General features: G+C 44.4%; 1 protein-coding gene across 2 annotated transcripts; it reads left to right on the forward strand.

The window, feature by feature from the left end:
- Positions 1 to 36,335: 36,335 nt before the first annotated feature.
- Positions 36,336 to 91,308, forward strand: SEPTIN7 (septin 7). 2 transcript variants are annotated; one of them, XM_061442993.1, is made up of 14 exons: positions 36,336 to 36,451; positions 38,002 to 38,104; positions 65,715 to 65,821; positions 71,383 to 71,483; positions 72,085 to 72,219; positions 74,606 to 74,723; positions 76,372 to 76,464; positions 77,623 to 77,719; positions 79,755 to 79,806; positions 80,426 to 80,551; positions 84,791 to 84,811; positions 87,668 to 87,803; positions 89,566 to 89,705; positions 90,253 to 91,308. In XM_061442993.1, the coding sequence occupies exons 2-14, from the start codon at positions 38,095 to 38,097 to the stop codon at positions 90,290 to 90,292; spliced, it is 1,176 nt and encodes a 391-aa protein (XP_061298977.1). In that variant the 5' UTR covers positions 36,336 to 36,451; positions 38,002 to 38,094; the 3' UTR covers positions 90,293 to 91,308. The 2 variants fall into 2 exon arrangements, with proteins under 2 accessions (XP_061298977.1, XP_061298978.1); XM_061442994.1 differs by lacking the exon at positions 84,791 to 84,811 and having other exon boundaries at positions 36,343 to 36,451.
- The last annotated feature ends 41,988 nt before the right edge of the window (positions 91,309 to 133,296 follow it).

Consider the following 133,296-nt stretch of genomic DNA (forward strand, 5'->3'; position numbering starts at 1 on the left):
CACTAACATCCAGTAATTTTCAATTAACTGTTCTCTCATACAACTACAACACAGAGAAGTTTTGCCAAAGCCCCACATTCTTAACCACCCTTTTGCAGTGGAGAATTTAAACCCCACAGACAGCAAGGTGGCCACTGCTGGCAGCAAAATGGGGGTTGTACCTGATTTTTTTTAATCATAGAATCATAAAATAGTTAGGGTTGCAAAGGACCTTAAGCTCATGAAGTTCCAACCCTCTGCCATGAGCAGGGACACCTTCCACTAGGCCATGTCACCCAAGGCTCTGTCCAACTTGGCTTTGAACACTGCCATGGATGGAGCATTCACCACTTCTCTGGGCACCCTGTGCCAGCGCCTCAGCACCCTCACAATAAAGAGCTTTTCCTTATATCTAACCTGTAATTCCTGCAAATGGAACTAATCTTTTGTTAGTGTATACTGTAATTTCCAAAACTCACTAGTTACTGCCTATCATATATTCCAACTGTATTTAAGATTAACTCATGTGGTAAACCAGGTATAGCCGCTCAACCACCTCATAGCTTGCAGAGTTGTCTTCCCAACAATTTATATAGTTCATACTCTCCACAAACATGACAAGAGTCAATCCCCACAAGTTAAATGAACCACATCCTCTGTGTGTATACTGGCCCCCAGCCATCTGCAGAAGGCCTGAGAAAATAGAGCTCATAGTGTAACCCAGAAGGTCAATAAACTGATTCTTTCAGACCTGCACTATTCTGGAGTTGGAGATAAAAGCCAGGATGTGAGCTTTCTGAGGCTATTGCTTTTCTATCTATAGCTGCACATTCATAAACTGTCTAAAGACAAACCACGGCTATGTGAAGTATTCAGCTTTTCACAGTGATTTGATATTTCCTAATTACAGTTCCCTCAGTGACAGGCCAATTGAAATTCCTATGATCCCTGTTGCAGTTGTTTTGCAGGCTTCCTTTATCTACATAAACATTTCCTGTTCTGCTTTCTTATCCTCACCCAGTGTCCTATAATGGCTTCCTATCATCCTTTTTTTTACCATTTCTTTCACTTAGTTTTCACCAATAGTTTTTTCACTGGTGACAGCACTGTCTGGGGTGTTTCTTGCTTCAGAAATATGTCACGGCTTCTCACCAACTGAGAAGCTTTTCTCTGTGCTACTAAATGCTTTACATAAGATTTATGATGTTTAAAACTCTTTGGCTGCATCTCGATTTGACCTGAGCTTGGGTGCGTCTGGTTCATTGTATGGTGGTGGCACCACTCTCTTCTGCACGCTTACAACTCACTGAGGGCTTCTGTTGCACAAGTGATCCTCCCAAAACGAAAGTTAACTTCCTATTACCACTTCTTTTTCCCAAAAGAAACCCTGCCACACTAGCATTCCAACCCTATAGCAGAAGCTGTTCCACAAGGACATGTTCTACATCCTACCCTTTTGTAATCCATTTATGCAATTCATTTTCACAGCTGGGTAGGTTAGTATTCATAGAACACCACAGGTGTACTTGAGATGCCATTTAGGTGCTGTAATTCTCTGTGCTTTATACTTTACCACTGTATTGGTTTACTGTGGGGCTTCCAGTCTGACTGAGGAGGTTAACAGACCACACAGCAAAACCCAAGGGAAAGATCCAGGCTGTATAGCACCAGTACGGCAGTTAGTTCATTAAAGCCAAGTCAAAGTCAAGCCAAAAGAGAGGAATCTTAAGGAGGATCTTAAGTCTTTGTTATGTGGAATAAAGGAGGCAGTGCATAGGAAGCCTGTTCCAGGGTTTGACAACCCTCTTGGTAAAGAAATGCTTCCTAATATCTAGTCTTAAGCCTTCCCTGCACAGCTTTGATTTCTGTGCATCCTGTCACTGGGTACCGGGGAGAAGAGATCAGCACCTCTCCATGTCCTCTCCTCAGGAAGCTGTAGAGATCAGTGAGGTCACCCCTCAGCCTCCTGCTCTCCAAACTAAACAGGTCAAAAGCCCTTAGCCGTAACTCACAGGACGTGCCTTCCAGCCCTTTCACCAGCTTTGGTGATGTCCTCTGGGCACATCCAAGGACCTTCAGATCCTTTTTCAATGGTGGGCCCCAGAACCACACACACTACTCCAGGTGAGGCTGCACTAGCACTAAATACAGCAAGATGACCACCTCTTCTGCCCAGCTGGCCATGTTTGATGCACTCCAGGATGCAGTTTACACTCTGGCAGCCAGGGCACACACTGCTGGCTCCTGCTGAGCCTCCTGTCAACCCCCAGAGCCCTTTCTGCAGGGCTGCTCTCCCGCCACTCTTCTCCCAGTTTAGGCTTGTGTTTGGTGTTGCTCTGTCCTAGGTGCAGAATCCAGCATTTCAGCTTGTTAAATTTCATCCCATTAATCAAAGCCCAATGCTCCAGCCTATCCAGATCCCTCTGCAAGGCCTCTTGATCCTCAAGAGAGTCAACAGCACCTCCCAGTTTAGCATCATCACCAAACTTAATACTGGCATATCCAACTCCTGCATCCAAATTATTCATAAATATACTGAACAGAACTGGCCCTAGGATTGAGCCCTGAGGAGCACCACTGGTGACTGGTCGCCAGCCGGATGGAGCCCCATTTACTACAACACTTTGAGCTCTGCCCTTCAGCCACTTAAATCCTGAGTAAATAATATCCCTCATAATCTTTTTTTTTTTTTTTTTTTTTAAGTAGGCAATGATCTTCTGCATTTTTTCCCCCTTTTCTCTTTGCCAGATGAATTTCTGTCAAAAATGTGTCTTCTTCGCACTCTGTCTCCTCAACTGATCTGAGTTTCATTTCAGCTATGACAATTACATCATGCCCTCTCAGCAAGTATCCCTGCAGTGGTAGGGAGGGAAATACAGTCATTAAGGGGATTGAACCCTATGCTATGGAAAGCTGAATAGAGAAAGTTCATCATTCTGGTTTAAAGCAGCTACTGAATGTGGAGTCATGAAGCTGCAGGGGAATGTGTTCTGACATGTTCCCATTTGCCTTTGCAGGTCCAGAGATGCATAACTGCATGGTGGAGTGGCTAATGCTTCTGAGCACCCTTCTGGTCAGTTGAAAAGATAGAGCATTCCCATTTTTCATTTTAGAAATAGGTAGTCACAGGGATGAATGCCTCAGTCCCAAGAAGCAGGTTGGATTAGGATGGAAAGAGTGTCAGATGGCTTCATGGCTATTCAAACACTGGTCAGAATTAAATACTACCTTAAGGTTCATATTCTTGGTACTCTCTTATATATAATCTCTCCTTAGTAACTGATGAAAGGAGGGGAAAGTCGTGATTTCCTTCAAGTGCAGCACCATCTGTCAGCTCTACTCATCTTCTCTTCAAACTTATTTTGAGTTAGCTTCTTTTCTCCTCCTGACATTCACTTTCCCCAGGCTTGGCTAGAGTTGGGTGACTGTAATGCTCAATATGGATTAGGAGACACATAGAAGTGTTCATCTTAAAAATCTGAAGCATCCCATCAAGGGGCATCCTGTTGATGCAAATATTGACAAGCAGCTTTCCACGAGGGGCTGTGCAGCAAGGAAGACAACCAGTACGACGCTCTCGGATATTTCTGAAGGGAGTACAGATGGTTTTCAGCTCTAGCATGACCCCACTTATTCCAGATAGGTTCTGTGGAAAAGCAGCCTGACCTTAAGTTCATTTGTGTCAAAAGCTGCTGATAAACCTTGCAGACTTTTACCAGAGATAAGAGGATCATACTGCACAGCAGCCATAAACCATGCAAAGAAAGGTTTGGATTCCTAAGAAAGGAGTGCTTTACTCCTGCATTACTACATGAACCTGGATTTTTCATGTTTTTGTTTTTGTTTTAACTCAAAAAATACAGTGATTATACAATGCAATTAATAGGATTCTTTTCTATTTGAACGTGATTCTTCTATTGAATAACATCTGGATTGTTTCTGTGGGAAGAAATATTCCTTTAAAATCGTGTGCCTGTTTTGTTAACTTCAGTTTTGCACATACTTTTGGGGGGCATTTTCATTTTTGTTTTGCTGTCAGAGGCATTTGTGTTTTAGAGTTTTCATTGTTGGCCTTCCCCTCTGCAGTCTCTCCAACAGAGCACTAACCCTTAAGAGGTTAAAATGACAAGAAAGGCACATCCTCATAGAATCAAGACTCTAAACCCAGCTAAGCAAAGCCAAGCAGAGTGCAGATGCAAGGCAGAAACCAAATATGCAGCAAACTCAGAAGCAAAGAAGAATGAAGTCACTATGGCAAACAGTGAGAAACTAAACAAACACATTCAAAACAGCCCACGAGGGAAGCAAACACGCACCAAAAATAATGAGAAAGGAAAAGTCAGGCTCAGGCCATCCCCACTTTTTGGCAGCACATGAAGAGAGTCAGCAAATACAAACTGGATGGGTTTCTGTAAGAAGAAAGGCTTGATTTGCAGAGATGAAATTTTCTCCTTCCCATGAAGCAGCAGATCGCTTTGCACAAGTCACATCTCTCCAGAAAGTCAAGGCAAATACCAGGACGTGGATTAGTGTTTTGTCTTCTTGAAAACTGTTTATCCACACTGGCTGGGGTAATTGGAAAGAAATCATTACAAATGATCTGTGGAACTTCAACATTTATCTGTGCATTGTGTCGCATGCTGGTGGTAAAGGCAAAGTAACAGTGTCTGTGGTTTGTGGTAAAACGAGGAACAGTTAATGCAGTGAGTAGCTACTCACAGCATAATTCCCAATACATGAATGTTATACACACACTTGGAGCAAGCTATGTGCATGTACACACATGTGTATGTATGCGCATACCTGTGGCATGCAGATGCTGAGGCAAGAGGCAGAAAGACTGGAGAAGTGAACAGCGTAATTGAGCAAGCTGCTCTAGTGGAAGGTGTCCCTGCCCATGGCAGGGGGTTGGAACTGAATGAGCTATAAGGTCCCTTCCAACCCAAACTACTCTGTGATTCTCTGACTCTATAAGTGCTCTGATCCCATGGTCACGCATGTTAGACTTCTGTTCCAAGGCCACCCACACCCAGATCTTTTTGTTCACTTTGCTAGTCTTGAAGAATGTGATGAAGAGCCCTGGCATGTGGGAAGAAGCCATTGATTTGCTAAAGCTCTTAGGGGTTGGTCTGCTTTTTTAATCCTTTGTTAACTGTGCTCACAGCCTGGAATATATCCTTTGTTAAGGTTCACAAATTGAAATCAACATAAATAAATAGCTAAAAGGAGCTTCCTGGCAAATCGATATTATCTATGTGTTGTTGTAATTCCACTGGCAAACACAGAGGTTTTCAGAGGGGAGCAGCCAGGGTTCAGGGCATAGAACAAAAAAGCAGAAATAAGGGAGCTACATCTTTTGCCACCAGCCCAGCACCTATTACTGAGACTGCTATCCAGAGGCAGCAGTGACATATTGTGAGCTCAGGAAGATCTCATATATCACATACATGGAACTAACAGAATTTAAGCTGTGTCATTTTAAAGGCTACTGAATGAAGATAGATGTGCCTTGTTGTTCCAGATTCCAGAAACGAGTGGCTATTCAGAACGGGGAACTGAATAAACCTATAGCTTCACATCACTTTCAGTTCTTTTTCTACAATGTTCACAACCAGAATAACTTAATGGGAAAGCAACACAGGTCACCAATGCAGCTAAAAGCTGAATGTCAGGTGGTGAGAAAAAATTGTCAATGGCTGTAACATCATCAAGGGAATCAGAGGCTTGCACTTCCCTGGAGCAAACACTATCTACAACCAGCTCTCACAGCATTTGAACTAGGGGAACTGCTAAGGCAAACGAGGGAAAGAAAAATGAAGTAAAGAACTATTGCTGAGGGCTGGAATGGTTTAAGCACAATGCATGCCCCAGCTTGGCAACATAAATTCTATGAAGACTCAAAACAGAAAGGGGCAATTACTGCCTCATGTTCCAGTTCTAATCTGAAGTTGTAAGATGGATGAAGGGAGGGAACATTGCTGGAGACAGCTGTGGTAGATGGGAGGGAACACTGCTGCAATGACAGATTCTTGCCCATCAGTGACAGAAGTTAGAATCATCATAGAATCACAGAATCAATGAGGTTGGAAAAGCCCTTTAAGCTCATCAAGTCCAACCGTCCCCCCAGCACTGCCAAGGCCACCGCTAACCCATGGCACTGAGGCTTCATCTCCACAGTGTGTGAACACTTGCAGGGACGGTGACTGCAGCCCTGCCCTGTTCCAATGCCTGTTCCAATGCCTGAGCACCCTCTGGGGCAGGAATTGTTCCTCAGCTCCATCTAAACCTGCCCTGGTGCAGCTTGAGGCCGTTTCCTCTTGTCCCATCCCTTGTTCCTTGGGAGCAGAGCCCAGCCCCTCCTGGCTCCATCCTCCTGTCAGCCACTTGTAGGGAATGATCAGGTCCCCCCCGAGCCTTCTCGTCTCCAGACTGAACCCCCAGGTCCCTCAGCCGTTCCCCATCACACTTGTGCTACAGGCCCTGCACCAGCTCCATTGCCCTTCTCTGGCCCTGCTCCAGCACCTCAATGTCTCTCTTGTAGTGAGGGGCCCAGAACTGGACACATTACTTATCCCAAACTCCAAGGGGAAACACCTTCATGTTTGTTTTTGCATTCTCAATTTGCAGTGGAATGGAAATGTTTGAGTATGTGATTGAACTGCTGAACCCAGGACAGCCTTTAAACCAGGTTACAGCCATGGTTCATGTTAGGAGCTAGACTAAATTGGCAGAGATGAGCTTGTGTGCTGGGATTCTAACTCAGACTGGGGGTACAATAATCACGGTCAACTAGAGAAATGCAGGATACAGCAGTGTCAATTGAAGGAGAAGAAACAAATAAGACAAATCTTGGGCAGAACATCTGATATGGGAAAGCCAAGCCAAACCAATCTCAATCTCTTCTTTCAAGACCACTGCTAGCAGCAAGTGTTGAATGTTTCAGACACTTTCTTACTACACAGATCGTGTTCCTGGAAAGACCAAAAAAGCAATTCTTAATTCAACAGGGCTTTTTTTGCCTGTGTGAGCTGTGCAGCCACAGACAGCCGGTCACAACATGTGGTCTACAGATTGGGAGGGCTCCACGGATGACTTCCAAGGGCTGCAGAAGAGGTAACTAAGGAAGAAGCTGTTGTTTTGTCCCTGTCCAAGGCTTTCCATCCCTCCTGGAAAGTTTATAGGGACCTACAAGTGAAAAAACTCTGAACCACAACTTTTACACTATTACCTGAAAAGAAATGGATGGTATTTTTCCAATTAGAACTTCCATGAATGACTCAGCTCTTAGTGGCAGGAGACATAACTATATTCTCAGAGTAGCTCTGCTTCATCCAGTACACAGAACAAGAGCTGGTCGTGTTGTGAGCAACTGTTCAGTGATTTGTGTTCTTCTGGTTGTTTAATAGGGCTCCAGACTTTATTTATTGTGCTCTGCAGGTAGAGTTGTTTGTTCACCAAAGTACTTATTTGCTGGCATTTAACATTATCAAATCTGACTATTTCACAAATGTTAATGTTGCTGTTTGAATAAAACTCTGAGGTGAGCAGATTAGAAAGGGGGAAAAGGTAAAATGATTTTGGCATCCAATATAAGCTATGAAAACCTGGTCCTTCTGAGCACTTGACATTATTAGATTGTTACATTTGTTTGTATACACATAAACCAGTCTCCAGTGACTCTAGTTATTGCTCTGCACACTCTTTTGCACTGATCACCAAGAAATGAGGAGTGTCCAGGTAACCATATGCAAGGTTTGCCTGATGTGCAAGGACTTCTGGAGCAGTGGGACAGAGTCCAGAGTTAGACATTAGGCAGAAGCTGTTCCCTGTGAGGGTGCTGAGGCGCTGGCACAGGGTACCCAGAGAAGCTGTGGCTGCCCCATCCCTGGCAGTGCTCAAGGCCAGGTTGGACACAGGGGCTTGGAGCAAGCTGCTCTAGTGGAAGGTGTCCCTGCCCGTGGCAGGGGTTGGAGCTGGAGGAGCTTTAAGGTCCCTTCCAACCCAAACCAGTCTGAGATTGTGTGATTTAACATGAAGCATGACCTGCCACAGAGCCTCAGAACAACTGTACAGGGCAAAAAAATCCCTCCTTAGCTTTGGACTGGAGTGTGCTCAAGGCAGAGAAAATCCCTGGGGTGTTGAGCTGCTGACATTGGAAAGGTTTCTGTGGAACATGTGTGAGCTGCCAACTCCCAAAGGCCTCTGTCTGCCTGAGTGAACTGTGGCTGCATGTGCCGAAAGTGTAGAAGAGAGAGCCCCTTCAGAAGGACCCCTTCTCCTTCCTCCCCCCACACCTCCTGACTGCAGAGGCCAAACCCCTCTGACCTGAGCAAGACCCGCATTTCACTTTCATCCTGTATCTGAAAAGCCCAGCCACATGTACATGGGTGTACCTGGGTAAGCCAACCGGCTCTGGAAAGCTCAGTTCTAGGAGCTGAGTTCAGTAGTTACGCCCAGCTGGAAAGAGGGCTTTGTGATGAGAGGTGCAGACAACTCTAATTATAGCTGGAGCCACCAGCATCACCTACAGAAACCGATTTTATTTGGGGAAATCTACACGAGAACTGTTTTGGTGAAGCCTACAGTAAACAGGCTTTTGTTTCATCTCCTCCCTGTGTTAATTGTGACAGATACAGCCTGGCATCAGCGTAATTGGGAGGCAGGTAGTTAAGAACGGAATTGCAGCCACACCAGTACCTAGCTTTGATCCGACTTTTCTTTGCTCTTTGATCTCTTTAGGTGGCTAAAGAGCACCCTGCCAGAAGAGGTTGTGCCTTTTTCCTTGCCTGTGACCCTCAGAAAGAGCATTCAGTGTGCTCACCTCCAGTAAGAAGCTATTACCTGTGAGTCTTTCAGCTCTGTTCATTGGGGTGACCATATAAACATAGCACACATATAAATATGTTCTGTGTTCTACCGTGGACCCTCCTCTTTCAGCATTTCCTGTTGTAAGATGAATTTAGATGGGGAGAAAAATATAAGCCTTGACATCACATTTTGCAAAGGAAGCAAACACACTCTTCCCTAAAGTCGAAATGAATGGCCTTTTAAGGTGACTGCTGAATTAAATTCCTGAGTGATGAACTCAACAGGCATGAGAAGGTTCTTATTTCCCAGAGAGAAAAAAGCTGCAGGGAAAAGAAAAACCCACCCAAACCCCTCCAGCAGAGTGATTGCAGGGCTGAGTGCTGAATAGGAGCTGTTTACCATGGCTCAATGGAGATACTTTACTCAGCTTTGGTAGTAATGCAGCCTCACAGGCCGAAGGGAAATGGGGCTATACATATTCTGAGCCTGCTAAGCTTCTCTAATGTGAGACATGTGCGTTCAGTTGATGTCCTGAAATACCTCACTAAGAAGAAAGATGCTTGAAACCCTAGGCACATCTTCCTATTTCTCATCCATCACATGTTTCTGATATACTTGAGGCAGTACTGTATGCAGTCGAATTCAATGTTTATAATATGCCTGTAAGATGTGCAGCTAAACCCCAGTTTCTGTGAAGACCTAAAATACCCTTAAGACAGAGTAAAAATAATCTCATTAGGAGAATGAGGCACGTCTGGACATTCTCAGGCTGGAAGCTCTCCCTGAGCACAGGCTGTCGCTCCACCCAGCACAGTGAATCCAACCTCCATGGAACACAGGAATGAAACAATCTCCTTGTAATCTCCGACAAAAGCACCAGAGACTTCCAAGAAAGCCATAAATTCCCTAGAGCTCAGGAGGTCACCAGTGGTGAATTAACACTACCTAAGGACTTCTCTATCATTTTCCACAGGATAACACACGAAGACAAGATCACAGAGGACATAAAATCTAGCTCCTGGGTTTTTTTCTTCTCCTTGTATCTGCTGCCCCAGTGTAACTCCAAAACCTGGGTCTCCACCAAACTTCTCTCCATAATATCTTCTGTCGTTGGGACTTCCCTTGTGGGTGAATTGTCGATAGCAATATGAGCTTTATGGCAGGGGAAGGTACTATCAGGGGTTGGTATTTAGTTTATTACATCAACCAGACTTGCTTTATGTAAGGTTAGACCACTTGTGATAAAATACTGATGTCTTATCTTAATTGTTCTCAGTGTTGCTACAGGCAATGGTGCCACACAAGAGATAACTGAATGTTAGGGGAGGGTAGCTATTTTAGACATCTGCAGGAAGGAAGGGAATGTGACAACTCTGTAAGGATTTAGTTTTAGGGTAAATGAAGCAGAAAGCAGAGGTTTTCCTTTTTTGAACATAATCCCTCCTACTATCACAGATTTACAGGCAGTAAATTAACTATTTGACAGTTCAAATAGGGAATGAAAAGGGAGCTGAATGATGGCTTGAAGACCTTCCATAGGTTAGTGACTTCAGTGGACTAGAAGAAATATTAGGGCCAAATTACCACTGCAGTCAAAGCTACTTTCTGTGTCATAAGCTAGAGGTAGCCCTGAACTGGATGGCTCAGCAGAGGATGTGGCAGCACTGCACTCTTTTAACTTTGCCTGCCTTCTTTGCTCTCTATGTTCTAAAAGAGTGAATCCTAAGGTTTAGAACCTACATATATTTTATCCATAGCAACCACAACACTTCCCTCAGATTTGCTAAAACGCAAGTCTTTAATTTAGAACAAGGAGGATGTCTCTTCCTCCCCAATACTCTACTTCTGAGCTTGACTGAAATGTAGACGTAAGCACCTTTGTCAGCATCAGGGCTTCCTGAAGGCCCTTCCCATCTTAGAGCCTCCAGACTCTGGCTCAGCCACCCATGACCTTTGGTAGCAGTCGCTGGGTAACTGTTGAGTGTTGGCTCATTCCACCCTGGTTTGGTTGCTTTGTCATTTTCTAATGCTGCTAATGGGAAGCTATTTTCTATTGTGAGAGGTTTGTTTTCCTGCTCCATAGGAACAATGATCCAGAAGGATTTCCTGAGGAGTGACTTCTCCTTAGAATGTGTGAGATTTCTTGTCTCTTGCTCCTGGCAGCCTAATAGAATTGCCTATCATCCAGTTACTTAGTACCTTCCTGTTCCCTCTTGCATTTTCAACACCTCCTAAAGGAACCCTCACAGGACACAGGCACTGCGAAACAGGGTGTGACTAAAGAACAGCCTTCAGAAACCAGCAGTGGAGGAGGAAACATGGGGGACTGGGCTAGAGCAATCGGGACCCCGCATGTGGATGGCAGCATGGGGGGGGACTGCACATGGGAGACAGCAACACTGTGGGTTCAGTCCTGCCTCTGCTGGCCTTCAGTGTGAACTCCAGCTTGGAATGACCACAGCCAATGCCAGGGGTCACAACAGAGGACTTCCTTCTTCTGATCTGAAACAGCACTCCAGGTTTCTTAAGAAAGCCAAGGTGCAGCAGCAGTCAAGGTTTATCTGCTTGGGCAGGAGGCCCAAAACCACTACATTCCTCTCCATTTACAGCCTTTGGCCAGGACTCCTCTCCTCTGGTGACTGAAAACTGTAATGTCTCATTGAAAGCCCAGCTGCTGTTTTGGGTGCAGAACTGCACCTGCTAGACCAGATGCTAAGAAAGTAGACGTGTTCTGACAGATAGAGGGAGATTGTCTCATCAGTGATGGTTTGCATGGCTCAGAATGTTTGTTAAGACCATCCTGGGTGTTCTCCTGCATTGACCATCCCTTGACTCCTGGCTGGGTGACAGAGAGTCCTTTAAGATGACACCAAACCTTTAGAAATGTCTCTGATCTGATGGTAAGTATGGGTAAATATGTGTGTGTGCCTTTAGGCTGCTGGGGTGGAAAAGAAGTCAGTCACACTACATAGCTTGCTTTTGTCCCTTTCTCTGCTCCCAGGAGGCTGGGAGAAGCAGCTGTATGGCAGAGATGCCAACCATCAGCAAAATACAGCAATTGTTTTATCAGTTTAATGCTCTTTATCTTCTAATTTATTTACCAGGGGCATGTGTAACGCTCAGTGATGCCAGCTTGCTGAGGAGAAGAGTCTTAAAAACACCCTTCCATTTGCTAACACATTGTTTCTTGTTACATAAAACTGTTACGGTTTAGAGATTAAAACCAAGTAACTGAGGGTGGAGAGTGAAGGACCTCCTCAGCTCATGCTGAGAGGAGATAGCAGCCTGTAATAGGAAGCAGGTCAGCCAGGTCTCACTTTCCTTCTCTGATTACTTGCCCCAGCAAAGATGGGCATCCCATTGCCCCAAAGGCTCACAGGTGGAGGGGTGAATGGTCACTTTGTGTACCCCTATCTGAAGGAGCTGGAGCTCAATCTCATCTCCACGCAAATGCAGGAAAGCTGCTGGCTCGGTATCTGCTACGTCAGGTGCTGCCCTCTCCTTCATGTTTCCATATGGATGTCTGTAATGGCTGGGACCCCACCGCAAGCACTGCCAACCCGTGTACCAAGAGGAATTAATTGCAGGAGAGAGGTCCATTGTGCAGCAGATAAGAGGGATCCAGAAAAGTGACGGAGGCGAGACAGCATTAGATAAATGGAGGTGAGAAAGCCTGCATTAATAGCACTAATGTGGCTGTGTTTCCTGAGAAGAAATTCCCTAGTGTAGACATACTTCTTGCTGGCCAGAAAGCATTCCGAATTCCTCAATAATCAGGCAGGAAGTGGTAAAATCCATCAGACAAAATGACCAAGATGTTATTTTTTCCAGTATCAGAAATATATTTTAGGTCCTAACTATTGGAGAAAAACATTCTATAGCCAATCAGATGTCTTTTTCAGCCAGTGATGTATAGCAAATGGAATTTCTGTACACAAAAATGTATTTTGGGAACTTTGTTTCAGTCCAGATCCATTACTGGATACTAAAGATTGCCTTTAGTATTTTCCCAGCCAAGTAATCAGAGAGAAAAGCAGAATTAGAATAACCATGGGGTTTGTGCTGCCTGTAAACAGCTCAGGGGTTTTCACCACACAATGACATGAAACACACAAGGTAATACCTGGTTTAACTTCGCCATGCTGTATGATTGCTTCTGTTTAGTTTCCTCCATGTCTGAAGTCAAAGTGTTGACTCTGCATCACAACGGGTCTATGCCTTGTCCCTTCCTTGCTTTGGTTGGCTGCTCTGAGAGCCTCTGACCAAGACTTCCTGTTGCCTCTGTCTTTCCTATGATGAGTGGAAGTTAGTAAAACTCACCTGGTGCTGCTTCATGAGCTGTGTCAGCAGAGAAATGCTGTGATTCCTTCCCGCCTCTTTGCTTGTAGATGCAGAGGAAGGAGGATGCTAGCTTAACTACTTCTCCCCATTGTGCCCCAGAGATTAGGCACCTTGCCATACAGAGATGTTATCAAAAATGGAATTGTTTTCTAAATAAACTGTGAATTAACAGCAGTCTGGATTAATGTATGCTTTGGTTCAAGACTGACGTGTTCCATTCTTTGAGAATATTCTCTGAATAAACACTGTTTTAATTTTGTACTTTGTTATGATTTATCACATTGTGGTTTATTTAATCTTTCAATGCTCTCTCTTCCATTTGCTGAGCTTTAGATATGGAATTAGAATACCCTCGACTGCACTGTCTTCCCTTTGTGTTCGGAGGAGAAGTCATGTAGCTATCATAATGGATTAAGATGTCCTACATTAAAAACCTGTGTCACTTTTGCAACTGTGTGCATTTATGCAACAAGACATCAGTAGCTAATGGGTCCATCTGAGACACTGAGTTGAATGGACACTTTTTTATAGCTGTGGTAGTTATGAACACTCTGAAAAAGGCTCCTTTGCCAATTGTAGCCCAAGCAAATCAAATACTGTTCTCTTGCAATAAATGCCCTGCAAGTGTTTGAGCCGTCTTATTCTATTACATGCTGCTATAAGGAACAGCAACTTGTTTGTTCCTGGGAAGTTACGTGCACATACACTAGATCTTTTGAAGGTCCATAGATGCTGCTTTAGCCTGCTTTCTGCCAAAGGCATAGGCTTAAGCTAAGAACCTTACTAAAGGGTTTCTTCTTCATTTATTCTGCCACGGACAGCCCACAGCACCAAGAGATCCATAATCATAAAAATTCAGTGACTCCCAACTCTTTCATGTGCAATTCCAACAGCCATCTTTGCTCCCTGGACTCCGCCACAACAGAGTTAAGGGTGATGTACCCATCTGCAAGGAAAGGGGACATCCCTCAAAACATCGGGACCAAAACAACTTCTTCAAGAACAAGGGTTTTCAAGGTGTTGGGATATATTCACAATAAACACCTTCTGCTGTTACCAAACAGATCAACTTCCATTTGGTATTTAGTTATGCCTTAAACCATTTGTTTACCATCTAGGTATGATTCATATAACTACATATTGTTGCTAAGTGAACTCCATTGCCATGGGGATATTTGCAGACATTTAAAGTAGTTGAGATAAATACAATAAGCCAGAAAAACACCAAGAAATAAATTGACATAAAATGGAGATCACTGGCTCACAAACTGGAATTCAGTACACTGAAGTTTTGGTCCACCTAGTCAACACAACCATAACTGCACGAGCTGCATAATAACACTCTACAGGTAGAGCAATACTACCATTCTTTTTTGCAATAAAGTTGCCAAAACACTTTTTAAAGGCGGCAAATGTAGGCAAATATTTGCTTTCCACACAACTGAACCTTCTTGCAGTAACATTCAATTTGTTTAGACATTTCAGGGAAATAAAGAACACAACTAGTCTGTAACTGTCCTGTCCAATAGGCTAGTTCTATCACAGTGTCTTTGGTGAAGATGAGTAGTATCTGAAAACGGGAATAGGCATTACAAATACAGGTATATTTGTGAAACATGAAGTCATGCAATTAGGCATTCCAGGTATAGACCAACAAAAAGTGGGTTTATTTAGTATTTATTACATACCAGAGGTGTTCCCATGCACTCTGTAGACCAGAAAATTAACTATCAAAAAGTGCTATCAATGTCTAACCAAAGAGTTCACATTTTCCGTATATCTGACTGCAGTTTTTAACCAGGGTTTTTACCGAATAGCAGGTCAGAGTGTTAGGGGAAAAAAAGCAAGAAGTGTTGGTGAGGAGCTTAGAAGCATCCTGGGTAGGAAGAGCCCACACTGCCAGTTAACCCAAGAAGGACACTTACTGACCCCAAGATCCAGAAGTTGTTTCATAAAACACATCTATGATATTATGCAAATAACCCCAACCCTCATTTTTCTGCACTCATGTGGAGTATGTATTTTGCATTAAACAATGAAAAGAGTCAGCCCAAAGCCTGGCTCTGTAACAAGCACAGAATTTCTTCAAAACCTCCCTGACACTGTAACTTTCTGTTATTGCAACAGCACAAGATCTTTTCTTATCGGGAGGACCAAGGATATGTCTTGGGTTATGCTAATGGATCTACTTTGAAACGAGCTCTTGAAATATTCTTGGCTTATATAGTGGATTCATCATCAAAAAGACCATTATCTTCCATTATGAATCCCAAATGTCTGCATAACTGGTTCTTTCAGAACCGTGCTCTATTTCTAGTATTGCTCAGTCATCAGAGCAAAAGCACTAAGTACTGTTCTCCGTATGTGAAAGAGAAGTTTGGGATGATGTAATTCAGCATACAAATACAAAGAAGTAAACTGAATTAAGGTTCAGCATTTTCCTTATCTACATTTCAGGGTTGGGGTTGTTTTTTCCACATTATGCACCTATAATTGAAATCACTGGATTGAACTAGAATGTGTTTTGAGTATTTCTATACTGTTACATTCCTATCCTAGCTGTTTGCAGTTTTCCTACTAAACGTAGTGCTGAGAATGTTTTCTGACCATAGATTTGGCTGTTGAAGATTATATAACCCTTAAAAACCAATGGCAAAATTCCCACTGTCATTGGGAAGGAGGCTTCAGTCAGTCCCGTATTAAACAGACACCAATCCTTACACATGGCTTAAGGAAAAAACACAGTTTGCTTTTATCTTATTTATAAGTATTTCATATCACCTTTTGTTGCAAGGGACAAGTAGATTTATTGGATCAACGGGAGCTACTTTCATAGGTGTGTTCAGCTTAATAGCTGCTGCTAGATAATCTATCACTGGGACCCAAAAGACAGGTCACACATCATCTGGCAAAAGCAGGAGCTAAAGCCAAGCAGTGAACTGTAAAGATTGTATTCAGTCATTCTAGCCCAAAGGCTCAACAACTGGTTTTAGACAGGAACCTAAGGGTTCACAGCGCATGGAATACCTGGAATTGAAAAGTGGCTTTCAGGAAGCATAGTGTTGGTGCTGATGCACCAGTAAGTTTGTTCATACAAAGCAGCTGGTCAAAAGAACCCAGGAAGAATGGTCTGACCACCTCAGGTGAGTTACACATGTATGTGCAGTAGATGAGATAGCTCTGGTGGTTCAGGTCCTCCTCTCTGTGAAGTGCCCCTGAGGGGTGTGATATGCGCTTCATTTTGCTTGATCCATCCATGTAAGTGCCAGGAGCAGCCTCAAAGGATGGCTCTGGGAGCCAAGTCACGTGCAGCTTGGAAGAGTCAGCACAGCAGTAGGGTCAGGACCTGCCTCCTCAGAGGGAGCAGGGTGCACGCTGGTCCAGCTTGTGGTATGAATGGAGACTTACCAGTCTGGGATGAGTGTGGGGAGGACTCCACATTTCAGGAAGTTCAGTAAACAGTGTGAGAAGCCAGAGCCACGTTTTCATGGGTAAAGACAACAGAACAAAGTGATCAAAATGCCAGCGAGTAGCACAATCATCTGCAACTCTGCTTCAGTTGTTCAGCATTGGCACCCAAGGCCTGCATGTGGCATACTGCTACCTCAGGTCTAATGTCAGGTATTAGACATAGTATCACCTGAGTGCAAGGACAAAGATCGATTCAGCGTTCTGGGGGTGATGCAGATGTCCTTTAATCAAGGGGGGGCAACTGGAAAACACAAAGGCAGCTGTCTAGGGCTGCAGTGGCTCAGGGTACACAGCACTTCTTCCCTATCAGAACCCGTCACTGACTTTGCTTTCTGTACAAACAGTGTTCTGATACGAATAAAGAGAATAAAGAGCTGAGTATTGTACATACAGAATTAGTCTGTAGCATTTTATTATTCTATAATATTATACTTCTACAATGAACAAAAGCTGTCTAGCATTTATGCAGGAAATTAATTTTAAGCTTACTCATTCATTTTAAGAAAAATCATATTTCTTGTGGAGGGCAGAACTTAAATAAAAAGTAATAAAATGTCACATTGCATTACATGTCTAAGTATATGTTTTCCTAATGTAATATGCAAAGTATGACGGCAGTACCTTATGCTATGCCAGGAAGTACTCGCTAATGTAAATAAGGAGTAAGCCTGACTCTCTGAAGGCCTTGCTCTGAGCAGCCCCTTTCTGCCCCTCGGACTCTGCTCAGACACAATGGTTCATCAGGCCACATTCGGCTGCAGCACTGGGCATTAATGATTACACATCTGGGCATACAGAAAGACTCCTGAGGATGTACTGGGACCTGCCCAACCCCACTGGAGTTTACTCATTAACAAATAAACAAGCGGAGAACTGGAATGACAGGACGTGTGCTGCACACCATCATTGCCTTGTTCCTGGTCATTGAGACAAGCTGCTGCTGCCTGTGAGTGGAGCAGTGGAAGGGTGAGAGGGGCCTTTTGCTCAAGGCTCCAGCTCCCTGCCGTAGGATGGATATCTTTCAATCTCAGCTCCCCAGCTCGCATCAGGAATGCTGTACAAATAACCTATTAGGCAGTGTATTATTCATAGAATCAGAGAATCAGTGAGGCTGGAAAAGACCTTTAAGCTCATCCAGTCCACCCATTCCCCAGCACTGCCAAGGCCACCACTAACCCATGGCACTGCGGCCTCGTCTCCACGCTGTGTGAACACTTGCAGGGACGGTGACTGCAGCCCTGCCCTGGGCAGCCTGTTCCAATGCCTGAGCACCCTCTGGGGCAGGAATTGTTCCTCAGCTCCATCTAAACCTGCCCTGGTGCAGCTTGAGGCCGTTTCCTCTTGTCCCATCCCTTGTTCCTTGGGAGCAGAGCCCAGCCCCTCCTGGCTCCATCCTCCTGTCAGCCACTTGTAGGGAGCAATCAGGTCCCCCCCGAGCCTTCTCTTCTCCAGACTGAACCCCCAGGTCCCTCAGCCGTTCCCCATCACCCCTGTGCTCCAGGCCCTGCACCAGCTCCATTCCCTTCTCTGGCCCCGCTCCAGCACCTCAATGTCTCTCTTGTAGTGAGGGGCCCAGAACTGAACACAGGATTCAAGGTGCATCCTCACCAGTGCCCAGTGCAGGGGCACAACCACTGCCTGGCCCTGCTGCTGCACTGGTGCTTACACAGGCCAGGATGCTGGGGGCTTCTTGGCTACATAGGCACAAGCTGCTCATGCTCAGCCAGCACTGTCAGTCAGCACTCTCAAAGATTTTAACATTCTAATCTGAAATTGACATTTCAAATAGTGCAACATTCCTGGAATCTGCTGCACTTCCCAAGCTGCAAGTCCTTCACGAGGATGAAGGAAGCTCCCATGAAGGCTGTATCTCTCCTCACTCTAGGAAGTAATGGTTACTGGCAGGAGATCATGTCAAAGGGTGAGGCTGCCTTCCTGCTACTACTGATCTATATTCCCTGCTACACAACTGTAACTGCACAAAGGAGCCATTTTCTACCTTCAACAATAAGTGCATGTGTGTGCCTCTCACAAGGATCACATCATTGGGTCGTAATCTGTCAAAGCCCCTTTCTTTAGATAATTGAAGTAATAGATGTATAACAGGACGATACAGTAAACACACTACAAAACAAGAGATGCTGTATTTTTCCCCTAGCAATTGTTCAATGGAAGCCTGTGTCCATAACTTTTACAGCATTTTCTAAGCACTTGCTGATGAATGTAGCTCTTTCTTACTGCTGCAGAGCCTTTCTATAAACAGCAAATGGTGAGACTTTAAAGGGGCCCAAGAGGTGTATGTTTTATGTTGCTGCATTTGCATATTCATAGAATGATGTTGAAGGTGGCAGCCAAAGACAACAGTTGTAATGGCAGCGACAGTGACAGTTCGGAGGGTTGGTTACTGTGCTGCTCGTGAGTTTGTGAGGGCTTTCTGGCTCATGACAGCCCTCCTCTGAAAGCAGAAAAGGGCCACAATCACAGGGCTGATCCTGGAAACCTCTGTGTTGCCCTACTGACTCTGTATGTCTCAAAATAGGGAAGGGATGATGGACAAGACATCGGGGCCCAATTAGATGTGACACCAGATGCCTCATACTACTGTTAGCATTTGTATTACCATTGTGTTAGGCTGTTTCTTGCGCTGGCGAATGAGGCAAAACAGCAGCATTTCTGAAAAGATCATCCAACGTAAAGGGCAGCAGATGTGAAAGAGGCAACAAAGCACAAGGACAGGAGACACTTTCATCCAGCATGACAAGCAGCGGTCATGGTGCTGGTGCTATTGCAAATCTGAGGTGTCAGCATGGGTTGAAGGAGGGCAGTGTGTTTTGTTATTCACTGCTGAGCATTCTCAGCCTCCTGGCTTGCAGGAGCTCAATTGTTTACAGGAGTGGGAGTTCAGGACATCACCCACTTGCTGCAATGAAACTTGTTTTGGCAAGGCATTGCTTAGCATGCAAAGATCTGTTACACTTGCCCATCAGCTCAAAGGGGTGCTGCATACATCGGACAGACTGAGCAGGCGTGATTAGGTCTGGAGATGCACCACGTGCCCTACAAACCCAGGAGGTACTGGAGTTGCCATGCAGGAGCAAGTCAACAGGGTGCGAGCACAGTTAATTCCACCTCATCCCATGGTGAAGCTGATGCTATGTGCAAATCCACCTAGTGAGTCACGTCTGCTTACATTAAAAAAGAAGGAAAACAAAATAGTCTTCATATGTCTCACTGGCCAGAAGACACTGAAACTGGCTGGGCTGGTTGGGAATGAACCTGACGGCAGCCCTGCAGAGCCTGTAAATAAGGTGAGTGGGTTTCGCTTCTGCATCTGAAGACAAGGACACAGATGGGTTCTGAGTTATGGCAGGTAGCATTCTACACTGGAGTTTGCAAAGCTGTTTATTAATTGCACACAAAGCAGCCACAAGATTATATTGTCATTCAAAAAAAAAAAATCAAATAAATGGACTCTGAAGAGTCTTGAAATTTACTGGTCAGGTTCAGGTTTTTGAAGCTCAGTGACAGATTTAGTGAAGCCTTTTCCTTTGGAAGGAAGAAAAGCAGATCACTACAGGAACAGAAAGGCTTTGATTTATTACATTGTATGCAGCACATGGTATTCTTCAAACCTCAGGGACCCATTTGCATTTGCTTTAGTTCTCAAAACGAACATGATTTTGCAGAATCTTCCCAATGCTGTAAGTTATTGCATGGAAAAAGAACCCACCCCACTGTTCACAACACAGAAAAATGGGACATTAACCTCACATCAAACCCACTGACTTGCATCTTGCTTCCTTATTAAGCCTGTGCCAGTTTTGCAGTAGACTTCAGAGGTGCAAGCTCACTTTTGTTTTTCCAATGATCAATCCACAAAGTAATGTCCCACTTAAAAGGGAATTCCTTGAAGAGCAGCATTCCCTTCATGAAGCTATCCCCCATCAGTTACATACTACTTTCTCAACATTGCACATCTGAAAACCAAATGTTTTTGAGCAATTTTTGACAGAGAAAACAAGTATTATTTGTGTTGTTTTGTTTTCCCACAATGTGTTTTTATGGGAGAGCTTTGGGGATTGTATTTTGTATTCAGTGAATGACTTCTGTAGTGTAAGATGTCTCTTTTTGGTATTCAAATAACCACAACAGCAATGTAGCTATATCTCATTGCCCTGGACATTACCACCTAAACCAACCAGAATAAATAAACAAGGTTATTTCTCACCTCATCTATTGTGAAAGACACTAATTTATAACATTTGGCAGCCCCATGACCAATGATAATAAAAGTCTCTTTCCCTTGGGCATCTGAGAACCACAGTATATTGGAACACTTCCAGTTCTTAAACAGTGCTGAACCACATTGTGCAGGGCTCTGCATACCTCTCTGAAAAGATGATGTGTTTTCCTTGCTGTCACAAAATGTATTTATCAAATGCACCAAAAAAAGGTCAGACATTAAACAAGAAAATATCGGATGGAATTTGGTGAGAAACAAGGACAATCCTCCTGTCTTCACTGCTGCTCCTCTTGGCCATGCTGCAACTCTACTTGCAGAAATATCACACTGATGAAAGTTTTCCTTTTGCTGCTGGAATTAAAAACTTGGAGAGGGGCTTTGGAGAACGGCCTGTAGGGACAGGCCAAGGGGAATGGCTTTAACCTGCCAGAGGGGAGACTGAGATGAGCTCTTAGGCAGAAGCTCTTCCCTGTGAGGGTGCTGAGGCGCTGGCACAGGGTGCCCAGAGAAACTGTGGCTGCCCCATCCCTGGAAGTGCTCAAGGGCAGGTTGCGCACAGGGGCTTGGAGCAAGCTGCTCCAGTGGAAGGTGTCCCTGCCTGTGGCAGGGGTTGGAGCTGGAGGAGCTTTAAGGTCCCTTCCAACTCAAACCAGGCTGGGATTCTGGGATTCTAAATTATTTTCATCCTTCTAATACGAAGGATGGGCATGCTTAAGGGCATGCTCTTAAGATGTACTTTTAATTATGGCAGAACAAAGTAGATAATAAGCCAGAAAATAATCAATTTTTATCTTTTTTGCCAAGATTTTTCCTTTAGAAAAATGCCTTATGTGAAACAAAAAAGCAAGGACAGACCATGCTCTGAAATCCCTAACAAAAAAACAAGCATGGTAAGTTTCAAATCACACATCATAAATACAGGTCTTAAGTATTTCAGGTGGGGCATAACATATCCTCAAAGTTTAAAAGGCTCCAAAGATACCTGTCCCAAGCATAAAAAAAGGTGATACACTGTTGTGAGCTGTATTTTCCTATTCCAGTAGGAAAGTCAGGATTCCTCTGCCTCATCTGGAGCCCATCCTTCCCCAGTGTCACTCCTGTACTGCAGCAGACGCTTAACCCGAGTGGTTGCAGCGTTTCAGAGGAGCCAGTTCAGGGTCTCAGCATGTGGTAGGGCTGTCTGTGGGTACAGCACGTACCAGCACCCCTTTGGCCTCCTAGAAGGATTTTATGCGGTGCCTGCCACACAGCTGCGTTCAAATGGTATTTTATATATATATTTTAATGAGCTCTTACTCATTTTGGGGGCCTCGGCACCAAATTATTGCTTACTGATGACAACAAACGCCAGGCTTCGGGCTCCATTTGCGGCTCAGACGGCGGGGAAACTACCCCTTGGGTAGCTCCTTCCCCTCCTCGCCGCATCGGCCGCCCCGCAGAGCCCACCCCAGTCAAAAAGCCCCGGAGGCCTGGGGGTCACGGACTCGAGAGCCCCATTCGGGGCCGGGCACGCCGGACCGGCGGCGGGGCCCCCTCAGCCATGGGAGAAAGGCCGCGCAGGGGCTACCGCAGTACCCCGCTCCCTCCCTCTGTGGTCCACCGCTCAGGCCGGCCAATCGCACGCCAACGACGTGAGCGGGCGGGCGGAGGGAGCGTAAGGCCCTGTAGCGCTCACTGTGCTCCGCACAGCGCGCATGGCGTAGCGACGCTCTGAGAATAGCCCCGGAGAAAGGCGGCGGCATTACAAACACCTCTCTCAGCCCGTCGGCGCCGGTAGCCATCTTTGTCCCGGGCACAGGAAGCGCCGCGGGGCTTTGGCACCTCCCAGCGTGCCCGGTTTAAAAATGGCCGCCGAAGGGTGCCTTTAGTCTCTGTTAAGGAGTGGGAGGAAATAACAGTCAGACCCCGGGCTGGGAGGGGCGAGGCGAGAGACGTGGGGGCTGCAGAGAGCCGCACGCCTGAGCGCAGGGGCCGAGCCGGAAGCGGCCGCCGCCGTTGCGTGCTCGGGGAGGCGGGCAGGGAGCGTGTGAGGAGCGGGACGGAGGCGGCGAGCGAGAAGGAGGAGCGGGGAAGGGGGAGCCGCGCGAAGCCGAGCCGCTAAGTCCGTGCGTCCATCCCTCCGCCAGGGCGGGCGCGCGTAGGCGCTGTGCGGAAGGCCCGCGGCCCGTCGGAGGAATCAGCGTAGGGGGCGTTGGAGAATCGCCGCGGCGGCCGCCGGGTTGGCTGGCGGGAGGCGCTCGGGGAGGAGGGGGCGGCCCGCTCGGTGCGGACGGACGGCGGGCAGGCAGCCGGGAGCCCAGCAGCGGCAGAGACACCACCGCCGCCGGCCAGCGCCATGGGTGAGTCTCCAGCCCGGGCCGGCCGTGACAGACGGCGGGAGCCCGCGGGGCCTCCCTCGTGGGTGGGCTAAGGGGCAGCGCGGGAGGAGGCAAGGGGGGAGCACCGCCGAGACCCCCATTCCGGATGCGGGGACCGGCGGCTGGGCGGAGCGGGGGACCCCTCGTCCTTTTTGCCGCCCCCCGCCTTCCTCCTCCTGAGATGCGGCTCCAGGCCCCCTCACCGCCTCCCTCCCCCCCTGCAGTCACTTCCTGCCTCGCTGAAATTGTATAATGCCTGCGCGGAGCTGGGGAGCCAGGCGGCGAGAATGCCGGAGATGTTTCTTCTCCCTCGCTTTCTCCCCTTCCCCCTCCATCCCATCCCTCCTCCCCCTTTTCTCCTTTTGCGCCCAAATTTGGGAGGGAGGAATTTGGTGCAGGAATTAAAGCAGCCTTCAAATGTGCGGGGAGAGGAGCGGGTGGGACCGAAATCACGGCGCTGGGGGGAGGAGGAAGGGGACGCCTGAGCGCGGGCGGGCGGGTGGGTGCGTGCGTGCGTGTGTGGCAGCGGGCGAGGGCCTAAGGCACCGCGGCACTACCGAGATTGCCTTTATTTTCCCTCCTTCTCTCTCCCCCCCCCCCCCCCCCCCCCCCCTTTTAAGGCTGCTTTAAGGGCTTTATGCCTCTCGGGGCCGGCTTTTATTGGCTGCTCGCCGCGGCCGGTCCTGCCCCTGCAGCGGTGGCGGGCAGGGAGCGGGAGCAGGGCCTCGGCCGGTAGCGTTTGAAACCAAAGCAAAAATGTTTAAAACGATTAAAATGTACCAATTATCCCCCCGCTCCTCTCCCCCCGGAGCTATATGGGAAATGCTTTATGAGCGGTTTCTGTGTGAACTTCTCGTTTGAGCGGTTCTTGCAAAAGGAGTCTAAGGGTGACTGGAAAAAGGGGTGATTTATATACGAAGGTTTTTAGTGCACAACTTAAGGCGAAGCAGCTCGGCTCATTTGAGCGTGAAGTTGTTGTCTTCGCGCTGAACCAGTTACGTGCAAATGTAGTTGTGTGAAAGACAACGTTCAGGAATCTTCTGCGTGCAGTTTGTGTGCCACCTCCTGCAGATGCAAAATTCCCTGAGCGGGGGCTGTCAGGAGCCCCCATTCACTGAATGCGTTTTCGTGGCCGTTGAAATCTTCTCTCTGGGTGGTAGTGGGTTTAGGTTCTGTTCATTGAGAGGAATGCTTCCATGGGTAGAAATACCTGCGGGGTTGGAACTGGGTGGATCTTTCAAGTCCCTTCCAACCCAAACCGTTCTGTGATAATATTGGGATCGGAAAAAAGTCAGCTTGTGTGAATATGCAGGCTCAGCTCCTATGCAAGTTAGATGGGTCACTGCTGTATATCCCAGCTAAAAGGTAAACCATGCCTCCTTATGCAGGATTTTTTTTTTTTTTTTGTAGTGGTAGCTTTGAAGTGCTGAGTAATAATTTCTAGCTATAAAGTATTTCTCCTTAGTAATTCTGTCTACATCTGTTTTAAAGTTCTTGCCTGCCCCAGTTGGAAATCGGGGAAGATGTAATGCAACATCTTTGACTTGATACCTGCTTAGTCTATAACATTTGTATCTTGCTTGCTCTGTGACATTACTAGCATCTTGGGCTGGTGACTTGTGAACATAAAGAGCATTATTTCATCCTGGCTTTGGATGACTGCATCTATCTATCTGTTTATTAACCTGACATATGAATAACAAAACCCAATAAATAGCAATTTTACTGAGGAGAGCAGTTTTCAAAAAAACATTGCTTTAAAGGTCTGCCTTGTCTGTGTTGAAACCTGAATTGAAATGTAAGAACATCACCTCTTCTGCTCTTGCTACTATGGAAGAAAAGGTTGCTACTTAGTCATTCTGAAATTGAAGCCAGTGTGCCTAGAGCCCTGCATATCAGTCTGTGTGCTGATAGTAACTTGCAGCATTTCCTTCAGTTTAGCCACAAGTCTCTGTTAAAATGGTGCTTCAGATCTATGTTCAGTGTGATAAACAAAAATGTGTTTGTGTATATGTGGATACAAAATAATTGTGTATCTTATGCAGAAATAAAGGGTCAGATTTGCTGTCTTTGTAAGCTAAAATACAATCGATTTTGCTTTCTTTTTGTGTAAGAATGCCTAATTGTGAACAGGAGAAATCTTTTTTCTTTAACTGGCTGGCAACTTCGTGGTGCTTTCATTACTTTGTTCTGCTGGTCAGGCTCATACTACTTGTACTTTAGTTACTCAGTTCTAGTTGCTCAGTGTTGCGGTGGTGGTGTTTTTACTACTATCTTAAAAAAACCCATTAAGACAACAATTATAAAATACAGTGGCTACAGATACAAAAACTGATCTTAAACACAGAGTCAGTGGAGGAAAACTTGTGTTGGAGAAGGTGTAGTAGGAGAGAGGTTTCTACTCAGAACTGCAGGATGACATACATTTTAGCATTAATTTGTTGCCAGACTGTTCACTTAACCTGTCTAGACCAGAGATGCGTATGTATGAGCGATGTTCTGTTTTCTATAAGTTGGGTGCTCTGACTCCTGAAAGAAAGCAGTTAATTGCAAATGTGTTCTCTGTAATTAGAATGGCATTTAGTCACCAGTTAAGTAGTTTAGTTAAGTCTCGTTTAAATTAGTAATTAAAATTTGAGGTAGTGTTAAACTGTAGGCGGTCACAAACTATTCCCTAAGAGGGCTTTGGCATCTTGAACTGGAGAATGGGTGTCTTGCAGAGGTGGGGATGGTGACATAGGTGAGGTCAAGATGTTTCTCAACTGTGAGGGCGAGAAGCTTGGTTCCCAGAAACCAAAGCCTTCCTGTTCACCGTGTCAGAGTGAGTTTCATGTATGTTGGAGTGAGTCAAATTGGACTTTTCTTCCACCGCGGCTTAATGGTTGCGTTGTTGATGGCTCTGTAGTGTCATCAGGTAGCTGGTTTCCATTTGTGTATATGGTGTTGGTTGTTTTTTTTTTAATAGGAAATAGATCAGTATTTACTTCTGTAACTTGTAGTTTTGCCTTCTGCTTTAGTTTAATGCAGCTGCCCTGCAAAACCAGGTATTTGCTGCATTGCATAAACATTTAAGGTTGTGTGTTACATTACATGTACCATGGTACTGTGTTACATTACATGTAAGGTATTTGTGTTACATTACAAATAGAAAATAAACCTTGTTCTTGTGTCCATCCTGGAGTTCCTCACTGCAAAAGCCACTTAATAATCTGCTTTTTGTGCCTCAGTGCTGTCCCATGCTTCTAAATGTGCCTGAAAGGAAAGTGCTGGTTGCATGCAGGTGCACTGCCCAGTAGCTGTTCTTAAAGCCACTTTGGGAGAATCTGCTCTTCAGTGGCTCTAGCTCTGTGTCTTGTTTTCAGATGGCTCTTTGTGTGACTGTTTTCATGCCAGATTTCTATCATTCAGTGCAATGATGGTTCAGAATGGGTTTGCAAATAATTTTGGAAGCAGTGTTGCAGACGAGTAATGCGATGGGTGTTACATTCAGAAGCACTTAAGCAACTAAAATAGAACTGAATTATTTTTTAGTAGCATGGAAGATACAGAATTTTTTTCTTCATCAACATTGAAAAGCACATCTCAAGATGTAGGGGGTTTAATTGCTTCCCCTGCCCCCCATGTTGTACACTTAACAGTTGCATGCCTTTCATTTGGTTGTTGGTTTTAACCTGCATAGTAAAGATGTTAGGACTTACAGGCTCTGTGTGTGTGTGTGTGTGATTAAAACATGAAGGAGATTTCTCCCTCCTTTGACCCACTGGGGATCAATATGAAGGTACAGAACCTAGCTTTGGTGTCAGCATTTTTCAAACCGGGCTTTTTAAATGATTGCATCGTACAAAAGATGTGAGACCTGAAGAAATTGGAAATGACTTTAGGCTTGTCTTGCATTTGACCACAAAAAACACCAAGAGGTGTCAGTGATCTTAGAACCGTGTTCTCAAAGGAGATAATATCACATACTGAGGGGTTTCTTTAGTGGTTTGAGGTGAGGCATGACAGGAGCAATGACCAGAAAAGAAGTGCAAACTAGGTACATAAGGCATGCTCTTTAGTGGTGTTGATGAGCGTTGAGCTACACAGTAGCAGTTTAACAACTTCCAGTCAAAATTGTCTTGCATGTAGAAATCAGACCGTCACATGGTAGTGTTATTACAAAGAGACCTTTCTGAAGTCATTGGTGGCGGAATTTCTGGTGTGACATATGTCTGAAATAACATCGTAGGTCATGGCAGTTGATGCTGAGAAGAATGCCTTATGGCATGAACATTGGTACTGGTGCCAGTGGTTGTCACTGCTTTGTGGGCAGGCACATTATGAGAAGAATAATATATGAAATATTACCTCTTTTTATATCGTGTACATTAAAAGACAGTTAATGGATTGATTCATATGGAACTTTAAATAAAAGTGAGGTGATCGAAATTGCCGAGAATGCTGAAGTTAATGTTAACTTAAAGCTCAAATCAAACCTTTTCCAGTGTTGGCCAGTTGGAGCGTTTTCATCTCATTTAAGTGTAATTCTTTTCAGAGCTTGCAGGAAACTTTAGTATACCCAGCAGTATCCTCTGCTTTTCTTTTTAGTCTTTCTTAGGAGCCTTATCTCGTGATTCCGTAGCTTAATGCTGGTATAACTGGACTGCAGCTGAAAAATACTGCCTTGATTGTGTGGTCTTTTTTCTCTTCTACTTTGTGTTATATCCAACTGGTATTGTTAGATAAGCTTGCTAATGTAATAGAAAGTTAACCTAATGGTAGTTTTCAGCTGGGTATGTGAACTAATCAGGCTTGTTCCCTAGTTGTACAGTTACCAGAACTGATAAGGAGGAAAGCCTAAACTCATCCCAATGGCACTGTTGCTGGGTGAATCTGTTGGCCAGCTGCTTGCTGTTCTCCCCTGCCTTGCTGTGGTGCTTCTAACCCCATAGTGAGTCAGCTCATGAAGCTCAACTCACAGGAACTGCCTGGTTTTTCTTCCTCAAGATTATTTTCCTTTCTATAAGTTGAGCTCCCTGAACCTTTCATATCGTGGGATCCTAGAATTGTTGGCATGAAAAAAGAAAGTCAGGTATGCTCTAGGCAAGAGATGAAACTTCAGCAGAGCATTTTGGCAGTAGACAGGTACGTGCAGTCTTGGTTTAGTGCCTGTGTCAAACTGGTGTGACATGGCACTGCCACAAAGAGAAGCAAGTTTGATTTTTCTGGTCCCACCCAGGCACTGAATCTTAATGTAGGCTGAAAGTTGTGGTAGTGTGCCCAAGGCAGCAGAGATACCTGGTAGCTGATCTAGTTGTGCAACTTATTTATTTCTACTCTGCCAGTGGTTAAGATAGGGAAAGAGAAAAACCCTATCCTGTTGGAGGAATTAATGCTAGTGGATAAGAAGGTAGTACTCTTCCCTTGGTGCTGAGCTGGTGACTTAGCTGAGGATAAGCACAAATGGGCAGAGTTTGGTGGCTCTTTTTTCAGGGGCGGTCACTTACTCCTTGAGCACTGAATGGGTGAAGTTACTTGCTTTGTTTTATCTGCTGCTCCAGCCTTACCTGTAGTGTTCATGGTTATGATACCAGCATTAGGACTTTCGTGAGTGATATGCAAGCACTGATTTATGAGGGATGCAGAAATCTGGCAGTGCAGAGGGTCTTGTAGGCCAAATTAGATGCTACCTGTGGTATCTTAAGTTGAGGTACCAGTTTTAGCTGACTTGTCAAAACCAAAGCACTTGTGAGGCATTGAAAGCTGTTGCTGGAGAAATGTAATTTTTCTGGGAGCTTTCTGACAGTAGAGATTTTTCTGGCTATGGAGTCTTAGCCATACTTACTGTAGCTTTTTAAAACAGGAATGCAAAACTCAGAGTATATGACTCAAAATCTGAGTTCCAGATGCTGGCTTAAATGTAATTTAATGCTTTCAAGTTCAGGACAGTGAAAATTTCTAAAGTAGAATGAGGCCGAGCAATATATCTTCTCCCTGCCCTGCTTCTAGAGACAGATGCTCCCTCATTGTAGTTAATAAAGGTATCCTACCAAACCGAGAGATTCAGGATTAGTTTCCTATTGGGAGGCTTTGCCAGACAGTGTGAAATCAAGATCTGAGTAATCTCTTGATCATGGATAAAGGGGGGCCATCCTGTTACCTTTTTCTGTGTTCTTTATTTCTTTAGCATTTAGTTGATGGAGAACTTAGAGGAGAATAGTCTGCAAACTGCTATGGTATTAGTTCCTGAAGCTCCTTGTGATCTTCCTGCTGTGCCAAGCATTGACCTTGAGTGCTCTTCCTTGCGATTTTGTGGGCATCTGCAATCCTGTAAGTTTTCAGAGCAGTGGAGGGAAGCTGCAGTTTGTGAGTGACAAGACTGAAATAATGGGGAACAAGACCATAAAGAGGTTGTGGCAGAAACTAGGGGAAATGGTTCAGTCTTCTTTCAGGTGTTGGAAAGTTGTGCACTGTGAATGAAAGGAATCTCCTTTTCAATCAGTTAAAGGGAAAATGTCTTAATGTTACAAGTTCAAAACAACACTGAAGACCAGCTGACTGAAAGGAGAGGATAGGGGTGATGAGCCCCCTACACAAATTTGGCAAGGAAAGCTGGGAATTTGTGGGGAGTTTTTCTTTAGCAGTGGTTTCAAATTCAATTAGCAAGTTAGTTTTGGAGCTGGTTGGTGTTTGTTCCTTCGTAGGTGTTTAACAGGGCCTCTGTAAAAGCTCTTTAAGACTTGTGTTCGAGTCCTAAAACAGTTGAAATTTTCAGCAGGTGAGTTCAAACTTGTTTTATGCAGAGCAAATGTATTTCGTTGAGTTTTAAGACCTTAACAGTGAAGGGACACTGGCATCCTGTTTGTCCAAATGTATGCAAGACCTGATTTTGGAGAAGACTTTGAAAGTAAGACACCGTTTCTCCAAAGAAGTGTTCAGTGGATGGCCGCTAGCCTGGTCACTGCATGAATTTTACTTGGCTTCAGCCATATGTCTCTGGTTTCTTGTCTAGCAAGATGCTTGCAAGGCATCCAATGTCCGCACAGGTAATGATGTAACTTCTGTATATTCAGTTCTTTGTGGGTAGCAGCAACAGCCCTGTTCTTTTGAATTGTTTCTGACTGTAAATCTTGGCTATCAAGTATCCTGGTGTGGCAGTCAGCTATGGAGAGGATTTAACTCCCACTCTAAACTTGAGCAGGGCTAATCATGCAGGAGAGCTATTCTGCTGGTATACATGCTGGACTGTGTAGTGCATGCTCTTCACAGTTGGCCTCCTTACTGATGCCAGAAACAGAAGTACTTGGGAAAATGAGAAACCGGTGCTGTGGATCACTGGGTTGTGCGCTACTGAGCTGTGGCTTCAGTCCTTGCAGTTTTAGCTTTGTTATCCAGGGTAATTGGACCACTGGTGTGCTGGATGCTCTCAAATCGATTACCTTCCTCTTTGAAAAAACATAGGCAGTAAATGCCAAGTTAAAGATTAATTCTTTGACATGGAATAAATGAAATCAAAATTTAGGTTTTGGACTGCCAACTTATGCTACAGATGAGTGGTAATTGTAACAATTATATATTGTAACAGTCTTAATATTTAACCTGGCTGATACTTTTTATCATCAGTATGGACAATTTTCTTATCGGTATGGACCATTGTTTTGTATCAGTTGCCATTGCAACGTGGGAAAACAATCTGGAATTTCACTTACTATCTTCTTGCACGTAATGAGAGCTATCTTTCTGTGGTATCTCTCTGGCTTAAAAATACAGACAATTAAAACCAGTGCAGCCAGCCAGCTGTGTGTCAAACCGTTTAATACATGGAGAAGTTTTTATTGGCATAATTCTTTAAAATAGCACCTACATCTTTTTGATCTTGGTCTCACAGGAGTTCTTTATATTCTAAATACAGAACAACTCAGGGTGGAAGTAGTTAAAAGTAAAATCCTTTAAGTATTGGTAATTTAATAATATCCTTAAGGACCTCTCCTGGTTGTCTTTGATGAACCTCGGAGCAGAAGTATTGAAACAGAAAGAAACATGATTTCAGAGTATGCTGAAAATTCAGGTTGTAATTGGAAGTCTTAATTCTGTGTTTTATTGTCAAGAAAATACGCCATCACAGGGGGAAGTGAATGCTGGGGAAAAATACCTAAACTGCTTCAAATGCTTAAAAACTGTAGTAACTTAACTTTGAGCTACCATTATGCTGCTTTTTCCTCCCCACAAAAATAGGTTTTAATATTAGTTGTTAACAGCTTGTTGATGATCAAAGCCTTGTTCCAAAGAAGTTGCTTGCCTGAGACGCAAGGGTTGGTGCTTTCAGAAGTACTTGGGTTTCACTGTTCTGGGGGGCTAATTTTCTACAGCACAAAAATACAATGAACTTTAAAAGACAAGTGCCATGGACATGTCTCTTAAAATTGTAGCTCAAAATGTTTGTCATGGTGAAACCTACAAAGCTTTTGAAGGCTTCTGTAAGTCAGAGCTTGAGGTGTTCAGCACAGAAACCAGTATAGGATAATAAGAGAATATCCAGAAAAACAGATGGCTTCCATATGGAAAGGACTTGCATCCACCATACAGAAATGTCTGGTAAAAGCCCTTCATCCCAGTTACTTTAAATGAGAATTCCTCATGTTAACAGAAGGAGCAGAGGTGAAGTACTGTAATTCCTCTCATGATTTTAAGGGGAACATGCTTCACTTAGAGTGTGTTGAACACACTTGAGTATTTCTGCATGAGTGACTCACCTCTCATTAGCATTTCTGCACCTACATGTGCAAGAAATTTTTCTAGATCTGATAGGAGCCCTCTAGGCTAGAAATACTATTTCTTGTATTGCCATCCTTAACAGCTGCTGGGTGAGGAGGCTGGGATATAGTATCCACTGGCAAGTTCACTTCTGTCGCTATTCAAGGCATAGAACAAAAAGGAGCTCAGAGTGCGCACCTGCAAATGCTTTTCCCAACATCCCTCAGTTGGAATACTGCCAGCTGGATTCTTCCCGACTATTTCTCTCCTGTGCTTGGGCAGATGCGAGATGCAGTTCCTGTTGCTGCTGCTTCCCACAGAGACTTGGTGTGAGGGAGGGAGGGAATCATGGAATCAACTAGGTTGGAAAAGACCTTTAAGATAGTTTAAACGGATTGTGAGTTTTAGGTGGAGCAGGGAGTTAGACTCAGTGATCCTTATGGGTCCCTTGCAACTTGAGGTACTCTGATCGAGTCCAGCCGTTCCCCAGCACTGCCAAGGCCACCACTAACCCATGCCACTGAGGCCTCATCTCCGTGCTGTGTGAACACTTGCAGGGACGGTGACTGCAGCCCTGCCCTGGGCAGCCTGTTCCAATGCCTGAGCACCCTCTGGGGCAGGAATTGTTCCTCAGCTCCATCTAAACCTGCCCTGGTGCAGCTTGAGGCCGTTTCCTCTTGTCCCATCCCTTGTTCCTTGGGAGTAGAGCCCAGCCCTTCCTGGCTCCATCTTCCTATCAGACAGTTGTAAGGAGCGAAAAGGTCCCCCTGAGCCGTCTCTTCTCTAGGTCCCTCAGCTGCGCCTTATCATACTTTTCTTCAGGCCCTGCACCAGCTCTGTTGCCCTTCTCTGTCCCCCTCCAGCACCTCAATGTCTTGCTTGTAATCAGTTGGTTTGGATTTTGTTTGGTTTTATTAGATAACCTATAAACCATAATTTATCACCATCTGCTGAGTCTTTCTGTTAACTGCCCAATCCATGGGCAAGTTCTGAAGGAAAATGCAATGCTAAGGTAAGGGTGAAGAAACTAAAAAAAAAAACCAACCAAAACTTGAACAGTACCATTTCCTTTAGATGGGAAATGGCAAAGGAACTAAAAGACACATTCCAGCGTAATACTTGAGTGCTTCTTAAGTGTTTTGTGGCTTCTGTCTACTCTGTTTCTGATGCTAAGTAAGACTCTTGAAATGGTTTTCAGGTTGAGGCACAAACCTGCTTTGTGGAGGATTTCTGTTTCTGTAAAAATGGTTTAGTTGACTTAAGAGCAGATGGAAATAGTGTGAGTTAAAACTGCCTCAAAGTTCCTGCTGGTTTGGAATAACCATTTGATGATAGCAAAATTGAAGGCAAGGACTAAGGAAGGATTGTTAGAAGTGGTGATGGACACACCAAGGGATGCGTAGTTGAGATGTGGACCTGCTGCTGTGCCTGAAACTAGTTTTGGCTGCCGTTTTGGTGACCTCTTTCTGCAAGCTTTCCTGTCTCGCATGCCCTTTCTTGCTGTAGTCATTTTGAGTCCTGCTTTATGGAGTGGAAGGTAATCGGTCACTTCACTGTCAAATTTGATTTCAAGTGGGTCATTTCAGTTAGATGCAAGTTGCTATGTGATGGTTTGCAGGATGCTTTCTGCACACAGACCAAGGCTGCTGCTTAAAGTCAGAATAAAGACACCAGCACACAAAAAGAACAAGAAGGTTTTTAAATTGCACTACCAAGTTGAATTTAAAATGCACATAAAAAGGTTTACTTTTTTTCTTCAAGGAATTGTCTAGCTAATTCTAGTGAAAGATGAACTATTACATTAAAATTGTCGATATGTGTGGCTGGCCTGAGTGTTTTGTAGAGGCAGTGTGGGTAAAATGCTTAATGTTGTATGTTTAAGTTAGACAGGCCTGTCTTTTCTGAGAGGCTCACTTCCTACCTGTTTTTTGCGGTGCTGCAGTATCTGGTCATGTTTCCTGTGCAGACAGCAGCACATGGAACCCATCCAATAGTGTACTCTTTACTCTTAATGCCCGATTGTATTTGCATTGAATTAAAGCATTTGTAGCTGAACTTATTTCTGTTTATCCTTATATCTTTAATACATTTCTAAGAGTCAGCTTGTCACTATTCATAAAGGGGGGAAAAAATGCAGGTAAGGCCCTTCTGTTGAACGCATCCCACCATTCTGGGGGGGGGGGGGGGGGGGGGGGGTGTGGACCTGTGGACCTGAGTCCAGAGGAGGCAGTGAAGATATTCTGTGGGCTGGAACAGCTCTGCTCTGGAGCCAGGCTGAGAGAGCTGGGCTGGGTCAGCCTGGAGAAGAGAAGGCTCCTGAAGAGGAGACCTCAGAGCAGCTCCAGTGCCTCAAGGGGCTGCAGGAAACCTGGAGAGGGGCTTTGGACAAGAGCCTGTAGGGACAGGCCAAGGGGAATGGCTGTAACCTGCCAGAGGGGAGACTGGGATGAGCTCTTAGGCAGAAGCTCTTCCCTGTGAGGGTGCCGAGGCGCTGGCACAGGGTGCCCAGAGATGCTGTGGCTGCCCCATCCCTGGCAGTGCTCAAGGGCAGGTTGGATACAGGGGCTTGGGGCAAGCTGCTCTAGTGGAAGGTGTCCCTGCCCGTGGCAAGGGTTGGAGCTTGATGAGTTTTAAGGTCCCTTCCAATCCATCCTGTGATATTTTTTTTTTTTTCCTCTAGTTGTTTGCTTTCTTGCAATTCTTGGCTTGCTATAGTAGCTGCAGCACTGTCTGTGTGCAGCCTGTGCAGGGTTTCCTCAGGCATGCACTTCTGTGCTCTACACTGGCTCTAAAGGCTGGCAAGTTAAAGTTTGTTAGCGTGTCTGCTACATCTTGTGTTGTTCTTCAGTTTTCTGCTTTCCCTTTGGACACGCTGCCTGTAGCTCAACAGGTGGACTCTGCTGTCTGCTCTTTCTGATCTTTATAGTTCAAAATTTTTTTGCACTTGGACATCACGTGTTTCAGCACTGTCTTTTAATCAACTCGATAGTGTTTGGCACAGGAAAAGAGTCTAAAGCTCCCTCTTTACCTATGCTCATTCACTATGCCCAGAGGGCTTTTGAGCAACAGTTGGATTGAAAGTGCATTCAGTTGGTCAGTGATAGCCATCCCTGGCAGCGTTCAAGACCAGTTTGGACGAGGCCTTGGGTGATACGGTTTAGTGTGAGGTGTCCCTGCCCATGGTAGGGGGGTTGGAACGAGATGAACCCTAACTATTCTATGATTTTATAATTTCATCAGCTTGTACCTAGAGACTGAAAGAGATCCTAATTGTGGTCGTGCATTGAAAGGATTTCCTTTTTTTGCATCCTTTATGAGAATAGTTCTAGTTTTTTCTAATGTAGGTAAGACTCTAGGTTCACGCTTGGAACCCAACTTGTCTTACTCTAAAAAAAGACTTTTAATAGGTTTCTGCTCTTTGAGGAAATAGAAGTGGTGATTTCTTCTCTGTCACTACTAGACTTCTTCCATGCCGATTATAACAGATATTCACCCAGCAGAGGCTTTTAGTTTGAGCAGTGAAAGGACTCATAGTGTCCTTGCCTATGGCAGGGGAGTTAGAACTGGAGGAGCGTTAAGGTCCCTTCCAACCCAAGCCATTTCATGATTTCTGTGTTTTGTACTGCTACAGGATCTGCAGTATTAGTTACAGCTACTTAGCTGTACAGCTTGCTCCACTTCTGCATTTGTCCTCCTCCCAGAGCTACATGGAGTGTCTTGTCACTTTACTGCAGGGCGCAGAGAGGGACTAGAGCTGATTTTCTGTGCTTTTTAAGTGCCACGTTGGAGAACTAGTGTTGTTGTGCACAGAATTAGGTGATACTGAATAGACTCTTCACTTGTGCCCCCTAATTTGTTGTTTCCTGGCTGTTCAACCAAGACAGTTGCATCCAAATTTGTAGCAGTCCCGTAATGCTCAGTGTTGTGAATGAAGGGAATTGGCACTGTTTGTTGAATGTATAAAGTGAGATGGAAATGAAAAATCCTGGGAGACATTTATGATGATGATGACTTTGATCTGTGTACCTCTTCCACTCAAAAATACCATGTGGTAGTGTGGCAAAATGAGTTTGCATGTACCATTGAACATCTCTGAAGAAAATAAGTACCTTTGAACCTGTTAAAGGCTCAGATAGCATATGGTGAACCAAAAGCACTCTGAATAACTTATCAGAACTATTGAATAACTACCTGTATTGATCATTAAGTGCATGGAGGTCATATTACGTAATACTGTGAAATGAAGCTATCATACATACAAAGCCAACTAAAGTAAGGCTGCCTAAACCACTGTATGCTGAGCATGCTAGATAGAAAGCATTGTGGGTGACTGGTCAAATGTAAGTAACTTGTTCTCTCCTTTTCTTTCTCTCCCCATGCCTCCCCTGTTTCTTTTTCTGGATTGTTGCTATATCTCTGTGGACTTGTTGCTGCAATGGCTCAAATTCATTGTTTTACTGGACTACTTCTGGACCCTCAACACTGAAAATGATGGAAACGTGTTATTTACAAAGTAGCTGTAAGTATTATGTTGATACACATGTATTACAGCTGTTGTGGAAATAAAAGAAGCATTAGCTTAATAGGAGTTGGTTGAAAATCAGGAAGGGATAAAAGTTAAGGGGAAGCTATTCTAAGTTTCAGAAACATGAGATCTCACTTGGTACAGCGATCAGTGCAGTGGAAGTCAGTGCTTCCACAACAAAAGTAAGAAGTAGCTTCTTTGAAAAGCTGTTGGAGGAGTTTAAGAAACTCAATTGCAGGTGTTTTTTTTTTTTTTGGTCTTTTTAGAAATAGCAAATTATGAACAAATTCAGCTGCTTAAAAATGAATATGTTGAAGGCTTCCATTTCAGTTGGTATTGGTATATTGGAAATTGGAATTTGGCATCCAACTTCAGGTTTTGAAAAGGCTTTTTCCTATGGAGTATTAATTGCTTACACTAAATATAGCATTATATCAAGTGTAACACTTCATAGGTATTTCTGGTTAGTAATATTTGTAATTTTATTATCTAAAATTGGTCATGTAAATGCTGTAGACCCACTTAACAGAGGAAAAAACTTGAAAGTTGCCATCTATTCTTGTTAAGCATTTCATGCTCTGTTCTTAAAGTTCTTAGTTGTAAAACTATCCTAAATGTGGAGATACATATGAAGGGGAAGAGACATAAAAATAATATAAAATGAGAATTACATGTCAACCTACTCTTTTAAGCAAAAGATATGTTACCTAGATTTTAGTGAGAGGGTGAGTTGTTTCTGGTAAGCATGACATAAATTAAAAGGTATGTAGGCATTAAAAGATGCAGAGTGACTGATGGTGATTAGATCTTTTACATCTGGTGGGATGGGTAGCAATTGCATGTCCTTAGTAGTTACCAAGTTATATATTATGGCTGAAACCATCACTCTGAGAGAAACAGCACCTCTGTTGCTTTAAATAGAGAGTTGTCTCCAAAAGCATTTTCAGCTTCTCTCTAAAAGAGCTAAACTGTCTTGTCTCATAAGACAATCCATGGACCTGCTGTGATATCAAACACATTTCTAGGATTCTGCTGGAAGAGCAGTTTAAAAGTAGCATGGCCAGTCTCTGCAGGATCACCAGGTTTAGCACAGTGAAGAGCAGGCATTTTAAGCACCTTGACGTTTTCATTAATGTGGTGAGAAGCAGTAATGACTAACATCCAGAATTCCCGCTGTTCCTAGTAGGCAGTATTTTGAATAACTTTTTCACAGTACAAGGGAACTGAATTTTTGATTTTATGGCAGGCTTATTCAAGTGCATGCTGCATTAGTGTAGATGTGGATTTAACATGAAGGCCTTCAGTTGTGCCACCCAGAAGTAAAAATCAAGTTAATCCCCATCATATTGGGGCATTACCACCATGACCCTTGGGAGTACAAGAAAGCTACAATCGTACTAGTTGCCTGTATTTCAAATGGGCATGGAAACAAAGTTGATTTTATTCTAATCTGGTTGTTCTTGTGAATGTTTAAATAACTAATGGAAGCAAAGGAAGAAGTCACAAGCTTTTCTTTTAACTTTTGTATGTGTCTCTTGCCATAGCAACAGAAGAACCTTGAAGGATATGTGGGGTTTGCAAATCTTCCAAATCAGGTTTACCGCAAGTCTGTGAAGAGAGGATTTGAATTCACACTCATGGTAGTAGGTAAGTTTGTTTTGAGTGGAAATTGCTAAAAGTATATTAATGTAGTTCGTAATCTGTGATACTGATTGAGAGAGATATATATATGCACACACACATATGTTTTTTGTATGGTCTTATGAGAAAATCTGGCTTCTAGGCTGGTAAATCTAGAGTGGCTAAAAAGAACGTGTTGTCCAGTATGCAAGTAGATGAGGAAAATAAAGAGAACTGTGTAGTTCATATAGTCTAAGGAAAAAGTGGTGTGGATCTACTCTAAAATGTGACTTGCAAGTATGACAGAATAGAAATAATTTGAACATGGATTTTTATTTGAAGAAAACAATAGAACTGCTTTTACAGTTGAGTGCAACAAGGCAAACTGGCATCCAAAAGTAACATCGGAATCTTTCCTTGTACATAACCAGGCAGCAGGATCCTGTATGTCCTGCACTTCCGTGGCCACAAAACTATGCTACAAAATCAAAGCTTTAATTTAAACAGACCTTCCTAGTTTGTATGGTTATAAAGAAAACCAAATGTAAACAGTATGCTCCCTGTGGACTACAGAGAATGGGAAATTCTTGTTAGGTTGAATGGATAATGCAATGCAGAGCAGTTCATTTAGGCTTCAGTGATGACCCAAAATGACCGCTCTCCTGCTAGGACATCAGACTGCCTTTTTTTTCTCCATTGTTTGAGTTCTTGTATGATAGCAGACTGTTACTAAGGTTGAGTACATATGTATGTATACTGGATATGTGACCCGGTTTTGATATACAGTGATGAATATAATAACTAATAATAATAAATGTTTTATAATAGCCATCTGTCTCTTTGGTAATGTCTACCTTTATCTTTTGTAATTTGATTAGCTTGATAATGCTTTGGTTTGTCATCGCTGCAATGGATGTCTTGTGCAGTCATTATGTATATGTAGCTTGTAACATAACAGTATCATTGGCAGAGCTAGAAATCAAGGTCAAATTGGTGTAAACTCATTGCAGGTCACTTTAGTTTTCTTTAGATTACAAAGTGAATTAGAATTTTAGAATCTGAGGTTGCCTTTTTCTCTGGGGACTTGATTACAGGTCTTTTGTAATCCAGAATCCAAGTACAGAATTCATTGTTTGCTATAAATCTGTATATAACCTTAAAAAAAATTTAATTTTCTGCTACCTGCAGGAGAAAGGGAGGATGGAGGGAGGGAGCTGTCTTCAGTATTATTCCACAGTGGGGTATAAGTTGTACTTCCAAGTTTCATTCTCACAAAAACCAAGTCACTTAAAGCAGAAGCAGTAGATGTAGTGATGTATTAGAACTGGAGGAAGTGTGTGACATTACCTTGGTGTTCTTACGTCTGCCTGTAGTTCAGCCTAATGCAGTTGCATGTAGGAGAACTGTAGAAAATGGTCACTGTTGAGAGGAAAAGTTGGTCCAAAATTAGATTAAAAATGAGTTATTGATCAGAAAATGTTGTTACCAGTTTTAACACTGTTTTACTTAGTACTGAGACTTAATACATTTGTATAGGAATTTCTTATCATTGTCTGGAAATTACTGGGGGTTTGGCAGCAGTTTTATAAGTACATCTAATTGTCTCCTTCCACCCCCAAGTATAGAAGTCAGATACTTGAAAGTGAGTGTTTAACCCAAATGGTGGCTGATCTTTCAGTAATCTGGAGAGGAATGAGAGGAAGAAATTGTTTTATTTACAAGTGATGTGCCTGATAATAATATGCCCTGAAAATTATGCGTATTTTAAATAAGAAGATGGAATAGTTTGTGTATTACTGGTCACTGGTTGGTAATATTGTAATGTGCAGTTAGATTCTTAGAATTATAATTGTTGCTGTGTTCCTCTTTGTAGATGGTGTGTTTTGACTTGTGTCGAGGTCTTTAGCTGACATTGTGATACAGTTCTGTAATAGTAAATTGAATTATTTATAATCTAGTTATTAAAAGTTAAAACTTCAGAATGTAATGCTAATCTGTAAATGGTGGACAGCTGGCTGAGTAAGAATACTGAATGTCTCATCACTTGGAGGTAATCTAAAGTATTCCCTTGCTCTTTCTACTACCAAGCGTCGTGCATGCATAGCTGCTTTTTACTGCACAAGTACTAGTCTGCTTTATTTATAGGCACCTGTTTGTTCTGACATGAAAAACTGGGAAAAACAATGCTTGTAGTTGCTAAACAGGTACAAGGAAGAAAATGAATCATGTTTGGGATCTGGGATCTCTCTCCAGCTGTTTTCAGGCATCTGTGAGGCTTGATATTGCAGCTATGCATTTGTATAGAAACTCTTTTCCAGTTGTTTGTTTAGTCTGGAATAATCAGTTAAACTTAACAGATGTACATAGCATGATACCTGGCTTTTTGGTCTTGAAATGCATAGTATAGAAATTCAGCAGATCCAGCCTGTTAAGGGGGGCTTGCCAGTGCAGTTGTACAGGTGTAGCGACTGCTGTAAAAACAACTCGGTTTTCAGTTTAACTATGTGTGAAAATTGAGGAAGCAGTAAGTACAGCATCCAACAGGTCTGACAGTGTTTCCAGTCAGCATTTTTGCAGGGGGATAGGTCAGTTTTACTGAACTCAATAAAATACTTACTCCCCAGGCTGTTGAGTTACTGTCTTTGCCCTGGAGCTGATGAGGTGGCTTCCTGCCTTCTCTTGTGCCAGTGAAGCTGGAGAGAGGGCTTTTAAATTTGGGTGTGCAGAAGGCCAAGTAGTTGTCGAATAGCCTAGAGCAGGTTCAGGGTGCAGGGATTCCTTCTCTGAGCTGGCTGGGGGCATTGCTTTGGAAGTGGCTTCTTACAGCCATGTGGGGCTTGCTCTTGAAGGCAGAGCTCAGTGAGGTTGCTGTTTTTGAGGCTTAATGCTAGTGATGTCTTTCCTGTAAATATTTGCTAATTTCCAGGTGTTCTGGTATTTACATTAAATGTAACTAATGGGTGAAGTGTTTATAAATGACACACACACACAAATACAAAAAGTTGATGTTAAAATATCCTTTTTATATTTAATGTTTTAAGAACCATTGAAAAGTTAACCTTTAGAGAGTAACTGGAGTTACTCCATAATGTTTAGCCATGATAAACAGTTTAACATTTCTATCTCCTTAACTGTATTTGTTTTCTCTAGGTTGTATGGTTCCTTTTGGTAGTATTTATAAACTTTCCTTAAGAACCTGAAGACCCAAGATAACCCTTTCTTTTCCTTATTGATCAGTTGTCACTGGACATCAATTTGTCTTTAAAAATCTTTGTTGAGACAATGAATTTTGTAGGAATCCTATTCCAGAAGGCTCATCAGTTGTTGAAACCACGCTGCTCCTGAAATGGCTTAGTTTTGTAGAGTAAAAACTAACAAGCACCTCCTCCAAGGGTAAGATATAAAGTAGGCAGAAATATGTGTTAAGCTGAGCTTCATTCTTGATGCTTTCATGAGAAGACTTTTAAATCATGGTTTAAAGTGACTGATCTGAAATACAAAAGCTCACCAGTGGAAAAAAAATGTCAAGTTGGCCTCGGTAGGCTGCTTCCTTCATAACCTTCTGTAATCTCTTAAAAGTATAAGGTAGCTGTCAAAACACTTGAGAACCTAACATAAATATTTGGTCTGTTTGAAACCCAAAGCATATTCTCTGGATATCTCTGCTGTAGAGGCTTTTTGGAGGAAATTATATCCTGAAGTCGGATGCTTAAGAAAAGGGAACTTCCAGCAGGAATACTACCACAGTTACCAGCTCACAGTTAAGGAGAAGCTTAATTGTGACACGGTAGCTGTGTCTGTTTATTAATGTAATTACACTTGCTGAAGTAGTGGGTGTGTTTTTCTCTTTGTTTCAGTGTAATGAGGTGTGGAACAGAGTTGCTTTTCAGCGTGTCTCTTTTCCAAATGCTGAATCAGGAAATCCCTCTTTTGTCCTTGTATTGGTATGACGCTGGGAACGTGGGATTTGAACCAACGCCCAAGGGGATGCAAAGCCGTCATTTCTAAAAATTCTTTTCTCCTATAGACTTTATGTACTTAAAAATAACTATTTAGGGTGGCTTTTCCTAGAGCTGTGTACTTGAAGGCATTTGGGCTTCCTGAGCCTTCTCAGAGGTTGGACTCTTAACGTTTATGTATTTATTTGTTTAAAATTCATCTGATTTGCAAAGTGTAACACACAGTCAAGTGGCTTTCTAGAGGACCTTCCTACACAGCTCCCGTTTGTGAGCAACGCATTGCTAGCTTTGATTCTGAAAAAGCTGTTTTGAAACCTCTCCTATAATCGTCTGTTTTGTTTTCTAATTGTTGCTTTAGCCTCGTAGATCACCTGTAGATTACAACTTAAAGCAAAAACTCATGTGTTAGTATTGTCATAGTGTTTCATTTGTAATTATACAGGCACTCAAATGCTTTGGCCAAACATGGTTGTTTGGCATGGATGCCAAGGAGAGGGCTGTATTTTGCAAGACTGGGAAGCTATGTTAAACAAAAAGCACATATGACTTGAAAATGCTTTTATTGTTCACTGAAGAAAACTTGAACTGGTTTGATACTGGTGTCTCCTGGTGATGGATCATGTTCTGATTTAGAATTACCCCTTTCATTTTCATCAGGTTGCTCTAGTGGAAGGTGTCCCTGCCTGTGGCAGGGGGTTGGAACTGGATGAGCTTTAAGGTCCCTTCCAACCCAAACCGTTCCATGATTCTGTGATCTCTTGCTAGATGCCTGCTGTCATACAAATCTTTGAGTTCTAACAGCTAACCTTATGTACGATGCATTATATTAAAATATTGCTTAGAAAAATTAAGGAAAGTTTTTGTAAAGCTTTGGTGATTTTTGGATTGAAACTCAACTGAACTGCATTTTGGTCAGAGCCTAATTTATCTATGAAAGTTCTTTGTTCCTGGCGATGGTTTTTGAGGGAAGAGCCTTCTCCCTCAGTGTATGGTTGCAAACCCATAATCTGGCAAAATCTGACTGTAAACTAATTGAGCTTTATTTCTTTAAACAGGTGATGATTCTGTTGAAAACATTTTTCTATTTCATGTATCATTTTCATGACAGTCTCATAACAAATAATATGAATTCTTTTACATCCCTCTGTATTTAAAACTGGTTCTCTAATAGAAGTATTCAGGGACTTTTATGAAAACCATCTCATGAGATACTGTGCTCTGCACTGTGTAGGTGTCATCTTCACTGTCTCTTTTTCAAGCTGCGTGGAGTTTTTCATCCTTGCCTACATAATTAATCATGTCATGGTATTAACTGTCTTCAGGCCAGCTGGAACTTTTGCTGTATTTCTAACTGCATAAATTTTATTGCTCTGGGTGGTTTTCCTTACCTTGCCTTACCAGGATTTTATTTGATTCCTAAATAAAAATGTACTTGCTGAATTTGCATGTAAATGTATGCACACATTGACACAAATGCATGCTTACTCTATTGGTATTTAAGCTGTTACAGTATGCTTGCTCACTATGGTGAGATCAGTGTTGGAAGCTGGTTCTTGCTCCTGTTGGTGACAGGTTTGTAGGTCGCAGTTTAACTGAAATGAATAATCTATTGTTTTTTCTTTTTGCTTTATATTAGAATAATTAGTCACTGCATGATGTTCTGGTTATCATAGAATCATGGAATGGTTTGGTTGGAAGGGGCCTTTTAAAGCTGCTTTAGTTTCAGCCCCTTCCCACTTTCCATTAGACCGTTTGTTCCAAAACTCATCCATCCTGGCCTTGAACACCGCCAGGAATGCTCAGATGTGATGGTGTTTAATGTAATGTGTGAACTTAACCACATCTTAGAGAAGGTACCTAACTAGTGGTTATGTTTTACCTCTTAAAGTGGTTATCAGGTGGCCAAAACAGGTTTTTGATTCTGCCTTCAAAAGTGAACAGTTGTCCTGAGCTGTCGTGGTGCATGGGTAGGGTGTGAGCTAGATGTTGTACATCTTGTAAGGAGTGACTTGTTAGAAGTCACTGCTGCTGTTTCTAGTTCCTTAGCCTTTGATGATCAGGTGCCAATTTACTGCAGGACTGTTTTGGGGCAGTCTTTCTACAAGCCTAGAGTAAAATTCAAAGTAGAAATCAGGTTTTTGTGTAGATAAATATACTGTAGGAGTTGAAACCTGGTTCTTTCTTTCTGTTGGCTGAAAATGTCAGGCTTGCTGCTGCATCAAGGTGCAGACAGCCTCATGAATGACTAGGTGACTATTGCAACCAAAGTGATATTCTTGGCTGGAGTATTTGTGGTCTATATCTCTAACTGTACTAAAGCCACTGTGGCCCATTAGTTGTGAATCTTCTGATTCAATGTGCGTGTTTTCCCTTTGGCTGATTTTGCAATAGTTCAGATCTTCACTGTGAATCCATTTGAAGCTGTTAGATTTGCTTCTTTTTCCCTGTGTTTTTCCGTACGTAGTATGGTTACATGGTTCTGGGTTTTGGATGTTTTCTGTTGAGCTTCTGAACAGATTCAGTGTCAAGTTAGAGTTGATACCATATTCCTGTCTGCAATTTCTTTTATGAAAGCGAATGAGCATCTTCCAAGAAGAGTTTTTCTCATTTGTTTTCTGGTGTAGTCTGATGTTTTTTCCAGTCACCATATTATGATGTTTAAGTCAGCAAATTTAAACTTCTTAGTGGTTGGAGGCAAAGCTGTTTGATCAAGCTAGTTTTTCTGTCTGAGTTTCTATCAGCCTTTACTTCCATCCCAGTTTTTCACTGTAGGTAGTTTTGTCACGCATACCAAGACCACAAATGGAAGAGCCCTTACACTCTGTCTTGGAATTATGCTAAATTTCTGTCAGTGTTGGTATAAGCTGTATTAAGTGTGTAATGATACTGTTCAATGTAGTTCCTTCCCTATATTAAGCTTGAAGTGAAAGCTTTTTGGAGGGTGCTGATCTCCCAATTTCACAAGCAGTTCTGGTTTGTATCACTGAAATACTGACCTCCATTGCCGATGAGGTTTTAAGCCAGTGAAAAACATGCTCACTCAGTAGTCTGAAAGCAGTTGCTGGATGTTTGTGGAGCACTTTGCAGCACAAGCATTGCTTGAAGATGAAGAACTGTGAAACAAACCACTGCTGAAAAATACAATTATCAGCTAAAGAGCTGGGGACACTGGATAAGCTGGAATGGCATGGAGCAGCAAAGGGGCTTCATTGCACACACACGTGGGTGATGATTGTTGTTACTGCCTTTATCCACATTGCCCAGGTCTCCTGTCCTTCAAGGTAGAAATACTGTGCTTTATATTCAGAAGCATGGTAGGGGATCACTTATTTTAGAAGCACGTGGCATCAACCTTCAGTTTGTTCCAGGGCTTTGGAACTTGCTCTCCTTGATCTAGTCTCGTTGAAGACCTGTATTTTTTGACCTTAAATGTTAACTTGCCAGTGATACAACAAAATGTTCTGTTCTGCTGTGATGGAGATGCCTGTTATTAAGACTCTGGTTGTTGCCAGTCAGACCAACAGTTCATTAAATTAAAGGATTTTAATTTAGCTGGATTTGTACTCTTATGGAATAACCTGTTTTTTGTTACAAATAAGGTAGTCTCAGGAATATTCTGCAGTTGGTTTATGAAAGATCTGAATGGTTCTGCTGTGATACAGTATTTGGTAAAGAGCTAGTTAAGCTTTCATCTGTATGTATCTCCTCAGCCCCTGTAATGCAAATCTGTAAAATACTTACTTTATATCTCTATTAAACTGTGTTTGATTTGCCTTCACATCCACCTGACTTTTCTGATGAGGAGGTACCATTGAAGTTAGTGCCCCACACTGCAGAGTTAAAAGGGAATCGTAAGGCTTCTGAAAGTTAACTTTGTTGTATTTCTTGGAAGTCGGCAGTTCTCTTTTACCATCTGTTCTCCCTTGGTTTAAGGTATGAGAAAGTTTATTGTCAGTTTCCGGTTATTTTGTGCTTCACTGTTTTCCTTACTAGCTATTGATGTCTGAAAATGCTTTCCATGACAAGTGGGCCAGTCTCAAAGAGGCCTTTGAGCAATGAATGTAATACCCTTTAGTACAAATACCATTGTCATCATGTAGGATGGCAAAAGTAAATACCAGAAGGAGCTCTTTAAAAGAGCTGAAGACAAGCTTTACTCTGAACATCAGTTTTCTTGGTTGGGCTGTGGATAGTGTGTGATGTTGTTCTGCTTACTGACCTGTGGAGAGGTCAGCAACATAAAATAGTGTTCAGGTTTAATTGTAATTCTTTTTAGGGTAGTTTCCCTTCTGAAATTATTACCTTTTGGTCACCAGAATTCTAATCTCTTATCTCTAGACCTCTGGCAAAACACTAGAGGAATGTAGAAACCTTTGAGGTGGTTGCACAGGTTTGGGGCTAACCCAAGCAGCAGAGCTGAAGACAGGAGGAGAAATTGTATCGTCTCTTTGCAGATGTTTAGTACATGATGTTCCTTGCCCTGGAAAGCCCAAAGGTAACCTTGGTAGTATGAGTCATAGAATCACAGTCTGGTTTGGGTCGGAAGGGACCTTAAAGCTCTTCCAGTTCCAACCCCTGCCATGGGCAGGGACACCTTCCACTAGAGCAGCTTGCTCCAAGCCCCTGTGTCCAACCTGGCCTTGAGCACTGCCAGGGATGGGGCAGCCACAGCTTCTCTGGGCACCCTGTGCCAGCGCCTCAGCACCCTCATACTGAAGGACTTTTTCTTTACTATGTCTTCTGATGTAGAGAGAAAGTGTTTAAACAAAATCCCAACCACCTTGTTTCCATGTACTCTGAAGCCCATGTGACGGGACTAATACCAGGGTTAGTCTGAGCAGGATGAGCAAAGCCAAGTATGTTCCACAGCATTGCCATCTGTGGTCTGTTGGTGAGCTTTACTAAAACCCTGGTAAAGTCACAGCTTGAAGAGCACTGCTTGCTGCTACACCAAATTCCCTCCTGCATGTTGATTACTGTGTCAATGAAAATAGCATTTTATATTCACTGGCTCTGTAAAGTTGTGCAGGGATTTTTCCATTTTCATTCTTTTATGGTCTGGGGTGTCTATAGTACATAAAGCCTTCATTTGAATTATTATTTCAAGGGCATATGTTGTATCCAAATTCTTCCTGAGTAGCTGAAACTAAAAAACTAAACCAGTTCCCCTTCAGGGAAATATCTTCTCTTCTTTATTTTGGAGAATCAGTCCCTGTTTCTGCTGGGATATGTGTAGAGCTTAATCCAGTCATGCACATCACTCATTAATTCACTTAATAGATGAACACAGTCTAGTGGTTGGAGAGCTAAATCCACGGGCTCTTCTTATGAGGAAATACCTACTGCTTTTCAAATGTAGCCCTATACACTTTGGTCCTTTTATCTGTTGGTCTTGAGCTCTAATACTGATGTCTTTCTATGATCAAATGTGTTTAGTGACTGAATGCAAAGTAATGAGTTGAGATGTTGATGATGGGGGCAAATTTTAACCATAACTATTCCTTGAATTGCAACAATTTAATTATTACAGTCATTTCAATTATACAGTAAGTAAAAGGGTGTGACTTTTATAAGCTCATGAACTGTGGTTTGAACTGAGGGCAGTGTCCAAACTTTTATTTGGCTGTGAAGGTATCTGCTTTGGGTTATTTATGTCAAATGGCAAGCATTCAGTTAACTGAATGAAACAAAACTGACTTGGAGGAAGTATTTATGAACTCTGCAGATACTTGGGCTGTTTGAGGTTCTACTCAAAACCTATCTTCTGCTTCAAGTAACAGTAAAAGCATTTATTCTACAACTAATTGCAAAACATTTTAATACACCTGTCTAATTAGAAAGGGGTTGACACCTACACGTTTAGAGATCCATATGGATGAGATGCTGCATAGGAGTCTTGACTATTCAGCTTTCTCATGTTACCATTTAGGTGGATTCACTTTGTCTCAAGAAAGGCTAAACTGTAACAGTGCTTTTATGCCTTTTCAACCAGAAGTAGAGCTCAGGAAGATGGAAAATGCTGATTGTTTGAAAGGACTCTGGAATTTTTATGGATCTAATACCCTTTAGAATTTGGCTGTATTTGTGTCCTAACATCTTTGCACTTGCTAATCAGGTGAAGGTAGGCCATTCACAGTATCTGGTTAATGAGAAACTGATTAAATAGGGTTACCTCAGACAGAAATTAGTGTTCAATTAAATTGCACACAATCACAGTTCTTGTTTGAATGACTCTAATTTGAATATGCAGAATGTGAAGACCTTTGTCAATGCATGTCTCTATTAATGAAGTCTAACAGAAAAGATCATACATGAGTAAACCTGTAGTTGATTATCTTATTCCTTTAGCATTGTAAAACTCATGTTATTGTGTCATTTTTTTGTGCCGTTGAGAAAGCAGGGTAAGAAAGGCTTCCCTGGTACTAGTGAGTAAGATGAGCTGATGGCAGATGCAGAGAATTTTTTCAGCTTATTCAAGTACAGTTATGTTTGCCAATATTGTGTGCTTCCCAATTCCCTCAACTGCTGCTGTCAGCTTAAAAATAGAAAAAAAAAGGGAATTTTTTTGGAAAAAACCTGGGAACGTTGATTATAGTTAATATTTAAATAAATCATTTATTACAATGAAGTAAGAATAAAAAAGCCCAACAACAGTGCTTCATAAAGATCACAGAATACCAGACTGGTTTTGGGTTGGAAGGGACCTTAAAGCTTCTCCAGCTCCAACCCCTGCCACAGGCAGGGACCCCTTCCACTAGAGCAGCTTGCTCCAAGCCCCTGTGTCCAACCTGGCCTTGAGCACTGCCAGGGATGGGGCAGCCACAGCTTCTCTGGGCACCCTGTGCCAGCGCCTCAGCACCCTTCCAGGGAAGAGCTTCTGCCTAAGAGCTCATCTCAGTCTCCCCTCTGGCAGGTTAAAGTCATTCTCCCCTTGAGCTGTCATGTTGTGTTCTGTAGTTGTTTGCCTGTTCCTAAGTGGTTTAACTTAGATGTATCTTTCTACGATGAATCTTTCCTGGCTCTGTCTTGTGGTGTTGGGGAGGTATTGCATAACTTTGTGCTGTTGGTATTTGTGCTTTATGGAATGTTCCCTCTTGAGAAGTTGCCCTCTCTCTCCAGGTAAGCAGTTAGAGGCTTAATTTACATTTTCATCCAGGTACTTGACTGTAAAACTTTGAATTCTCCAGAACCACTTTCCCATCTAATCAATAATAAACTGGTGGGATTTGCTTTTTCTTGGTGGCTGTAGGTTTTCAGTAAGGAGGAGAAAGCTGTTTTCTGTTTGCCCAGCTACTGAGACCTAGACCCTTGCAGCTCCGCTGGAAGAGTCTGTATTTCCTAGAAGTCGCATGACGTTTAGAAACTCCTAGTTTTCTTCAGGTAGGCACATTGTTCTGACAGCATTCATTGCCAGTGTAGATGAAGCTTGAGGATGGCTTTTCTTGGATAAGAATCTGAGAGCTTGTAGCACTTTTAACTCTACAGAAAACAGAGATTAGCTTTGACATAGTTAGGAATGCTGCAGATTATGGTATCTTTCAGAGCAGTAGGCGTGTGTGCCAAATTGAGGTTGGCAGAATGTTTCCACTCCTGAGTTTTCCCCCTGAAGTATCTTATGTTTTTATAATACCCCTTTTTTCACAAAAGATATTTCTGGTCATATCCTAGTACTGACAGTATGTCCAAACGACGTGAACCCCTCAATACATGTTACCTATTTATTATGAAGAGGAATCGATAAGCAGAAGCTGTTCCCTGTGAGGGTGCTGAGGCACTGGCACAGGGTGCCCAGAGAAGCTGTGGCTGCCCCATTCCTGGCGGTGTTCAAGGCCAGGTTGGATAGAGCCTTGAGCAAGCTGCTGTAGTATGAGGCATCCCTGGCCATGGCAGGGGGTTGGAACTGTATGATCTTAAGCTCCTTTCCAACCATAACCAGTCTGTGATTACATAATCAATGCATTGCTTCTTTTAGTTGTAACGAGCTGCATTCTCAGTTTGCTGTGTAAGATTCCTGTCCTTTTGCTTTTTTGTGTGAAACCTCTGCATAGCTGAAGTTATATGATAGGTATCAAATCCTTTTACGAAAGGATTAAAAAAAAGCTTTAAAAAAGACTCAGCTGGGTTTTCTTGGTACAGTGAGAAGCTTTTAAATGAGGTGGTTTCTGTAAAAGAAACCCCAGGAGAAATAAACAACTGATAGCTTTTTATTTTCCAGCTAAGAAGACTCAGATAACTAAGAAGACTGCCTTTGTTTCTTATAGATCATCATGTATGACTTGTTAGTTAAATTGTGCCTTGATTATGCTTATTCTTCTGAGAATGGAAGATCAAGGGCTGTGTCTTCCTTGCCTTTCTACCTGCTCTGTTCAAGCTGCTGTGTCATGGCAGTGCAGTTGAGTATATTTAGCACCCTTTCATGTCCAGTAAATTCTAATGCTCTTGTTTCTGATGTTTCAGGCTGCAGCTTTTTTTGTTCAAGTACTTTGGACCCTTTCCGGAAGGCTTTTTATTACTTACTGTTCAAACCCATCTTTAGCTCTTTCCACAGATTTTAACAAAGTGACTGCATATGTCAAAACATATGTACAGCTTTAGAGTTTTCTGCTTCTAGAAGGAAGCAAAAGCTGTGGTTCTTGAAGCTATTCTGGGAGAAAGTGAGGACTTGATCTGCTGAGTGTGAAGGTGGGAAAAATACTGAAGGGGAATGGGAAAATGAGAGACAAACTCCTTGTATTGCTGCTTAAGCTTGAGATGTAAATTCTGATTTGCAAAAATAATTAGTAAATGAATTTCCGTGGGTAAAAAGGTAGAAAAATACATCTAGAACAGATATTCCTGCTGCCCTCTCAGTTTAAAGCCCACAGTTCAGATTTAGCACAGGGTACTTCTGGGGAAGTGGGAGCTGTGTGGCTGGCTGCTGGTGAGGTGGTCAGGGACAGCGGGGAACTGGGCTTCATGGGGAAGTTCCCTTGGTCAGGTCTGCTAGCAGAGGTGAATTTGAGTTTGGCTTCTTTCAGTATGCCATGAGAGGTTGTCACACCCAATACCCACAAGGGTTTCTCTTACCTCAGACCCACTGAATACCACGGCTTTTTGTCATCTCTCTTTGAGGTGACTAAGTCCTTGTAAATGAGTTTGAGGACACATTGGAATCACACAGTTGAGTGAGGTAGAGGTGGTATACCGTGTTTCTCTGAAAGGTAGGGTAAATGAGATGCCGCTTAACTTATTAAAAAGCAGATCTGCTGGGGAAACTTGTCTGGCTGAGTCTGGTGGGTACCATGCCTGGGTTGTTGTGCAGACATTCTGTTCACAATTAATGCAATTGCTGATGTTCCACTGAAGCTTTGGGAATTGTTCTGAATATTGTACCATGGGGCCTTTTTGTAAGCATCAGTTCTTCATCCCTCTTTCGTCAGAAACTTTCTTGCCATTTTTGTTACATGTGAGCTCATTGGGTGTTCCCTCTTGAAGGCTTACATGTGTTTTTTGTCCTGCCCTTTCTGTCCTTGAAGTATCACTAAGTGTATTCATTAATCCTCTGGGTAAATCTGTGTTTTCCTCACTTACATGATTCATGTTTAACAAAGACCACTTATAGCCTTAAAAATTAAGTGCAGAGTTGGCTCTTGCACAGATGTGGTGGTCCATTTGTTCCTGGTCTGAGCCATGCTGTGGATCCATGGATACTCCCCTTCTCGCTTTTTGCCTTGTAGCTTGTTGAGAGCCTGGGTCAGTTTACTGGCTTCAGAGAGGGTGTTTGGCACAACGCTTTAATCTGAAGCCTCCATCTAAAACTGTAGATCATCATAAGTCAGCTGCATCCAGAACAGCAGGTCACTGTTGTTTTACTTTCAGAGTCTAGCATGGCTGAGGATAATGCAGAGGAATACACGGAAGCCATTCTGAAGCTCTGGTGATAGAGACCATCAGTATAGGAATATGGACTTTTTAGCTTTTTCCTAAAGAAAACCTCGATATGGACATTATGGGTTTGTGTTTTGGCTTTTTTCTTCTTTTGAAGAGTCTTGCAAAGCAGCAAAGAAAACTTTGTTTCCCAATGGAGAAGAAGTTTTACCCTGTCTGTATTCCCTGCTGGCCATAGAGTTTATGCATAGTGCTTATGACTTGTACTGTGTTGATAATTTAACTGCTCAAGCTTGTCGAAACCACTCTAGCTTGCTTTTCAGAGCAAGCTTCTTGGTATCTCTGTTCTAAGCCTGCTAATTAGCAGTTAGCAGTGGTCATAAATCAAAACCAAGCACTGTTTGTGTATGCTGTGAACAGGATGAATTAATGGAGCTTTCTGTGTTGATACATGCGTGTTTTCCTTGGCACATCTTGTTTGAGGGTGTATGAACTGTAGTAGCTCTTTAATGTCAGTCCTTCTCAGTTCAATGCACTGAAGTTCTAAAATAGCATTTTATCTATGTTTTGAGTCCAGTTTTTGGAAAGAAGTGAATGAAAGATAAGAACAACTTTAAAGCTGTAGTGTTGTGTGGAGGGGTCTTGGTTGGTTGGGTTTTGGGATTTTCAGTAATACTGATTTATTTAGCTTATATAAAGCTTGTACAAAAAGGGTTCTTGAATATGCTGGTTTCTGTGAAGTTTTATGGGATGTGATCCATAATTTATAATACATTCCAGGTAGGAGGATGTTTGCTATGTCCTGTGCCATCCTTTGTCTTCAGAAGTGAGAGGACAGACACTGAATTCAGTTTTCTCCCCTATGATCCAGAGGTGCTAAGTTCACATTTTTATGTACTTATCAAAATACTACTAAAACCAGCCTAACCATATTCTGCAGCTTGTTGCTGCCTGGGTCAGCAGGCTAGCGCTAGAGCTGTAAATAAAATATATTTGGTGGGTTATTCTTCAAGTACTTTCAAATGAATGAAGCCACGTGTTCAAGTGTTCAAGGCAGGTTAGACTGGGCTTGGAGCAGCCTGCTCTAGTGGAAGGTGTCCTTGCCCATGGCAGGGGGTTGGAACTGGATGAACTTTAAGATCCCTTCCAACTCTAACCATTCTATGATATTGATGAATTATATTCCCCCTCCTTCCCCCATTTGTTTCCATGTGTGACATTTGAGGGTGATCAGTTAAGCACAAAGAAGCACACAGAAACATAGTTATGTCTGTAGTAGGCTTGAGGGGCTTCCAAATTTTGCTAAGTAAAGGCCAATAATTGTAATGATTTTTAAGATTAAGAAGTTGACCAATAGCAAAAAGAAACCAGTGAAAATTTGTTTAGAACCTAATCATTAGTAAAGATGTGACCAAGTATTTTGTGCTTCTGTGCAAATGCTGTGAAATTATTGTAGCTTTGAAGAAAAAAATGCAATGCTAGAGTATCTTGTGTCTGCTGTTAGGGGCACTGTGGCTGAAAATAGCCTTTAGATTTCTCCCTGGGCTGTGGACGTTACTGTTGTCCGATCACTTTAAAGATCTTAATGTAGCTCTGTGTGGGCTACGTGTATTTAAATAAAGAATAATTAAAAAACAGTCTATACCTTGGGACTGGGAGAAGCTGTCCAGGTCCCTTGGTGGTCTCTCTCACTCCTGGTAATTCGCTCTTTTAAGCATGGCAGTGAGAAGCCTTTCAAATTGCAAAACACTGTCCTGATACAGATTGTAGTGCTGCATCTCCAGTGGAGGTGCAGGAGGATGTTGTGAAACATAACTCTGGTGTAAAGGGAGCAAGTTATGGCCAGTTATGAATAAATCTGCTGGTCATTGCAGTACCTGAGTTATCCCTGGAGCGATTTTGGCCCATAATTCAGATAAAGCATTAGTAGAGATGGGTTGGGGGGGGTGGTGGAATTTTTCATGGAAATTTGGATGTAAAGATGATGTTTTGCCCTGGTGATAGTGACAACCTTGATCATTATTTTTACAGTATAGATGGGTTTAGATCAAACTGTAAGAAGTGGTTGACCTGAAACACATAATGTAAAGAGGAAGTTTGTTGTTGTTCAGGGTGAGTTTATTTTGGGAAGGAATATTCTTGGGAGAGCATATTGATGCTTCACTGTAGCACAGCTCACTCCAGCAGAGAAATTTGCTGAAGTCTAACTCTTGCCTAAAACCATTTTCCACAGCTTTCTGATTGATTTTTCTGTAGGACTATTTCATTCCAGTGTAATTGGATGCTGGGATGACTAGTACTGCCCTCCCACTATGATACTCTATTTAGGACTCTGTCCTTCCTTTCTCTCTGATTAGTCTGTGTGGCTTAAGTGCTTCACTGTCAAGAAGTTTTGTGCAGGAGCAGCATAGATTTGGGCTGCTATGTATAGCTGTCATTTTCAGATATACCTAGCAGTTTAGTTTTCAGTTTTATTCACATTTCCTTGTACTTTCTGAAGACTTGACAACTTTCTTTTCTTCTATTTCCCTTCATCCTAACCCCAGGTTTTCCATCAATTCTGGTTTTTGCTTCTGTGCTGGTTTACTTTCTGTTCGAGACACCCTAGTGCAACACAAAAGAAGCTCCATGAACATGCACTGAGGGCTGGAGCAGCTCTGCTATGGAGAGCTGGTCTGGTCCAGCCTGGAGAAGAGAAGGCCCCTTAAGGGGGGACCTTAGAGCAGCTCCAGTGCTTAAAGGGGCTACAAGAAACCTGGAGAGGGGCTTTGGATAAGGGCCTGTAGGGACAGGCCAAGGGGAATGGCTTTAACCTGCCCGAGGGGAGACTGAGATGAGCTCTTAGGCAGAAGCTCTTCCCTGTGAGGGTGCTGAGGCGCTGGCACAGGGTGCCCAGAGAAGCTGTGGCTGCCCCATCCCTGGCAGTGTTCAAGGCCAGATTGGACAGAGGGGCTTGGAGCAAGCTGCTCTAGTGGAAGGTGCCCCTGCCTGTGGTAGGGGTTGGAGCTGGAGGAGCTTTAAGGTCCCTTCCAACCCAAACTATTCTATGATTTTGTAACTACTGAATCTGCTGGCTTCATCCTTTCAATTCACAGTCTTTTAGACCTTCATTTTTGTGTTCTTGACTTGGCTGTCATCTTGCCTTTACTTTTGAAAACAGAGCTCCCAGTAACACTGGATATAAAAGTGCAAAAAATTGCCATGGTAGGTTGTTGTTTTGTTGGTTTTTTTTTTTTCACCATAATAAGGTTGAACAATAAGGGATGTTACTGAAACTGCAGAAATTGTCCATCCCCATTCCCTGCTTCTACAAGGATGTGCTACACAGTGACCTATTTTAGCCGTAGCATTTGGAAACATCTAGAAAGGAGCCAGGCTTGCATCTTCCTTTTCAAAGTGACTAGAATCAGTGTCAGTCCCTTGGTGGTCACTCCCTCAGCCATGACTCTGTTTTGCCGTTCCTTACCTCATCTGGCTGCCTTTTTCTCCCCTATCGATACTAGTGGATTTCCTTGATGTGGCTCTTTTTCCACTGACCGACCTGATGTGGTGAACTGTCTATTTCTAGTCCTCCTTCCATCATTTTAATGTTGGTACATCTGTAACACGTCCAGCATGAAGTTACCGCTGGAAAATAACTAGAGCTGCTGTCTCCAAGGTTGCTGGTTCCTTTGAGAGGTTTCCCATCCGAATATGGCAAGGATGATGAGTGTCATGGATGTTAATGGATAAAACACACATAGAACCTTGTTTTTAATGTGGCACCAGAGTCACTATTAAACTTGCTTATTTCAAGGTTTGTGTGTAATTTAGCTTTTGTTTCCCTAGCTTTTCAGTCATTGCACACCTTTAAATACTGTGAAATTGAAATTACTGTTTCACTTCAGGATTGAGTGCTTGTCAGCTGCTTTTCCTAAACCAGGTTGAGGGTACTTGTGTAAAAATAAGACTTGAGTACTTTTCATTGGGAAGCAAAAAAACCCCAACACCTCGAACCCAGACCGACCCCCAAAACTTGAAGGGTTTTCTTGCTTAATGAAAACCAGAACAAAGTGAAGGGAAAAAACGACACTGCATTCCATACGTGGTCAGCCCCTTTGTGGCTAGTTTTTCTGTAAGGCTTGCTTATTTTTACTGAGCCTTTTTTGACAGATGCTGGAATTCCCTTTTCATAGTGTTTCTTAATATAGTGGACAATTCTTTGAAGGTGCTTGAGTGGGAAAATTTGGGTGATATATAGGGTGGCAGTTGCATCAGTAAGAGTATGGAAATGATTCTCCATCACTTTTAACTACTTGAAGAGACACATTGGACTCAGTGTCATGTATGAAGTGTCGTTCTGGTTTAATTAGGAAAAAGTTGTGATCCAGCAATAGCAGCTGTTCCTTTAGGCTGAAGTTCAGATTCTAACCTGATCTAAGTCTGTGCTGCTCCTGAAAGAACTAATAGCACTGGGCCCAAGCTGGGTTAGTGTGAGAATCCAGCTGGAAAGTTTTCTGGGAGCTGCAAGGAACGTCAGTCTTCAGTCTGCTCACAGCACGCAAAAGAGAAATCTTGTGTCAGCACAAAGAAGGGGTGGCATGGAGGCTGGGGGTTAATTTCTTGTGGTGAAAGTGCTGGTTGATATGACCTGGAGCACAAGTGTGATAGGAGCAGCTGAGGGACCTGGGAAGGTTTAGTCTGGAGAAGAGAAGGCTCAGGGGGACCTGATAGCTGCCTACAAGTGGCTGACAGGAGGATGGAGCCAGGAGGGGCTGGGCTCTGCTCCCAAGGAACAAGGGATGGGACAAGAGGAAATGGCCTCAAGCTGCACCAGGGCAGGTTTAGATGGAGCTGAGGAACAATTCCTGCCCCAGAGGGTGCTCAGGCATTGGAACAGGCTGCCCAGGGCAGGGCTGCAGTCACCGTCCCTGCAAGTGTTCACACAGCATGGAGACGAGGCCTCAGTGGCATGGGTTAGTGGTGGCCTTGGCAGTGCTGGGAACAGTTGGACTGGATGAGCTTAAAGGGCTTTTCCAACCTAAATGATTCTCTGGTTCGGCATTTCTTTCAGAAACTTGTCAAAATGAGCCTTGGTTGCATTGAAATGAAGCTGGCTTTTGGCTAGGAATCTTCAGCATTATAATTACTGACTATACTCTGGTGGTTGGAATGAAGGGTCTGTGTCTATATCTCAGATAACTTTTCTTTGAAGAATTTAAGACTTGTATAGTTGGAAGAGCAACTTATTCTGTGGGTATCTTCAGACTACAAATACTAAATGTAGCTATGTACAAATCATCTTGTAGGATGCTGTTGAAACATATTCTTAGGTAAATGTTTAAAGATTGTGGTTTATGGATTCTGCATGTGTCTGAAGTTCTGGGGAGCTCAGGGGAAGAGCACAACTGGGTGCACTGCTCGGCTGAAGTCATGCATCACATCAGCTGATGGCCGTGGGTGCAGAACTCTGCTTTGGCCACATGCTTTCAAGTAGACACTTGTTTGAAGGCCTGGTTGTTGCAACTACCCAGTGTGGTTTAGAATGAAGGCATGTCTTTGTCCCTTCTCTAAAAGAACAACTTAAGGTGTGTAAATGACACGTACATACAGTCTTGGCTTTAAATTGGTTGTTTAGGATGCATCTTTCAAACTAAACATTTGTGGGGTATGGAAAATCTTCTTTGTGTGTATTTTCAAGTGACTCCCCAAGTTTTTATTAAATGGGGAGCTTCCACATGTGTTAAACTGTAAATAACTCCATGGTAATCAGATGGATCCTTCCTTGGACTTCCGTGCATCACTGAAGCTTTTCCTTTATGTTTTGTAAAGCCTGATGACTAGAATTATGATTTCAGGATGAACAACAGCAACGTGGAATCTGACAACTGCTCAAGCAAATTCTTCATGATGGCACATGAGGGGTGGGAGAGCAACATGAGGCTTCCTGAATTCAGATGTTGGAGTTCAGCTAAAATGAAAATCCATAGTACTGCAGTGGTGCTGTCCTTCTGCTCTCACCCCTGGAATGTGGGAATTACTGAAATATTTTATGTGCTGCTACAAAAGCAGGGAACTTTAAAATCCAGAGTGAAACTCCTGTGTCTTAGGGTAGCATAAATCTTGAAGCAGGAGATGAGGTGAAATTTTGTGGTACATTGCATTAAAAAGGCTAATTTAGGGGGATAGCATTGCCCTGGAGTGGAGGAGATATTGCATGATTTCTTTATTTTTCCTTAGTTCTCAGAGTCGTGCACTGCTGACACAACTGTGGAGTAAATACACAGTTGCTAATTTTGAGGAAACTGATTATTGGCAAGTATTTATTCACCACTTTTCGGCTACATCAGAGCCAGGCACAGCAGAAACCAATAGCTGACAGCTCAGCAGATGTTGAGAGAGAAAAGAGCATGTCAGATTTTCCCTAATTTACCAAGCCAGGATTTTTTTTTTTCTTTTACATTGCATTTGACTGAATGATTTAAGAGGTTATGGGAGAAAATATTTATGTCACCCCCTCCTTCGAAAAGGACTGTGACGTACCTGATTGTGCATCCTTGGGTCTGGGCTTTGTCCTCCCTAGCTGGAAAGAATTCCAGAAGGATTACTTGTCCACCTCCGATGTCTGTCCTTCATGGTTGTCTGCTCCAAAACATAGCAAGCGCACCAGACAGGTCTTAGGATATCACCTTATCGTCAGCCCTGTCTGTTTTCCTTTCAGCTTTAAGTGTATGCTTCTGTTGTTGGTTCCAAAAGCAGCTCAGTTTTCCTCTAAGTAGTTATTAGAAAACTGAATGGTGGTGACAGCAATTTGGAAGCAGTGGCTTAGCCCTTCTGCACAACTGTTCTCCTCACCATATTAAGAAGAGTGTAGTCTTGACAACACAAGCTTATTCCAAACTATCTCAGCTTTTGTTAGAGATAAAATGTAGTTTGACAACTACAGTGGAAACTCTCTTATGGAAACAAAAGAATGTAACCACCCACAAGTAACTGAAGTATCAAATGTGTGTATTTTACCAAGCCCGCTTACCAGCGGGAGCAGCGTACCCAGGAGAGCACATCTCCGCCATCCTCTTGGTCCTCCTTTGACTAGCACTGACTGTAAATATCATTGCCCTAACTTTTCATTCCTTATTTGCCCCCAAAAGAATACCACTGGGGTAAATCTGCAGAATTCTACCCAGCTATATGTATCTTTCTTTTGACACTTGTGCCAGTTAAGTGTTTTGTCCTAATATAGTTTCCCTTGTGCTCCCTGCAATTGCAAGTGATTGTAAAGACGCTGAGGAGAGAAGGCATCAAGAGACAAGGTATAAGGTATCGAATGAAATTTGGACTAGAAATCTTCAAAGGTCAGTCCTCTGACATATTTTTGTGGATAGTAGAATATCCCACCTGAGGTATTTTGAGAGCACTCAACACTTACTTCCAGTAGTTTTTACTGTGTTCATGCATATATTTTCAAGGGAAGAGCTGATGCAGTGTTGGGTTCAAGTCAATCTAGGTGTTCTTTGTAGAGTTCTGTAGAGACTCGTTAGTTTCCCTGAAAATAAAAGTAATTCTTTCTTACCCTTTTGGAATTTTCTGTGATGTTTGTACCTTAGATGTGCTAGTTGGACGGATTTTTTCAGTAGCCTCCTGCTTCATCTTTCTGTCCCAATCACTGTCTTGTTATTTTCTCATCAGCATGTGTGGATTTTATTTCTGCCCAAGTAATGAAAGGTCCTACTGTGAGTAATCAGTCTGTGAGCTGTTGATTAATAGACCTTTCATTCTTGAGTCAGCAAACGCTAGAAATGGGGTACTAGAAATGCTTTGCAATTAATTGTCAGTAGTAATGCACAGATGGCAAATGTTGTGTTCCTATATTTGTTTTTTTTTTTAATTCGCATAACTGGGGAAGTTTTTAGTTCATAGAATTGGGGAATGTGATCAATTGTATTTGTCACTCTATATGTCTCCAGAGAGTAAGTCCAGCTCTGCAGCTTTCTCTAGACACATGCTTTTTCCAGAGCGAGCAGTAGTGGTCTCAGATGTATGTTTGTTTCCTCAGCCTTCAAGAGAGCATCCTCCTTTAGCATCTTTTCATGGCTCTTCTGGTTCCTCTTACTCTCACTTTGAAGTAGTGTGGGTTTTTTCCTTTCTTACAAAGGCTCTTTATTTTGGCTTTGTCAAAGCCTGTGAAAATGGAAGGTGTGTTGTCCTGGAGCTCTGCAGGTTTTGTAATTTCCGATTGACTCCGTTAACCCAGTTATTTCACAGGTAGCTTGTGCATTCACATTTTCCATGTAGGTCAGTTTTGACAACTCCCTGATGCTTGTAATGTCTCTGAAGCTGCATTGCAGTGTAGCTACAGCTTGAGCAGACAGTTTTCTTTTAACCAATACAAAAAAGAAACGAAATGAGGTGAGCTTTGGCAAGCATGGGCTGCTGACTGTGGGCTCATAATTCCATGCAACCTTGGATGCTGAAGCGCCAGGCTGTCATGTTTCAGCTGTTGTTGGTACTCTGTATGGGTGAACCAATGCCCTGAGGTGGTTCCTTTTCATCTGCAGTCATGTTGAAGAACCTGACATGAAGGGAAACTTGATTTTGGTTCCTTGATTTTACTAGAGCAGAACTTTCTTTTAATATGCTGAAAACTGGCTTCCTTTGCCTCATGTTTAATTAAGTAATATCCTGTTTGAAACAGCTACCTTGCAGACATGCTATTTATCAGCAGCAAAGCCTAGATACATAAGCAGAGCAAACGTGACTTTATGGTGTGCCACAAATTCTTTGACTTGTGAACTGTTGATGGTTGTTTTGTTGCAGAAAAGAGGTCTGGTTTTAAAAGCAGATTTTTGTATTTGTCCTCCCCTCTTTTTGGGCGCCTGTAGATTTGACTTTCCTTGTCTCCCTGGTGTCTTCTTTGCCACATTTTCCCATCGTTGAGCCCTGGTTTGCGGGGTTGCTTCTTGCCTCACCATGCTGCATTATGAATTCTAGTGCAAGTGGTGGGTTGGAAGAAGGGAGCCATTTCTATTGGCAGCAGCTAAAATCTCACCTGTGAAGCTCAGCCATTGTTTCTTTGCCATTTATAACTGTCAGTTGTAGAAAGCTAAAACTGCTTCTGCTTTGAGGGGAAATAATAGTACTTGAAAAAGGCTTTCTAGAATCTGTTGCAGTATTCTTCTGAAGTACTTCCCTGCTTTTAATGGCTTTTCTAAATTATTTAAATGGCATCTGTGACAGGAACAATATACCAAGATTCTGTCCCCAGCCACTTAACATTCAAGATTTGCTCTGAGAAAGTTGATTGAATTGTCTTACTGTACCTGGATTGCTGAAATCTTGTTGCTGTCGATGCAGTTGCTGGTGGGCAAAAGCAGGTTCATTGCTGGTAGACTTCCTTGTTCCTCTGTTTTGTGAGGATCAGCTCTGTGACTCTAACAGATGTTACTGCCATAATTTATGCTCCAAATGCAAGTTGTGAAATGGTGGAGCTTTGGCTTTCTTTCCTTTATAAACGTCTGTAAAACACAAAGTTGGACTTCTAGCAGGGTTTCACATGACACCGTCTTGTGTGGAGCTGGAGCTGTGTGGGAGCAGCTGTGTAGTAATAGCATGGTGCTGCTCCCAACCCTTCTCCTGATGGGTTTCGTTTGGATGTTCTTGTGTGTTCATGGAAATGTTGGTTCATGTTTTATAGTGTGCTGAAGGCAGGAGCTAGCCTGCATGAAAGCTTCTAAAATCAGACTTCAGATTAAAAGCATCTTGTAGTCTCCATTTTTGTGGTCGTCTGTAATGACATGGCAGAGCATCGTTACCCATTGGCAAGAGCGTGGTTGCATCATGCCATTTGGAGTACTTCAGGCTCTTTAGTTTCCTTTCCGTATCAAAGCAAAACCTGTGTATTAGAGGGAATCAAAGCCATTGCACGTTTGCATAAAGCTTGCAGGTGCTGTCTTGAGCATAACTGGTCATTGTGGAAGGATGAAAGAAGATGAAATACATTATTTATTTCTTCTGACAAGCTGTTTACCCCTCTTTGAGTCACAGGCATTGAACTGATGGGATTGTGTTTTTAAGCAAATCACAATCATTAGAATTCATAAAATGGAAAAGATTCAATGAAAAAAAATTGTTCACCTGCTAAAAATAGAATATGCTCTGGGGCCTCGAACACCAGAAGGACGTAGAGCCGTTGGAGTGAGGCCAGAGGAGGCCATGGAGATCCTGTGAGGGCTGGAGCCAGGCTGAGAGAGCTGGGCTGGGTCAGCCTGGAGAAGAGAAGGCTCCTGAAGGGGAGACCTTAGAGCAGCTCCAGTGCCTGAAGGGGTTGCAGGAAACCTGGAGGGGGGCTTTGGACAAGAGCCTGTAGGGACAGGCCAAGGGGAATGGCTTTAACCTGCCCGAGGGGAGACTGAGATGAGCTCTTAGGCAGACGCTCTTCCCTGTGAGGGTGCTGAGGCACTGGCACAGGGTGCCCAGAGAAGCTGTGGCTGCCCCATCCCTGGCAGTGTTCAAGGGCAGGTTGGACACAGGGGCTTGGAGCAAGCTGCTCTAGTGGTAGGTGTCCCTGCCCGTGGCAGGGGTTGGAGCTGGAGGAGCTTTAAGGTCCCTTCAACCCAAACCAGGCTGGGATTCTGGGATTCTGCATGTAAGTTTTGAAGAACAGCATTTTTCTGTTGAATTTCATTGGAGTAACTTTTTGGGGTTACCAAATGCGCTAAATGCTCCTTTACATCAGAGAAGAAACATAATGTTAGCTATCTTTATTCTGATAAAGCAGTAAAGCAACTGCAGCTTGTGTTGGACTGTTTGTATCAAGTAACTCTAAACGTGGTCACATTCTCAGCAATGCAGTTGACTGTCACAGGGCATGAGCATGAAATACTGTTTGTCTGGTAGAAAGCCAAGTAATTGTTAGTAAAGAATAGAAAAACCTCTGGTTATTTCTGCAAGAAAATCTTATTAAATGAAAAAGTAGGAAATAAAACATGCAGACAGCACAGTGAGAACACTCAGTACTGGTTAATGATCTTGGTCACTTCATGTATTTAATTAACTCTCTGACATGGGGTCATACACCTAAGAAAGTAAGTCATGGTTTTCAGTTCAGGGCTCGGATTTTAGAAAACAAAATCCTATGAACAGTAGAAAACTGATCTTGGATTTTCAGAGTGATATGGAAGATGCAGCGTGGTTCTTTATCAGGAGATGTAATATGTGAATGAGGAAAGAGCTCAGTAAAAAACTCTCCAGTAAGAGTTACATATAAAGCTGGAAGCTGGGTTGTGTTGGACTGCTTGTAGGTATTTGAGTAAGAATGGCAGAGGCTGAAAAGTTGGAGGAGGTCGGAAATATGCCACGTGCTCAATGTGCCACCAGAATGAACAGTGAGAAATGCAACACCAGTAGGACTTAAGGAGAGCAACTCACTTCTGTTGTCGGAGGTAAGAGATGCTCGAGTTTAAGTTGCTTAGTAAAAAACAAGTCAGAACAAGAGCCGATGGATAGAAATTGAACTGAAAAAAAACCCCAACCCAGCATGTATTGAACACTCGCTACTTTGCTGTTAACAGATTTTCTAACTGGTTATTGTAGTGATTTGGAAATAAAGATGAAAGATTTATGTAGCTCAGGTGAGACCAACCTGAGTTAGTTATTTTTCTTCTCCAGAGCACTGCTTTCCCCCTGTTTCTGTGATTGTGCTTCATTGTTCCAGTTTTTTAATTGTTAATTCTGCATACTTAAATAGTCTCCAGAATAACATTAAAGCAAGTGAGGATAGTTACCGTGGTTTGCAGGCAATTCCAGTGGTTGCTGGTGGTCTCTTTTGAGCCCCCTAGAAATATGTTTGAAATATAAAAGAAGCTGTGTTGGCTTAGTTGGTTTGTTCATAGAAGAAGAAATTTTGTTATCCAAGGTTAATATCAAATGATGTGCCATGGGCCATCTGTATGAAGATGCTGACTGTTGACAGGTAACTGTTAACCCAGGTGGACAAGTAATTTGCAATAGAAAGAAGCTTCTGAAAACTTAGTAGGGAAGCCTCTCAGCTGCGGCTCACCCTGCCCTAAAGATCTTGCAAACACAGGAGTGCAGAAGACATGAGCCTTACAACCAGACATATTTAGGCACTGTATTCATCATGCCCTTCTGAAATACTGACTGCATCTGACCACAGAAAAGGTAAAATCTGTGATGGCAGTGACAAAATGCTTGTCAGCAAGCCTGTCCCTTCTGCTTCAGGTGTCACCTCTGCTATCTTGAGCTTAGAACTTGAGTATCTCTTTGGTCTTTGGCTGCTGCAGCCTGCCTTCCTCGCTGTCTCCAGGCTGTGCTTGCAGCCTGGGCTGGCTCATGTGTTGGACAGGGTGAGCTTTGGAGAGCAAGCCCTGCTGCTATTGGAGCCAGCCTGCAGGAGCTCTGGTTGCAGTGTTTCCTCAGCTGCTAATCTGTTTGCAGTCTCTCTAATCAGATTTCTCTGGTTGGTGCTGCAGAGACTTTGTGCTATGCCACTGTAATTGAGATGGCTGATGTGTTTCAGCTAGCTGGTGGATGAAATCAAGCCAGCTATTACAGTGGAGACAAGGGCTTGTCTGCTGAAGTTGGGAACTGCTTTTTGTTTCATGACTCTCAATGACTTGCATTAACCCAGGACATTGATTTCAAGGCAAGTTTTGAAGCTTTCAGAGCTTAGTCTCTAAATGAGCAATAATTTGTTGGGGATGAAGGGATTAGTGAGTTAGATTTTTCTTTTCAAAGTGTGAGGCAGTGCAGCCCATTCTCCTCCCTCAGTGACAATATGTAGTTTGCACCCAAATTTAAGAGCAAATCTCTGTGTGAGTCTTTTTTTTATTTAGCTAACAGCACTGCATCTGAAAACTTGAACAGAAAACATCATTTTAATACACTTTTCCCCTTAGTTCTCATGCCAGTGTGAATTGTCACAGGATCACGGAATAGTTTGGTTGGAAGGGGCGTTAAAGCTCATCCAGTTCCAACCCCTGCCATGGGCAGGGACACCTTCCACTAGACCAAGTTACTCAAAGCCCTGTCATGTTGAAATGTCTTCTTTACAATAGAAAACTGAGCAAAAGGCTTGTCTTTAAAATCCTGTCATAAGTAGATCTGAAATTCCTGTTTCTATGGAGCTGTAAATGGGGGAGAGTGGGGTGTGTGTAGTCTTTACTGTGGGAATTGTGACTGTATTGGCTTGGATTGTCATGGCAGTGGTGTCTCCAGGTTCTTTAGTTCTTTAACGAGGCTGACTTACTGTTCCTTGTGAACAAATTACCAAAACTCAAAATCCAGTCCCCCTTTGCTGCCCCAGCAACAACGTTTGCAGGCAAACCGCATGGTTCTGAAACTCCATTTTAGCTCCTGTGGCTTTAGTAGTTAGACCAAACTAATCTCAAACTCTCTTCACCCCTGCCCTTCTTTTTCCCCTTCTCTGATAATAAGACTCTCAAATAATACTTGAAATAGCTCAGTCTGCTTTGGCATCATGCTAGGAAGGCATACCAGGAAGATAGCTTCTTTATGGCATTGAATGTGGGGTAATACCATCTTTGTGTATTGTAATGGGAGCAATGGAGAAGTGCTAAATGCATTCAGTACCTAATGTGATCAGAACAGTGAATGTCTTTAGAATCTGCCAGTGACAGTTGGATTTGCAGGGTCTTCTTGAAACTGGAACAGACAATAGATTCTCAAAGCCTTAGAACACAGTGAATGTTTTGAGGTATTACATTTCAAGAGTATTTGAAATTTAGTTCCAGCTGTTTTGGCGTTCAGTGTGATGCTCCTGGTTTAACTGAACCTCTTCTGTTTTCTTCCAGGTGAATCTGGACTGGGAAAATCAACATTAATCAACTCATTATTCTTAACAGAACTGTATTCCCCAGAGTATCCAGGTCCTTCACACAGAATTAAAAAGACTGTCCAGGTATGTCGGGGGGAACTGCAGCTTGAACAATGTAACTTGCAGTATAGTAATCTAAGGTGATACAGTTGTCACATAAGCACCTATATTTCAAATAAGTTACGCCACAGTGTGAATCACTAAGAAAGACTCGGGGTGTCTTTCAGTGACCTTAGCTATGCAAAGCTTCCAGGTTCTGAAAGTTGTAGCGTATTGATGTGGGGGAGCCCTGAAGTACTTTGTGCACTGCCTGTACTTTACAAACCTCATACGGGTGCAGTCCTGTTTGGAAATTGAATGTTTTATTATTAAATAAGGTATTGAGTGTATCTGTAGAAATACGTAGATGTGCGCTAAAACCCCTGACTATTTAAGACAGGCTTCTAGAAACCAGGTATTAAAGGATACAGCTAATGTCTAAAGGGTCCAACAAGAAATCTGGAGGGAGACATTTTACAAGGGCCTGTAGGGGCAGGCCAAGGGGAATGGCTTTAACCTGCCAGAGGGGAGACTGAGATGAGCTCTTAGGCAGAAGCTCTTCCCTGTGAGGGTGCTGAGGCTCTGGCACAGGGTGCCCAGAGAAGCTGTGGCTGCCCCATCCCTGGCAGTGTTCAAGGCCAGGTTGGACAGAGGGGCTTGGAGCAAGCTGCTCTAGTGGAAGGTGTCTCTGCCCGTGGCAGGGGTTGGGACTGAGTGAGCTTTAAGGTCCTTCCCAACCCAAACAAGTCTGGGATACTGTGATTATGCAATTCAGGTTATGTTCATTGAATTCTGGTTTAAATAACTGAGGATTAGATTCCCTGTCTCTGGAAGATTGTATTTTATATTAATATAAAATATTTTATTTATATAAAAACCATATTTTTTAGATTTTATATATATTTTATTTATAATATAAAATATTTAATATAAAGTATTTTATATTAATATAAAATATTAATAGAAATAGAAGTTACATAAAATCTAACACAAAACCCGCTGAGACATCCTTCACAGATAACTTGGTCCCACCCTGGCTAAAGATGGATCAGGGTAAGAAAAATTAAACCAAAACTGTGTGTGCAGAGTTTCCCAGTCTGAGTTAAGTGCTTTCATCTGTTAGGTGGCGAGATGAGATGATAGTCTGTTCATCCTGACTTTTTGAGTTCTTCAGAGGTGGTTTGGTTCTTTTTTCCTACTTCCACTGTGTGGGCTAAAGCCTGAGGGTGGCCAAGAGCTGCCAAACCTATTTTCAGTAGAGAATTGGGATTTATTATGACTTAGCAAATAATGTGATAGGAATAAAACGTATTTAAAGACTACTTTCCCCCTTAGAAACTACTGCTTGCTTTACCTAACGAGTATTCTTCTTTTGGAGTATATTTGTAGCGCAGCATTGCTTTTCCTTCAGCTCCTTGTTGTGATGAATGAAAAATCAAGGGTACCGTTTTAAGAAGGAAACTGAAACTGTCTCATTTCAGTGTCACTGTCTTAAGTGAGGATAAAATTGTTTCCCCCTACACCCCTGAAAACTGTGTGTGCTGGCAGCGTTGTATATGATGTGGAGATGATGCCAGTCAAATTTGAAATCCGAGAATTACCAGTGGGAGCTGCTGTTTGGCAAAGAGCACAAATCCCATGGATCCAATTTAAACCTTTCTAAGGATGTCAAGGGTTTTGTGGGGTAGAGATGAGACAGACCACCAGAGCATCCTAAAATCTCCGTGGTAATAATTGCCTGTTCCTGTATGCTGGGAATAACTTACTGTTCAGGAATTGTACAAGAGACTCTTGCATAGATAAACACCAGCTGTGGTTTGGGCTGGAAAACGGTCACAGTTTGCAGCTTGGTGGGGCAGGTCCTGTGTATTAATTCCATGGAAAAGACAGAAAAGCAGTTAACCGATCAATGTCAGATGAATTCAAACGGAACTTCTTCAGAAATGATGGGTATGAAATAGGTTTTCTCTGACGGTTATTTGAGTGTCTGTAGTGGGGTATGATCAAGGCTTGTTTAATCCATTAAAAGCAGCCAAGCTGTAACAAGCCTCATGTCCTGAGCACTGTGCAGGAGCTGCCAAGGAGACCCGCGTGACCCAGCTGGCTGGAGTGCATGGGAAAATGGCTGTTTGGAGGAGACTTTGATTAAAAAGCTTTAAATTCCAAGACTTGAACTAATGTTTTCCGTGAATCCCTCTGGAATACTTGCACATCAGATGATAGGATGCAGTTGGATGCTTAACTATGAATGACATTAGTTTACAGTGATATTCTGGATCTTTGCCAGATGCTGCTTTCTGTGCCTTTGACCATGTATGGACACATCAGTTTGGGTTAGAAAAATGCTACTTTACAGAGGCACCTTCTTCACCTACTGTCTCTTACTAGGGCTTTCTACTGCTTACAGTATATGTTGCATGTGGTCTGATTGTCCTTAACACAAGCGTCTGACATTTAATTTGATAACTAATGTTTCTTTGGTAGCAAGATACCTCCATGAATGCATGAAATGAATTGAAACCCTTCCCATGCAGTAAGGTCTGCATTGTCTGCAGGGATTCAGTTGAGCAGGCCATTTGTCAGAAGAGTCCTTCACCAATTCAGCCATACTTAAAGCTTCCAAGCATACAGAATCAGGAAAAATGTTTGGCGTGGCATTTCTGAGGCTCTCCTGACCTTCCTTTTCCTTTGCTATAAACACACATTCAAGATAATGTTTTATTAATTGCTTCTTTTGTAAAAGCATTCCACTGTGAGTGCTTAATCATTTAATGGTTCTTGCTGGGCATTTTTGTGCTGGAGAATAAAGCTGATACCTTGTAGTGCTTGGCAAGAGTACAGCTCTTAACATTATCATCTCTAATATTCTGAAAGTGCTAGGAGTTTCTTATACTTGCAGGGAGTTTGGTTATAGGAGGGGCTGTGTGGTTACTGTATGCAAGATAGCAAAAGGAATGTGAGGAATCAGAAGTTAATCTCCTGTGTGCTGAAGCTTGTGAATAGTAAACTCTTGGCTGAGTTGACTGTGTGGCTGGGGATTGCTGTCTTGAGTTCTGGCATTGATTATGTACAATAACATTTCTCTGTGGAACACTTGGGGTGGGAAGGAATTTACCACAATTAAAACATCAGTTTTTAAAGCACTGCATGTGTTCCTGGGTTCTCATGGCTTTGGACTGGACATTTTTGAAAGGTAGGAGTTGTGCAGTTAGTAAAAGGGTAACTTGGTGGTGTCTTAGGCAGGTATGGGTGCATCATTATGTTTTTACTTATTTGTTACTATTTTTTCTTCTTTAAAACCTTCCTAACATCACAGTAACTCCTGCTGAAGTAGCAGGTTGAGTCGGGTGGCCTTCAAGTCCACCCCAACTTGGATTCTTCTGTGACTAACATCTCTGTAGCCAAATGTTGGGGACTCTTGTTTTATGAAGCTGCCTTACTGGGACCCCCAACACAAGAGGGGTGTGAACCTGATCGGAGGGCTGGAGCAGCTCTGCTCTGGAGCCAGGCTGAGAGAGCTGGGCTGGGTCAGCCTGGAGAAGAGAAGGCTCCTGAAGGGGAGACCTGAGAGCAGCTCCAGTGCCTGAAGGGGCTGCAGGAAACCTGGAGAGGGGCTTAGGACAAGGGCCTGTAGGGACAGGCCAAGGGGAATGGCTTTAACCTGCCCGAGGGGAGACTGAGATGAGCTCTTAGGCAGAAGCTCTTCCCTGTGAGGGTGCTGAGGCGCTGGCACAGGGTGCCTAGAGAATCTGTGGCTGCCCCATCCCTGGCAGTGCTCAAGGGCAGGTTGGACACAGGGGCTTGGAGCAAGCTGCTCTAGTGGAAGGGGTCCCTGCCTGTGGCAGGGGTTGGAGCTGGAGGAGCTTTAAGGTCCCTTCAACCCAAACAAGTCTGGGATCCTGTGATTCTTTTTTTTCTGTTTTTGTTAGGTGAGGATGCAGGTCAGGACAACTGCATGCTGTGAACAGCCATATTGCAGTTGAATTATTTTTTGAGACCCAGCAGTGAAAGGGATTGATTTGGCTCAGGTAAGATCCCTACTGATGAGTAGATAAAATTAGCATCCAGCATACTTGGAAGCTGAATACAGAGCTTTCTTTGCAGTCAGGTTACTGTTTTCTGTGGTTTTGTGTATTCTTTTCTGAATTAGAAGCAGTGTTCTGCTTGTGCAAGAGGTATTTATTTGGACTTTCTGGTAGAGTGTTCATTTATCTTGTAGATCTACATTGCATCACATACCAGTGATTGCAAAGTGGTTACAGCGGTGTTCAGGTGTGGCTGTGAGAGAGTGTTTCATCTATAGAATTAGGGATGTGCAAGTGCTTAAGCAGCATTGATATGATCTCTCAAATCTTGAGCTGGTCAAGAGACCATCCAGGTAGGATATATTATCCAAGTTTCTCCTCTCTCTGAAAGTTCATTACTGAATTTTCTTGCAGATGTTCACTTAATTGTATTTAACTTTCTTTTCTCTCCCCAGTTGAGGTTCAGGAGGCTTAACAAATGTTAAGCAGTGAGCAACAAGTAGGTATCAATGTCTGCCAACACCTGTGTGGCTCTGAATAAATGGCTTGTGTGGTTGATTTCTTATATCAATATTCAGAACACTGCATCAGTAGTGATTCAAGAAGAATTGCCTTAATATCGGGGGGGGGGGGGAAGCTATGATTAACTATGTGAGCAGTTGGCAAGCGCCAGCACACTAACTTGAGTTTGTCATTTCTTACTGCTGTGGAGCAGACTGATTCAATGATGGTGGTGTAAAGTGCTTTTGCAGGCAGATACACCTGACCTTGGCATTGTCAATTACTGAGGTGTTAGAAGACAGAAGTGGGTAGCAGTCCATTTGCTGTTTAGCCTGTATTTTCTGTGTCATGACATGCTTCATCCGTTTGATGTGCTGGCTCCCAGCTGACTGAGCCGTGCTGCACATGGGTGGTCACAGCGTGAGATGCGAGTTCCCACACCCAGGTCTTGCATCATGCTTTGTGCTGATGCAGTTACCTTCTGAGCCAGGTTTCCATTGGTGATCTGAAGTAACAGGACCCGATCCATTACAGATCACTTGAGGTCTAGCTCAGCAGATTGCAGCTAGATTGTATTACTTTCCAATATCAATCTGTTTGTAACAGGAAGCCGTTGCTTTCTGTGATTCTTTTCCCAAGCATTATACTAGCTGAAGAATAAATGTGTTCTTAATAAAGCATTATCAGGGACTAGAAATGTAGTGTCTAAGATGCTTGGGGGAAGGATTAGTTTTGAAAAGTGTTGTTTTCTTTGAGGTGACCAACGTTGACAATTCCATCAAGGATAGCACGTGGTTAGGGTTGTTCCTGCTTTGATAGGAGTTAAAATATAAAGCTATACTATATGCCTTACCTGGGTTCTTTTATCACTGACTATATAAATGATTGCCCATTTGTTCTTTAAAAAATAATTATTATCAAATTACTGGGATTTTATAAGCCAAACATGGAGCCAGTATCCCTCTGAAGCAGAAAAGTTAGCAATTCAATGTCAGACTTCTTACTCCTTGAATGCTTTTCAGTGTTTATGATGGGTGACTAAATTGCTCAAAGTTTGATCTTTTCTCATTAATTTTACAGGTTGAGCAGTCAAAAGTTTTAATCAAAGAGGGTGGTGTTCAGTTACTACTTACAATAGTTGACACACCAGGATTTGGAGATGCTGTGGATAATAGTAATTGGTAAGATGTTTGTCTGTTCTCCCACAATAATTGACTTGTGTTTTGTGTGTGCGAGATACGCCTTCTGACATGTTCTTAAATGCAGCTTTGATCTTCATTTAGAATATTAATGCTTTTAAACTTCTCTGTTAGCTAAAAACTTTTAACAACTGTAGTTCCAAGCACCTCTAGATCTTGACTGAAATGCTGTCAGCTTGTCCCATTAAAGTGAATGGGGCGTTTGGCTCTCTATCCACTCATGCAGTGTGCAGAGCAGAGTTCTGTGCTGTCACAAGATGTGACCAGTATAGCGTGTTCCTTTGGCTACTGTTCTTAAGTGTTCTATTTAATGCTATTACAGTGAAGGTAATTGTGTTTGAGAGGGTTTTTCAGTGAACTCAAGGATTGTATCTTCAGAGCTGTGTAACTCAGGTGTGTGTAGAGGAGCTGGTCACTTAAAATAAACTGTGTTGAAGACCTTTAATTTAAAAAAACAACCAAACCAAATCCCCCAAATGCACACAAGCCATGGGGAAGCAGGGTACATCTCTTTCTTAGCAAAGACAGACTTTTTTACATAAATGATATAACTTACAGGTTTTTATTCATGTAACCTCTGCAGTTGGCAGCCAGTTATCGACTACATTGATAGTAAATTTGAGGACTACCTGAATGCAGAATCTCGAGTGAACAGACGTCAGATGCCAGATAATAGAGTGCAGTGTTGTTTATACTTCATTGCTCCTTCAGGACATGGGTTTGTATTACTGTATTTTGTCTTTTCTCTGTCTTTTATCTCTGGTAATCATCCAAATTTGGCATTCTTAGTTATGTAGAGTTCCAGATAGGATTTTTGTAATGGCCTGCAGAGCATGCTGTATTTCGAAGATGAGCTTACTTTGGCTAGTCAAACATCAGCAAGCCAGACAAGCAGTAAGTTGGAACACCAGGAAACAGGATTGCACATTAATTGCTTAACATGAAAAATAGTATTAGAAAAATTAAAACCATCCAGGTGTTCACAAGTGCTCTGCCTATTTGTAACATATGTCTGGTTTTGTTCCCATTAGAAGGAGAAACTGGTTTGCACTTCGAGCCAGCAGGATTTTTCCTTTCCATTCTTCCTCCCTCCCTTTGACTAATGATAAATTGAAGTTTCATGCATCTTTGTAAGCATGCTTTAATTCACCTGGGGTGTAATGGTTTGTAAGTGACAATTCCAGTGTAGGCATTCTGGATGTTTATTTAATCATGCAGTCTTCCACCCCTGCTTAGCTTTTAACTTGATCAGACTTCTATCTAGTGGCAGAGAGAGAGAACTGCACTTCCAGGCTGTATTAGACTCAGACTGACTAGGTCTGAAGTTCGTTGGTTAGCATTTTATCACTGTGTTACAACTCATTAAATTTGTCAGATACTCGTAAGCTGCACCTTTCAACTTTGGAAAGAAATCTTGGGGGGTGGAGAAGAGTTTTTCTTATGTAGCCTTGCTTAATGAAACAGTTTCTGTTGTTACAGTTTAGCATGCATGTTTGTACTGTCATTTGTGCTCAAAATGCTTTTCAGTTTTAAATTCAGACACTTGAATCCTTTGCATACACTGTTTTACGAGTGTGCAAAGTCAAAACCCTATTTAAGTGAAGGGAAGATGATTCATTGCTTGCTTTAGTCAATCTCTTTTTGAGGTAGCTTTGAGATTCTTCAAAATAACATTTGTCTTCCCCCCACACACCCTCCTTTTATCTGTTAACTTGTAAACCAGTGGGAAGTACAAATTGTTTAGGTAAGTTTTGGTCACTAGATTTGTAAGGTTAAAAGCTGGAAAAGTATGTTCCTTGTGCAGGTATTCAGTGTTACTTTGGGGCAGAGGAGGCATGTAAAGGTGAGCTAGGTTTCCTTAGTGTTTTTCAATTACCTGAGTAAATGCTTGGAGTTGGTCATCTATTTCAAGAAACAAATGGAGCACGGAGAAAATTGGTGCTGCTCTTGGCATTCCTCTCATCTTTGAGATACTCTTATCTGAAAGGACATTGCTAACTTCCTACCTGGTTTTTGTGGTGGTGCAGTCTTTGGTCATGTTTCCTGTGCAGACGGTAGCACATGGGAGCTGTCAAGTGTGAATTAAAACATTTGTAAGGGAACTTACTTTCTGTGTGTTCTATGACTTTCATGCATTTATAAAAGTCAGAGGGAAAGTACATGAAGGTGAATGGGTAGCCAAACCAGTGCTCTTAATCTAGATGTGCATTAATGTTTGTTATTTAATGGAAACATGCTGAGAAACTCGGTGGCTGGTAGAAAATGTTGAAGTGAAGTATGCGTTCTTTAGCTTGTTTTTATTCTTTTATGTATGGTTTGGAGGAGAAGCTAAATTTGAGTAATAAATGAATGTGGGTTTAATGTTTCTAATCCTAATTTCTTTTATATGAGAAATAATCCTGTTAAATCCTTTAAATTAATCCTTTAAGCCTGACTGAACTTACTATAATTCTGAAGCATTAACGCAACAAAACCTCTGTGGCTTTGCTTTAGCAGCCAGGAAGTACTGACCACTTTGATGTACATTGATGGTTTTATATCCCCATAGGGTGGGTGTTGTAGTTGTCATCCGCTTTAACAGTAGGCTTTTTGTTCTGTGGTGTGATTTAGAGATGAGGTATTTCTACTTCATTTGTACACAGGCCAGTTTGCTGTCTTCTGCAACCTAATGTATAAAAATCTGAGCAAACTTTCAGGAAGAAGCATACAAAGAAACATGACTTTCAGAAACTGAAACAGTGTCTGTGTACAGAGTGATGCACAGCTGTAAACTCTTACCAGCCAGGCTTCAAATGGGACTGTCTTCCACCTAATGACATGAGCTTTACTACCTTTGCAGGAAGTTCTTATCACTTACTTAAATGAGTGTAGTTTCAGCTAGCAAAAGTCTTGTGACTATTATTAATACTAACAGTGCATTCCTCTGGGATTATACAGTGCTAGGGGATTTCCTATAGCAGTTGTAGGTAGCCTTTTGAATTTCATTCAAGCATCTACCATTCATAAATCAGTGTCTTAAGAGTAGTTGTCAGGACAAATCTCAACTCATTTGTACATTCTTGTTTCATGAACATAAATTGCAAAGTTCTAATGCTGTCTTTCAGACTTAAACCTTTGGATATAGAGTTTATGAAGCGCCTGCATGAAAAAGTGAATATCATTCCACTCATTGCCAAAGCAGACACACTTACACCCGAGGAATGCCAACAGTTTAAAAAACAGGTGAGTTGAAAGATTGATATTTACAGCATGGGATAATTTAGCAAGTTGATCCCTGTGGAAATGGTGAGATTTAACTTCTTGCATGCAAAGTTTAAACCCTGCAGCAATGACTTGAGACAGCAAAGCAAAGTAATTTATATCTCTAGATTTAATTATATTTCTTGGTGAAATAATCTTGCTTCTATCCTCAGGGGAAGAGGTTTGAAGTGTAGTATGATTCTTGGCAAGTGAAATAATTCACTGTTGAGATAAAAATCAGGAAGGGAGGAAGGGAGCTGTCAAGATTTAGGAGCCTAACAGAAGTTGTGTGTTAAAGGAGCAAAAAAAGGGTGATTTTAGCAGTATCATGGTATTACTGATTGTATTGTGGTGTTCACTTTCATGTTGATGTGCTGTATTTATTAAAGCTTCAGGTGATTAGATGAGACTCAGTATATCTGTTGTTGAGTCTCGGGCAGTGGTAATGCATTTTAAAGATGGTGAGATAGTCTAACATTGATAAACTGACAGATGTCTTTATAGAATAAATTTGGTGTTAATATCTCCAAGTGGTTTATGTTTTATTGCAACTACATGATCAGAGTAGAACATTTAGGTATTGTTGTTTATAGTCTTGATTTAAGACTAAAAATTAAAGGATGTTTTCTGCCTTGGAGGAACATAAGCAAGGTGCTGTAGCTCTGAAGTCTGTTTTGGTTGCATTTCATAGGGTTTTTTGATGTAAAGGGGGGGAAAAATGGTAGAATACAGAATATCTCTGAGTTTATAAGCAGCTTTATCAATGAGTTGATGTTAAACAGGGGAGACTTTCCCAAATCAAACTCTGAAAACAAGCCCTTGCTTGAACTGGAAGCTTATACTTTTGTAAGGTTGCAAATTCATGAAGCAGAAATACTCCCCAGGGCTCTGCAGTGCAGCTCTCAGCTGAATGGTCTGATTGTTTTCCATTCTCAGACTCTGGAGAACTCATCAGCTTGGCTTTAAAAAAACCCCTCAGACAAATGGAGCCCCAAATCAGTACAGTCTCATTCTTGAGGATCCTGTCAGTTATTCTCACATACTTATGGGTGCTTGCAAATATTTTTCAACACAGCTAACTGCTCAAGTCAGTCCATCAGTCACCAGCTCTATTACAATAGGCAGGAGATCCGGCTTCGAGCAACTGATGCTCAGGTGAGCTGGAAACAGAACAGAATAGGTGCGAGAGCAGTCACTAATGTGGGAACTCAAAGGGCTGAAGTATGCCTGCAGTTATCTATTCAAATTGGGGGGGTTTGAGGGACTCAATTGCCAGACTAGTCTGAGCATTTAGGCTGTACGGGATTTAGGCTGTACAGGATTAGTTTTTGCATGGGCAGGTTGAGTTCTCAATAATGAAAATCTATTTGTCCTGCTCTAGAAAACTGACATTCATTTTTGCTGCCTTGTCTTATGGATGGTATTCTGTTAGCTCTGAGGCTCTGGCTCTGATCCTGTCTTCTGCCTAAGGAGAAATGGTCACAACTATGAATCCTTTGGGGTCTGCTGATGGTGCTACATATCTTACTTACAATCTTGCATATCAAGCAAAAGGAGGGAGAATCTGGCTGCATCAAGAAATGGAGTTATTACAAAGTATGAATTTCTCAAATAACGTTTTTGGTTTTAGATAATGAAAGAAATCCAAGAACACAAAATTAAAATATATGAATTCCCCGAAACGGATGATGAAGAAGAAAATAAGATTGTTAAAAAGATAAAGGTAAATCTGGGGGGGTAAAAAGCTGGGGGGGGGCGGGGGGGAAGTGAGTGAAAAGCTTCTTGTCCTTAATGAGGAGCCCACCAAAATGTTTAGAAGATACAAATCAGATGTAAAGCTGTTCTAAGAGTCAGTGTTCCTTTGCAGAGGCAGTAAATGACAGTCCTTTAAGGGGTAAAGTTCACTATGAGAGGGCTGGATCACACGTTCATTAATAAACTCTTAAAAGGTCACTTTCTTTTTATTCCATCCCTATTTGACTTCTAGCCACCTACTACAGTTTGTTTGATTCTGAGCTTTGAAGGAGGCAAGGGTTGTCTTTCAGAGGTGTGCATGGCACAGAGTATGTGCATTACAATTAATAGCTGACTAATTGATATACTGAAACCTTAATGGAGATGAATGACTAAAGAAAATCAAAAGGCTCTTGAAAGGGTTTTACTTTGTTTACTCGTGGTTTTGGGCTGTTCCTCTATGTTGGGGTCCATCTTGTATATGTTTCTTGAGCCTTGCTTCTGTTTGTTCAGTAGCTTTAACAGCTTGCAAGAGTTTTTAATTCTTTGTTACTGTGGGAATCGCCGAGGATAGATAAACACAACAGCACAAATGGAAGCGCTTCTGGGACTAAGCCCCGAAAGAAGAGCAGAATAAGAGCAAGGACAGAAGTCCAAAATACATAGCATTGTACACAGTTCCTTTCAGCTGCTTGAAGCTGCCCTTGGCTCCTTTGTTGCTTCTTGCACTGGAGGCATTTTTGGTTCAGCTGACAAGAAGAATTTGTAATTGTTTGCCCAACCTTTGAAAACTGGGAACAAGAGCTGCTCCAAGTCCTTATAGCCAGTGGGAATATGAACTGCTAAATAATTACTGTGCAGTTGAGTAAATAGGAAATGGTTTGCCTGTTGCTTAGCTTACTAATTAACAGTAATGTCTGTTTCTTAACTAGATTTACAGAATGCAACTGTATCAGGAATTTCAAGTAGGGGTGTATGTATGTCATTAAACTAGGCAGAGGTCAGTAAACAGAACTGTTCTCGCACGTTGGGTAAGCTCCACTGCAGTGTTCTAGCACCAAACTGTATGTGTCAAGTTTATCCATGGGCATGCTTTCAGTACTGGCAGTAGAAATGTTGATTTTTAAAGTAATGCTTTATCTTGTAGGACCGTTTACCTCTTGCTGTGGTGGGTAGTAATACGATCATTGAAGTCAATGGCAAGAGAGTCAGAGGAAGGCAGTACCCATGGGGTGTTGCAGAAGGTAAGGCTTCTCATGATGCTTTTTCTTTATCCCTTTAAAACTTATAAGAATTCGGTCTGTATTTGAAATGTTCAAAATGCTTAATTTGAATGTACTTTGCTCTGGAAAGTTGCTGAATATATGATTTTGTTATTCTGACAATCTGGGAACAAGGTAAAGCTTCAGTAATGCATAACTTTGCAAGCAGATTCCTTTTGAAGCCTCAGTGAGGAATTGTAAAGCCTGTAGTAACTTACTGCAGTTGATGAAGTTTATATTACACTATTTGCTAGCTTTCTTTTAATTGTCTTCATATAAAAACTATGTTTCTTAAATTCTTCTTTCTAGAATATTCACATTATACATGTTAACTTGATTGGCTTAAATAGCATAAATTCAGTTTAAAGTTTCTGGAAGAATTTTTTTTTTTCTCCAAACTTCTGAATCTTAATTCCTAGGATGTAACAACAGGAAGATACCTAGGAATGAATTGAATACTTATCTTAAATTAAAACTTACTTAAAACTCAACTCCTACTCTTACTAGAGGCCTGACAGTAACTGCCTGTTCTTCTGGCAGCCATAGCTTGTGCTTTAATGCTGCTTGTTGATTTCAGTTGGCACATAGCATTAAACCTTTTTACCATCCTACCAAAGGATACAGCATGCTGTATAGTGAAACAATCACTATTAAACTATTTTGGTTTTTTTTCATGATTGTTAAACTACTTCTTTGCAGTAGGCATCTATTTAAAGGAGATTTTTTTTGTTTTCTGACTATCTCTGCCTTCCAAGGGCACTGGAGTATGCATTTGATGCAGTGTAAAATAGACAAAAAGAAGCCCAGCTCAACCAACAAGCAGTGTATGGACCAAAGCTTTAAAGAGAAATGCTGTAGCACTTTGAAGTGCGTGTCTGGCAGGAAATGAGGTTTGGCAGGAAGTAAGAACCAGCTGTGCCAGAAAGGATCAAGCTTTATTTAAGGCTCTTGTGTTGGCATTTTGGAGAGGTACAGAATGCTGCTGCTTCTCTTTATTTTAAGACAAACTTCACAAATGTTTCATGTTCATGTGATTGTACAACTTTTGGAAGTAGCCTAACTAAAAGGAGCCTCTTTAGGTGCCTTTGAGTCTGTCAGCTAAGGACAGAATACTCAGAGATGATGCTGCTTTGGCACTGTGACTTCGTGTACTGTCTGAGCAGAGCTTACCAGCTTATGTAAAACCATGGGGTAAAATATTGCAGGAGTGCAGATGCAAGATGGGCGCATGAAGAGGCTGCATGCTTTATTTTTCTGTAGGAGTCACTGAACTTACTTGGTTATTTTAATTTCCTCATCCTGTTTTAATTCCTCCTTCCCACGAAAATGTCCATCTCTACTTCAGGGGCACATTGGAACCTGCCTCATGCCTTTCTTCTGTGTTTGCCAAGAGCTTTCTGTGTTGTCCCCTCTGCATGCCAGAGGGGTGGGCATTTTTCTTCAGGGTTGTCTCATTGTCTATCAGGGAAATCCCACTCAGCCTCAGTCTCTTCTACAGCAATGAATGATAGGCACAGTGGAGTAAGTGGCATCTAATGACAGCTGCATCAAATGAAATATACATCCTTCCTGTACTTAAAATGAAGACTTTTGAAACCCATTTGGCAGGGCAGGGTAAACAGACTGTGTTAAGCCTGTTGTCTGGAGGTTTGGATGTAGCCGAATCTAGACTGGCATCTTCAGTTAGTGTCTGATCCTTATACAGCTGCACTGGCAGGGCCTCCAGAGGTCCTCCAAAGTTAGTTAAACAGGTGAAACTATGTCTGTTGCAGTAGCTTATTCTGCTGTAGCTCGGTTTGCCAGTACAGCTTAGGGAAGCATAGGAACTTCGCTGGTAGGATTCATTGATCTAGTTACATTGTCATTGCCTCCCTAAGGTTAACATGCATTCTGTTTTAGTAAGGAAAGGCTAGAAGTACTCTGTTGTAGTGAATACAGGCAGTGGGTGGCATCTAAAAGCCTTAGCTCTGTCTAAGGCTCGGTTGGCATCTCAACAAAACTTTACCTCTCTTTGCAGTTGAAAATGGTGAGCACTGCGACTTCACAATTCTGAGGAACATGTTGATAAGGTAAGTAACATAACAGGTAACATATTTTCTAGTGTCTGAGAGATTGGGAAGTCATATATTGGAGGAAAAAAGGGTTTGAGGTGGTGAGTTGGTATTAATCCCCGTATCTTATACTTTTATCTTGTTTAACCACACATTTAGCATGTGGTGGTGGTGGTGATGATTTTTTTTTAAACAGCTGTCTTTACATTCTGAGTACTTGTTCTTGTTGAAAATTGTGATGAACCCTAGGAACCCAAGTTGATAGAAACTAGCAAGTTTTGGCTTGTTCGTTATTGCTGACATGCTTTGATGCACCTACTACAGTAGTAATAAGCAGTTTCCATATCTGGTCTACAAATCCTTGCAAGTTTATCCACAGAACTCAATTTTTCCAAAGGTTGGATCTGTAAGTGAATGTTTGGAATATTGCAAACTGGAGATAGTTCAGTGCAAAACTAATTTGGTATTTCTGTGACTGTGTTGTCCTGACAGCTCCAAATGGCAGAATGACAACACTGTAGGAAATGGGACATTAATGGGGAGATATAATTGAATTAAGTCAATCTGCACATTGAGCACAGACTGATGTTTTTCTGTGTATTTGTGCACTAAGCTGATAAGTGACTCTTATTGACAGAACTCATATGCAGGACCTGAAGGATGTCACTAACAATGTACATTATGAGAACTACAGAAGCAGAAAACTGGCAGCTGTTACATACAATGGTGTTGACAACAACAAAAACAAAGGGCAGCTAACAAAGTAAGTTCTTGTGAAGGCTGTAGTGCACTTGAATCTTTTTGCTCTGGTTTTTGGTCGCTTGGTTGATTTTGTGTATGTGTGGTGGGATTTTTCTACTATATTTTAGGGGGAAGGGGAGTGTTGTTTGTATTTCTCTTCCAGTCAGTTGCCTCTTCACTGTGTTCAGGTCTGTTTTCAGACAGTATACTCCTGTTCAGACAGTATATTCCTATTTCCTTATGACTTATTTTTTTTCTGTTCACTAGCATTCACACTACTTTAACTGAACACGTTAAATAACTGGGGTTTAGTTAGATTCAGCTCTAAAGAGAGTTCATTAGTGTTTTTGTTTTGGTTTCTATACTGCTTTTGGGATTATTGCTTTTTTTGGCACGAATGCTCAATAGTAAGTGTCAGGGATGATTTTGGCAAGAATGGGTTAATATCTGTTTAGAAACTTGGAAAATCCAGACCTGCTACTGTCATCTTTGAAGTGCTGCCCCGGCTACTTCTATGGTTGCTTATCATGGCAGGGAAATGATTACAACATCTTTATCTTTTGTGAGAGGAGAGTTGCAACGCAGAGGGTTTTTGGTTTGTTGCTTCTTTATTTTAACCCTAATATGTCATTTTAATTGCCTTTGACAGCAAGTTGTTTGCCAACCTCATGAAGTTATTGGAAGATTTAAAAGTAGGCTCTACTGTGTTCTGCATTATATGCCGCTGCTTGAGAATAGCTACAGTTTTAAATTTAAGTACTTTTCCTGCTCTGCATGGATCAACTGTATCAACAATAATTAGTGATGAAATAATAATTAGTAATACTCTTTTCTGAATACAAATTTCCCAACCAAAATATTCTGTTCAGCTAACAATATGCCAAATTACAGCTGTTCTTCCTGAAAGAGATCCTTGAAATTACATGGGAGCATCTGCTATTCCCATCCATATGACATCCACAAAGCCATTTTCCGTACAGGAGTGTCTATTCTACATTTTCTTAATGCTTTGAAAGTGACTGTGAAGGAATGATTGAAGTGGACACAATTTAGTTTCATCCAGTGTGAGCCTACACAAGACTTCCCTGCTGAGCACTGACAAGAAATACAATAGTACATGTCAGTTACATCAAGTCCTCAGAAGTGTACTTAAACTTACATAAAGTTTGTAGTGAAGGCAGGTGTTAAAGATAATAGTTTTTATATATGCATATCCGTAACATAGAGGTTACTTCTCACTGTCATGTTTCTTGCCATCTTATTTTTAGTGGTAACACTTTGGCCATTTCTTCTTTTGTGCATGCTTAGTTTAGTGTTAGCCTGAAGCTACAAACTTAGTCCACATAAGGATTAATTATTCTGTGTTCAGCTTAAAAAGAGCAATGCAGTGATTTATTTTTTTAATGACCTTTTATTCCCATATTGCAAACATAGCAAGATGTATTTCTGTATAAATTGATACCAGAAGGTTTCAAAACTACTTTCATGTCCTTCATTCTCTTTCCTTCCCCCCAAAGCTTCCATCAGTTGCTGAGAGCTTTGCTGAGATTTCTTTTTTTAGCTAGAATTTACACTAAACCGGCCTGAAATTCCTCTTCCTGAAGCATTTTCTGCCATCTCAGGTCACTGTGCTATCCCACCTGAATATTTCCAGGTAACTGTGCCTTTTGGAACACTCTTCTCTGTAAGAAACATGTTGCTCAGAACACTGCAGTGCTGAAGCTCAGAGGTGAATAAATGCAACTGGAGCTTTCAGCTGCCAGCTCTTCTTTTTTTTTTTTCCAGAGAAGAAATAAATGATCACAGCTTGTTTGATTCAGCCACTTGAAAGGTGACCCAGTCTATTTAAAACTTGGAAGAAATACTTTGAACCTTTTCCTTAAAGCTTGTTCCTCCAAATATGCGGTCCTTGATAAGTAAATACATATGATTGAGCACATATACCGGCTATGAAGCAACTCAAGCTATTCTTATCTTGTTACCTTATCCATATGTGGAGTTGCAGCAATTTTCTTGGCTTCAGTGCATTTTTGCAGTTCTGAATCTAGCATGGTTGAAGCAGCACAGCAGGAATTTTCCTAACCACCATGTATCTTCCTGGAAAATAACTGAAAGAGGGAAGAACAAATACTAACAGTTTATCTGTACATCCCCATAGGAATTTTATGCTTGCCTGCTTTCCTTTTGCATGAAGTGTGTGTCTCAAAATGGGGCAGTATTTGACTTGGCCTCTGGAAATTTGATTCTTTGAAAGGGGACAGATCCTGTTTGAGAACAGAGACGTGCTCTGATGCTATCTGGTGGTATTACAGGCATTCTGCTAAACACAGATACAGCCCCTGGCTCTGGAACCTCCTGAGCTGCCTTTCTTTTGTAAGCTGGAAGGGTAGTTGTAAGAGGAGATGTACATGCAGTGGTTCTTGTGCTTTTCCAGAAGCATCTCTTACTGGCAGCTGTTGGAGACTTAACCTTTTGTACCTTTAAACCAGCTGTATTTTTACGATCTTAGCAAATCTTTGTTTTCATGCAACTATTCACGTATTTCTCTGCACAAAAATGCAAGCATGAAAACCAACAGAAGGATGTGCTATGAGGTTTGCTAATACCATGGAGATGAATTGAAGCAGTTCTTTCTGTCCAGTTGCTAATTTTCTCTCTGATTTGTCTCCTTTGATTTGGTGAAACTTGCAGTTGTCTCTTCTACGAGTAGCTTGTTAAACTAAGAGCAATCCAAAGCAGGTATTTCCCATGATTATGTTACTTCTTTTGTATTTTAGGTTTAGTATCTGGTTTCTTCAAATTTTCAACATCCAAACTATTAAGACAATAAAATGTCAAGGCTAACCTTCACCTATATGGGTAACTTGTCTCTTCAAGCTAGGTGGTAACTGTAATTTCATGCATGTGTTACATGACGTGGGCAAATTGGCATTTATTCTGAAATGTAAATGTTTTAATTGTAGAAATCTTTTCCGTTTGCTGTATGAAGCTGCTGTCTTCAGTGAGCTTAACAGGAAAACCTTATTTATTGAAAGTCATATTTTACAATGTAAAGATGAGCTTATATCCATCTACTAAACTATTCAATAACCTGTCACACAGGGTGACAAAATACACAGTGCATAGGGCCTTCTTGTGTTGTTTAAGTTAAGCAGTTAGAAGGGTGTTCAGCCTAGAGAAGGCTACAGGGAGGCCTTAGAGCAGCTCCCGGTGCCTGAAGGGGCTACAAGAAACCTGGAGAGGGGCTTTGGACAAGGGCCTGTAGGGACAGGCCAAGGGGAATGGCTTGAACCTGCCAGAGGGGAGACCGGGATGAGCTCTTAGGCAGAAGCTCTTCCCTGTGAGGGTGCTGAGGCACTGGCACAGGGTGCCCAGAGAAGCTGTGGCTGCCCCATCCCTGGCAGTGTTCAAGGCCAGGTTGGACACAGGGGCTTGGAGCAAGCTGCTCTAGTGGAAGGGGTCCCTGCCTGTGGAAGGAGCTGGATGAGCTTTAAGGTCCCCTCCAACCAAGCCAGTCTGGGATTCTATATCCTTTTGCCAATATTCTTAGCAAATACTCTGAAATGGCTCTGTTGTTAAGCCTGTCTTACTGTAGGGTGAGACTTGTGATCAGAATCTTCAGGCTTCCCTTCTCTCGCTTTCCCTCCTCTCCCTTAGTGTTAAATGAAGTGCTAACACAAGGCATGCTGAGGTTAAGCATCATGGTCTAGGGAGGTGCCACTGCAGCCAAGCCTTCTGCAGACCTCTGCTGGCCCTTGGAGCCGACTGCTCTTTTTGTAGCACCAGAACATGCAGGGGGTTTAACACAATGTCCTATAGTAGATGATAATATTTTAATATTATTATATTTAATATTATCATAATATTATATTTTGATGATATCTTAAATGAACAGGTAAACTCAATACAACATTGGTTTCCAAAAACTTGTTTGGAGCACGTGGTTGTTCATGTCACTAAAAGATTTAATATCACTTTAAAAGCATGTGTATTCTAGGGAAACTCTTCCTGGAAGTACCTGCCCATCAAACCTGCATTAATATTTACATGAGGTAGTGATTTACTAACTGAATTTGAAATAAATATAACAAGCTTTAACTAACAATCTTTCTGTTTACTATGGACAAATTGACTTTTGGGGGAGCACATAATAAGCTTTAGGAATCTATTACTAATGAGCTTAGTTTGTAAAGTACTGCTTTTTGGTTTGTGGTTTGATTTAAGCCTGCTAAGCTAAGCTTCTGTATTTTTTGTTTTTTAGATTTGACACAGTTGAAGGCATGTAAGTGGTTATTTAAATTTTTCCAAAAACCTTAAAGAACGGATTTGTAAACACAACGAAGGTTTCACTGTTTAATGCCTCAAATTTCAAACAGTTTCCTGTTATCCCGCTCTTGGAATTGGTTTCCCCACCCCTTCACACCCCCATAGCATTAAAGCTGTGCTAATGTAATCTTTAGTAGTTTGTAAATACCTTCAGTGACAAATCTGTCTGTAAAAACCCATCCTATAGAAACTTTTTGGTTGAGCTTAATTTGGTCTACAATAAGTAGAAGTACATATATGAAGAAATACCCCCAGTTTCTCCATAGCTCCATCACCTTTATGTAGATACTTATAAAGAATTAGTGGAATTTTCCTCCTTGCCTGTAAATGTACAACTCCTTGTTGTATTGTGGAATTAGTTATTTTAATCTTTTCTGGCCGTGCTTTTATCCTGTTGCTGGTTTGCTGAGGTTCCGCTTTGCGCGTATCTAGAATAACGTTTAATTTCTGCAGGTTAACTCGGCTGTTTTAACATGCATCCTGTTGAATCAGGTAGAAGGTTTACATCTTTGGGTTTTTTCCTTCAGCTCTTTTTGTCCAAATCCCGTCTGTAAGTTCATCATCAAGTACAGGATGATGTGCTTTTACCCACGTCACATATGTAAGACCTAGCAAAACCCAGTTGTGACCTACGTTGTGAAACTCTCAGCTGTAAATGCTCACTTTTTACTCGGGTTTTCTGTGCAGACTGAATTTTACCCTTGGTCAAAAACAGCTCACAAGGCTGAGAGAGTTGGGGTTGTTCAGCCTGGGGAAGAGGAGACTTCAGGGAGACCATATTGTGGCCTGTCAGTACTTAAAAGGGGCCTATAAGAAAGATGGGGAGAGACTTTCCAGGAAGGCTTGTTGCGACAGGGTAATGGTTTTAAACTAAAAGAGGGGAGATTCAGGCTGTATGTAAGGAAGAACAATGAGGGTGATAGAACACTGACACAGGTTGCCCAGAGAGGTTGTGGGTGCCCCGTTGCTGGAGACATTGAAGGCCAGGCTGGATGTGGTTCTAGGCAACCTGAGCTAGATGAAGATGTCCCTGCTCACTGCAGGGGAGTTGGACAAGGTGACCTTCGAAGCTCCCTTCCAACCCAAACTGTTCTGTGATTCTGCGACATCCCTGTTAGATTGTTGGGTTGCCAGTAGAAGGACATTCATGGTCTTTCAAGTCTGTAGGACCTGCAGCAACGATTCCTCAGTATTCAGGTCTACTTCCTAGGTTAATTTCTGAAGAGCAGATACGTTTGAGAACTTTACACTTCTGAAAGGTAACAGTAGCCTTGTTTTGACAGCAGGTCAGCTTCCACAGACTGCTACTCACCACTTCTTTCATTTGCTCCTTAATTTCATGTAGTATTGTACTTCACTGTTTAACCGTTTGTTTTGGTTCCTTCTTCCCCCCACCAGTTGTCACCTTAAAAGAGCTAGTACTGGAGGAAAAAGTTCATATGGCCTTGAGTTTATATGGTGTTAGTTACTTTTACGTGTGGATAGTTACTGAAAATGGGCAAGCAGGAAGGATAAAATGAGACATTAATAGTGAACCAGGTGTTGACCATGCATTTGATACATAACCTGCTTTCCTTTAAGGATGAATGGCAAAGTCTGAATCAAAGTAGATGTTGTTAATTACGTTCAGTCACCACTGAAAGTTAAGTCAGTTCCTTTCTCTTTTTAGAATACTTTCTCTGCATGATTTGAATCAGAACAGTTTGAGGTTTGGTTGTGGTGGAGTTTTGTTTGCTTTTTTTGTTTGTTTTGATTGGGTATTTTAAAGAAATTAAAATGAAAATACTATTTTTTGATAGGGTTTAGGTTTTAGATTTTTCTGGTCTGAGTGACTTTTGCATACATTCCAGTAGATATCCTCTGCTGATTGATTGCAATGCTTCCAAACACATTCAGTTCTTTTTCTGTTTCATTTTAAGCCACACATATTCAAAACTGCAACAAGAAGCCAGTGATTTGTTTTGATCTTTGTCAAACAGCAAAAAAATTCTTACAAGGCTGTGTAGCAATCATCACTGGATTAAAATCATCCTATTCTATTGGACATTTAATATGAAACTTGCTATTTAAAACCTGTAGCACCATCATGTGGATTAGAGGGCTTATACAGCTTTAAGAATCCAGTGAAATCCAGGAAAGCATTTACTATGATGTATATAGAGAAAATAATAAATCATTAACATTATTTTTATAGGTTAAGTTTATTAATAGCTTTCTAGAGGGAAATTTCCACCTAACGCTCTCATGAATTACTGATGTTCAGTTGCCCAAAGTTGCTGTCGCTTCAAAAGTATGACCGCAGCCTTCAACACAGGTGTAATGTGTAACTTACTCTTGGGCTCACTTTGAACAGTGAAGATTTAGGGAGGAAATGGATCTTTTGTCTGCAGTGCTCTTTAAATTTTGATTATGTCCATTAATTTTTGTATTTATTTGAACTGGAAGGAAAAAGATGCCTTAAGATCACTTGGAACATGTTAATTGGGGGGGGGGGGGGGGGTTGTAACTTTGATTTCCTCTCTTCCCATGACCAGGTTCTACTAAAGACAGAAACTCAGGAGTTTATTAGCCTAAATATAATGTAAAAGTATTGTGGGGGAGGAAAAGATACTTTATGAAATGTCTTTTTGAGGAAAGCTTAACTGAACAGTTAATATAATAATGCAAGTTGAGTCGAAGTTAGCAGTGCATACAGTGGTGTTAATTCCCTTAATGCGTCAGCATCTTGATCGTGTTTTTTACAGATGCCCTAACGTAACAGACACAGAAAAAGGTGGTTCTTATCTAACTTGTTCTTCTGGATTCATGGCAGGAGCCCGTTGGCACAGATGGAGGAGGAAAGGAGGGAGCATGTAGCCAAGATGAAAAAAATGGAAATGGAGATGGAGCAGGTGTTTGATATGAAAGTCAAAGAAAAAGTTCAGAAACTGAAGGACTCTGAGGCTGAGGTAATGAAAACATCTTAAACCCCCATATGCAGAGACTGAACAAGTGTAGGGATGACTCTCTTTGCCAAGACTTTACAACATAGCATCTCTCTAGGAACTGATTCCACGCTTAGGTTCTGGGACTAAAGACAGCTCAGTTACTCTTTGTCAGCTTGCTGTCATTGCTGAAATGGTACAAACCCAAACTTAAAATGTAATTTTCATGTTAGCATGCATTGTCTTTTTATTTTCACAGTCGCAGTATGACAAAATACTCCTTAATTTTCTTTTTATGCCCGTTTCCTTCCATGTGCTTTAAAATGTCCTTGGGAGTTTCATGATTTACATAAGTCAATGCAGTAATGAGAATTTGCTTTGCATGTTAAGAAAGCATGTCAGGAATTTGCTAAGATGTTGATAAGAGATCATCGACATGAGAGTTTCTAGGCTAAGAAAGAGGGATATGTTATTGTCAGTGAACATACATTTATATTAAATTATTAAAATATTTCCTATTTTAATTCCTGTCATCTCCAGGAGAAGCCCTCACGGTGAAACTGTTTTTTCTGTGCTTCAAGCAGCTCTTGTTAAGATACTATAAAATTACATTTCAGTAGAAAATGAATTCTGAGTTTTAGGAGGGCAGCTTCTCATAAGAAGCCAAAGAGAGAAGTTCCTAAAGAAAGTTTGGCTCCAAATCTGGGGGGAAGTGAGGAAACTTGGAGAGGTAGTTGAAACACTTGGCAGCCTAAGCACTGGAAGGAGCCAAGGCATACTGGATCAGAGGAAAAAAATCAATCTAGATGATTTAGTTGGGTTTTTCTCCTTTTGGAGAAACGAATAGATAAGGACACTCTGAGCAACTTGAGGATTTTAAATCTTGATGCTTTATCTGGATCACAGTGTTTAATTAGTCACTTGATATATCCTTCCTCAATTTCTGTCTTGAACCTTTATGAACCCATTTATACTTCTGCCCTCCACACTCCTCATTACATGAAAACCAAACATGCATAAATCTGTCCCTTTGGTTTTCATGTTACTACCTCATCTGTAAAAGGAAATATGTTTAGAAGGGTTTGTGTAAGACAGGGACTTTCAAGAGAGTAAGGAAAGAGGGAGTTTGATTTTGTTAGAACCATGTTAGACCACACAGAAAGTATCACTTTTCCTGACTGAGCATCCGTTCTCACATACAACACATTTGGTTGTCAGTCTGTCCTGTCAGCTTGCAGGAGAGACTTACACTCTTCTAGCAGTGCAGGCAGTTCACTGCAATAATACTACTAATAATTCATTTAATTAATGAATAAATTAACCCACTTCATAATAATGGCTTCCCAAGCAGCTCTGTAACTCTATAGGATGAATTCAGTGTCTGTTGTTTTTTTTCCCAGGTCAAGTCAGAGATGCTGCTGACTTACGCATTACTGATACTTGTATGCTCTGCAACTTGCTTCTTACCAGTTGCATCAAATACCAAAGTATTCTTAAATGTCCTTTTGCTTGCCACATGTAGCTGCTTACAACTCGTGTCTGTAACTCGGGCAGCATTTGGGGTGTTTTCTGTTAACTGTAAAGAGAGGCTATGGGATTAACATCCCTTTTGTTTCTGTTGTTGGCAGTATCTATAACCTCAGAGGTTTCGGTCTAAGAGTTACTTTCTCTGAAGAGAAGATACAGTACTATGTTTTCATGCATTCATATAGCTGTTTATTACTTCAGCTCCAGAAGTTGCTGTGTTTTCTGCACTTACTGATGCTGTTCATAACTTCCTGTATAGCTGCAACGACGCCATGAGCAAATGAAAAAGAGTTTGGAGGCACAACACAAAGAGTTAGAGGAGAAGCGTCGCCAGTTTGAGGATGAGAAAGCCAACTGGGAAGCTCAGCAACGTATTTTGGAACAACAGAATTCTTCCAGGTAATTCTTCCTTTCTCTGACATTGGAGTCTTGTCCTGCTGTTGTCAGTAAATGTTCTGTCTGAAAGGCAGTTTCTTTGGCAGTCATGGTCAAAGGTGGTTAAAAGTGTCACTGAAGAGCCTAGAAAAATCTTGAGCTGCTTCTAGTTACAGATGAGCACATATCATGAGTTGGGATAATGATTAGCTTTGCAGATTTGAATCTGCAGAATCACTGTATCCATAGAGCTAGATCTCTAAAAAAATGAAGTTTGTATTTGAAAGCTAGATTGAATCAGGCTTCTGAGGGATAAAGAGCTAAAGCTTTGAGCAGGAAAGCGTTTAATCCTCCTAGTCCTTGGAAGGGGAAATCTCGAGAGAAATGCATTGCTTGACTGCATGTTACATGCACATCTACTGTGTACATAATAAGCTTCATGTATTGTATTGCAACCCCAGTAAAGCTTTAGAAAATGCCTGTTTTAAATGGTGTCAATTAGTATTTAAAAAAATAAATGAGTGCCTGCATGCATTATTTAACCAACTTTTGTTTTTATCTATCCTTTTAGAACCTTGGAAAAGAATAAGAAGAAAGGGAAGATATTTTAAATGCATCATTTTGACCACCAGTTATGTATTAGTTGCCAATATACCAGCCTGGACATCAGTGTTTGTTGGATCTGTTTGACCAATTTTGCACCAGTTGTATCCATCGTAATGGATTTAACAGCATGACAAATTCTTGTTAATTTTGATGGAGAATGAGATGCCTTGAATTGTCTGGGGTCTTTGTTGTGTACTTGGAAACATAACAGCTCTAAGTACCCTTTTTTGTCTTTCCTTTTTTTTTTCCTTTTTTTTTTTTGAGAAACATGTCATTTTAATGCAAAATTGTACATTTTACTGTTGTACAATCATGTTCTGGTGGTTTGACAGTTTACAGGTTATTAAAAACTGCAAGGACTCGAGACGGTTTTTAGTGAGGATAAATTGCCATAATATGATGCAAGCGATGCTTCTGTACTATTATAATACAAGAATTCCATTCAGTGCAGCATATACCATAATGTAATTTAGTCTAACACAGTTGACCCTATTTTTTGACACTTCCATTGTTTAAAAGTACACATGGAAAAAAAAACAAAAGTTGTAGGCTTACAGTGCACCTAAGCTTTTTATAACAACCCTTTTATGTTTTGGATTCTTTAAATATATGCTATTCTCATTTAGTAACTTCTTTAGCCAGAAGGATCTCGTTACTGCTTCATTTTTTGTAATAACATTTAATTTAGCTATTTTTCCATATATTGGCCCTCCTAAATAGAATATAGCTTCTTTCATATGGTAGGAACCAGTGAGTAAAACTTTTCCTTTAACTCCCTTTTTACATTTTATGGTAAGTAGCAGAAAAATGCATTTATAGGTCATTTCTAGGCAAAATTGTGGAGTTAACTACCAACCTGTTTCTACCTGTGTGCAGTTTTTCTTTCTTTTACTAGAAATGGGAATATGGCCTCAAGAGAAACATCACCATTTCGCATTTAGCTGTATTCATATACTGCATTTCTGTATTTTTGTTTGTATTGTAAAAAGTCACATAATAAACAATGTTGTGATGTACAACATGCTGCTGTGTCAGGAATTGTAAAGGAATTACAGCCATGTACTTCTCTGTTTGAACTTTCTCTCTTCTCTCTGGACTGGGTTGACCTGTGTCTGGGATTTGGAATTGATTTAAGGCAAAGAAAAGGTCTGTGCGTTGTGGAAGTGTTGGGAGACGCAGTTCCTGGGTACTTGGATGTGGCAAAACAAGACTCTGTCTTGCCCAGCAGAGGGCATCAAGCCTCGCTGTTCACACCCTCTCACTCCATCTGTGTGTAGCTAGCGAGGCTGCTTGTAACACCGCATAGAATCGCTCTCTGGGGCAATGGGCAGCAGAGCATCTGAGCAGTACTGGACCAGTGGAGGACAAACAAGTCCCTAAGCACCTGGAGGTGAGCAGCACTGAGCTATTTAAACCCCAAAACGAATCTTGGAAGCGCAGACTGGTTTGGTTGGAAAAAAAAACAAAACAAACCAACAGAAGTACCTGAAGGAGACTGCAAATGCTGTGGCTGCCCCATCCCTGGCAGTGCTCAAGGCCGGGTTGGACACAGGGGCTTGGAGCAAGCTGCTCTAGTGGAAGGTGTCCCTGCCCGTGGCAGGGGGTTGGAGCTGGAGGAGCTTTAAGGTCCCTTCCCACACAAACCAGTCTGTGATAATTCCCAGAGTAAGCAGAAGAGAAAATTTTTAATTGTAGGAGGATTGTTTTTGTCTTCATCAATGCAAGAAAACCCTCAGGATGGTTTAGGTGATTTAGATGTAAATGGCTTAAAATTGTTTAAAAATCATGCTTTAAAGGTTCAATACAAATAAATCAATATGAAAATGAAGAATTGGGCTGGATTACCAGTTCATTCTTTGGAAAGAAACGGAAAGTGCAGCTGAACTTGTGGAGCGAAGCAGTTTATTAAGGGTTCCTCTTCCTCTTTGTGCAGCACTGTCAAACTTCATTTGTCTTTGGGCACTGAGGGCAGGATGTGGTAGGCACCCAAGGTAAGGATATGCTTTCCCTGCAGGCTGGTGCTGAGCCTGCTCTTGCTTCCAGTTTTTGGGTTTCTTGCCAGCTTCACTTCAGTGTTCAAAGCTTCTCTTCGTGCAGTTTACATGTATTCACTGCCAACATCTCTGTGTCCCGACCTTACCCTGTTTAAGGCTCAGCAAAGGCAATTATTCCCTTCGCAACCTGCTTCATCCCATGTTGCATATCCTGTTCTGCTGGGTGGCTGGTGGGCTTGGTGACCGACCGCCACAACAGCCCACCCCTGGCACCAGGATCTGTGGTGTTGCTCTCCCCAAAATGCCTTCTTGCCTGTCCCAACACTGTCAGGAATGGAGCACTTCTTAAGCTTTGTCCCGAGGTGTGGTTTTGCCTTCCTATTACACATGGTTACTTCCCCCAGGAGGCACTCAGCCATTGCTCTTGGCAGCTTCTTTTGCTTCTAATCACAAATTTCATCTATAGAAATGTGCTGTATCCTGGTGAAAATGGTAGAAGCCTTCAAAGGGATATAACCACCTGCTGATACTGGAACAAAGCCCCCTGCCCATCACCTTGTCTTGTTAATGCAGATTATTGTCCATCTCTGGCTATGGACAGCAGTGAGGAAGCTCAGTAAGCAGAAGGTGGTTCCCTCCCTTTGCTCCCCAGGATGTACAGGTGTGAGAACAGTTTGGTCCATTCAGCAGGTATCCACAGCTGCCTGGAGCATTCCTGTGTGAGCAGGAGGGGATGCAGGAGGGCACCTATGTGACAGAGGGGAGAACCTGCAAGTGTGCTGGGATTCCTGGTGCAAATAACGCCTGCGTGCTGCACCCTGTTCTCTTCTAGTGAGCCTTGTAAAGTGGCCTGACTGAGGGAGCACATTCTAGAGCAACGGCAGGAGAAGACACTGGTGACCGACACAGGAAAAGGCAGCGCTGGTTCTCTCTCTCTGTAAAGCATCACCCCCGTGCTGTCACCCAGAGAGGTCTCTGAGGCAGCCAAGAGGCAGGTTTTGAGGAAGGTGACTGTCTTTCAGCTTGCCCTTGGCACAGCTACACCTTGTCAGTCACTCAAGATAAAACTTGTGGTTTGCTTTAATAAGGGAATGTTATTCCTCTGGCTTCCCCCCTCAGTCTGCTGGCAAGAGTTCTCACGGAAGCCAGTGAAAGCAAATGGAAGATGCAGCCACGTCACAGTGACCAGGGCAGGTTTCTGTACCTTGCCAAGATGACTGAGAGGCAAAAGGAATCCTTCTTCTGCTCTCAAGAACTTCTCCTTTAGATATCTTGAGAATAATTCACTCCCCTACTTTGGGAGCTGCTAAATCTCTTCTCCCCAGACGTGTCTCATCCACATGGTTCTCCCAGGCAAGTGCCATGGGGAAGCCTGAAGTCTGCTGATTCGGAATTCCCTACTTCCTGAGGAGAGGGTGGTAAAATTCAGGCGTAAATGGATTTCGCCCTCTTCTTCCCAGCCAGACCCTGCCCTGTGGCTTTAGCAGCGCAAGAACACCAGCACAGCGCTGGCTGCTCCCGAAGAGCAGGGCTTTACTTCGAAAGTGCCGAACCTGAGAACTGTGCTGACACCATTCAGGCTTCCACCTGGCTGGAAAAGGCCTCTGGGAGCTTGGGAAACTCACCTCAATTGTAGTTTTCTTTAGTTTTCCAGCTGGAAAAGAGATTCTGGTCTCCCTGCAGAGGTAAAATTCCCTGTGCACTTCTTAAGAGTTCTTTATCCACCATTTCAGGAGTCCTTTCTGTCTTCTGGGTGCCCAGGATTTGGCCAGGCACAGTCCTCATCATCCCCCAACGTTTGGCTCCTTGTACTGAGAGGCACCAGGCAAAAAGTGGCAGCTGGGAGCATTCCTGTGCTCCTCCGAAGGCTCTGCGGGTGGTGGGTGGTTGTTGCTGCACCTGATTTGCAAACCTGATTACAGTGAAAAAACACAGAGAAAGGACCCAAACCCCAGGGAAATAATGTGTGCTCCTATGGGGCACCATCCTCTGCCCGATGAGACCCAATTTGCTGGCTCAGGAATGGTTTTGCTCTTCCTTCTTTTGGAGCAGGACAAACCTCAGGCTCTGTTTGCAGCCTCTGCCTTTCTCAGGAGCAAGGCTTCTGAAGCACAGTGGGGAAGCATCTTGTATTTAGTGCTCTGATTCCTGTTCAAAGGTGGGTTCTATCTCCTTGGTTAAATTGCTCTGACTGAGCATCCCCTGAGGTGAGTTGGTGATGCGTGAAGGAATCCAAGTGTACTGACAGGCACTTTCTCTGTGCCGTCTCTTTTAGTGGGTTTGGAGAAGATGCAGGGAAAAAACGTTTCCCTGGCTACAAGGATGTGGCCGGGGGCACTCTGGGTTTTGTTGCTCTGGCAAGCAAGGGGGTAATGAGGCAAAGCCCCATTTGGGATGCATCAGATGGCAAGCTGGGCATTCATCCCGGATGAATGTTTAAAGCATGATTCCATGTGTCTTGCCCACACTGCCTTCAACGGTTGAGTTTCTTGTGTTAAGGGTGTCGCTGCTGCTGTTCTTTCTGCCTCCCACTGCTACATCTCAGCATCCTCCCTAGGCCTCGTGTGAGCCTTAGCTGGCACAAGCTAATCACTTTTGGGGTTGGAAGTCGGTGATGTTTAAGGTCGTCTCCAACCGAAACCGGTGTGTGATTCTGTGACATCTGAACTGAAGCCCTAACTTGAAATGGCACCTTGTTGTCACAGTGGTCAGAGCAGAGATGTGCTGGCTCCAGGCATGGCCCTCTGGCCTTACCACCATCCTGGGGACCACAAGCTGACTGGTCCACACCTGATGGTTTTTAACCTCGTTGGCTCTACTGAGCCACTTCGTTGACTGCTTCTGTGTGCTTCATCCACCACATTGCTCAGCCTCAGACTGGTGGGATGAGGAAGGACATTTGGGTCTTATCCCAAAAGGGAGGAAGCTAAAGCTAATTTCTAAATAGGAGCTGCTTGAACAAGCCTAAAACGAAGTCACTTCTGGCATAGGAGGATAGAGGGTCCAGACAGAGTGGCTTAATGGTGTAATTTCTAATTAGTCAAAGGGAACACCAGCTGAATTCCTCTATGTGCTGCCTTCAGCTTACATCTATTGTTCTTCTGACACATATTCAGCCTCTACTGTCTAGCTCTTCTGTGCCTCTGGCTAGGAAAAGTGAAATGGTTGTGGGTATGGAGAGTGGGGCAGCTGGTGATGGCCAAAAATAGAATCATAGAATCATAGTTAGGGTTGGAAGGGACCTTAAGATCATCCAGTTCCAACCCCCCTGCCACGGGCAGGGGCACCTTACGCTAAATCATATCACCCAAGGCCTCGTGCAACCTGGCCTTGAACACTGCCAGGGATGGAGCATTCACAACTTCCCTGGGCCACCCATTCCAGTGCCTCACCACCCTCGCAGGAAAGAATTTCCTTCTCATATCCAACCTAAGCTTCCCCTGTTTAAGTTTGAACCCATTACCCCTTGTCCTGTCACTGCAGTCTCTAATGAAGAGTCCCTTCCCAGCATCCCTATAGCCCCCCTTCAGACACTGGAAGGCTGCTATGAGGTCTCCACGCAGCCTTCTCTTCTCCAGGCCGAACAGCCCCAACTTTCTCAGCCTGTCTCCATACAGGAGGTGCTCCAGTCCCCTGATCATCCTCGTGGCCTCCTCTGGACTTGCTCCAACAGTTCCATGTCCTTTTTATGTTGAGGACACCAGAACTGCACACAATGCTCCAGGTGAGGTCTCACAAGAGCAGAGCAGAGGGGCAGGATCACCTCCTTTGACCTGCTGGTCACGCTCCTTTTGATGCAGCCCAGGATACGGTTGCTTTCTGGGCTGTGAGCACGCACTGAAGCCGGCTCATGTTCATTTTCTCATCAACCAACACCCCCAAGTCCTTCTCCTTGGGCTGCTCTGAATCTCTTCTCTGCCCAACCTGTAGCTGTGCCTGGGATTGCTCCCACCCAGGTGTAGGGCCTTGCACTTGGCTTGGTTAAACCTCATGAGGTTGGCATCAGCCCACCTCACAAGCGTGTCAAGGTCCCTCTGGATGGCATTCCTTCCCTCCAGGGTATCAACCGAACCACACAGCTCGGTGTCATCAGCAAACTTGCTGAGGGTGCACTCAATCCCACTGTCCATGTCAGCGATAAAGACGTTGAACAAGACCGGTCCCAACACCGATCCCTGAGGGACACCACTCGTTACAGGTCTCCAGCCGGACATTGAGCCATTGACCACAACTCTTTGTGTGCGGCCATCCAGCCAGTTCTTTATCCACCGAGTGGTCCATCCATCAAATTGATGTCGCTCCAATTTAGAGACAAGGATGTCGTGTGGGACAGTGTCAAATGCTTTGCACAAGTCCAGGTAGATGACATCAACTGCTCTACCCAAAAATGCAGTGATTTTGAACAAACAGAACCCCCTAAAGCCCCAGATCCCCTTCTGACTGCAGTGCAATTCTGTCTGGCACTTCCAGGTTACAGTCTGTGAGTAGCTGCGAGTGGTGAGGAGGATGAACTACACAGTGAGGTTGAGCCCTGAAAAAGCTACAAGAGGAACAAGAAAATGCTCCATTGAAAATGTGATGGCACATCATCTCGTTGGGAGCACCAGAATATTCCTGTCCATAAAGGCAGATAGTCAGCCGTAGGTGCTTGAAAGCCTGGGGGGTTTAATTTGGTACAGGTGAGGAGGCCAGTGCACCAAGGCACAAAGTGATGGGGTCAGGGACCACTTGGCAGTGCTGCTGGGCACTTGGAATCAGTAAAAAACACACAGAAAATGTAATTGGTGGCTGAGGGACCTGGGGGGTTCAGTCTGGAGAAGAGAAGGCTCAGGTGGGACCTGATAGCTGCCTACAAGTGGCTGACAGGAGGGTGGAGCCAGGAGGGGCTGGGCTCTGCTCCCAAGGAACAAGGGATGGGACAAGAGGAAACGGCCTCAAGCTGCACCAGGGCAGGTTTAGATGGAGCTGAGGAACAATTCCTGCCCCAGAGGGTGCTCAGGCATTGGAACAGGCTGCCCAGGGCAGGGCTGCAGTCACCGTCCCTGCAAGTGTTCACACAGCGTGGAGATAAAGCCGCAGTGCCATGGGTTAGTGGTGGCCTTGGCAGTGCTGGGGACAGTTGGACTGGATGAGCTCAAAGGGCTTTTCCAACCTGGTTGATTCCGTGATGCTGTGACTTACAACAGTATCTCGTGACTGAGAAACAAGGATTTCCATTGCTGCTTGAAGCGCTCAGGAAGACCAATGTCCTGTGTTTATTTACGTGAGCTTTTGAGGAGCCGCTGCGTGTTTATAGACAGGATGTAAACCCTGTCCTCAGCTTTGCTCAGCAGACGGGGATGCCCTCGGCAGCTGGCGGTGCCCTGGCCGTGGCCTCACTGTCACAAAGCCGGGTTTCCAGAGCTCCCGGGCAGCTTGCAGCCCTCATAGGGCATTGCCTCACTCCTGGCAGTGTCCCCCAGCTCCCTGGGGAAGGTTGGCTCCTGTTGGCTGCCGCGGTTCCTGCCGTCCCCAGCACCTCGTGGGGGCTGACCCAGCAGCCTGGTGGAACCTGAGCTACCGGCTGGGCCCACAGCACCACACAGGGGAGCAGGGGATGGGTGAGCACAGCCCCTCGGCTGCAGGGAGAGCACAACACGCTCAGACCCTCCAGCACCCGGAGCCACATCCCAGGGTACCTGCATCACAGCGGGTCCTGTGCCTAGCTCCAGAGGAAGGGCAGATGTTACAGCACCACCGACCCCATCCTGGGGACCGGGGCCTGCTGTCCCTGCTGCACATCCTGCTGTTCTGGAGCAGCCAAGAGGCAGGAGCCATCACCCTGGCTTCAGGCCTCTGCAGAGCACCTCGTCCATTGCCTTTGTATGGGGCAGTGGTGCCCAAACTTGCAGCCAGCAGCACCCCTGGTGGTGTCCTCTGTGCTTCAGCCTCGCTGAGTGCCAGGCGCTGGGCACACGGTCTGGATTTGCCCGTGCTGACATGGCAGGATGTGTGCTGGGTTCTCATTGAGGGCTGCTTTCCCACAGGGTGGGTTCCGCCAGGGGTGTTACCTCCCTGCTGGTTCAAGCTGAGCGCTTCGAGCGGCTCTCACTGATGCCTTGGAAATAAAGATACCCCCATGTATGTGTCACAAAGACTGAAGCGGTCCTTGTTTTCCAGCCCATCCTTTTTCAAGCACCATCCTTCCTACCACTGCCTCCTGCCGTTTGGCTTTGTCCGGAGGGAAGTCAGGAGGGTGAATCCTCCCTAGGGCTGTCACTTGTCACAGCAGACGTTGGTCTCATTGGACCCCAGAGACCTTGCATGCCTTGGGTTTATTCTGATGCCTGTCAAGAAAGCTGATGTGCATTACAGCCCCCTGCTCCCTGGCACACGTGTCTGGTGGACTTCCATACCGGGGCAAGCTCCCATCTGAGGTGGCTGAGATACCCATCATGGGATGGGGAGCAGAGGGCACCTCAGCCCTGCTCTGTGCTTAGACACCAGGTCTCTCAGCTCTGCTTGCCCTTGTTCTCTTAACCAGCACACAGGCATGGGGGGAGCCAAATCCCTGTCAATATCTCTATCTACAAGCCGTGCAGTGTCAGCAGCTCTCTGGGAACAGCTGTTGTGGGAAGGCATCCATTCCAGGGAGCCCGGTGGATGGGAAATCACAGGAAGGAATGGTAAGTTGGGAGCCAGCACCCTTCCTGTCTAATTATAGCAGCAGCCAGAGGTGTTTACAGGAATTTCTTCTTCCTGTGTGTTCCTGTTGACTTCCTGCTCGGTGATGTTACGGCTGTGGTCAGCGTGACCTGCTTGTCCAAGAGCCATGAACAAGCTCCTGCCCTGCTGCAGGGAGGTGTGGCATGAGGGGCTCTGCTGCGGTCACTGACGTGGGATGCTTTGGGTGCCCACGCGTAGCCTTGAAGGACTCAGTCCCCAGTGAGGCGCATCACAGCCTTCCTCAAGGCAGACCGTGCTCAGAGCTGGGGCTGTCTCCTGGCATTGTGCACGTCCCCACATCTCCATCCCCACCTGCCTGCAAGAGGCAGTGACACAAAGCTGTTGGCAGGAGCTGCTGGCCTCAGTCACCAGTGGCAGGCAGCAGCAGCAGATGCTCCATGAGGATGCTCTACCTGGGCACTAGTGGAAAAGCAGCCACAGTTTGTGCTGGGAGGCTTCCACGCTGCCTCAGGCCATTTAAAGGCACAACCTGCTTAGTGAGCTCGGTGCTCAGCACTGGGAAAGGGGTGGCATTCCCAAGTCTTGTACACCACCCTTCCCAACCGGAGTGGGGCAGGGGCTCTGCAAAGCCTTCAGGCATGAGAGCTGGCAGGGAGCAAGCCAAGCACAGCCCCACTTTGCCCTGTGACAGGATGATGCAACGAGAAACCCCATCCCATCCCATCCCATCCCATCCCATCCTATCCCACTCCATCCCTTTGGGGCCAGGGCTTCCCCAGGTGCTTTCTGGCTCCACACATCCCGTCTTGGCACAGAGACCCCCCCCCACCTTTCAGGTGTGGTAATTGTGAATCACTGCTGACCTCTGTCAGCTGGGACTTAATCCCCAGCAGCTGGCAGTTCTGGGGTCAGGTTGAAAAGGGCTTTAAAGCCCTCTCCCAGTTAAGGGGCAGAGTTAAAGGTTGTTCCTGTGCTGTGGGCAGTTTCCAGTTTGCTCTGTGTGCTGCTGTACTGGGGACCTCAGAAGAGGTATTTCAGCACCTTAGCTCAGGCATGGCAGGTAAGTCACACTGCAGGAAGTGCAGGTGGGTGAGAAAGGGAAGGGTTTAGAACAAAAATGTTGTTTCTCATGTTTATTCTCTATGGATTCAACCCAAAAATGTGAGATGCTGATGTTCTTGTTTTAAATGCTTCTTTGTGAAAGGTCTGGGATCTAAGCTGTTGTCTTAAAGCTCCTTGTGCAGCATGCGTTACCCCCTAAAGTGCATGGGGACACTTGGGATTTATCTGGGACCCAAAGTGAGAGACTGGGCAAAGCATCTTAATCCATGGGATGAAAACATCACCCTCCAGAACAGGGGTGTTTGCTATTTATAGGCACAAAAACTATTGCTGATGCTGTTGAGCACTATTGCTACTTCCAAAATACCCTTGAGGGTTGTTTGCCCTGCAATGGTAACCAAAACCCAAGCAGGTTATGGGGCTTGGTGCTGGAATGAAGAGGTGAGGTCTAAGGTTTCAAATTCCCCCCCCCTGCTGTGGGGCAGCTGCCATGCAGCTCCGTGCCTGGCTCCTGGGGAGCTGAGGGGGTTGCTGGGCAGCTGCTGGTGTGGAGGGAAGGTGTGATGAGATGCTCCGGGGCTCGGCAGGGAACCGTTTCAGACCGATGTGGGGTAATGATGCCCTGCCTGCGAGAGGGGCTGCAAGCGGCTGCTCCGAAAACAGCCCTTGGGGACGGACGCGAGGTTTCTTCCAGTGCCAGACCGCTTGTAGCAGCACAGTGGGGCTGGAGGGGGGTTTGGAGAGGGCTTGGCAGCGCTCCTGAGCAGGGGGTGTGCGAGAACGTGTGTGCATAGCTCTGTGCTGCTGACCTCGGGAGGCCCCTGGTTCATCTGCTCTGATGGCCTGGCCCGTCTGGTTCATGTGGTTCTGTGACCTCCCAGTGGCCTTCTGTCCTCTTCCCCTTCCCTTCCTCCCCCATAAACCAGTAAAACACCAGTTCTCAGCACAGCGGCTTGGACGGTGAAAGGTGGGGGGGTCCTAGGTGGGATTTTGGGTTGAAAATCATCTGTGCTCCTTGTCTCTTATCTCTGGACAGTTTGTACGGGGAAGGCATGGTCATGTCTGTGCCGTGAACGAGGTGACTCATGCAAATCACAGGGTATGCCTGCAGTGCTCAGCACAAAATAGCCTCTTACTTCTTTGAGCCTTTGGCCACGTGTTGGTGGCTGTTTAATTAGGTCTTTGGTTACTAAGGGTTTCATCACAAAGCTTGTACAGCTCCTAGACATTGGGTTTGGGTGGTGGCTTTAAGCTGCTTTGGGAGTAGCAACCACTGCTTACCTGCTCCTGGTGTTGTGCGCAGTGAAAAGCAGCCCTTGTGTCCAGTTTCCAAGGGGGAAAGAGGGAGCAGGAGCTTGTCTTTGATTCAAACATTGCAATGGCAAAGCTCGCTGCTGCGGTGGGCGATGCTCATGTGCCTGCCCCACACATGGTGGGGACAAGGCCACATAATAGCTGGGAGATGCTGGCCAGGTCATTTGCCTTCCTTAAAGTGGTTTGGGATCACGATGTGGGAAGTTGCTACTGATTGGAGCACAAGGGACTTGGAAAGCTCCTGTGCTGGGGGGAGCGTCACCTCCTGACCGAGCGGGTGATGGAATGAGCTGCCCTGCAGCCAGACCAAACATTGCTTCACCCGCTGTACCCAGGGGACCTCTGCTGCCCTCCTCTCCCTGTGGGGCTCCAGGTGACCTCATGTCTTAGCAGCACCAAGAGCAAACTGAGCCCCAAAGCCCTGTCTGGGTAGGAACCGGAGCCTTCCCCATCTCCCCACTCGCCGTTCTTGGCACCTCGTCCTCTTTCTCACAAGCCAGTGTTTCAGGCTCGCTCCGCAGAAAGCGCTGGAGTTTTGTAACCTCTCTCTGCACGTTCCTTGCACTTGTCTGACCTCTGAAGCAATTTACAGCCATGTCCCTCGGCGGGGTCATTTGCCTAGACCTGAATAGCTGCGGCATTGGAGGAGGGCCGTTGGCCTCTCTGCTCTTGCCTCCATAGGGGTGGGTGATGCGAGATGAGCTCGGCTTCACCCTGTTTGCTTAAGGAGTCAATGAACCCTTTATCTCCTCTGACTCCTGGGGCGACCTTTAGAATGAAGGCTGGTGCCCACGGCCTGTGCACCCGCAGCAGTGGGGCAGGCAGAGAGCCTGGCCCTGGGGTCCCACGGAGGAACGGGGCTGGGTGGTGACCAGGGCTTTGCCTACATAAAGCTGCTTTGGAGATGGCAACAAGCAGCACCGTCAGGCGCTGGCAGGCAGGAGCCTGTCCTGCCACACCAGAGCACCCTGTTCTCGTCACAGCCCTTGTGACCCTCCTTGTCTTACCCAGCAGCCTTTAAAATGTGCAGGGAATCTCTTATCCCATCCTCCAGGCCAGAAATCCAACATCTGCCAAGGGCATGGAGTTAGCTGGGGTGGAGCTTCACCTGAGACTGAAGTGAGGGACTGGGCAAAGCATCTTTATGCATGAGATGGAAATACTGTCAGCTGGAACAGAGCTGTTCACTATTTATAGGCACACAAATGATTGCTAATGTTGTTGGGCTCTATTACTACTTCCTACTTGTCAGACAGCTTTAGGAGTGAAGTGTCCTGCTGTTTCACCCCAGAAAGAGCTGCCTCAGCTCAACAGCATCTCTCAGAGCATTCAGGCAAGACTCCTGTTTGCTTGCAGTTTATAACTAACAGATCCCTGATGATGATGGCTTCTGGGCTTAAACAAGAGGGACCCACCTGAAGCATGGCAGGGCTATGTCAGCAGTGAGCTCCACAGCTTTGATGGGGCAGCACACCTGCTCTAGTGGAAGGTGTCCCTGCCCATGGCAGGGGTTGGAGCTGGATGAGCTTTAAGGTCCCTTCCAACTGAAACCCACGTGTGGCTGCCTGGCTGCTCGGCTGCTTTGCATGCCAAGGGGACACTGAGTTTTCCCAGAATAGCTTCAGTGCCTCTCTCAGCAGCCAATGCAGGGAAACGAAACCTTCCTCAGACGCCTCTGCTTCCACATGTGTACGTTCTGTGTGCACAGAGCATCTCCTGGCCACTGCATCAGCGAGCACCCCAGCGGGTCTGGACTGTGCAAAGCCTGGAGCCGGGCATCCTGCTTCCTGCCAGGGCAACCCCAGACTTCTGCTGTGCACCGTCAGGTAGCTCTGCTCCCCTGTTCTGCGTGGGAGCCCCAGCCCTGTGGTGGAGACACCAGCCCAAAGCCCATAAACCCTCAGCTGGCCGACACTCTGCTCCTTTGGGGGTTCATGGTTGCAGCATCCCTGCAGATGCCTCTTTGCCAGGTTTGGGTGCTCTCCGCAGTGTCATGCCCTGTGTGGTTTCAGGGTTTCCACAGGAACAAAAGGGTTTTCTCCACACAAGAGTGGATGCACAACTTCCTCATGGATGTCTTAAACCACAGCAGAAGCTGCACGCACCCTTTTCCTCCCTGCGAGTGCTTGTGAGATGCCTGTGATGGGCAAAGAGGAACTGGGGAAGTGTTGCTGGCTCTCGTGGACAGCCACGACAGTGCTGGGGAGTGCACAGGGCTCCCAGGCTACCGATGCCAAAGTCGGAGCACCCGGTGTGACGCAGGGCTGTGGAGGCAGCCCGAGCCCCTGGCTGGGTGAGAGCTCGGTGCTGTGCCTTGCGGGGCAAGAAGGAAACAACCTGAAAACTCCTTAAAGCCCCCAGAAAAAGTCCTTTCTAGCAAGCCTCAGACCCCAGCCTGCAGAGCACGGCCCCAGCCTGCACCTTGTCCCGTGGGACCTGTGAGCTCTGAGCTGGCAGGAGTGCCCTGCTCCCCCAGCGCATCCCTCCGTGCGGGTGCGTGGTCCTTCCTGCCACGGACACGTACCTGCAGCGCCTCCCTCTGCCCCTCCAGGCTCCCACATCCCACAGGCAGGAGCCCTTCGCTTTGCCAAACCCGCGATGCTCTGCTCTTGCCCGTGGTGAGCTGGGGGCTTCTGTTCCAGCCCTGACGGGGCTGGTGGTTCACAGTCCTGCTTTGGAAACTGTGGCTGGAGTAGCGGCAACAGGGTCATTGCTCTTCACTCCTTTGTGCCTCATTTACCATTTTACTGTCTGATTTGAGGCTTTGTCTTTGTTCCCTCCTCTTTCCCAGAGTCCCACAGAGCCCTTTGTCCCTGTCTGTCTGCCACAGCTTTGCCTTTACAGAGCTTTTGCTCTCATCTGCGGCCTCTTTCGCATCATGCCCTGGATCATTCCAGTCAAAACCTGTTCTGGGGCTTCTAGAAACCTTACTAGGAAAAGAGGCTCCTTTCTGCCCTGCTCACCACCTGCTCTGCAGCAGTGGTAGTGAAAGGAGCTGCTTCTCTCCTACAGCTTCTCCTACGTGTATCCATGCAGTGAAAACAAGCTATGATGCAACTCGGGAAGAGGAATCACACGTTTCTCAAAGCAAATACTGCAGTCCCCCTCCACGAGCAGAGCTTCTGGTGCCTGACCAGCACCACGCTGTGTGCTCTGTACTGCAGCAGAGCAGGAAAGGGAGTGGGATCCCAAAGTGCTGCTTCAGAAAAGAGAAAAACTTGCATGATGTAGAGAGAAGGCAAATGCAAGGATGCACCTGGGGGCCTGGTGCCCATAGAGGCAGCAGCAAGAGGCAGCTGGTGATGTCCCCTCTCTCCAGGACCAAAGCCTCCAGGCATCGGGGCATGTTCTCCATCAACAGCTGAGGCAGGGATCATGGAGGTGGGTGCTCAGATCATCACTGGGACTCTGGGACTTGCAGGGAATAAGCTTCCAGCCTCATACATTCCCATGCTGGAAGTCCCCTATAGCGAACGGAGAACTGATACTCAATAACCTGTGAGGTTGTTGCCCTTGGTCTGAAGCAGAATCAGTGGTCAGCCACAGATGATGTTGAGGAAATAAAGGATTCAGGTTGGATGGGAGGAAGAAATCCTTTACAATGAGGGTGAGAGAACTGTGGCACAGGTTGCCCAGAGAGGTGGTGGGTGCCCCATCCCTGGAGACATTGAAGGCCAGGCTGGATATGGTCCTGAGAAACCTGATTTAGGTGAAGATGTCCCTGCTCATTGCAGGGGGTTGGACCTGATGACTGTTGAAGGTCTCTTCCAACACATTCTATGATAAATGCGCCTCGTGGTGACTGCCCAGTGTTATTCAGTATTTATGGTGGGGAAGCTCAGCCCTGCAGGAGGTGGCACATGACTGGTGTAGCCAAAAGCATGAGGACAGTGAGCCCCAAGGAGCATCGCTGCTGGCTCTGCCTGCAGGAGGGTTTCCTCTGGGTGCAGCTGGCAGAACACGGACAGCTCACGCTTCCTGAAGGACTGGATCAGCAGTGGGGAGATTCTGGACCTGCAAACACGGTACAGGGGAGCAAAGGCCCTTCTGAGCCAGATGCTCCTGTTACTACAGGGGTCAGTGAGCTTACGTTTCACAAACCACATCCTACCCTGCTGAGCAGTAAGTAAGGAACACACCAGAGCATTGCAAGGAAGACCCACCTGTATTATCGCTGTTACTATGATTATCCTCCATAGTCACTAGTCACGTGTGGCTTTGCAGCAGCACAGCCTGGACATGCTGCAGAAGAGGAGAGGAGTGTTCCACAGCAGGGGAAGCCAAAGCAAGCAGGAATGCTGGTACTCAAGGGTCATTAAGCTCATCTCTCCCATGTCTCCATCCTTTGCTGGGCCCCTCTTTGCTGCTGCTCTAAAGCAAGAGTAGCTGCTGTCTGTCATGGGGGCAGGAGAGCGGGGCAGGGTACCGATGCTCCTTAGTTAACAGAGATGTCTGAGTTTCTTTGCTGGCATTGAGATGCGCTCTTCACATCGCTGTGCTCTCTGCATCACAAAATGGCTGCTGCAGCTATTTTTGACTGTGTTTTCTGAACAGCTTTTCACTTTTCTGTGCGTCTGCTCCTTGCCTGGTCTGGCTGGGGAGCCACGAGCAAGGGTGAAGGAAAACTGCAGCAGTTTTCCACTTGGGCAGCTGTCTGGAGGCTTCCTCAAGATGTTGAGCACCCCCTGAAGTGCTGATCTTTTTTCAGTGTTTCTATGCTGGGTACCCCCCAGATGGCATCATCTGCAACCACTGCTCTCTTTGGAAAGTGAAGGCCAAGCTGTGGTGGCTGACAGCAGGCACAGTAACCAGTGCCAACCTCCCTGCAGCCCTTCTGCTGCTCCCACTTCATCCTCACTCTTCTCCACCAGCTGCTGCATGGAGGACTGTGGAGGTAAGGGGAATCGGATGTAACCAGCTTAATCTTGCTTGCTTGCTTGGGGTGACTCTCCAAAGCAATAACTTGCTCTTGGCAAAAGGAAGAGCTGAGCAATGAAGGACCTCTCCTCCCATGTAAAGTGGGAATCGGGCCTTTGTCAACCTTGCAAAGCCCTTTTAGCTGCTGCTCATGGGGAAAAGCAGCAGTCTGCCTTTCAGAGCAGAATGGCAAAACCCAGGTGGGCCTTTTCCCTCCTTTTCTTCGTTTCCTCATGAAGGATTCTGATTTCTCGGGAGCAAACAGTGTGATTCTTCAGTGCGATGGCCCTGATGCACGCTGTGGCTGGCAGACCTTGATGCCATATCCATGTGAGCGAATCCAGCTGTCCCTCATCCCCTGCAAACACTTCCTAGGCAATGTGTTTGTTGCAGGCTGCCTTCAGGCATGGGGGATGCCTGGTGCCCTGTGTAGCTGATGGAGAGACGTTCCTCCTGAGCATGATTCCTGCTCAAAGTCGCGCTCTGATCTTACTCTCTTTCCACAAATTATAATCCTTAACAACAATAGTATGAGGTGTCCCTGCCCATGGCAGGGGGGTTGGAGCTTGATGATCTTAAGGTCCTTTCCAACCCTGACTATTCTATGATTAAAAATAATCTCTAACAAAGGTGATGGAATCTTGGTGTCCTGGGCTAAATTCAGCTTCTGTGTATTAAGAAAGTGCCTGTCAGTCCTGATGGGAATCCATCGCAGCAGAAGCTGTGGCACAGATTGGAGCCGCTTGGCTCCTGCTGGTACAGCCTGGCAGAGATGCTGATGCGCAAGTAAAGCTCCGTTGAGGAACACTGAAGGAGCTGGAGGCAGAGATTGGTTGGGTGGCAGGAGATAACTCTGAAAGTTCTGCGGAGTGAGGCAGAGCTTTGGTGTCAGGCAGCAGAGGTGATACCTGGAGAGAAAGCACTGGGCTCTTCGGTACAATTCTGTTCCCTGTATTGCCATCCAGGCGTGGACTTCACACGCACTCAGAGCAAGTAGTAACCCAGCCAAAATGCTGAGGCTCCTTAGGATAACCCCTACCTTGGGTGATCTCAGAGATGGACTCTTTCTCTCCCTGCTCTGCCTTTTAGGGCTTTTATACACTCCCTGTGGGCACAGCACAGCGAGCTTGGGTTCAATTCTTCCTTTGTCTCTTTGGAGCTGTGCATAGAGTCTGGTTTGTTCCCTTACGACAAAAGGACAAAGAAACTAAAGTTCCTCAGCCACAGACCATACAGTGTGTCTGTCAAACTCTGCTTCTCCCTTGCTGGTGTTTCCAGTCCTGGGTTTGGGCTGATGCACAAGCCAAAGCTTCAATCTAGGTGCTGGAGGACTTCAATCCCGGATGACAAGTAGTGTAACTTATCTTCTCACTGCCTCAGAAGTAGGGAATAAATCCCCATCCTCTGAGTGCCCTGTTGTGCAGAGCCCCCGTATTTGGGTTGTAAAGACAGGAAGGTAGCACAGAATCATAGAATGGTTTGGGTTGAAAGGGACCTTAAAGTTCCAACTTTAAGTTGGGTTTCCAGTTCCAACCCCCGCCACGGGCAGGGACACCTTCCACTAGAGTAGGTTGCTCCAAGCCCCTGTGTCCAACCTGGCCTTGAACACTGTTGGGAACATTTCTAAACTCAAGGAAGGAGTTTGGAAAACAGAAGAGGCTGGCTTGGCCCTGGCCCCACCAGTGAGGTGTAAAACTCCAGCTCACCATTCCTGGGAATGGGGTGAGGCCGTTCGGGAAAATCCTCCTCTTTCAGAACCATCTTCGCTGCAGGAGCCTCTGGTCATCGCAGTCATTCCGGTCTGTCCAGCCCTGGCGTGGTGAGCAACATGTGGTCCCCACGGTCACGGGAAAGCTCGAGGCTGGTGGGTTGTGTGCCTGCCTCCACGCAGCACGGAAAGAGCCCAGCCCTGGTTGCTCCATGGCTGAGGGGGCTCAACAGGCCCTGCACAGAGACTCTGTGTCGAGAAGAGCATGGAGAGCTTGCTGCATGGCTAAAACCTTCCCAATGAACACCAGGCTCTCATCACAGTGTGCTGCCCTGTGCTGTGTTGAACAGGCCCGTTTCACGTGGGGTGGGGATGGTCTGAAGGTGTCCTTCAGTGCGGCATTTCTATTGGTAGCAAACTAATCCAACAGCCCAACATGGACAGCAGGGAGAAAAGGGAAACCCTGCCTATTTGAAAGGAATACAGAGTTCTACTAGGCTTTATTTGATGGGAAATGATTCATATTCCCCTGCTGCTATGGCTCCTCTGGGGCTATTTGTCCCTGCCTTGACTTTCATTTAGCATGTTTTTAATGTACTCTTTGTATATCTGCTATCCCCACCAGAAAGACACCTCTGCAATGTATGACGGGTGAGGGGAGAGGAGGAGGATGGAGGGGTGAGAGCACAGATGCCTTTTCAGCACAGACTGGGTGGCTGGCAGGTAGTGCTGGGAAGCTGGTGACAGGCCTGCACGCAGCGTGCAGTGCCAAGAGCCAGCAGGCAGGGAGCTGGGATGGTGGCAGGCATTTTGGTGTGTCCCAGTTGACATCTGGTTCAGGGAAAGAGTGGGAGGGAAGAGGGGGGAAAAGGCAGCCGGATTTCTCACTCTTAGCTGCCAGCTGCTGCTTTGCCAGCTCCTGGTGTTCTAAGTTGTGAGGCAGCCCATCCTTTGCTTGAAACCAGGGGATGTTTTTGCACTTTAAAGCTATCCTCAGCCAAAAAGCAATAGCAAATGCCTGGGTCTGTCTGGGTCTTCCTGGGGTGGAAGTAAGTGCTGCTCTGCAAGCAGGAGGGTCAGAAAGGTGGAGTGATGAGAGAGAGATGATGCTCTCCCAGAGCGGTCCTGGGGACCAAGCCCCCACTGCTGGGATGCTGCCTGTGAGCTGGGAGGGAGCACAGATGTCAGGCAGTATGTGCAGCATCAGTGCCCAGATCCTCCATGTTTTGTCTAGATTCCCTGAGTTTGGATGGCCCCAGCCCAGAATGTATGGCATGTACGGATGTGTAAAGAGGGAGCAATACGGACTTGTGTCGGCACTGGTGGCACCAAAGCAAGTTCTGACTTCTGGGTTTTGGGTACTTTCTGTGTTGATTTGTCTGCTCTCTATGAAAACTGAAGAGAAGATGACTGGGGTTTTCATGTGTTTGGGTCTGCCTCTCCTGATGTATTTTGTTTCTTAGCAGTAAACACTGTGCTTGGTCAAGTGTTCCTGCCCACTGCTGCCTCCTCGTCTTAGGTTTCTAGCAGCTGCCAGCTCAGCCAAAATCTGTCAGCAGAAGTCCAAGTGCATTTCCTGACCTGCCAGCCCACATGAAACTTCCTAGCTATTCCAGCTGGCTTTCTTTGACCTTCATCTAGGGCTTAAAAAAGCATCTATATCCATTGATGATGCTGCATCTCTGTGTATGTGTACACATGTACACACCTGAAAATTATCAGGGAAAACAATTAGCATTGGCTACTGGGGGAAGAGGGGTTTCTTGGTAATTCCAGGAACAGTCCGACATTGCAGCACTCTCCATTTGGAAAAGGCATCAATGGTCAAATATGTGCCACCCCTGCACAGAATTGTTAACAGTGTGTTGTTCTTCCCCTCTCCCTGCTAGCAGGGACAGGGCAAGAGGGCTACCAACCCTCATGTTCAATCTGGGTTCCACCTGCACCTGAAAATCTGTTCATTTTATAGCTGTTTCTCTATGGTTTTGGCTCCTCTTTGCATTCTTCAACATGCTGTGTTTTAGCAGATGCACATGTATGTTATGGACCACCTTTTATATGGAAGTGAGCCGCAGATCTGTTACGTGGATACTTGTACCATGGAGTATAAGGCAGCTTTTGAGAGGAGAGACACTAGTAATATCTCCATGGTAGACTATTTGGTAAAGGATCTGCGGGTACCTGTAAGAAAATCAGCGGTAGCCCTATGTTCCTCGTTTCTGGACTGAAATATGGAGAGCAAAGATTTGGGTGAAGGGCCCATGATGTTTATAGCTGTTGGCTACATACCGAAAAGCAAGCCTATTTGGTCATTCATTAACCAAAGGGAAGCAAACAGAATGGAAGATTGTTCATTCAAGAGGCAGTTTATGTTCACTGAGTTCACTGAGTTAAAGCAAATGTACGTATTTCATTTTGTGAGGTAGTTTTCTAAGCAATTAGTTTCCTCCTTAGCCCTCATAGTCATTATATGCTGATATGTGTTTTCCCACAACCCAGGTAATCGCGTATGGCTTTTCCATAAAACCCAGCTGGTCTTTTGGGAGTCTTGTTTTGTAAAGAGATGGTAGTTGAGTGAAATGTTCTTCCCTGAACCCTGGTTCCTATTTTAGCTTGGTTGGACGCCATTGCTGGAGACAAGTTTGTTTTAAGAATCCCTAAAGACACATGAGCTTGTGGGATAATAAGGAATGCAATTTAATGTGGTTGCACCTACCAGAGCTCTACCTATTGCTGTTCTTATCAGAGCTTTGGGATATGGGAAAAGACTTGGGGTTTCTTAATCTGAGTGCAACTTGTGCACTGAATAAGGTCTTGGAGTGCTGAAGCACTTGAGCACATTGATTCCCCTAAGTCATCATAATCAAACTATGTAAGGCTGTGTTTAATGTCAAGGTGGGCTCCAAGAAACGCTTACTTCTGATAGATCTGATTAGGAACCTCTGGAAACCCAGAGTTCCTGTCTGCAGGGAGGCCACTGCAGTCCTCTTGGTTCTGGTGGGATCACAGGCATCCTTAAAGGTAACCTTATGCTCAAGTGCTGTGTTGGATCAGGGCTCGGGAAAATGCAGAAGAAAGAGCCCTTTTAGGGAAGTGCTCACACTGTGCAACGTGTGCTGTACAGAGCTCGTGGGGATGGTAAGGAAAACATTCTTACAGGCCAGACATCAGTGACACCTAAGGGATGGTGGCCTTGTCGCAAGCCATCAGTTGAATATTGGTTCTGTACTAGAAGAGGCTTCTTGTAGATCACAAGAAGTTATCTGTCTTTTAAGAAGACTCAGTGGGGGCAACTTCTGGTGGAGAAAAGCAGAAAGGTTTGGATCCAGCACTAGCACATTTCACTGTGAATTAACATTTAATTTACCTGATTCTGGGGAGCCTCCAGTGTGTTAACTGTTGCCCAGGGGCTGGCAAAGACAGTGCTTGTGCCTGAGGGGTTTGCAGGATTCCTGTCTCTTTAACGGCTGTGCATCCCCCAGGCTCATCCTCCCAGTTTTGCTTTCAGTCCCACTGCACCTGACCATAGGGTCTCCCATCTCCATGTTCCCCAGGCGTGGCAAACTGAAATCAGATGACAGTGACTCCGAAAGTGTAGCAGAGCTCTGTCTGGCAGAAGCAGGTCAGATCTGAGCGTTGGCTCCCTGTGTGTCGGCACGGATGGGCTGACATCGCAGTGCATCCTGTTTACGCTGCAGCCCAGACAGTGGGAGATGTATTTTTAAACAAAAAGGCAGTTGCAAAGGCCCTGTGTTACGGAAACGAACGTTTCTGACACAGTGCAAAACCAAACATTTTCTCAAGATTCAGGATTCCTTTCTCTTAAGCCATCCGCAAAACAAACTCTGACTTTTCCCCTCCTCTTCTACTGGTTTCCTCACCACGGTGCTGTCATGCATCTGATGGAGAAATGTTTGCTATGGGTAACAGCTTCACATTTGTGCATTTTATACCCTGTCAGGAATGAGATTGCTGAGCATTTCTGGGTTTGAAATGTCAGGCGCGTCTGTCCAAATCGACTGGCTGCTGCTCGCACCATGAGCAATGCCTGTGTTCTGACATCCTTACGCTGAAAGAGAGGGAAAAAATACAGGGCTAAAAATGACTCCAGTTACTAAAAATACTGTGGGCAGGAATAGAGAATTCATCACGCTGTTTCGCAGACTCACGTGTGCTTTGGGTTTATTATAGGATTAGAGCTGCCGAACTGCGCCAAAGGCTGTGGCTGAGTTGCCATTATAAGTCTGCTTTTTGGCTTCACCCCAAAACTGCAAAAGACTTTGTAGAGGCTGTAAAATCCATAGGGAGGCTGTCTTTGGGATGGAGGGGGGTGTGTGTAGGGGAGCTGCTTAGCTTTCTTTAGCTGAATTTTGAAGCGGGGTGTCTGGAGCTGCCCAGCTATGGGGAGCATCATGTTCTGATGTGTGCCTTCCTGGTGGCTGCTGGGCCAGGCACCAACTGTTGCTGGCCCCCTTGGCTGGGAAGAGCATGTTGTCACTGGAATGAGGAATGGGTTTTGCCCATCCCACGTTACACCGCTTGCTGCGCAGAACCATCCTACCTTCATCTTCCCAACGGTGATGAAGAGGACTAAGAGGAAGGTGGGACAAAAGACCATTTTGTAGAAGACACTTAATTTGGAATAGAAGTAAATGACAGCATTAGCATCTAATCAAAAGCTTCACCTACCTGTCCTCATGCCCCAGTTTCTTTCATCCTCTCTGTTATTGTCTAGGTTCCCTGTTATTTATTGCCTTTGCATACAGCCCTCTGTGATGATGTACCCCAAAGCATCTCCTCACACCTGTGAGAGAGGTGGCAGCCACCAAAGGCAAAGTAAAGATAATGCCTCCTGCAAGCTTGCTGCAGCAGCCAGGCCGTTTCTCACCCATCATATAGCAAAACCCATTTCTCTCCCATGCATACAGCAAAACCCCAACCCACTGCTTTTTTCCTGCCACAGAAAGTTGAAGGATTATATGTTTCAGGATGGCTTCCAAGAAGGGATCCCCTGAGGGCACAGTATTGGGCTGCACTGCGTCATCGTCCTTCTTGCTTTCCTTTTTTAATGTGGTTTTATTCTTCAGCACACAGAATGCATTTTGCAAGAGATTAATCTATAGGAAGCAACAAATACACCGGAGTCTTGCCTCTGCTAGGAGCAGCTCTGCCACTCTGAGTGATCCAACTCCAATTGTGGAGCGTGTGCTGGGGAGGAAGCAGCAATACCGGAGGGGACCAACCCAACCCAGATAATCTGAACAGCATTGTCTCTTCTGCTACTAGCAGTGAAAAAATAGCTGCTGCAAGTCATTACTGTAAAGAGCCAAGCAGGCAGAGAGGTGCCATCAGCTTTCCAAGTGCTTAACTTGCCCAGGTAGGCCAGCCCATCGCCCTCGCTTGCACCATCGTGTTTTTGGGGCAGGCTATGTCTGCAATGCACGAGGTATTCACAACACCTTGTAGCTGGTGGGAATGACAGCAGGGCTAATGCATAGACAGGTTGCTTGTGAAATGATCATTTGTTCCAAAATAGGTCTTATTAATAGCACAGGGACGGTGGTGGCCATCTGGGGCCCCAGCTATGCAAGCTGCTGCTGGAATGTGCTCAGGCTTTGCTGTGCTCTGTGGCTGATGGGGAGCTGCAGCTGGGTTTGTCCTAGGCCAGATGGGGGTTGCTAAAACTGGGGGATGTTTCCTTGGTGAAATCTATTTCCAGTCAAAACATCAAATTGTTGCCCTGCATGTTTCGTAACATGACCACAAAAAGCATGGAGGAGGATGCTGACCCCTTGAGTAACGCAGTGCCTCCAGGAGACTCAGCCCCCAGTGAACTTGGCCTGCTTTATTTCTTAATGGCATTTCAGGGCTAATTAAAACCCTCCCATGCAGATAAGCAAGAAGAACTTTAAAATAAAGAAGAAAAATCTCCCGACCCTTCCCCAAGTGATGCCACAGGCTGTGATAAACGTGTCCATTTGTCACCTTGGGCACAAGACCATCCAAACAGTCAATAGAAAGTCCTAGGTTTGTAATGCAACATGCAATTTGCCTGCCTTTTCTTTTCCCTGCTCCTGTCTCCGGTTTAAGGATGTGATGGCTTGTAGCAATCCCCATCTCTGTATCAATGAGGTCAGCTTGTCTCATGGGGTGCAGAGAGCCACAGGATCGCCCCAATGCGACCTGCTCTGCCAGGGAGATGGGGAGACCAAGGGAACCTGCTGCTGGGAGAGGGCAGATCTGTGCCTGCAATTTAATTGTGGATGCAGGCACCATCATCTGCCTGTGTTGTGGATTAGCAACAGGATGGAGCCAGGGCTGCTGTCTTTGTGCTCAGCTCGTTTTCCTCTCGTGCAGAGACGCAAGACTGCGAGCCTGAGGCTGTGCCTCCCTGCCTTCCGCTCACCCTGTGGTTCAGAGCAGTTGTATGTTGGGATATGTGTATATGTGCAGTGTATGTACTGGCAGGATGCTTTGGTATATGTGACCCAGGTGCCTGGGGAGGAAGCCAAACCAGACGCTGCCTCCACGTACACATCGTAACTGGTCCAGCCCTATCTGGGGTGGCCCAGACCAGTTCTTAGTGCCTGTGGTGGTGACACCCAGTCTGGGAGACTGGACCAGACCTCATTTAAAATAAAACCTCGGAACTGCTTATAGCGTGGGGGCACCAGCTGCTTTAGTCCATTCACTCACTCCCATCATGCTGAATTACTTGCTAATTATAGCCGGGAGGCAGACTTTTCCCCCTCCCACTGCTGAGCTATGCCAGTCCTCCAGGGTTTACTGGTATCTGTTACCATCAAGTGCCAGGACTTAGCACACAGCTGGCTCTGGCTGCACTGTGCCAGCAAGGGCCTATTGCATTTAAAGCTTGCCAAGTTTTAATGTTAGAAGCCAAGTCTGAAGCTGTGTCGCTGTCTTACCCACCTTGCTGCTCCCTGGGATGTGGCTTGTGGGATACCTGGAGAGAGTCACAGGGACGTGATAGTGGAAGGGGACACCACACATCCCCACTGTGCCTGGTGCACAAGGAGGGGGACATTCAACAGCAAGCAAATCCTGTGTGAGCAAATCCAGAGCTGCTCCTCTTCTCCCCACTCTTAACATCTTGGAGATGTTAAGATGAGCCACAAGCTCTTCTACAGTTGAAGTTAAAGCCGCCTGCCAATAATAGACATGTTCTTTCTCTTTGGTTCACCCACGCAGGTTGATCTGTGCTCTTTATTGAAGATGATGGAAGGCTTTTTAATGTTACAATGATTGAAAAAGAAACCCAGCCCGGACTAAACCTAATTTAAATATTCCTTATGTTGTTGTTGTGCTCGGGGGTGATTTGGCTCAGTGGTATTTTTGGCTTGGTTTAGAAAGTCTGTCTGCTTTTGTTGGCCTTTCTGAGATTATGTGCTTGGTACATGGGGGGGGACGGGACACGAATAGGAAAATGTAGCTTTCCCTAGGGTTTCTAATTGGGTGGGAGAGCCTGTGCTTCCAGTGAGAAATAGGTTTGACAGCCCCTTTCCTTAGCTTTTCTTCTGTGGCTGGCACCTCTGCCACAGGTGTAGGGAGCTGCTTTTGGGCACACACCATGACTAAAGGTTGTATGCAGAGGGTAGGGGTAATTGAATAGCCAGGAGCCAAGGCAGGGATGGAGGGGATGAAAGAAACTGAGGGATGAGGACAGAGAGGTAAAGTGGAAAGGAAGGAGATGGGGGTGGGAGGATGAAGAATTGTGGACCTTGGAGCTGCATACCATGTTTTAAGGAAAGGATAATGGAGATGCCAGGTAGATAGATGCAGAGAGCTATATATAGACACACCTACAGGCACACACAGGTAAATGTCTCTTAAGAGTTTATAGGTGATGTGAGCAAACTGTGTTTACATGCACATCTACCTACAGATGACTTCTGAAATCGGTACTTGGCAGTGCTCCTCTCTGTACTGATCTGTAAATCCAGCACAACGGATCCAGTGCTCTCTAAATAGCCTCTTATTCTGACCTGTATAATGCTTGCAATAATCAGGAGACAAAATGTAAGATAGGCAAGTGGAAGAGAGATAAATGGTGCCCTACAGGGCATGTGCTGGAGGAAAGGCACTTGCAGCTCTCTACCTCTGCACGTTCTGAAGATGATGTCTCTAACAGCATTAAACACTTTGTGAGGGAAGGACCTGTTTGGGACATCAGCTGGGCACTTCAGTCTTCCTCACCCTGGCAGCACACCTCGTTCCCCTGAGCATCCCCAGGGGTCAGAGAAGTGGGGACAGGATGGGGACATGCCGCATGGGAGCAGACACCCATTTGTAACCAAGTTGAGGGGGATTTGAGTCCTTTTCACAGGATCTGAGGAAGCTCCCAAGCCAGTGCTAAATTGCTACTTAAAACTTCAAAGGTTTATTGCTTATTGCATGTGTGTCTGTAGGATGTCAGAACTGTGTCAGGGCCCTCGGCAAGCAGAAGAAAAGGTGACTTATACGTCCAAGAGCTTATCTGGGGCTAAGGACACAACACGCATACGCAATGTCACCCGCAGAGGGGCATGAACCCCCAGAGAAGCTTAATCCCAGTGTGCACAGAGTAAAATGTTATAGGTTTTGATTCAGATCCTACACTTGCTTCTGCAGAGAAGGATCCCAGCGCCTGGTTGTTGCCTTTATCTCTTCGCCAGCTGAAGGCAGCAGTAAAACATTAAAATTTGGCTGGAAATCTCAAGCTAATCCTGTCGCAACGTAGACTCATAGTATGGTTGGGCCTGTTTGTCACTGAGATAATATGGAAGTGCTTCAGTCAGCCCCCTGGTCTCTTTGATCCAGTAGCTAAAGACTCCTTCAATGTATTATTACCATTTTCACTTCTCTAATGCAGCAATCTGCCCCCCTGGTTTTGCTCTTTGGCCAAGGGTCAGCATTTCCTTTCCAGCTTCAGAAAAGCTGATAAGATGTCAAAAGCTGGGCTGCAGCCCAGGTAATCAGGTTACCCAGGCAAAATTCAATCAAATGTCTTTTTGGTCGGTGTCACTCTGGGCCAAACAGCCCCTAGAGCCGCAGCTCTTATCCTCTGAGGGCTGATCTGCACGCAGTTTTGGCATCCATTTAACCATTCATGTCTTGTTCTGTGTGTTTTGGTGGTGGGTTTGCCTCGATCTCCATGTGCCCACATCAGGGGCTGGCTGCTGGTGTGGTACCCATTTGTGCTGCCCCATCACTGGCGTGAAGAGACCCTCGGTGACCTGGGTTAGCGGTGGACTTGGCAGTGCTGGGGAATGGTTGGACATGGTGACCTTGAAGGTCTTTTCCAACCTGGCTGATTCTGTGATTGTCCATTAACAAAGTGTAAAGCCAGGGTACATACAGGCATTTTCTGTGTAGTTCACGGCTCTTAACTGGTGTGTCTCACAGGCCATCCCTTCAGTCATTGTGAACTGGTGGGGTCCATACCGTTAGGCTCCAGGAGGCAATGTAGCTTGCTGAGGCTTTGCATGAAGGGCTACTTCTTTTTCTTCAGTTTAAACCTGCCACCTTCACTTAACATCCAGAAGGATGCAGCGAAGCGGCTGCATGGCTCACGCGGTTCAACACGAATTCCAAAGCGGTCCTTTCTTCTGCTGCCAACAGCCAATGACTTTTACTCTCCAGACTGGCCCTGTCAAGAAAATTGACTTCTCCTGCTAGCACCTAATCCAGACCCAAAGCCGAAAGATGAGACAAGTCAATTTTCTGCTGGGTGCATCTTAATATTTCGTTGCCAGCATTACACAAGCTGCTCTACCCTGCATTATAAAATGACATAAGAAAGATGCAGGTCCTAGGGACAGGCGTTGCGAATTTACATCTCACAAGTACAGTTTGTCAGATACAGCTGTGGCAACTGCTTTCCACTTCTACAATGTGCTAGCAATAAACTGAAAATACAATGGGATACACATGTTGGGCAAACTCTTTGCAAGGGTTTGAATCCTTCCCACTGCTGGATTCAGTTCAGACAGTCTGAGTTTTCACATAACATCTTGCTGCTTAAAAATGTCTCCTTTCAAAATCACTTCCCCCAAAATAATTTATGAAAACACTCAAGGTGTTTTAAGATTTCTTCTGGAATTTTTCATGGAGTGTGAATTTGGATTTTTTTTTTTTTTGCAAGTGGAAAAAGTTGTTCCTCCCGAGCTAAAACATCTCCAGCATTTTTAGTTAAATGGGTATGTAGGGGCCCAGAGGAAAATTGAATTCCATTTCTTAACATTGCTCTCCTCTGGTGCATTGGAATAAAAGAGCCAGTTGGTATCCAAGCTGCTCTGTCCATCACAGCTCGAGCACTGTCCAGGCAGGCACTTTCCCAAATTAATTCTCATAGCACCCAGTGATGATGAGAACAAAACGGGAGCCTCTGATTACAGAACAGCTTTTCTACAGCGTGAGGACCTTTCACTTGCACAGAAGTGGCTGCTGGGATTCCCCAAAGCAGTATAACGTCTACTGAAATAGACAATACCTCTGGGAATCGTGCACTGGGCCACATGGCTGTTTGCCAAGGTTCCCCGAGTGTGGCTTGGAGGACATCAGAAGCACTATAGTCTCCTTATCCTTCTGGTTTTCCTCTTTACTCAGGCTTTCAGTTAGGTTTCCTTCCTAAAAATGATGTTTCAGATGAATGAAGCAGTTGCTGCTCATCCTAATTGATCCTGGTGAATGCTAACAGTGCCAATTATATCTCCTGCACCTCCTTCCTATTTTTATCCACTGCCGTTGAGCTCAGCGGAGAAGACATCAGATGAAAGTCCCACAAAACAGTGGGTTTCTTTGCTAAAATCTCTCCTGTGCAGCAAAGGGATTAATAGTAGGTGACGTGATTAGCTGTAAATCCAGGTCCCCAGGCTGGCTCCGCTTCACTACGCGATTGAACATTCCATCTTCCCACTCTGGGATTTCTGAGCAATGCCACACCCCACGGCTGACCCTCTTTTACACCGAGCTGTCAACCAAGGCAGATCTGACCAGTGACCTACCTGAGCGGGAAGGCAGGGAGGGAGTCACGGCTGAGTCTCTGCCAGGGTGTCTCCAGCTGTGTGATGTGGCACAGCTGTTCTACCACTTGTCTTGGTGGTCCATGCCTGCTCGCCCCACCCTGTCCCACGAAGGCTGTGCTGCTGTGAGGACCTGTGCTTTGAGCTGAATACGTTTCTCCTTGATGTTTTTCCCGTCACTGTCGGGTTGTGTTTTTAAAGGTCATGCAGGCACAAAGTGAAATATGAGCATATTGCCTGTTGTGGCTCCGGGCTCCTGCTGGAGACGTGGAATTTCTCTATGGAAAAGGAAAGGGCTGGGGGAGGGCTGCAGACTTCCCCACTGGAAGCATAACTGCTTGGGAGAGAAAACGCAGGAGGAAGGGGAGAAAATAACATAGCAGTACTTCAAAACACAGGAGTCCTGCAGGGAGAGCCACTTTTCAGCCTTTATTTGCTGGCTGGTCTCAGTAGTGCCTCCCTGATGTGAGTTTCCAGTGGCACTCCGTGTTCACATGCCATGCACTTCTTTACCATTTGTCTTTGCAGATGTGGGCACAGAGGCAGTAAAAGGTGAAATGCCTTTGCTAAGGTCACAGAGCAGATGTAGGAAGTGGGAAGAGGTTTCCCTGATACTTTCCCCTTTGAAGCAGGACAAGGCAATGAATTTTGATCAAGGCCCTCCATACGGTTTTAGTGGGGTCAGCACAGCAGCTGCAGCTCTGTTAGATGGTTCCCACTTCCATTGTGCAGCTTTCTGAGACTCTGAAAGAAAAGTAAGACTAAGGGCAGCCCCGCAGGTATAAAAGGGGTTATCCATGGGCATCTGGAAAGTGTAATGCTGGGACAAACTTTGCAGGGCTTACCTGTTCCATCTGAGCCTTGTGCCAGGCAGGACATGGAATCTCACAGAGTCTGTGGGGGCTTTGGGCATGGGATGCACCCAGCATATGCCGAAATCATAGGATTATAGAACAGTTAGTGTTGGAAAGAATCTTAAGATCATCTAGTTCTAAACGGGCAGACTTGGAGAGAGGAAGCTTTGAGATTTCAGCCTGATAACGGCAGCTATTTGCCCCGTCACAAACCTGGTCCTTGAACTCTCCGGTTTTAGGAAAACTAAAGCTGCATATTCAAGGAATTGATAAGCATCAGAGAAAGTGAGAAAGGTCTTTGGTTCTCCTTTAAGGAAAAGGTAAAGTGCAGATGCGCATGAGGTGGGAAAAATTAACATGCCCTAAGGGGATGGAGCCCTAACGCTCCACCCAGGGTGGCCTGGGATGCCTTTACGGGCAGCTGAATCATGAAATACACCTCGGTTTTCACAGTCAGAAAGTTACTGTTAAAGCTCACCTGACTGACCCGCTGCACAAAGTCTCTTGTGTACGCAGCTACTGCTGCTTCAGCCCCAGGGGAGTTTTGCCACTTCACACAAGCGATGAATTGAGCTTGAAGTGTGCATTTATTGTGTCCTTTTGTCCTGGGTTCTATATAACATCAATATTTTTATCCACTCACTCATACTCAGTAAGTTTCGTGCTTTCTTCATGGACCTTATTTAGCACATTTCTTACGTTTCACCTTTGAATGGAAGTGATGGATATACATAGGTACCTACAGAGACTTGACTTGGTATGTAATGAGACTGCTTTGTTTCCTGCCCCTTGTTTTGAAGGGGGTAAAATAAACCATAAACTTTAACCCACACAGAATAAGAACTCTTCCACAGTTATACCAGTATAGCCTTTATTCATAAAATATAATATTTAATATGAAGGACAAAACTGGCTCAGAAAACTGAGCGTTCCTCCCCAGGGCTGCCCCGAGGTTGCTTGTGTTGGTTGGTTGGTGTTTAATTCAGAGCTGACACAGGAATGTTTTAGGCCACCAAGGAAACTATGATGAAAAGAAGAACATGGAGAAACTCTGTTATCAAACTGACCTTTCCCGACAGAGACCCTGAGTGACAAAGGCTGGAAGGACTCACCCCATGGCTTTGAGCAGCTGAGCTCAATGGTCGGACGCTAGACTTTTGGCACAGATTATGGGAGTAGACTTGAGCACAGGGAGGGCAGCAGATCCTTTTCGGCTCTGACAGGAAAGCAGCTTTCAGGTGTCTCATTAAGCTTAAGGAGAGTTTTCAATGGCTCTTGTCATATCTAAGGGAATTTATAGAGTCTAGCTCATGGATCCATGGGGCAGCACTCGGGAGATTAAAAGCTTCAAAATCTAGAGTAGCTTTCCTGCCCTGCGTCTCTTGTGACTACACGAACATGCAAAGAAGAGCAGGGAGAGAGCTGAAACATGCACTTGGGGCTCCCACAGCATCTGCCCCACAGTGCTGACACTGGTGACCAAACTGCTTTCCCCCTTCTTAGCTGGCTGCTAGAGCTGTACAGCAGGACCAGCATCTGGCCTTGGGAGGTGACTTCATATGGCTTTGTAAATAAAGACATCAGTGCTGCAGGGCTTTCCACCCTGTTTCTGAGCCTGGTCCTTGGGACTGTGAGAGGGAGAAAGAAACGTGGCTGGAAATCTTCGCTTGCTCATATCTCTGTGCTGTCTTTGATCCCTTCGCGTTGCACCATGAGGTTAAGGTCTGTGGGCTAAACACGAGTCTTAAAATCAGCTCCAATCCCACGGTTTTTAGATCAGATTCCCATTAAAACAGTGCAAGCTGTAAAGAGTTTTAAAAAGGAGAAAATCTGCCAGATCTGGCCAAGCCAGCAAAGATTTACAACCCAGTGGTGGTTTTATTTCCCTTTGTTCCTGTGCGAAACACTTTCCCTTCCAGCCACTTTTCACTGGGCTGCCAGTGCCAAACAAAGGGAATAGGAGCACTCCAGGGGAAGGCCCAGCAGTGGTTTCAGTGCTCCTTCACCTGACACGTGCTGAGCTTAAGGAGTGGTGACTTTCCACCACGGGCCTCCTGGGTCTTCCAGTCAGGCTTGGAAACTCGCATAAAGCCTAAAGAAGAATGAGGGTCTGGAAGATGTAAAGCAAGCTGTGGACAACCGTGAGTGAGGTGGAAGCTACCCAGCTTTCTACATTTGGAGATCAGAGTATGTGGGCTCCCAGCAGCTGTGAGTCATTATAATGTAAGGGAATAAACAACCTAATGGGTTCCAGCCTGCCTGTGGTGGCACCGAGCTTTCGAGCAGCCGGAGTAGGAATTGCAGCAGTTACAGAAGTCCATTTACAACCCAGAGGCCCGTACCAATAACGTGTTGCCAGAAGGGTCTGCCACCCCTCAATGGATTGCTGCTGGAAACTCTCTGTCCACGTGTGGAGCAGGGATGCGGGCAGCGTTAGCTGCTGCCACAGTTCTGTACTGACCCTGTTCTCGCATTTATGAGTAACAAGTTTCAGGATCGTTTTAGTGGAATTGGGTTTTTTCCCCCCTCTTGGAATGCAAGATTTCTGTTCCCGCTGTGACCTGCTATGTCTCAGAAGTCAGGGGCCAAACACTAACAGGAAAGGGAGCAATGTGTGTTTAGGGGGATGTCAATCTGGCAGGTTAAAAATCTTTTAAAACGTGATAAATTGTATTTAAACGGGGTCTGCATGATGAAAACCATCAGTCTGGTTTGCCTGGAAGCAAACCCAGGGGCCCTATGCAGCAGCACCCTCTGCTCCTGCTTTTGTGCCCTCCTGCCTCCCCACTCCTATTGTGGCAAGTGATGAACAGCATCTGTCCCAACCCCATCTGGCTGCCACCCGTGGATAATGCAGGGCTTTGTTTTATCTATTGTGAAGTGAATGTTTCTGATGTTGAGGATATTAAATTGAGCTCAAGCACGGCTCACCCCCGGGGCTTGCACAGCAGGATGCTGCTCCCTCATCTCCATCTCTAGTGCTGCTTGCACTTTCTGGACTGCATTATCTGCATATCTGACCCAAATCCCAACAGCCACAGGTCATCCTTTTGCTCAGATCTTATCAGCAAAATCTGGGTCATTGGGTGCTCGAGAGAGATGTGTTAACAGGTCACCGCAGCCCCAGAGAGAATAGTCCTGCTCTTTGGATCCTTGCTGAGCTCCCCAAGTCACATCCCAACCCCTATCGCCCCCTGAGCCTGTAGCCAGAAGCAGGTTGGCTTCTTGCCCTCCCCGTAGGAGCTGCTGGGCATCGTGCTCACATGGGAGGAAGGCAGCCTGTGGTCCTCCTCCATCCCTGGGGCTGGAGCAGTATCAGGAGCCCTCAGGCCAAACATAAGGCTACGCGTGGCTGCAGGAGGATTTAGCCATCAGAGCACCCTGAGTCATGAGAAAAGCAAGTAGGACTTCAAATATAATGGAGCACAAATGTATGGCTTAAAATTAAAAGGTATGGTTTTATCTAGGAAAAGGGTAAACCCTGGGAAAATTAACTGGGTGAAACAGAAGGTATTTAGGACAGTCAGTGCTGGGAGGGGATGTGGAGAGGAGAATTCACCACCTGCCTAATGAAACCTTGTCCACTGCCACGTGCCCTGGCAGATCCATATTTCAGGCAAGTGATAGAGACCAGCCAGAAATCCCTTTTAATCCCTTCACTCCTATTTCTTTCATGATGTACACAGCTCTAACAACACATTTGGGAGAAAAAGATTTCTGGCACGGCAGAACTGAAGCAAAATGACTTCAATTTTTGATGGCCCATGTTTCTAAAAATACAGATGACTAATAGAAATCATGAAATATTCACAAAGTCAGTAATCCATGTTTACAGATGATGTTGAATTACTTCCAAAGACACTTTTAAATGGAAATTTAATGGATGTCTTTGAACAGAAAGAGCAGGTTTCTTCTCTTCGGTCCTCAGAGGAGGAGCTTTGGGGAACTGCTGAAGCCTATCATTGTAGCCTTGCCAAAGTCATCATGAAGTCCTGAGCAGCACATCCCACTATGGCCAGGAAGCATCTCCCATGACAGGAGCTAGCTGCCTCCTTAGCTGGTGCTGCATCACACTGGTGATCACCAAACTGGTGATTTTGGCAGCAGAATTCCCTGCTATCCAGGAACATAAAATAACTCATTTCTTTTCCACCCCAGCAGATGAGAGGTCTTCAGGGTGTCACCGGGGACTAGACGGTGACTTCGGGAGAAAGAGGTGTTTCTGAGGCGGCCCCTCTCTGTCCCTGTGCAGCCCTGGGGTTGGTGTGAGATGGGAAGGGCTGTGTTCCTGCAGCGTTTCAGCTGAAGGATCCAAGTAGAAGGATGTTTGTGGCTGGCTCACCTGAAGCATTTCAGAGCAGAAGGCACTGACCTGGACTTGAAAAGCCTGGGAATTCATCCAGTTCTGTCCCTGATCAGCTGTGTATCTTTGGGCAAGTGTTATCCCTTCCCAATAACTCAGTTTTCTACCTGCAAAACCTGCCTGACTGAGTTTTGCATCCCCCGGCTGGGGTGAAGAGCTTGCCCAGCTAGAACCTGTGATTGGAGAACAGCCAGCACAGCCCTGCCTCAGGACACCACAGGGAAGCAGGATGATGGCCCCAGACTGCAGATGTTACTGGGGAATAGTGTCAGGAAGACTGATTATAATATAACGTTGAATAAGAGGAGTAAGTCTTCTATGGTTACAGCACGGTTTCACCTGCCGTGGTTTCCCCAAATACTGGTACTGAGAGTAGGTGTTTAGGAGCACACAGGGCTTTACAGACTGCTCAACATGCTTTTGGAAGAGGCTTACAAATCTACTTAGCTTTCAAAATGTTGTATTTTAGGGTTTCTATGCTGGGCCATTAATCTAGATTGAAAGCGTGCTCTAGCTAGAGGACACTTGATGATCCAGGGATGAAATAACCTTCCTCTTTCCTTCTGAGAGCTACTGCATTTTCCACAAGGCACAGGCTGTTAGGGGCTCATTAGACTGTTTCTCTTTCCCCTTTTGGCTTCTAATTTCATAATCACTTTTGTATTGTTTTCTCCATAGGCTGAGCACTGTTTCCCCCTGTGTTCTCTCTTTTTACTTGTTTTTATTCTGCACCTAGAAATGCATGAATCCAAGTGGAACTTTCCATCAAACCTGAGGGTATCTGGAATGAGGTCAGACAAGTTCACCCATACCAAGGGTAACCCTGCTCTACAGCATCACTGGGTTTACTGCAGAGGGAGGTCAGCTTGCAGGACTGAGACAAGAACTGGGGAAGTATTAGATGGAGACAGTCCATGCATGGGAAAATGAGCAGTAATCCTGCTGTGTTGGGCCATGGTTTAGCCATCCCCTCTCTGGGAAGGATGTAGTGTCAGACTTGTCCCATTTCTTTGTGGTAAATCTGGAGAGAACATTGCTGTAACAAACCAGTCACTCAGGTCTTAATGGTTGTCACACCACTGCATGCCAAGGGCACTCAGAAAGTCATCAATGACCCATGGGGAGAAGCAGCTGCCCCTGATACAAAGGCAAAGGCTGCTCCCTTTGGAATCAGTTTCACTTCTGCACACCTGGCCCCAGTGACTGCCACCAAGTATGAAGGAAAAACTAAGTGGACATTTCAGAACATGAAGAGTAATTTCCTTCCCTGTTGCTAAGGTAGGACTGAAGGAGCTGAACAACACACAAGACTTCCCCCTGTCAAGGATACCAGTGGGTGCTTGCTCCTCTTGTTCCTTCCCATTCCTGATGGTGGATGTACTGGAAACATCCTGCTGGAAACCCAGTGTCAAAGGACAATTGCAGTATACTAGCAAGGTCCAGTCCTTCCCTTAGAAAGAATACATAGCACTAAGGAGGGCTTCACATTGCACTCAATGCAAATGCAGCAGTAAGACACACGCACTGACTGGAACAGTACTTGGTGTTGGATGCAGATGCACAGTTATGGCTAAGGCTGTCTGGGGGGGTCCTGGAAGTTTCTAAATACTCTTGTAAAGACCCATTTCCATCCTCCTTCAGAAACCCCTCCTGGTGCCTCAGTCTGTTTAAGCCAGGCTCAGCCGAATCCACCGTCTCCCCATTCCTCTTTTGGGTTATGCTTTCCCCGTGCCCTTTTGGTGGGGCTGGTGACACTGCTTGTGAGGACATGGGTCACCCATTCATAGCAGAGATGGGAGTTAAAAACAATCCCCCCAGAAAGCCTCTGGGAGAAGGAGGCTAATGGAAGATTTGGCACTGAGACCAGTTATTACAAACCAGTTCTCACTCACTCTTGGGAGCTGGAGAGGCTCCACAGTCTTTTTCCTCCACAAATTTTCCTTATGTTTTCCTGTTCTTCTTCCTCCACCCCTTTGGATGTGGAGTGTTTACGAGAAGTGAGGCAAACCAGAAAGCCTTGATGTGCTACCGAAGTGCACGTTCTTCCTAGGCAGGAGACACCAGTGAGACCAGACAGGAAGTTTCCCCTTCTTGAGCAGTTCCCAGAACATCCTGGCTTCCCTGAGAAGGGCCACGCTGGTGAACGAGATAAATGCACCATCGTCTTGAGAAACCTGAGCAAGCTTCACAGCTCCTTGCATACAGCTAGTCTGGGGGAAGCCAGAGCTGCTTTTCGTCTGGTCCACGCACCGTGATGCTCTGTCTCCTCTGGTGCATCACCCTTTGCAGATTGAACCTTGGCATTTGGCTGTTGTGGTGGGCTCAGGCATGCACAGCGGTCACTGGAGCTTGCCAATTGTAACGTAAGCGACACAGACTTGAATGTCAATCAGAGGAAGGATGGTAGCTGCCATCTCGTTGGAAAAGGAAGATTCTGGAAGAGCAGCTCCGCACTGTTGCTCTGATAAGGTGTAAGTGGAACATGTAAGAAGGAGGAATATACCACTCTCCCCCTTGCATGAAAAGCTCCTTAAGCTCTGAAGTGCAGTTCTGGTTCAAGCGGTGGAAATCATTTTAGCTTTACAAGAGAAATAAGACAGTTCTAGACCAGTTTGGTCCAACATATCCTTGCTGAGGAAATTGCACCAACCAAGTTTTGACTGAGACTTGCTTTTTAAAATAGGAAGAGCTGTGTTTAAATACACTCCCCCCATTACCCCTTCCAAGTAACAGGATAGTCACCTTTCTTCTACCCAAGTCTGTCTTGGATCCGTCAGCAAAAGGAGACCCCCATAGCAAGTGAACTGGGAGACTCTCACTCTTTGGAGAGGATGCAACTTGCCAGTGAAGCTGAATGGGGAACAAATGACACCCTCTCAAGCCAGGGAGCTTGTAAAGAGCATCAAAAGCTGTTTAGTGCAGCTCAAAGCATTTGCTTTGACGCAGTCTTGAGTCTTTGCAGATTTGGGTATTAAAGTATCTTAGTTTTCAGTAATAGGTCACACAATGTTTGCAGATTTTATTAACTCGAACAAAAGGAGGTAAGCTTATTTAGCTTTCACAACGTATGCACCACGTAAATGCCAACCAATCTGGGTTTAGAAACAATCAAAACCTACATAAAAGAAAGGAAGGCAAGTATTTTTAGCTCTGATTCAATACCCAGAAGCAAGCCCCTCATGTATCATAACTGGGAGAGAGGAATGATGCAGAGGCAGGGATGAACCACCTTGGAGACAAGTAAAAAAGAGAAGAGGAACTTCTTCAGCTGGTTACTGCCACTGCACTCTTCTTATCCTGAGCCTAGTGCAAGAAACAATTGAGTTACAGTGAAATCATTACTGGGCTAATGAGGGCAGGCAGGCAATTGTAGTATTCCCAGAATTTTCTTCCTTCCCTTTCCTGAAAATACTTGAAATAATTGGTAAACAAAGTGAGTTATTTATAAATACAGACAGGCCATACAACCCAAACCAGCTAAGCAGGGAGAATGGAAACGCTACTTAGAGATTTGGAGCCATTTAAAGGAAAATAGTGCTGTATACCATCAGTGCTAACTTTACAGCTTGCTGTTGAACACCCAAGCTGCTTTAAAGATATGCTTGGGGATGCTGAATATAGAGGTTTAACTCCTAATGAGGTGTTAAGTGGCTTAGTAATTTATTTCCTTCCCAGGGGCTAACTATTATGTCAGGAGAGAAAGGGCAGCTGCCAGCCTTGACATTTCCATGATCCTCATCAGGACTGGAAGGATTATGATTGCCTTGTTTGCCACAGGGCAATGAGCTCTCCTGGTGTCAGCAGCACAGGGGGCTTCCTGTACCATTTTATTCATGTTATAGTAGCTTCAGTTATTGCTAGCCAGGAGTAAACACCGCAGGAAGGATGACAAAGAGGTAGCCTGTGCCTGGGGAAGCCTGTCAGGCAATCTCAGCAAGTGAGGAGCTCCCACTGAAAGCCAGTGCTGGGCAAGCTGGTTCAAAGCTATGGGGAAAACATGTCCCAGTGATATGGGATGATAGCTACTTGCTGCCTCTTTTAAGAACCAGGTTTTCTAGCCCAGTGTGTGCTGCCTCTAACCAATGTGGGGTTTAAGCCTCAGCTGCTTTTGAACAAAGGCTTTCTTAGCACAGACCAGGAGGAGTTGGTAAATATTTCGTCTTGTTTTGGTTGTTTTATGCTCATGTAGGTGCTGCTTTACTGAGACACAGTCTATTTTGCCAAGCAGCAGAGCTGGCAGCTTTGTGTGGTCACAGAGCTTTAGCTTAATTTCTCTGTGAGAACTGCCCACGTGGTGAGATGTGTCTGAATGTTATCCATCTCCATGAGCAGGGCAATGCAAGAAGTCAGTCTGTTTGCAAGATGGGTGAAGCACTATGCAAAAGTTATTATTGGGGTATTGCTTAGCTCAGTAAAGGTGAGCTCTGGTGATAAGGTGAAGGGATGAGTGTATCCTATTATGTTATCTCTTTATAACTGGTTACTAGGAAATTGCCAGCATAAAACATCACTACAGTTCTTGAGCCTTACACTGAGATAGCTTTGGTGGGACCGGTATTTGCTTCAGAGAAGAAAAACCTCCTGATTTCCCCAGGCAAGGTAAACTTTCTTCACGCTGTGTTGTTTGCCACAGCCCTGGTTTTCATCCTTTTCTACAACAAAGGTCTCTGGCTCAGAGGAGATAACATCACAGTAAAGGCTTGTCATACCTGTTGTCCAATTATGTCAGTCTTTAAAAACAGCTCCACAAGAACAAAAATAGCTTTGACAGCACGAATTATAGTGCTCTGTTGGATGAGTAATTTCAGTGCCTTGGTGGGATAACTTAGATGCTGTCACAATTAAGACTATACAATGCCGTGGTAACAGATGTGAAACTTGGAGTTAGGCCTATCTTAGCTCTTTGTGTGTTTCAGAAATGGACTTTGCCAAATGTATTTTCCACGCTGCAGTCTAAGCTAGGAGGAGATTTAACATGGCCCCTGCTCTGTCAGCATGGCCATTTCCAAATTACTGTTTACTCCTTTTAACCCATCTGACCCTTAGTTCTCACTGCCTCCTGCAGCTGCAGACCGTTTCTCCCAGAGGACAGTGCCAACACCTTGTTGCATGCACTGCTTAGTTTAAAGCACACTGGTGAAAAGCCCAGCTCCTCTCAGTGGGTCATGTTGTTGAGGTCATGCACCCTCTTCAAAGCCAGGCAGATGGAGGCATCTGCCGAGGGCTTCTTCCAGCAAATGAAATGCAAATGTGCATGCAGGGCCACTGAGCCGGTAAAGCCGATGGGACTATGCCCATGCTGCAAGATGAGTACCTGCTTTAAAACTGTACTGCGTGAAGGGTGATGTCTCATCTCAGACAAGGTCCTTCTAACTTAGCTGCGCTGGATGACCTTGAGTGATTGCATAGATAATGGCACAGGAGGGGAGGGCTGGTCTATAGGATCCCTTTGCACTGCGCAGGAAAATAACCACTGCCACGGAACTGCCGAAGTTCTCATTTGGACTGCCCCCTCAGTATGAATAGATGGGAGGAACGTGCTGCCTCAGCATAGCTGAGGGTGCTGGCACTGACTTGGTTGCTTGGCTGCTTAGTCATGGGGTTATGGGGTGCCAGCTTGCAGTGTATATTCCTTTTCTAATTGCCTCTGTGTTTCTCAGTTGTGCTCTGTCATTTATCACACTGCAGGAGACCGTTTTCCAGTGTCTGTGCTCCATTCTGCTGCGTGTCACCTCATCTGAACATAAACTCCAAAATATTGTTCTATCTGTCGAGCATTAAATATTGAATAGAAATTTTGGCTCAAGAGTTAGATGCTATAGTTCATTCTGACATAGTGAAGGGTAATAGGAAGCCACTGCATAGCTAAACTTTAAGAAGCCTGTGGTCTGTAGATTTATCTTGTTGATGTATTAATATTAATCTAAGAGTCAGGTAGCCAAGATTTCACAGTTCAGAAATAAACCCACCGTGAGCAGTGACTCAAACGCAGTACATGCCCATGCCAGAAGCCGTTGCAATACAGTAATGTTTCATTTCTGTTTCCATACAGAAATTCCAGTCTATGGATATTACTTTCAGAAGTGGGATTGCTGACAGGAGAGGGTACTGAAGGAAGAGAATATCTGCTTTGACTTATGTTGGATGAATGCAGTGTCTGGGTGATGTTCCTCAACACAAATCTTCAGTCCTGTCTGGCTTGACTAATATAAGGTTGTCTTTATCTTGCGTGTGTGATGGAGTAGTCCCAGGGGTGAGGAGAAAGCCTGCGACAGATCAGGCTCTGGTTTAGCCTTGGCAGAGCTGGGGTAATGGTTGGACTTGATGGTCTTAAAGGTCTTTTTCAACATGGTTGATTCTGTACTTTTAGGCATTTCACCTTATTCCATAGTTTTTCAGTTGTAAAAAGAGGTCAATGGCACTTCCAGCTGTAACAAAGAAGCTATGAGGAAAGATTCCTGTGATGTTCCTGAGGCACCTTGATTGGAAACACTGTGGGAAGGGCCTCAGCAGGTGACTTCCAATCCCACGCTGTTAGTTTTGTTGGTTTATCGCTTTTCAGGCCTGCTCCTTTTGCAGTGTGGCAGGGCAAGCACCTCTGAGCTTTGCTGTTCCGTGACCTTGGATCACCAGAGGTCTCTAGGGAAATACCCTCGCTGGTGTTTTCCCAAAGGGTTTTCTCTCTGCATGTGCTGCCCTGGAGGTGCAGAAGGCATCTACTTGTTCTGAACCTTACTGTTAGGAGAAAGGAGAGGAGATGAAATGTTTTTTTGTGATGCTATATTGACTCCTCTGGCCCAGAAACCCCTCATCCCTTGCTTTGTTTGCCTCGGGCCTCTGGCCACTGCCCTGCTTACCAGGGTGTGTGAGAGATCCCTCTTGGGGCTCTCTGGACGGTGAGAAGACTCAAGGCCATACAGCCCTTGGTCCCACTCATTTGTTGTCAACTCTCCCAGGCAGTTTGGTTTCATTATGAACTATTAGGGTCAAATATTTTCTCCAGTGAAAAGACCAAAACCCTAAAGTCTCTCTAGCAGGGACTGCTCTGCCAAGGCTGGGGGGCTCATTGCAGAGGCAGTAGGCTGGGCACAGGAGGGAAAAGACAAAGCTCTGACTTTTTAATGTCTTCATTAACAATGAATGCATGCTATGAATGTTCTCTCCTATGTGTAAGTTCACCTGGCTGTGAAATCCCAGTTCTCAGCAATGTGATTCTGCTGGAGTATCTTTCCCCAGGCAACACCAAGGCACAGGCTTTTATTGGACTTTAGGACTGCTCAGTTTGTACTTTGTAGGAATCTCCATTGCTATTTGAGGGGATAATAATAATTAAAAAAAAAAACCAAACCCTCAAGAATAGCCTTGAAAAATACTCCATCTGGCCTTTCTGTAGGAGATAACCGGGACCAGAGTCTTCTGTACAGTTGCTGCTTGGAGAAATCCAATGATTAAAAGGATGACAGCATGGGACTTCTTTCGTTAGCAGGGACTGTCCTTGTACCATGTATGTAATATGTATGCAGTACTTCTGTATTCCGCCGCCTGGACGCACTGACTGTATGTCTAACTCAGTCTGACAGAGAACTAGTCTCCCAAAGGTGCAAACTTCTTTGCTATGTGGCTCAAGAAGCAAGGTGCTGAACATGAGCACCAGCTCCCTAGAGCTGCTCCTTGTTGTGCAGGCACAGTGCTGGCTGCCACGTCAGCTCTGAGTTCATCTACTCCTACTCAGATGAGTGCTAAGGTTAAATGGAGCATGGTTGATAGTCTTGAGACCTCAGAAGAACAAGATCTGCTTTATCTCCATCACGATTTTCACTATCAAAACACATTCCAGGGAACAAAATCAGTTGGAAGTGGTAGTTAAATTGTATTAGCTTCAACTAGTTTAGAAAGCTGGAGGAGGGAGCATTTGAAGATTGAACACACTAAACTTTTATTTACAGTATGGCATGAGGCAATGGAAGTGGCTCTTCACTGGGAAACCAAACCAGGCCTTTAAACTTGTGTGCATCTCCTCTGTCTCTGTTCTCAGTTCTGATTTATTTTCCCCACCCCAGTCCTTTCCTGACATTTTTAAGCATTAAATGTTAATGTAATTAAATGCGGATTTGACTGCAGCCCGTAAGAAACACAGCACGCATTCATTTCATACCCAGAAAGCATCGCAGGAGTGGTGTCCTCAGCTCATGGTGGGACCACGAGAGTGAAGAAGTGTAGCTATGGAAAAAAATATTGTGGGCATTTTAAACCTGAAATCCTGCCCAGAGTGATATATGGTATCATGTGCTGTGATCTCTAGGCTCTTATTAACGCTATTGGTCATAATCTGGCCAAAGATGATGACTGCAAGGACTGTTTCATCCAGTACAGAGCAGAATCTTAACGTGACTTTGGTATTTGATGTCTTTCCTCCGAGGGGTGGCAGGTCCTACTCCCTGTGGGACATGGAGATCCATTTGTCTCTTCTGGGAGACCTTCAAAAGACCTTGAAGGACATCTCTTCAGGGCCTCACTCTCAAATGAAGAAAGGGTCCTTTTCCTGAAGCAGAGGTAAGTGCCCCTTTTTGTGCCAATGTAGTATGTCATGCAGTGACTATGCACACATCATGGTCCTTAAGAGAAGTTAATGGAAAACATTCCTATTGTCAATTACGGTCATTTTTACAGAGCAGTTGGCTGAAGTTAAACCCTACTATGATCGCTAGCACTCCTAAGCACAGGCATACCCTTCACATAGTAATCATAGCAGCAAATACCCTCCAGGTTTCAGTAAGGAAACGTTCTATTGTTTCAATTTGCTGTAATTAAAGCCTGCTCTTTGCATTAGAAAATCAAATTCTATTTACGAGATGAATAATGCCCTGGAGTTCTCATTGCTTCCATTGTTCTGAAATGATCAAACTTTTCCCTATTTGGCAAAAAGCAGCAGAAACAAAAGCCTGCCATTTTTTTTTTCCCCTCTTAAAATTAACCCCAAATATCATGCATAGTGACAGCAGAATAAAAGCTCTGTTATGTTGCTGCTTGAAGGCTGCCTTGATCCCCCTTCCCCACAGAAGGCACCTCTCCTTGACTAGGGAGGCTCTCTGTTGGACCATTTCAGCAGA

Source organism: Pezoporus flaviventris, unplaced genomic scaffold (genome assembly GCF_033815535.1).
Source record: "Pezoporus flaviventris isolate CSIRO_AGI_PZ_B2104156 unplaced genomic scaffold, CSIRO_AGI_Pfla_v1 ptg000267l, whole genome shotgun sequence".
Lineage (NCBI taxonomy): Eukaryota > Metazoa > Chordata > Aves > Psittaciformes > Psittacidae > Pezoporus > Pezoporus flaviventris.

Coding starts and splice junctions, on each gene's coding strand:
- SEPTIN7 (XM_061442993.1), top strand. Junction 74,724..76,371: donor GCCAACAGTTTAAAAAACAG/GTGAGTTGAAAG, acceptor TTTTGGTTTTAG/ATAATGAAAGAAATCCAAGA. Junction 87,804..89,565: donor TGAAGGACTCTGAGGCTGAG/GTAATGAAAACA, acceptor CTTCCTGTATAG/CTGCAACGACGCCATGAGCA.